The sequence below is a fragment of the Macaca fascicularis genome, chromosome 16 (genome assembly GCF_037993035.2).
Source record: "Macaca fascicularis isolate 582-1 chromosome 16, T2T-MFA8v1.1".
NCBI lineage: Eukaryota > Metazoa > Chordata > Mammalia > Primates > Cercopithecidae > Macaca > Macaca fascicularis.
Window position 1 is genome coordinate 21,684,704 of NC_088390.1, and position 144,179 is coordinate 21,828,882.

Consider the following 144,179-nt stretch of genomic DNA (forward strand, 5'->3'; position numbering starts at 1 on the left):
TATCTTTCTGATTTTGTGTTCTAATTTATTTCATCAATGTTTAATCTTTCACTTTATTGGTTGTTTAATTCTAGGTATTTTATTTTATTTTATTTTAGCCACTGTAAATGGGATTGCTTTCTTGGTTTTGTTTTCAGATTGTTTGCTGTTGGCATAGAAATGTTACTGATTTTTGAATGTTGATTTTGTAACCTACAAATTTACTGATTTATCAGTTCTAATTTTTGTGTGTGGAGTCTTTAGGTTTTTCCCAATAAAAGATTATAGAAAAACAAGAAATGGGGAAAGGATTCCCTATTTAATAAATGGTGCTGGGAAAATTGGCTAGCCATAAGTAGAAAGCTGAAACTGGATCCTTCCTTTCCTTACTCCTTATATGAAAATTAATTAAAGATGGATTAGAGACTTAAATGTTAGACCTAATACCATAAAAACTATAGAAGAAAACCTAGGTGATACCATTCAGGACATAGGCATGGGCAAGGACTTCATGTCTAAAACACCAAAAGCAACGGCAACAAAAGCCAAAATTGACAAATGGGATCTAATTAAACTAAAGAGCTTCTGCGCAGCAATAGAAACTACCATCAGAGTGAACAGGCAACCTACAGAATGGGAGAAAATTTTTGCAATCTACTCATCTGACAAAGGGCTAATATCCAGAACCTACAAAGAACTCAAACAAATTTACAAGAAAAAAACCAAACAACCCCATCAAAAAGTGGGCAAGGGATATAAACAGACATTTCTCAAAAGAAGACATTCATACAGCCAACAGACACATGAAAAAATGCTCATTATCACTGGCCATCAAAGAAATGTAAATCAAAACCACAATGAGATACCATCTCACACCAGTTAGAATGGCAATTATTAAAAAGTCAGGAAACAACAGGTGCTGGAGAGGATGTGGAGAAATAGGAACACTTTTACACTGTTGGTGGGATTGTAAACTAGTTCAACCATTATGGAAAACAGTATGGCGATTCCTCAAGGATCTAGAACTAGAAGTACCATATGACCCAGCCATCCCATTACTGGGGATATACCCAAAGGATTATAAATCATGCTGCTATAAAAACACATGCACACGTATGTTCACTGCAGCACTATTCACAATAGCAAAGACTTGGAATCAACCCAAATGTTCATCAGTGACAGACTGGATTAAGAAAATGTGGCACATATACACCATGGAATACTATGCAGCCATAAAAAAGGATGAGTTTGCGTCCTTTGTAGGGACATGGATGCAGCTGGAAACCATCATTCTCAGCAAACTATTGCAAGAACAGAAAACCAAACACCGCATATTCTCACTCATAGTTGGGAACTGAACAATGAGATCACTTGGACTTGGGAAGGGGAACATCATACACCGGGGCCTATTATGGGGAGGGGGAAGGGGGGAGGGATTGCATTGGGAGTTATACCTGATGTAAAGGACGAGATGATGGGTGCTGATGAGTTGATGGGTGCAGCACACCAACATGGCACAAGTATACATATGTAACAAATCTACACATTATGCACATGTACCCTAGAACTTAAAGTATAATAAAACAAACAAACAAAAAGATTATATAATCTGCAAAAAAAGCTTGACTTCTTCCTTTCCAATTTGGATTTCCTTTCTTTCTGATTGCTCTAGCTAAGAATTTCAGTACTATGTTGAATAACAATGGTGAAAGGGGTGTCCTCATGCTTCAGATCAGAGAGAAAAAGTTTTCAGTTTCTCCACCATTCAGGATGATACTAGCTGTGGATCTGTCATGTATGGCCTTTATCGTGTTGAGATATGTTCCTTCTGTATCCAATTTGTTGTGAGTTTTTATCATGAAGGGATGCTGAATTTTACCCAGTTCAAATAATATTTTTTCAAGCAGAGTCTGTAACTCTATTTTCTATGCACCTACAACTAGTTGTATCTTTCTGGCATTAAATATTTTTTCACTTTAGGATACAGTTAAGTATTTGCTAATCTAATATACTCTTGGATTTTGAATTCTGAAGTACAAGAGTTATATCTTTCTTTTAAACCTTGCTGTTACTGGATTTTCAAATGGTATTTATTCTATTTGCTACAATCTGACAAATTCAAATTTTGAAAATGATTTTTAAAATATAGAAATTGTGAATGCTTTCCACAATGTAAGTGTCCAGAGTTCTTACATTGGTGCTTACAGTGTAAAGTGACATTAGATACTATTTCCTATATATGTACACACAAAAACATACATACATGTATGTTTTATGTGTGTGTGTGTGTGTGTGTATTTTAATTTGGAGAACTTTTAAAGAGCGTCCCAAAATTTTATCTGTAGCAAACCATGAGTTCATACATTTGAGCTTCATTCATTAAATGAGTTGACAAAAAAATATCCCTTCGTAGCCTTGAAATAATTGTCAATTGTTGTCATGAGGTTCAGTTTGCAAAAGTTATTTTGAATATATAGATATCTTCAAAATTTAAGTTGTTGTTTTCTATTAATGAACCTTAATAGGAACCATAAGAGATCACTTTTCATTACCTTGTCTCTAGTTTGACCCAAACCATTTACCTTTTTATGAGTCTGTAGAGAAGAGCCTATCGCCCGAACCATTTCAGTGATTAACAGTGTTCACTACCAAGACAGTTTTATTTGTTTCTAGTCTACGTTACTAAATGTAAGTCTGTTTCCTTTCGTTTTGTCTTCAGAAAATATGGAAAACAGCAGGTCACCATCCTCTGCAGAGAAACCACTCATATATTTGAAGACCATCAACAAGCCATCCTCCTCTAGGCTAAACAATCTCTGTCCCTTTAGCTTCTAAAATTGCCCTTTTAGTCCAACATGTTAATCACCTTTGTAGCTCTTCTCTGAACACTATCCTACTCCTGTAAGTTGTGGACTGCATAATGCTTTTCTAGGTGAAGATTCAGTACATTTTGTGTTGACCGATTACACAAAAGAACATTTTTTCAATAGGCAATTTAGTAGAGTTTTAGAGTCACATATTTTTCAGAACATTTTCTACTGAAAACTCTTCTATGTGCTCCAAATATGGTTAATATAATGAATTAAAAGTGCAAGAGGGAATAGCCTATGACTACTTTTATTACAATTTAAGTATGTCAATTTAGCCACTTAATTGTACATCAGAGTACTTTAAAAGGATCATTATGTCTTAACTCCAGCAACCCAAAATAGAGCCTGGCTCCACTGAGTTTAACTGCTATAATCAACTGGAATTTACAAATGCATAGAAATTTGGTATAATACATATAGTGGAGAAACATTACAAACTGACCCTGAATGGGTCATTATTTTAGAAATGATGTTTCGCTATTGTGGATCTAAACACATCAATCCCATTTTCTTTTTAGTTGCCCCTGGTGACCAGGCATCTCCAGGGCATAGCTATGGCTCCCAGGTAATCTATGGCCAAGAAAAGATAATAACTACACACATGGAAGCTAATAGGGCCTCCATTTAGCACAGGGATTGTAACCATTGGAAATTCTTTAAAGAAATGTAACCGTTTTGGTTTTAACATTTTCCTTTCACACTATTTATCCGTACTAGTAGTAGACTAGAAAACTTCAAATGCAAACAAATGCTGAAAAGAAGTTGAAATAATATTGAAAATTTTAGAAATTCTGGTGATTCCAAGGAGATGCTATTTGGATTTTTTTTCTAGTCCTTCTCTATTCCTGATAGAACATGGGTAGTCTAGGCAGCAGATCCTTCTTTAGTGCTAACAGCATACTCCAAATTATATGGAAAATACAAGGTCTCATCTTTGCACTGCCCACAGTTTTCCCCAAGTACAGTGATATCATGAGTAAAGGCCAAGGATATGTATCTGAGAGTGAAAATTTAGGTTAATAAGGAGATTTGGATTTGTATCTGTTGGATTGTATGTGTTGGTGCGTGTTCTTTGGTCCCTTATTAGGCCATTTTTTTGTACTTATTTTCCCTGTTAGAATTATATTAGCTGGACTGCTACAACAAGCTAAGCCTGGGTATTTGTACTGCTAGGAAGAAAATGCATGCCATCAAATGTTTAATTAGGCCACTGGATGGAAAAGAGGAAAAGAATCACTTTCCAGACCTCTTAGAACTCTTTTGTTGAGGTAAAAAAAGCAGTCAAATAGATATATTGATATACTAATAAAGATACAAATATATTTATCAATCCACCAATCAATCTATTTATCTATCTATTATCTGAGCTATCACAAGGAATTGGTTTACATGATTGTGGGGAAGTAAGTTGAATCCACAGGGCAAGAAGTCAGGAAGTGAAGTTCACAAGCAAGACAGAAACTCTGAAGCTTCTTGATGAAGCTGTTGTCACAGGTAATAAGGAAGGGAAGGTTCCATAAAGGGAAAACAAACTGTGGACCAAAAAAGGTCAGAATATGGCTAATGGCAATGCCTAAGTCTTTTTAAAAGGCTTCCACTGATTAAGTCAGGCTCATGAAGATAGACCCTGTACTTTATGCCAGTTGACTACAATTTTAATTACCTCAGAAAAATACCTTCACAGCCAGCACCTAAGTTAGCATTTGATTGAAAGACTGGAAGAAGATGTACGTAATGCTACAAAATGGCTACTATAGTTCCTTCTGCCCTCATATTTTATGTTGCCAATTTGACACATTACAAAAGTCATCATAGACAGGTCTGAATTTTTTCCCAGATATTTGTCTCAGTGGGCATCTATCAGGGCTTGCTCTGATCATTACAGTTGTGTCTGAATGTTTTTCCCAGATATTTGTCTCAGTGGGCATTTATCAGGGTTTGCTCTGATCATTACAGTTGTGTCTGAATGTTTTTCCCAGATATTTTTCTCAGTGGGCATCTATCAGGGCTTGCTCTGATCATTACAGTTGTGAGAACAGAATTCAGAGGTCTGAATCGTGATCTTTTGCAGGCAAGTTTATGATGGAACTATTATACTTAGAGGCTAAATTAAAAACAAAGCAAAAAACAAGCAAAAAACCTCTCAGAAATTGATGATGGCATAAAATTTGAGAACCGGAAGAAATTGTACACATTACTGTGCTTATTTTCTCACTGTTATAGCGTCACACTGAATGGCCTAATCATATCTCAATAACATGTAAGGACACTACTCCATGATAGTTACTTGTGGAAACCAAGGAAAAGGGAGGCTAAATAACTTCCCCAAGTTACTGTTAATAAGGGAGGTAGGATTCAACATAGACGGCCTAATTTCCAAGGCTGTTTTTTGCTCTACTACATATCCCAGACTAGAATACACATATCACAACTGTTGGTCACATAGTGTCTTTTTTTCTAGTAGTTTCTCATTTAGTATGGAAAAATCATCTCAAATTACTTTTATCATTTGGCAGGTTGGAAAATCCATCATCTAATGGCTTTTTTTCTTTAATTCTATTTCTTCCCTTTTTTAACTCCATTCTTTGTCTCCTAAGAAAAGTACCTAAAATATATTTCTGTGTTTTGACGTGTACCCATTTATTAGTTTCCATTTATTTTCTCTTCCTGTGACTTCAATAGATGACTTTTATCAAAAGGTTGTTCAGATATCCAAGGGTCCCCTTCTTATTTTCACTAGCTTTTTAAACCATAAGCTGAGCAAGATTTCAAGCTTATAATAGCGATTCTTTCTGAATATCTCAGTCTAGAATTTTAGTTTAACATTTGTTTTTCCTAAATCACACACATTTAAAGATCTTTAGATGTGGCATATAGGAAAGACTGATCACAAGTCTAACTTGAATCTGGAAAACTGTTGTTTCCTAGGGCAATATGGAATCACAAACCTGTTATTCCTTATAGTATTTTCTGTAGATAATGATTCTGGTAGGTTGTACTAACTGCAAATGACTTTCATTCCAACAGCAGGTTTGGAATGACTTATTTTCATCCAAAAATAAAACTGTATTTAAAAAATTGAAAGTACTAAACAACAACAAAAAAGAATAATCAAAGAATCTAAAGATCATACACATGCCAAAAGAAAATAACACACTTCTCATGGCTATATTGGGGCATAATTTACATACCATAGGACTCACCTGTTTAAAGTGTACAACTCATTATTTTCTTAGAATATTTAGAGAGTAAATAATAAAACTTTCTTTGGAGAAACAGCTATTCAATCCTTTTCCATTTTTAAATTGTGTGATTTGTCTTTTTGTAATCTAGTTGTAAGCATTCTTTATGTATTCTTGTACAAATCCCTTACCAAATATATGATTATAAATGTCTTCTCCCATTCTATGGGTGGTCTTTTTACTTCTTGATGTTCTTCAAAGCACAGGGGATGTATTTCATATTTTAAAAATCACCAATTTCTTTAAATAGTTGCATGAATCTGAACAATTAATTGGAAGAAGTATTCTGGTTTCACTTCTAGTATCATATCATAAATTAGAGGCAAGTAGATAACATGGTATTTAATGGCTGTACCTTGATCAAGAATCATTGAAATGACTGGCTTAGTATTCTAAAATATTTGGAATGAGTGTTTATATCTGCTTTTATGCATTTTTTTCTTTTCAGTTAATACTCTTGGATAATGTATTTAAGAACGCTTAAAGTAAGTAATTTGAATATTATCTGAGTCCTTAGTTTATAGATGTAATAAGATTCTGCCTACTGAATTTTCTCTTTTTCTAAGGAGATTTGGTTAGCCCATTTTCTAGCAAACTAGGACAAATGTCTGTAATTAGTATTATATTTATAAAAGACTATAGTAGACACAATTTAGCTTTTTGAATTTTGCGTAAATGCTACCTTATTCACTGTGTTGAGTATTTCCCTTACAAATTAATTTTTTATACTAGTGCATTCAAAAACAATGTCTTGAGACATTTCCTACACCTATTGAACTAAAGATGACAAACTGCTATTGAAATAAAATACAAGCATTTTCCAAATGTCAACATTGGTCTACATTTTACATAGGTTTCTAGAAAGAGTCTTATCACAAGCTATCATAAATAAAGGTGGTGCAATCCAGTACACTGTTTTTTCCTGCCCTAGGTGACTTATTCATCTAAAAACACCCATAACTTTAAACCTATATATCACATTAATCATCTTGATATATAATTACTTTTATGATTAGTTTATGATTTTATTTGAGCCCTTTGTGTGAAGATAGTGAAAGCTTTATGTCTTACACTAATCTTATACCATTTTCAACTTTGTAAGAATCCTTTTAACCAGAAAGGCTAAGAAGTTAGTAAACACCATTTATTTGAGAATACAGTTTAAAATAGGTACAAATATTATAGGTTTGCCATTTTTTCCAGGTTATAAAATTATGTATGAGTTTTCATAATGTTAACAGTGGAGGTAACGGAAATAAATATGAATTGGGCAATCTTCACTTGGAGGAAACCAAGGCAACATAAATAGTCTTTAAGTGATTTAGTTATGTAATTTACTAATTGGTCTTTTGAATGACTCTATTCTAGTTCATTTAACTAGGTCGTATCATACATAATCAGTCTTTATAAAAAAGTTATAAATTGTGCTTCTAAAAATACTGCTATATTCTCATCATGATTTGTTATTCTCCTAGCAACAATGTTAAAGTGATTGATGCATTCTAAAGAACTGCAAAACAGAAACAAAGTAAGATAAGAAAATTTGAAAGTGTAAGTTTTTATAAGTTCATAGCAGACATACCACAGATGAAGTTAGGGATGTTAACAAAATTCTTTGTAACCAGCAAGAGTGCTGATGAAATAAATCGGTTGCAGCTTCATATAAAGCTCTTCTCCTTCTCAAGAGAAAGCTGCTTTTTTTTTTACATGAAGCCTCTAATTTAACATAATGTGATTTGAATCCTCATCCATAAAGCATGTTGTGCTTTTCTTTTCATTGTCACAAGTCTGCTGTGAGAGATTGAAATTCTCTCCTTTATTTCAGCTGCAGCTACCAAGACTCTGCCTCCCAGGCCTGTATTCACCAAAACAATAATTCCCTTAGACACTTGCTAAATCAGGGAAACCTCATTTGCACCTAAATACAGTCTATGTACATGAATAATAATTGCTAATCGTTCGGGTGAAATTACGTAAACATACAGAGAAGCTACATACTTGGACATATTAATGGCAGCTTGGCTAAGCGTTTTCAAAAATCATTACATCAGGCTAATTAATCTTTTGAATTTTGCACAAGGAGATCTGTTCACATTAACCAACGCCAAACTTTCCTTCTCCCCATCTCCTGATATTCCACATCTCAAACCAAACTGCCTTGCCCAGCCAATTTCATTGAACATAACCTTAATAGACAACATTTACCTTGTGTCTGACATGCATGAGGCTCTAAACTAAGGGTTTTACATGCAGGAAGAATATTATGTAAAATATTGGAGAATAGTCATGGCACAATCATTTAAAAGAGCCTGAATTTTGTATTTAGATATACCTGAATTCAATTCTTGGCTATGTCTCACGCTAACTCGGACTTAAAGTTTCTGTTTCAGTTTCTGCATCTTGGAAGTAAGGAGAGTAATTATCACTTAGAAATTTTTTAAGAGACTTCTCCCAGGACATGGAGCCAGTCACTTGAGGAATCAGCATAAAAACCCAGGACTCAAATTCATGTTCTTATCAATATGTTTTACTGTCACCGTTACTTTTTTGTACTTCTACTTTTAACAAGGGTGTTGAGACTCTTTAGGATTTTGAAAAACATTGTTCTATTTATGGCTTATCAGAGATAGGAAAAATATGACATTATTTTGTATTTCTGAAGAATTTAAATTCATACTATGCATTTTAAGTTTTGAAAACCATGCTACAGTATTTCCACAGCTCATCCACTCCTGTCTTTCCAATTGCTTTTCTTAACCCAGCTCTGAGAAATAATTTTGCACAGTGTGCAGGGCTGTGCATGGGTACTGTGTGCAGGGTTGTGCATGGGTTCAGTGTGCATGCTTGTGCATGGGTACAGCATGCAGAGTTGTACAGGGGTGGCCGGGCAGGGAGTCATGGCATATGTGTGAGGAAGGAGTCACAGCACTGAATATAGGTAGCGGGTCTGAAGACATAAAGAACTTGATTCTGTTTTCTAACTTCCAATTTTTTCACATTGTTCTGTGACTATGAAAGTGGTGTGTTTCTCAGAATCGATGACTATCACTCATAAACTGACACTTTTGGCTGTAATTGTTTCTTTTAACACTAGTATAGAAAATGGCAAGGAAATATTAAGGGAAGGAGGGAAGGAGAAAAGATATAGAGTGTTTTTGATGTTACTAAAATCTAAGTAATAACCATAAAGGGTTACATAAATGGACATAAATCTACAGGCCTTTAGAATGTTTTATTTTATGAAGAACTTGGGGTGAACCCTTGAGCTCTCGTCATTACGTGTATTTCATCCCAAACTATCCTATGGGCTAGATTAGAGGAAACACAGTAAGATTTATAAAATGTTATTTTAAATCTCCTTATTGGCAGTTGGCGCATACACGCACAAATTTAACTTTACAGCTCCCCTGCACTGTCCATGATAACCTGAAGATGCTGAAACAGAAACTCAGATTCCACTGGATTAACACTTTATTTTTACCCAGTGGAGTGCAGATCGAAGGCACTCTGTAAACTGAGTTTGTAACTCCAGGAAGCAATGTTCTGAACTAGAAAGCAGGAAAGAGTATTAATCAAAAGTGAAACGGTTCTGCTAAAAGCAGAAGAGTCTTGGAAAATGATTTTAAAGATCACCTACTATGCAGACAATTATTTTGTAGTTGCAGTTCCTACCAAAATTTTAAAGAAAATTGACAGGAAATTTCATTATTCATTATTCGAGTATGCACTGTGTATACAATGTAATTCCAGTCACTCACTGGGACAAGGCAAAAGTGACATTAAGACACAAAATTTTAAAAGTCTAATTGTTCCATACTATACAAAGTGAGCTTTCATAGCAAATATTTCTTTTATAAGGTCTACAGAGACATAATATTGTTAAAATGAAAATAGTTTCTGAACCATATAGACTTTTACAGATATTTTAAAACTACGTCTCTAAAGTGTTGAATAACCGGCAATGTTATTCCTTATTTTCATTTTTTAATATATTTTACCAGTTCAGGAGTGATGTAATTCAATAAAAATTCCCACTACAGTCTGCAATTTCCTCTCCGTTTTTGTAGTAACCGGAGATGCTGCTTCAAACATGGTTAAGCCTGTTGAAGAGACAGTTTTTGTCACTTTTAAAAGATATTTCTTAAAGAAGGGATAAGGTTGATAGACTCAAGATAGTAAGAGATTCTGTCTGATTGAAAAATAAAATCAACTCAAAGAGATATTTTTTTTTCCTTCCCTTATGTGCCAAAATAGTGGACTACTTTCTTGTTCCAGGGTTTTCTATATAAGCTCAAGAACATCCATCCCATAGTATCTGTTAAATCAGAGAAATGATTAAACTTTTATTACAAAGATAATAGAATTAAGTGGAAACATTTACTACATTGAATGGATTGAAGTTTGTTGAAATAAGTGGTTAAACTAAAATATTTTGTCCATTGTCTCATTTTTATTCTAATTCCAATCACAGATTTGCTTGTTTATCTGACAAAAGATAGTGCTATTGTGGAGAATTATGAAATAAGTATAAATCTTCATAGTATAGGTAAAATACACTTTCATAAAATGATCCTGTGGATGAAAGAGGCAGTGTCTTTTGAGACTCACCACCAGTTCCAGTCTTTGCACTTTGAACTTCACCTGTTCAACTTTCACGGGACTAACTCTGTATGATTCCAAAGCTCATTCTCTGAGGTAGAAGTTATAATGACAGTTCTGCAAAACTTTTAATTTTTCCTCACCCAGATTACCATTTCTTCTTAGGAGTTTAAGCAAACTATACAGTAAATACAAGATACCATGTAATAAAGTTAGTACATGCCTTCGATGAGTTTCACCTAAGTTGCATCACCTTTTTCGTGGTTACCTTACTGTTCCTCTGAAAAATTATCTTCATTTCTCCAGGTAATATATAGAAAATAACTTTACATTAATGCATACAGCATTAACGTATATTAAAATCTCAATGGAATTAGTGTCATTTTATCCTCTTTTCCTGAGCTATTTAATTGGTTGTCACTTCTGTTTCCTACAATGTATTCTTTGTTTTACTATTCTTTGTTTTTAATTCAGTCACCAAATATTTGTTAACTGCCAGTTATGACTATGGAAATATATTTTGTTCAACAAATGCTTACTGAATGCCTATTGTGTGAAAGGAATTATATTGTGAAATTCGGGTGTAAAAACATATGCTCTTGATGGTCTTATCCTCCAAGTGCTTATAAAGAGCTAATAAGCCAAATGCTATTCAAAATTGAAAGTCATTGTGTAATTCTAAGACCTTCAATACAGTCACTAAGGAAATATTATGAGAAAAACTCCAATAGCTCACTTCATGCACATTACTCATTTTAATAATTAAACTGATAGCACTTAGCATGAATTATGTTATACCTTCCTTTAAGTTGGATAAGTTAAAATATTTTTTTCTAATGCAACTGTACCTGATTTTGTGAAATATTTTAATTCCTAATGGCATTACAGTCATATCTCACTTTATTGTGCTTCAGTTTATTGTACCTTGCAGATTCTCTGTTTTTACAAATTGAAGGTTTGTAGCAATCTTGTATCCAGCGCGTCTGTTGGTGCCATTTTCCAACAGCAGGTGTCCTTTTTTGTCTCTGCATCACATGTGTTAATTGTTGCAATAGGTGAAACATTATTATTATTATATCTGTTCCAGTGATCTGTAATCCATGATCTTTTATGTTACTGTTATAATCGCTTCTGTATGCCACAAACTGCATGCATAGAAGATGATAAACTTAATCAATACATGTTTTGTGTGTTCTGACTGCTCCACCATCTTGCTGTTTTCCTATCTTGCCCCTTCTCCTGGAAGGAGAGGCTCTTTACTTCCTGAAACATGGCAATATTGAAATTGGGCCAATTAATAACACCACAACAACCTCTAAGTCTTCAACTGAGAGAAAGTGTTGCACATCTTTAATTTTAATCAAAAGCTAGAAATTATCAAGCTTAGTGAGGAAGTCACATCGAAAGTTAGGGCAGGCTGAAAGCTGGGATTCTTGTGCCAGTTAGCCAAGTTGTAATGCAAAGGAAAAATTTGTGAAGTGAGTTAAAAATGCTACTCTAGTGAAAACATTAATCAAGAACGCAAAACAGCCTTATTGCTGACATGGAACAAAATTTGAGTAGTCTGGATAGAAGATCAAACCAGCCAAAAAATATCTTAAAGCCAAAGCCTAATCCAGAGCAACAGCCTAACTCTCTTGAATTCTGTGAAGGCTGAGAGACGTGATAAAGCTGCAGATGAAAAGTTTGCAGCTAGCAGAGGTTGGTTCATGAGGTTTAAGAAAAGAAGCCATCTCCATAACATAAAAGGGCAAAGTGAAGCAGCAGCTGCTGATACAGTAGCTACAAGTTATCCAGAAGATCTAGCTAAGATAATTGATGAAGGTGGCTACACTAAAAAACCGATTTTCAATGTAAATGAAACATTATTCTATTAGATGAAGATGCCATCTATGACTCTGATAGTGAGAGACGAGAAGTGAATGCCTGGCTTCAAAGCTTTAAAGGACAGGCTGACTCTTGTTAGGAACAAATGCAGCTGGTGACTTTTAAGTTGAAGCCAGTGGTCATTTACCATTCTGACAATGTTAGGGCTTCTAAGTATTAGGCTAAATCTACTCTGCCCGTGTTCTGTAAATGGAACAACAAAGCCTGAATCACAGCATATTTGTTTACAGCATGGTTTACTGAAATATTTGAAGCCCACTGTTGAGACCTACTACTCAGGAAAAAAAAAGATTTCTTTTAAAATATTACTTTGTCAATATTACATTATCAATATTACTATTGACAATGCATATGATCACCCAAGAAGACTGATGGAGATGTACAAGGTAGTTAATGTTATTTTGATGCCTGCTAAGACAACCTCCATTCTGTAGTCCTCAGGTGAAGGAATTTCACTTTCAAGTCTTATTATTTAAGAAACATATTTTGTTACACTATAGGTGATGGATCTAGGCAAAGTAAATAAAAAACCTTCTCAAAAGGATTCACTCTTCTAGATACCACTAAGAACATTCATGATTCATGAGAAGAGGCCAAAATATCAACACAAATAGGAATTTGGAAGAAGTAGATTCAAAGTCTCCTAGATACATTTGTTGAATTCAAGACATCAGTGGAGAAAGTAACTGCATGTGGTGAAAATAGTGAGACAACTATAATTATAAGTAGAGCCTAAAGAAGCGACTGAATAGCTGCAATCTTATGGTAAAACTTGAATGGATGAGGAGTTGCTTCTTGAGTTGGAGTACACTCAGTGAATATGCTGTGAACATTGTTGGAATAAAGACAAAGGATTTAAAATATTATGCAAACTTAGTTGATACAGCAGTGGCAGTCTGATAGGACTGACTCCACTTTTGAAAAAATAACTCTGTGGGTAAAATGGCATAAACCCGTATTGCAACTTACAGAAAAATATTTCGTGAAAGGAAAAGTCAATTGATACAGCGAACTTCATTGTTGCCTTGTTTTCAGAAATTGCAACACCCAGTTCGACCTTCAGCAACCACCAAATTGATCAGTGGTCATCAACATTGAGACAAGACTCTCCACCAGCAAAAAGATCCCAACTCAATGAAGTCTCAAAAGATTTTAGCTTTTTTTTTTTTTTTTTTTTTTTAGCAATAAAGCATTTTTAAATTAAACTATATACATAGTTGTTTTAGGCAATGTTTTTGCACATTCAGAATACAGTAAAGTGTAATCGTAACTTTTATATACACTGGAGAAACCAAAAAAATTCTGTGACTTACTATATTGCAATATTTGTTTTATTGTGCTGATCTGGAACTAAACATATCTGAGGTATGCTTGTACTGATGATTATTTTAGCACAAGGTATTTTAAAATTCATTAAAGAAATTTTTATTTAAACAGACCTCTAGCAGAAATTTATTGGTGACTAAAGGCTTATTTAGCAAAGAGAAATACTAAATTCTTAAGGTTTTACATGACTTTAAAAATTTCTATATTGAATTACAAATAATATGGAATTATAGGCATTTTTTGTTTTTTAAATCAAAGATTTAAATTTCTCTCAAACACATCTTCAGGGTTGAAGTCTGCTTATCATTAACATTTGATATCAGAAGTACTAATTCTTCGTGGTACCCTTATTTCATCAAAAGCCGATCAACTATATCTGTATGAGTCTCTCAGAGAGCTGCAAAAGTAATTAAAGGTCAAGATGGAGGCTACAGCTACATACAGTATCCGTGTGCCAAATCATGAGAGCTGAGAGTGATGACATGGGTAGTTCTGGGTGAAAAGTTTACTAGTAATAGAATATAATATGTGTTAATTTAAAAACAATTTACTATAATTCAAACTAAAATCATAAAATCATTAGAATAAACCATAGGGATAAATTTTAATGACCTTGGCAACAAAAGTAAAAAAAAAAAAATGGGCCTCACAAATATTAAAAACTTTAGTGCATCAAAGGACATTATCAAGAAATTGAAAGGCTCTCTGGAAGAACTGGATAAGATACTTGCAAAGTATATGTTTAGTGGGGAAACAGGATCCATAATATATAAAGAATTCCTACAACTCAGGAACAAAAAGACAAACAACCTGATTAAAAAGTTGGCAGAGGACTTGAATAGATATTTCTCTAGAAAAGATATACGAATAGCCAACAAGCACATGAAAACATATTTAAAATCATTAATCATAAGATCAAAACCACAATGAGATACCAGTTCAAACCTATTAATATAGTAATAATAATAGTAGGCTGGGTGCAGTGGCTCACACCTGTAATCACAGCACTTTGGGAAGCCAAGGCAGGTGAATCACCTGAGGTCAGGAGTTTGAGAGGAACCTGACCAACATGGTGAAACCTGTCTCTACCGAAAATACAAAAATTAGCTGAGCGTGGTGGTGGGCACCTGTAATCCCATCTACTCATAAGGTGAGGCAAGAGAATTGCTTGAACCTCAGAGGCAGAGGTTGGAGTGAGCCGAAATCACGCCATTATACTCCAGCCTGGGCAACACACGAGACTCCTTCTCAAAAAAACCCAAAATAATAATAATAGTAATTAGAAAAATAACAAATGTTGGTGAGGATGTGGAGAAATTGCTGATAGGAAGGTAAAATGGCACAGCCACTGGGACAAACAGTATGAGTTCTTCAAAAAGCTTGTTACGGACTGGATATGTCCATCCACATCCACTGCCAAATTCACTCATTGTGATGGTATTTGGAGATAGGACCTTTTGGAGGTCTTTAGGCCAGGAGGGTAAAGCCCCCATTAATGGGATTAGTGCCTTATCAAAGAGACCCCGGGGAAGTCCCTTACCACGTGCGGATGCAGTGCAAAGACAGCTACCTACAAATCAGGAAGTGGTGCCTCACTAGGTATTTAATCTACCAGAGCCTTGATCTTGGATTTCACAGACTCTAGAACTTTGAGAAATAAATGTTTGCTTCTTAGGCCATCCAGTTTGTGGTACTTTTGTTACAGCAGTCAGAATTAAGACAAAGCTAAACAGCATTACCATGTGACCCAGCAATTCCACTACTTAGGTATATGCCCACTGTAATTGAAAACAGGAACTCAAACAGATACTTTTATACTAACGTTTATTGCAGAATTATTCACAATAGTCAAAAGGTGAAAATAGCCCAGTGTCTATCAACAGATTAATGCATAAACAAAATGTAGTAATGTATATGCACACAATGAAATATTATTCAACCATAAAAAGGATTGAAGTTCTGACACATGCTACAATATAGATGGATCTTGAAATCATTATGTTAAGTGAAATAAGCCAGGCACAACAGGAAAAATATTGTGTGATCCCTCTTAAATGAAATATCTAGAGTAAGTAGATCTAAAGACAGAAAGTAAGTTAGAGGTTACCAGGGTTAGGGAGGAGGTGGGAAACAAAGAATAACTGCTTAATGGTTACAGAGTTTCTGTTACAAGTGATGAAAACATTTTGGAAACAGGTAGTGGTGGTGGTTGAATAACACTGCAAATGTAATTAATACCAGTAAATTGTAGGCTTAAAAATTTGTAATGCATTTTACATTATATATAGCCACAATAAAACATATTTTTAAAAAAATTATACTTAGTTCACTTTAACTTACTTTGTATGTATTTCTTCATATATCGTACTTTATATCTACTTGAGTAAATATAATTCTACACGAAAATTGTAGAATATATTATTTACATTTTCCAGGAAGTACTAAATATATCAAGAAATTTTAATTAGTGCTACAAGTTTCCAGGCACTGATTTAAGAACTTTACCATTCTTAACTATTTCCTACTCATAAGAACCCTATGAAAGAGGAATTATTATTACTTTAGCCATTTTACAGATAAGGAAACTGAGAGGTAGAGGGTTAAGTAACATGTTCCAGGTGCAGTAAGCAGCAGGTGGTCAAGCTGAGCAGCAATTCCAGTCTGTTTGCAGAGTTTCTGCTCCTAACCACTAAGTTTGGCCATTTTGATATTCTGCATTCAAATTACTTGAAATTTAATGATCACATTGAAGCCAGGGAATGCCGATGCACAAGTAGAAGAATTCTGTCAATTCTTTCAAGAAAAGTTTATTATGCTGTCTACAAGTTCCCCCTGAAACTGATTTAATTGTTCGTACTACTAGTTATTCTAAACTTGACAAGTGGTTACCAGTATTTGCGTTCAAACTATACATGTCATGTCTCGTTTTCAATCTGCCACTTGAAGACTGCTCTTTAGTCAGTTCAGTTCTCAGAGCTGTGATGCCAAAAAGTCTGTTAAAATGTGGAATGTATTAGGGAAAGAGCCTTTTCCCCTCCTTTATGAACCCTCTGTCACAGCAGTCTGTTATCTCTACAGTGACAGGCGAATGGATGAAATTTGTTGGAAATGAGATTCACACTGTATCTCATTCATCTCTGTGTCCCCAGCACAAGACGCAGTACTTAGCATGCAGTAAGGGCTAAGAACACTTTTGTTACATGAGTGAAGGAAGGAATGGCACAAACACAGCTGAGTAATTTTCTAAAGACCTTCTAAGATGTCCAAATTCATGGTGTAACATCACAGGAAGGCAAAGAACTGAGTCATCCTGCTCTTTACATGTGTGCCTGTGTCATGACTGGGTGTGAATTCTACCGCACTTCTGCAGTGTCCATGGCATCGTGATTGTACTCTATGTTGTTTTATCTTTGGAGATTATGCATTTGAATTTGAATGTTTTGATAATCCAAAATACATCATTGGATGTGAAAAGGAATGGGAGAATAAACTCTTTCTGGCCAACATGGAGACAGTGCTCCTTTTTTTGTACTATTTCTTGAATGTGCCTAAGCAGAGCTGGCACTCTGCCTAGGGGTAGGGGAATGAGACACCTAGAGTGCAGGGTTCAGACACTCACTCTGAGGTCTGTGCAAAGACTGAGTTAGCACAGACATGTTCCTGAGTAGAGGCTTCCTAATGTTTGCACCCTAGGCACCTTTTTTCCCTGAGCCTACAATATAAAAGGGCAGCACTGGAGCTAATAATCAATGAGTCTAGAGCACACTGTAAATGGAAGTGAAAAGCTGATGTGGAGACGGAAAGAGAGTATGGCAGTTTTGAAAGGCAGAGGCTTGCAGGTGCGTGTCTGCCTTCCGTGTGTTGCCACAGACCCTACTATGCACTGGTGCAAGCAGGCTTCTCAATAAATTTAACTGGTTGGTTAGCAGCTTGTTTGTCTCTGTGTTTAGGTATTCCACAGTTGTAGCTCAGGAAAGATCTTTGCTACCAAGGAAGAGAAGATGAGGGAGACAATGAAATCTGGAGGGGACAAATTCATATTGTCTTTTAAAGAGGCCTGAAATATGAAGATAGAGATTCCCACGGTGGGTGGTCTAAACTTTCAACTGTGAGTAACTAAGGACTATTTTGCTGTGGGAATTCTAGATTTGTTCTACAGAACGAAGAACTTTCATTATTTTTAAATATTTTTAAATAACTGTAAATAATTGTAAATGATTAGACATCGTTTATAAGTCATTGCAAAATAATTTTAGTTTATTGATAGGTAGAGCTATAATGACTAACATATATTCATACTTGGTGAGTGCCAGTGAAGTAAATAATGTCTATTTCATCCAGACACCTTTAGGTTCCTTTGTATTGTTATGGAGTAACCACCCACTCTCAACCATTCTATCTCCCCAGTTCATTATACTGTCTGTGTGCTTTGGTTTCCAGCAGCTAGTCCCTGCCTCTCTTTGCAGAGGGCTGACCGTGGATGCTACGTTTTGCCATGGCCTCCCATGCAGACAGCTCAGAGGACCTGAGAGTCCCTGCTTCTTCCCATCTCAAAGTCAGATGCCATTTCTTTAACATGCATTATACGGCCGCCATGACCTGCTTCTTGCGTGTCTTGTGAAAAACCCTGCTTCACTCTCCCCAATAACCCTTTCATTCCAGACTGTTCTCTTATAGCCCCTTTGTTTCTTTTGCTAGAAATAATCTTTCTCTTCTTTTAAAGCTCAGTCAACTAACTCTGACTGGTCTTTATGATCTCAGCTGAAAATTAATTTTCTTCTTCATCCCCTAAATTTGGAGTTAAAAGTGCATCTGGTGAAATGCTTTATACTTCCATGACAAACTTACTTAGTTATTAATGTACTATTTGTACATGTTTAATTTATTTTCCTACCAGGTAGCCTGTGAACTTTGGAGACCAGGGATAGAAGTTTTGGCTTCATTGTGGTAACTTGGGGGTATACACAGTGTCTGGCAAACACAATAAATACATAATAAATACACATCAAATATAGGAATAATTCCATGAATTGATTTGATAAATTGGTCAACATACGGTTTATAAATATAAATCACTTCTGGTAACCTGAGAGTATACACAGTGCCTGGCATATACAAAACACATAATAAATGTGTATTGACTAGATGAGTAATTAGATGAATTGATTTGATTAATATATGTCTTATAAATATAAATCATTTGACATTGTGTCTTATTTTCTTGGTTCACACGCATATTTCCCAGATTCTACACAGTAACCTTATAAATGTTATTATGAGGGATATTAATATGTATATGTATGCTGTCTTCTCTAAAAAAGTGCAAAACCACTTTAAGAATCAACACTTAAATACATTTAAAAACTAAATATTTAAAGATCACTTTCTATTGATTTTCCAAGGAGTTAGGTGTCAACACGTAACCAAAAATTCATACTTATTCACAGAGAGTATTTTCTATCTTGGGGCAATCCCTGGCCACAAATGTACAATGTTTTCTTCTGCCCTTTCTCCCAGCTTAAGTGTATTCATTAAAATATTTAAAAATCAGAGTTGGCCTGTAACCCCAGCACTTTGGGAGGCAGAGGCGGGCAGAACACCTGAGGTTGGGAGTTTCAGACTAGCCTGACCAACATGGAGAAACCTCGTCTCTACTGAAAATACAAAAAACTAGCCAGGCATGGGGGCACGTGCCTGTAGTCCCAGTTACTCAGGAGGCTAAGGCAGGAGAATCGCTGGAACCCAGGAGGCAGAGGTTGTGGTGAGCCGTGATGGCGCCACTGCACTCCAGCCTGGGCAGCAAGAGCAAAACTCCATCTACAAAAAAAAAAAAAAAAAAAAATTCTGAGTTGGGTGGGATCTTCTACCATAAATATTCAGTATTACGTGAACATGAAATATCCCTCAGAAAAATTACAGGTCTTTTAATTTTTTTCCTAAAGCAGAATTTGCAGAATGGTAGAACCTTGGGAGGAATCTCTTCTGAAAGCAGAGCCCAAGAAAGGAAGGGTTTTTTTCCATTTCTTTACAGCAGTGGAGAACTCAGGAAAATTAAATTGGAAGGGAGAGAAAGCAAATATAAAGATGTGGTCTCAGCCTTTGTCCACCACTGTGGGAGACTGTACATGATCCATGTATGTGAGCTTTGAGATCATTCCACCAAAGACATAAAAAGGGGAGTGACTATGAACTAGCTTGGGTACCACAATGGTCAATGTGTGCCCCACTTGCATTTCCAACTACCCAGACTCTAAGACTGGGTAGCTGCTTAAGTGTAACATGCTGAGGGGTCAGAAAAGCCCTGGGATGGAAAAGTGATATTTACTCAGTGCTGCTGAACAAAAAAGTACACCAGGTTCCCCTCTGAAGGGCTGATTTCCTCAGCAACTTCCAGAATCACATTAAGTGTAGAAGATGTAAGTTGAAAAGCAAGAGTTATCCAATACACTGAGCCTAGTGGTGGAGGAATGAATACCTCTCACAGATGTGTTTTGTTTGGTTGTTGCAGGATTTTCTTTTTCAGTTAATCCCCACTATTTAAAAATCAGAATTCATATAACCTGAATGTTGTGCTTCACTTCCAAAAATGAGATTAATCTCTCACAGATGTGTTTTCTTTAACCATCATGACATCCAATTGTTTGGCCAATTCATTTTTAATCTCTAAAATTAAGGTGATGTCACATAGCTATCTGGATTATAGATCATTGCAAAACTCAAATTCCTGGGCTCTAGTGATCCTTCCACCTCAGCCTCCCAAGTAGCTGATTTGCCTCACTTCCAAAACTGGATCTTCTAGCCTTGATGGATTCACATTACCTCAAGGCTGAAAGGAGGTTACACATGTGGTGTTCATGCCCTTCTAAATGCGCACATATTCAACAGTCCTCCATTCACTCATGTTGCTCCCTTTTTCTATTTGCATACTTGTCTGTCCCCTGCAGATATTTGCACATGAGACTACAATTCTAAAGACTGGGACTCTTTCCCAAGGTAGACGGTTAATGTGTTTGCCCAACCGGAAACATCCTTCGCCCATCTCTATTCTGCTCTTTGCCCTGAGCAGCTGATGTGCACAGATGGCATCTCTTGGGCTCCCTTTCCACTGTGGCTTCAGGTTGTTCTCACCAATGGAAGCCACTGGCAAGAAATCAAAGGACAGGTGGAAAAACAAGTTGGTGAATATTTTCTCCACTCCCTCCCAGTTTCAGCATCATAGCTATGAAAACGGCTGCATCCCTCTGTAATCACAGCTCCCTTGAGCTATCACTGGTCTCTAACAGCTTAATATTCTCTCCCTTCCCTTTTAGGCTGTTACTGAACTTTGGAAAACCCACATTAATCTTTGGGTTTTCAGAAATTTGCCCTCACTACTGTATGCTGTCGCTTCATTAAAATATCTTCAGCTAATTCACCTGATCGAGATTCTGTTTATTGGCAGGGTCCTGACTAATAATAATAGACCCACCCTTCTCTCAGCAGTCATTTGTCAAACACTCTTTTCACTTTAGGGAAACAAAACATCATTCTATTCTGAGCTGCTTTTACCTTCACTGTTGACCATGATCCAGTTCTGTTCTCCCACTTAGCTGACCATGTGCACTTCTGAGGCCTAATCTGTTGCCTTGCTGTGGTTTACACTGTCTGCTTCACCCTGACAGCAGATTGACTAGTGTGTTGAGACTCCTTCCTGGGCTCTCAGGTTACTCACTGCACTTGTCAAGGCTTGAAGTGATCATAATGAGTTTCCCATGCACCAGTTGTAGCCCAATCTGTCTTGTTTGCAATAAGTAAGGTGAGTCAAGTCTCTTATCTTTCTTCCCTCCTCCAGAGCAGTGTTTGTGACTTTAGACTGTTTGCTTTCTTGATAAAAATCTGTGTAAAAAAAGCCTGTGGAGACCAAGTTTTGATCCTGGTATGGCAAGGCAAAGATTCCTGCAGAAGAGAAGGCACTGGAGGCTTTATCAAAGTTATGACTCTGACCATTGCATAGCTTTACATGACGAGTAAGCTTTGGATCACTCCTTGGTCCGTCTTGCAAGATACCGAAGTGTCTAACTCCCCAGGCATGTGCAGACTGCTAATGATCTTCTCAGCTTCCACTGCAGCTCTAAGCAAGCTCTATTAGCCCAGTTTTGAATTCAATATTTCAACAGCTGTTCAAGCTCCTGTTCTTACCACCACATCAAAACACTACAATAAGACTTGTGTTTGAACACCTATTTTGCCAATATGAACAAGTTACTTAACTTCTCTGAATATATGTTTTAATCTTTAAAACTGGGATAATAATTCCACTCAGGAAGATGGAAATAGATAAATTATGTTAATTGCTATCCGAGTGTCTATTATGTAATAAACATTCAACAAATGTTAGTTTCTCTCGTGAAATGGAATCCAAATTCTTCATCCCTATTATCAAATGCTTGCTAAGCATTAGCCAATTTTGTTAAGTTCTCAACCACAACATAGAATCATGTGGTTAAGAGTATAATCTGTAAAATCAGAAAGATCTGGGCTGAACTCTGGCTATATACCTTTCCAACTGTATGATGCTATAAAAGTCAACTAATCTTTCTGCATCTGAATGTATTAACTCTGGAATCCTATTGCCTGGGTTCAAATTCTAGCTTTATCCCCTTATTACCCAAGCAAACTTAGACGATGTACTTCAGTTCTCTGTGCCTTTGCTTCCTCACCTGAATGTATTTTGACTGGAGATCATCTACCTTGTTGCATCGTTGACATAATTAAACGACTTAATTCTTATCAAGTGCTTAAAACAATGTCTGTTCAACATAAGTTAACAAATACTCATTTCTTTATATGTAAGGCTGGTATGGTATTTACTCATAAAATTATTGTGAATATTAAATGAAATAATAAATTGTGCAGAACCAGATGAAAGTGCCAACATCTGGCCATATGACATTTTCTTAAGTAACACATGAAACTGTTAACATAATGGCTGACACATATTTAGTGCTCAATAAATGTTACCTGTCACCATTTTAATATCATGTTAAGGTAAAAATTCACAACTCACACAGACTTCTCTGTATATCTGTGGCCCAGACTCAGATATTGCTTTTGTAGGTTGAGAATATTGGCTCTATATGGTCTAATCCTCTGTAGACAGAAAAGATATGAGCTTGCTTTCACTCCCAACACATGTCTTGAATCCAACGTCTAACAGTGACCCTTAATAGAGCTTTCCAGGGACCTGGCCAACTTATTGTCTGAAAGATATAGTGGTATTCTCTCCTCCACCCCTCAAGGCTCTCTGAAGTTGTATGTACTGGCAATATGTGTCCAGATATTCCTTCTGGTTTGGGCCACTTCCAGATTGTGGCAAGCTATCATTCCATGAGCAGCTTCAAAGTTGCAGTAGAAACCTCTTCCCTCTGTCCCTAGTCCCTAGTTGGCTCCTGACCAATCACCCCCTTGAAGCGATGGTTATGGAAATAAAAAATTCATGGCTTTTGGTGTAGAGTAAGAGAGCAAGTGGCAAAACTCTACTGTCTCTTTCATTGAGCTCAGCTAACCATGTGCCACTTCCGTCCTATATCAGAGAAATGGGATAGCACACTCCAGAAAACGAGGCAGCCTTTGCCAGCACCAAGGGGAGAAAGGTGGTGGGAGGGCAGAGGGGTGCTTGGGCAACAAGCTCCTCTTGTAATAGTCCATGAGAAAATGACCAAGAAATGTACTGAAGGGCTTCTGCTTAGACATTTTGTTCAAGAGTATTCATATAGATCCACACAAATGGATAAGTTTATAGAACCACTACATTGAAGAAAAGCCCTCTATTCAGGCCTATCTCCCCGATTCTGAACAGGACTGAATGATCATCTCTGCAGAGGGTGTTTTGAAACTCATTTGAACAGAAGTGGCTAGATGAGGTAATGGCGAGTTAGGTAAAAATGTGTTGGGAGAGAACAAGGGAAAATTCTTGCCATAAAAATATTTCTATTAAATAATTGGAAAAATGGAATGAAACACCTGCAGTTTATAAATCAAAGTTACCATGTGGCATAGAATATTTGCTAATAGGTTGCCTGTTCACTCTGATGGTAGTTTCTTTTGCTGTGCAGAAGCTCTTTAGTTTAATTAGATCCCATTTGTCAATTTTGGCTTTTGCTGCCGTTGCTTTTGGTGTTTTAGACATGAAGTCTTTGCCCATGCCTATGTCCTGAATGGTACTACCTAGGTTTTCCTCTAAGGTTTTTATGGTTTTAGGTCTAATATTTAAGTCTCTAATCCATCTTGAATTAATTTTCGTATAAGGAGTAAGGAAAGGACCCAGTTTCAGCTTTCTACTTATGGCTAGCCAATTTTCCCAGCACCATTTATGGGAGAAAATTTTTGCAATCTACTCATCTGACAAAGGGCTAATATCCAGAACCTACAAAGAACTCAAACAAATTTACAAGAAAAAAACAAACAACCCCATCAAAAAGTGGGCAAAGGATATGAACAGACAGTTCTCAAAAGAAGACATTCATACAGCTAACAGACACATGAAAAAATGCTCATCATCACTGGCCATCAGAGAAATGTAAATCAAAACCACAATGAGATACCATCTCACACCAGTTAGAATGGCGATCATTAAAAAGTCAGGAAACAACAGGTGCTGGAGAGGATGTGGAGAAATAGGAACACTTTTACACTGTTGGTGGGATTGTAAACTAGTTCAACCATTATGGAAAACAGTATGGCGATTCCTCAAGGATCTAGAACTAGATGTACCATATGACCCAGCCATCCCATTACTGGGTATAGACCCAAAGGATTATAAATCATGCTGCTATAAAGACACATGCACATGTATGTTTATTGCGGCACTATTCACAATAGCAAAGACTTGGAATCAACCCAAATGTCCGTCAGTGACAGATTGGATTAAGAAAATGTGGCACATATACACCATGGAATACTATGCAGCCATCAAAAAGGATGAGTTTGTGTCCTTTGTAGGGACATGGATGCAGCTGGAAACCATCATTCTTAGCAAACTATCACAAGAACAGAAAACCAAACACCGCATGTTCTCACTCATAGGTGGGAACTGAACAATGAGATCACTTGGACTCGGGAAGGGGAACATCACACACCGGGGCCTATCACGGGGAGGGGGGAGGGGGGAGGGGGGAGGGATTGCATTGAGAGTTATACCTGATGTAAATGACGAGTTGATGGGTGCTGACGAGTTGATGGGTGCGGCACAGCAACATGGCACAAGTATACATATGTAACAAACCTGCACGTTATGCACATGTACCCTAGAACTTAAAGTATAATAATAATTTAAAAAAATAAAAAAATAAAAAAAATTAAAAAAAGAATATTTGCTAATAAATTTTTATAGGCACAGCCCTAACATCAAGCCATTTAAAAGTTTTTGCTATGGTGCAGTATCTTTTATGTTAGTTTATTTCATCCTATGAGTTTTATTTCAAACTTTAAGTTAATAGATTATTAAATCGTACTTTGAAACTCATTTCAAACTCATACCAGTGATAAAAACCCACAGCAGAGCAAATTACTGAAGAATAAACGGCAGCAATGAATTAACAGTTGGGGTGTTAGACTAATCTTCGGATAGCTTTTACTCCATTTTTGTTGATGCTCAGTTTTATGTTGATGCTTTGGGGTGATGAAAGTAATAGTTTGTTAATGGTAAAGTGCTTGTAACAAGCATCTTTTCATTTTCAGATACTATATTGTGTGTACTTTTAATTGTCAAATATGCATTAGCATCAGCATTTTTTTCCAGACCTCCTTTCCTCTTTTGGAAAAGAAACAACAGTAACACAAAAACAGCATAATAATCACTTCCTAATATCCCATTTACTTTTAACATGTAAAAGAACAATTTCATTTTTAAAGACAGATGGTACATCATTTGTTCTATATTATAAAATTCTTCCTGGACACATATTGTCATGGACTCAAGTATCAAATATTCCAGCCCCCATTTGCTTCCCAAGTATTTCATGCTGATTAATTCTTACACCTTAATGTAAATACAGGACATTAAAATGTAGAAATGGGTTCATTAAAAATGTATTATATGTACATACCTGAAATGTATTATATGTACGTAACTGAAAGAGTGTTGCAGAATCAAAACAATACCAGTGTCGAAATTTTCTGAATTGGTATTGAATTGCCTTTAGCGTCTTGGCATATGCTTTTGAATATCCTTAATGATTCTAGCTCTTTGCCCTCTGATGGTAGATTTAATGCTTCCAATTGTCCAAAGAACTATGGGAGCCAAGTTTAGTGCAAAAGGAGCATGAACTGGCTTTAATAGAAATAATGGCACTTATAAAATATTAAGTCCACTCTTTCTTTGTTAGTAAATTCATAGTCATTTACTTTTAAACAACTCAGTGTAGTGCTACTATTTCAAGTTAAAAGAAAACTTTTACAGAGGTATTTGTCAAGTTTGGCATGTAAATGTGACTTGGTGAAAAAGGGTAAATTTAAGATTAGTGGAGTAGATGCTTCTAACATGCTGGATAGCTAGCAGGATTATAATTTTCTGTAAAAATCCTATTCTAGAGCAAATGTTTATAAAAATCCTGAGGAAAAATCAAAATATAATGGGTAAATGGTGATTTACATTGAATCAGAAAGATTATCATTGACATCTCAGCCAAAACTATTTGCTATGTTATAAAATCTCCCTCATTTTAAAAATCATAATTTGATGTCATTTGAAAGAAAGACACATGTCAACCCTGTAGTGAGCTACCAATTTAATGTGTATATATACATATTTGTATATCATATACATTGTATACATTTATATATTACATTAATATTTGTTAATATACATATATTTTCAATAATGTATAAATATTGAATATATTATTGAAAATATATGTATATTAACAAATATTAATGTAATATATTGAATACATTACATTAATGTATTATTGAATACATTATTGAAATTACTGAATAAAAATAATATATTATTTTCAATAATAAATTTCAATGCATAATACACTTAACTATTTTAATTAAAATAAATCAGAATTCTACTTGTACTATTTGCGACAATCTATTATAAAGTATTTTTAAATATTAAAACTGAAGTTCGCAAAAATAGTCTTTGGCCTTTCACGTTCTTATTTTGAATAAAATAACTTTTTAGTCTAAATCAATAGATATTATTGTATATACTTTAAGCAATTTTTCTCATTTTTTATTTCTCTTCTGAATCTTTTGCTATGAAGCAGGTTAAGTAGAAATTCACGAATTACATCATTAGAAAATTTGTTAGGAAGCAGATTAAGTACAAATTCATGAATTATGTAATTAGAAAATGTGTATTTGTTTTACATTAAGACAATAGTAATAAAAAACACTTATTTAATAAACAGATCTTTTTTCATGCAACTTCTCTAAAATTACTATAGCTATTATCTAACCACTTTAAAAATATGCATAAACCCAAAATTAAAAATTAGAGCTCTGAATGGCTATACAATATCATTGAAATTGTATTTGGAGTCTCTGACTCCAATAAAATTGATTTTAGTAGATGTTAGCAGAATGGTACACTAATTTCAGCAGTGGTAGTTGTCACCATACAATTTTCTGTCTCAAGAAATCATGTAAAGACTTGGATAAATTACCTTCAATGTATACCCCAAAATACTCTGATTATCATTCACTCCCCTCCTTGAAAAGGAAAAAAAAGAAAATAAAAGAGAAAACCTCTATAGATTTAAACCTCAGAAAGGGAAACGGCAGAGTGATAAACTGTAATACTTCCTAAATACTGTGGTCTCCCATTTGCTTTCAATATATTTTAATTTCTTTTTAAAAATTGTGATAGAAACATATAAAAGTTTTGATTATATTTCTAAGAAGGAGAAAGGTTTGTATAAATTACAAATGAGCTGAGAAAAGAGAAAGATCAATTTCAAAGCAGCAGATGTGTAAATATTCCTTGCTTAAAACCAAATAAGGAACCACAGTTAATGATCAAAAATTCTTAAACACAAAAGGGTAATGTCAATGCTTTTATCTCCACAGTGAAGATACTGTATGTGTAGAATTAACATGGCAAAACTGAGAAAAAATACTAAGTCAGTTATTAGAGAGACTGCCCGTTGATGAATTTTATAGGAATGGTCCTTAAGGAAAATAAAAGCGAACATGATTCACTTTTATCATGATGAAAGGAGGAGGTTGAGAAATTCTCACCATAGAAAATGACTACAAAGCTGTACAAAACTGTCAAAAACAGTCACTTAAATGTTTGGGAACTATAAAAGAGGTACATAACAAATCAAGGAGTGTTTATTCACAAAAATGACTAAACTTTGAATAGTAACAGTGAGAGCATGTGGCATTTTTATTGACGATGTTCCTATCCACACCTCATCTTTTTTGGCAAAGGGGTTCAACCAGGAAGAGCAGACCTTGCAAATTAGCAGTCTAATTGCTATTGCTAGTGGGGACTCACTTAAAGCACTGTCAGTTAAAGTGATGATCTCAGTGACACATGAACATGCAGGGCCAGCAGTCGTATTAGCCTGAGATTGAAATCCTGTTTGACGCAAACAGCAAGGTGACAGCCAGGGAATTTCCAGGGAGTTCCAGGATGTAAGCTACTATAGTGGGCTTGATAAACTCTCTACATATCCTAGGTTGTCCCAAGCCTCAGCTGACGCACAACAGAGCCTGAAGGAGGGCCAAGCTCCCCAAGCCAGAAAAGCCTAGAACACGAAGCACTGAGTGGAAGTGTTAAAGCTTCACCTTGTCACGCTGGCCACTGGGAGGCAGGGACCAGTTTCAGTGAAGGCACTCAAACCTACCCTCCAAATCCCAGCTTTTGCTTCTAGCAAAAGGTCCAGCTGGCCAGGAATTGCTGGGCCCATCTGCACTGCACTCCTTGGGGAGCCCAAGTAGGAGAAACTCAGACGGAGCCAGCCAAGTGCTGGTTCCCATTCCTGACGCCTCCACACACAGTGCCCTTTTTCTCCCCTCTCCCTGTGGTGCCCACTATTCCCTGTGTGCTAGTCCCAGGTGGTCTCTGCAACACAGAACGTGAGTGTCCAGGCCAGGGAACCACAGTGGGTGTGGGGACCCTGCTGAACTCAAGAGTGCTCAAGCGTACTCGAACAGGAGGAGGAGATCACCCTCTAGATCTTTAAGTCCGGGAAGAACAGAACGATCCCTTCTTTGGAGTCCACCAGAAAGAAGGAGGCCACCAATGTCACTGCCTCCTCAGCCTGCCAACCCCGCTGGCAGTATAGCCCCCAAGAGCACCCCTACCCTGCCCCCTGCTGCCAGCCCTGTAGCCCCTGGATAGCACACTCAACACACCCTACAGCTGCAGGCAATGTAACCCCCAATACCCTCCCCGCCCCCAGGCCCCGAGCCCGCAGGCAGTGTTAGCACCCGATAGTGCCCACAACCTGACCCACCCACGGGTGTTACTGCACTAGACAGCGCCCCAAACCTGCCCTCCCCCACTCCACCATGAGCAGCACAGCTCCTAATAGTGCACCCCCACTCACGGGCAGTGCAGCACCTGATGATGCCCCTGAACCACCCCTCACTGCCAGCACTGTAGCCCCAGATAACTCCACCGAACCCGCCCCCTGCCACGAGCAGTGCACCAGAAGATGGTGCCCTTAACCCATCCACTGCCACCGTCAGTACACGTTAGTGTACACGACCTGCCTCCCATGACCACCCCCACCACCGTAGCCCCCACTCCACCACCAGCAATGTAACCTCAGAGAGTGCCCCCAACCAGACCAATGCCACAGATAGTTAGCCTTGGGCAGTGAGCCCCAATAGGACACCCAACCTTTGCCCAGGAGGACAGTGCAGCCCTGGATAACTCACCTATCCCGCCACATTTCTACCACTCTGGCCGAGTTGCAGTCTCCGATGTCACCACCCACTGCAGCGAGGCGACCCGCGGTGGCACAGGTTCCAGCCTCCAGCATGCAGTGGTGCTGCTTCTCGTCTTCCAGCTAGGCAAGAGAAACTCCCGCTGCTAGCTGCCCTCCTACCACTCTGTCACCACCACCAACAGCAGCGAAGCAGGGCCTCAGGCTCTGGGCTCCCGGCTCTGGGCTCCAGGCTCCCGCGGGCAGCAAGTGACTGCCCCTTCCAGTTCTCCAGTTCTCTAAGCTGGGACGTAACAGCTCAGCACGCTGACAAACAGGAGTCTGAAATGACCTCAGACCACGTCAACATGCTTTATATACTGAGGTCGCGCACATGCGGATGCTGGAATACATGTTCTGATTGGATGAGAGAGAACCTCTACGCTTACTATGATTGGGCTTTATTTTCATGCTGTGATTGGTTGTCTTCAGACTTGTTCTCATCCAATCAGAACACGATGATAAAGTCCAATCCGAGTAAGCCTGGAGGTTTTTTCTCATCCAATCAGAACATGCAGTCAAAGAAGCTCCACCTCCATGATGTCAGTATATAAATGATGCTGAAAGCGCGGGAGGATTTTTTTAGTTTCCGTGTCTTCCTGTGAAGCTGGTCTTAGAAGACGAGGAGAAGGGAGCAGCACGCCGCGTGCTGGAGGCTTGAGTCGCGACCCTACGGGGCTGCTCGCCTCGCTGCGGTTGATGGTGGCGGTGACGGAGAGGCTGGAGCGGTAGGAAGAGGAAAATAGTTTTGGGATACATACATGGAGTGAGGCAAAGAGGGCGGTTAGTGAGAAAGGGAAAAAGGGATGGTGAGGAGGAGAAGACATTGCAAAAAGAGAGTGGGGAAAAAAGTTTTTGGGTAGATGGAAGCGGTAAAACAGGATGGGGAGCGGGAGGGAGGGAAGGTTTTGCAGAAAGACTGGGTAAAAAGTTTATGGGTAGATGGGAGAGGAAAAAGAGATGGTGATGGGTCGAAAACGGGGGCGAGCAGTAGTGAGAGAAGATTCTGAGAAAAGATGGTGGAGAGAAAAGTTTTTGGGTTGATAAAGAAGCAAAAGAAGGTAGCAAATGGGAGAAGGAAAAAGAGGGTAGCCAACTGGAGGAAGAGAAGGTTTAGTGAAGAAACAGTGGCAGAAAAGAAAGATGGTGAAGAAAGAAAAGACAAGACGGTGGGTAAAAAGTGTTCGGGTAGATGGAGGGGGGAAAGAGGGTGACGAGGAGGAGGAGAAAAAAGGGTGGCGAGAAGGAGCGAGAAAGAAGGTTGGGGAAAAGATGGGAAAATTATGGTTGGTAGAGGGCAAAAAGGGTGGCAAGCAGGATAGGGGAGAGAAGAGGACGAGTAAGAAGCGGGGAAGACTTCGTGAAAAGACATTGGGGGAAATTTTGGGGGTAGATGGAGGGGGAAAAGAGGGAGGTGAGAAGGAATGGGAAGAAGACTTTCAGAAAAGATTGGGGAAATGTTTTTGGGTGGTTGGAGAAGTGAAAGAGAATAGCAAGGAGGAACCGAGGGAAGACGATGAGGAAAAGTTTTTGGGTAGATGAAGGAGGAAAAGAGGGTAGTGAGCAGTAGGAGTGGGGAGAAGTTTTTGGGAAAAGACGGGGAAAAAATGTTTGCTTAGATGAAGAAGCAAAAGGGGGTGATGAGAGCGGGAGGGGGAAAAAGAGGGTGGCCAGGGAGAAGGGGAAAATACGGTGGGAAAAAACAGTGGTGAAAGTGTTGGGTAGATGGATGGGGAATTAGCACGGTGAGCAGGAGACTAGAGAAAGCTTTGCGACGGTAGGGAAAAAATGATGGTGAAAAAGTTTGCGGGTGGTTGGGGGAAGAAAAAGGGTGGCGAGAGGGAGGGGGCCAAATGCGGTCGGGAAAAGAAGGTGGGGAAATAATGGTGGGGAACGAAAGTTTTGGGTAGATTTATAAAAATAAGATTATTTGTATTTTTGCTTTTGAGTAGTTTGAGTTATGTGTTTTGTGTATTAACCCCTTGCCTGAGGAATAGTTTGCAAATACTTCCATTCTCTGGTTCCTTCATTCCACTGATTGCTTCCTCTGCTTTGCAGAAACTTTTAATTTAATGTAATTACATTTCTGCTTTTGTTGCTTGTGCTTTTGATGTTTACTTGAAAATTCGTCGTCCTAACCAATTTCATGAAGCATTTATCCTATGTTTTCTTCTTTGGTAGTTTCATAGTTTCGGGTCCTACAATAAATCTTCATTTTGAGTAGATTTCTGTATATGGTAAGATAACAGCCTAGATGTATTTTTGTTAATGTGGGTGTTGGGCTTTCCTAGCACAGTTTATTGAAGCCATTATCCTTCCCCAGTGTGTGTTCTTGGTGCCTTTGTTAAAAGTGAGTTGACCGTAAATGTGTGAGTTGATTTCCTATTTCTCTATTCCGTTTCACTTGTCTGTATCTGTCATTTGTTTGTCTCTTTCTCACCCCAACCCCTTTTATTGATAGTACCATGCTTACTATAGATTTGTAGTATATTTTGAATCAGGTAGTGTGATGCCCTCCAGCTTTTCTTTTTATTTCAGATACTTTTGTCTATCTGAGGCATTTTGAATTTCCATGTGAATTTTAAGATTGTTTTTTCCTATTTCAATGAAGAAAGTGTTTTGTAATTGAACACAGATTGCATTGATTCTGTAGATCACATTGGGTGATACAGATATTTTAACATTATTCCAGTGCATGGACATGGATATCTTTCCATTTACTTGTGTTGTCTGCTTTAATCTCTTTCATCTATGTTTTATAGTTTTCATTTTGGGATTTCTTGCCTTTTTGGGTAACTTTATCCCTAGATATCTTTTTTTCTAATAAAATAGCTTTCTTGATTTTTTTCTTAGACATTTCACTACTGGTGCATGGGAGTGCTACTCATTTTTATATATTGATATTGTATCTTGGAACTTGACTAAATTTCTCATTTCTAGTAGGTTTTTTGTGGAATCTTTAGGGTTCTCTCTATATATGTTCATGTCACCTGGAAACAGACACAATTTGACTCCCCTTTTTTCCAATTTGGATGCCTTTTATTGCATTCTCCTAATTGCTCTAGCTAGGACTTCCAGTACTATGATGAATAAAAGTGGTGTAAAAGTAGCCACGCTTGTTCCAGAGCTTAGAGGAAGAGCTTTTAATTTTTCCCTATTGATTATGTTAGCTGTGGGTTTCTCATATATGGCTTATATTGTGCTGAGATATGTTCCTTCTGTTACTCATGTTGTTTTTATCATGAAGGAATGTTGATTTTTATTTTTTTCAGCATCTACTGAAATGATTATATGGTTTTCGTTCTTGATTTACTGAATGTGATGTCGCACATTTATTTGTGTTTAGTGAATCGTCCTCATATTCCTGGGATGAAACCCACTTGATCATGGCAGGTTATCTGTTTATTGTGTTGTCAAATGCAATTTCCAACTATTTTGTTGAGAATTTCTTGCACCTATGTTTATCAGGGATATTTGCCTGTGGTTTTCTTTTTGTGTTGTGTCCCGGTCTGGTTTTTGTACCAGGGTCACGCTGTCCTCATAGAACAAGTTTCGAAGCCATCCTTCCTCTTTATTTTAGGGGGAATATTTTGAGTCAAATTGGTATTATCTCTTTTTAAAATGTTTGGTAATTTAGCAGAGAAACCATGATTCTAGCGTTTTTCTTTGCCGGGAGGCTTTTTATGACCGCTTTAATTGCATTACTCATTATTGGTCTATTCAGATTTTTTTATTTTTATTTTTTTATCATTCTATCTTGGGAATTCGTTGTGTCTAGAAATTTATTCACTTCTAAATCTCACAGTCCTTCATACTTTTGCGTTATCAATTGCAATGTCTCCTTTTTTATCTACGATTTTGTTCTCTTCTTTATATCTTTAGTCTAGTCAAAGCTTGTCAATTTTGAATTTATTTTTTCTAAAACACTCCAGCTCTTTGTTCCATTGACTTTTTGTATTTTTTGTTTCTATTTTTAAAATTTTTTCTCTAATCTTTATGGTATTTTTTCCACTAATTCTAGCATTTGACTGTTCTTGTTTTTTTCATTACTGGAGGTGTACTGTCAGGATGGCTATTTGTGATCCTTCTATTTTTCTGACGTGGGCATTTATAGCTATGCACTTTTCCTCTTAGAATTGCCTTTGCTGCATCCCACAGGATTTATTGTGTTTCTATTGTTATGTTTCAATAAATACTTAATTTCCTTTTTTTTTATTTATTGGCTCATGAGCATGTATTTCAATTTCCATGTATTTGTACAGTTTTTAAAGTTTCTTCCTGTTACTGATTTCTAACACGATTCCACTCAGGTCAGAAAAGATACCTGATATGAATTCAGTTTTTAAAAATGTGTTGGGACTTGTTTTTTGGCCTGACACATAATCTGTCCTGTGGAATACTCCACGTGCTACTCAGTAGAATGTGCTTTGTGCAGTTGTGGAGTGGAAAACTGTGAAAATGTCTGTTAGGTCCATTCTGTATAGAGTACAGTTTAGCTGATGACGTTTTGTTGTCTGGATGATCTGTCCATTGACGGTAGTGGGGTGCTGATGATAGTGGAGTGTTGAGGTACTCTATTGTATTGCAGTCCATCTGTCCTTTAAGGCCTGTTAATATTTGCATCTGTATTTAGGTGCTTGAGTGTTGGTTGCACATGCACTTATAATTGTTAGGCAGCTGTTTACTTCTTTCTCATTATATAATTTTTATTTTCTATTTTTTGACTTAAAGTTTATTTTATCTAAGTATAGCTACTCCTGCTTTTTTTGTTTCCATTTGTATGGGGTATCTTTTATCATCCCTTCACTTTCAGTCTGTGTATGTCTTTAAAGGTGAACTGAGTTTCTCGTAGGCAGTATAAAACTGGGTCTTTTAATCCATTCAGCCACTGTGTCTTAATTTAATTCATTCATACTCAGGATTATCACAGGTAAAAACAGACTACTGCCATTTTTTACTTGTTTTATGGTGGTTTTGCTACTCTTTTTTCTTTTATTTCTCCCTTCCCCTGTTTCCCTTCTTTCTGATCTCTTTTTCTTCCTTTCTTTTCTTTCCTCCTTGCCTTCCTTCCTGTCTTTATTTGTAGTGAAGTAGTATTTTTCTGGTAGTGTGTGTTTTAATTCCTTACTTTTTATGTTTAGGGTGTTTATTGATTTTTGTTTTCTGGTTACCATGAGGCTAAACAACATAAGTATAACAAGTTACTTTAAACCGAGGAAAACTTAACTTTGGTCTCAGCTACTCAGGAGGCTCAGGTGGGAGGATTGTTTGAGCCTGGGAGGCTGAGGTTGCAGTGAGCTGAGAGCGCAGCTGCACTCTCTATCCTGGCTGACAGAGTAAGACAACGTATCCTTAAATAAAGAGATAAATACATAAATAAAAATACAATAGCTTATAATGAATTCTGATTGTAAATTTTGAGATGATGATATATTAAGGGTGTAAAGAAGAAAGTCAAAGTCATTCATAATCTCATTACCCAAATATTTCTAATGTTTTGGTACATATGCTTCCTAATTCATAACCCCCTCTCTCACACACACAGATGTACACATAAAATCTATACACTTTACACACAGATATAGTTTTATTGTAACATTTTTGGAAACATGGTTTTGTAATTTTTTGTTTAAAAATATTGCAATAACTTGAGATGAATATATAAAATACTAATTTTAAGATTTTGTTTTCTGCCCTTTGGGGTGGCAGGTTCACTTCTTGCTGAATTGAATGGTCTAAGTGTCTTTGATTTTTCTTCTGTCCTCCAAGCTGTTGCTTTTGGAAGGGGCGTCTGGATCTCCCTCCTGTTTACTTGGGGGAAAACACATAGTATTGTGGGGTTATGAAGACATGTTGCCTGCACAAGATAGCAACACTGGCTATAGTTCTGAAAGTAAAGGTAATGTAAGAGTTTTTATCCTGTGATTAATACTAGGATGTAACTGAAGTGGTTTTAGATCATAGTTACAAAAGATTTAGATGTAACTGTGTTTTAGATCATTGTAGCTAATGATTTAGATATAACTCTGGTGTACCTTTCAATTAAGAGCTCAAGATTTCTATGCAGTATGTTGATTGCTTTATCTGTAGATGCATAAAACCTGATACTGGGTAAGGTGAGAAAATAGGTAGGTTTTACTATCACAAAGAAAAGGTATTATCCATACACTCTTGCCAAGGAGGCATGGATTACTTAAATTGGCTTCTGGATATTTGAGTTCGGGTATGATAGCCTTAAGTTGAATTTTTTGGTTACTGTTGATAATATTTATTTTAGTAATTGATTGTGTTTAGTAACTGATTGTGTTACTGAGCTCTACTGTCCTAAAAGCAAAAATGAAGAGGTTCAAGGGAGCACAAATTGCTTAACATCTCCTTTAAAGAAATAGGCTAGTTTAAAATTTTTTTACAGAGCTTTACAGTATTACAAGTGAGTTTTATTACAGTGTTACATGTCAACAAAAATGGTAGAAGCTCTCTTAACTGACTTGCCAGATGGATTAGATCTCTCCATTCACTCAATAAAATGTCCAGGCCAGTGCCATGGCCCACTGAACCCACGGGGCTGGTCGGCTCTGCTTGATACATCTGTGCACTGCTGCTCTCACCAGGGGAGAGCTGCAGGCTCACCAGGAGTCAGCCTTGCTCCCAAACCGGTTTGTTAATTATAACTGGTACTTACCATTGTGATAATACCATTAAATCTTCCATAACTGATGAAATAGGAATTAAAAAAAAAAACAAGAAATAGTGCCATTAAGAAGTTGAATGTTTTAGAAACAGTCAATGAAGTGAGTGTCTAAGAAACTGGTGTTCATCAGTGTGGGATTGAGAGTCTGCTCCTCCCACCCCTTCCTTTCCCAACTTCAATGGGGGAGCCTTCCTGAGCACTGTACTGCCTCCCATGGGTGACCTTGGGGGTTACATTGTTATGTATGTGTCAGTGCATAGAGCAATTCCTGGCATGGAGTAAATGCCATGTGTGTGTGACCTGTTACAGTTTTTGAGAAACAGCACAGCATAGCTTAATGATTAGGAACACGGACTCTGGAACTGCATTGTCTGAACTCAACCCCCAACACTGTTCCTCCATTGGTAACTTGTGTGGCCTTGGACAAGTTAACTTAACATCTCTGTGGTCATCATAAGTGAAGAGGAAAATAGTCTACCTTGCAGGGTTATTGTTTAGATCAAATAAGATAATATTTCTAAAGCACTTAAGGCACTTCCTTTTTTGGAGGGGGGTTTTTATTTTTTAACTTTTGGGTTCAGGGGTACATGTGCAGGTTTGTTAATATAGGTAAACTGCATGTTATGAGGGTTTGGCATACAGACTATTTTGTCACCCAGATAATAAGGATAGTACCCAATTGGTGGTTTTTTAATCCTCTCCTTCCTCCCATCCTCCACCCTCAAGTAGGCCCCAGTGTCTGTTGCTGCCTTCTTTGTGACCATGTGTTCTCAGTGTTTAACTCTCACTAATAAGTGAGAATGTACAGTATTTGATTTTCTGTTCCTATGACTGTTCGCTTAGGATAATGGCCTCCAGATTTATCCATGTTGCTGCAAAGGACAGGATCTTGTTCTTTTTTTATGGCTGCATTGGTGTATGTGTACCACTTTTTGTTTATCCAGTCTACTGTCGATGGGCATTTCGGTTGATTCCATGTCTTTGCCAATGTGAATAGTGCTGTGATTAACACACATATATATGTATCTGAATCATGCATTAATCATGTAGAAAGATTTATTTTCCTTTGGGTATACAGCCAAAAATGGGATTTCTGGGTCAAATGGTACTTCTTTTGTAAGATCTTTGAGAAATTCCTACACTGTTTTCCACACTGACTGAACAAATTCACATCTTTAGCACTGTGTAAGTATTCCATCTTCTCCACGACCTTTCCAGAATCTGTTATTTTTTCGGCTTAATTATAGCCATTCTGATAGGTGTGAGATGGTATCTATTAATAGCTTGTCCATTAATAGCTTTCTGCTCTTTCCCTCTTCATCAGTGGCAGAAGGTGGGAAATTGTGGGCTGAATTACTATTGCTGAAAGTGCTTAACTAGTTTAAGGAGATGTAGTTTAAAAGAATTTGTCAGATAAAGATGACATTAGTTGCTTCTCATGTGGTGGTTGGGCATTGCTTAGGCTGAGTGTTTTTCTTGAACTTTCTGTAGGTTAAAAGGCTTGGAAGAAGTTACTAAGGCTACTATGCTCGGTCACCTTCTTCCAGTTTTGCTGACCTCCGTGACGCATTGAAAGTTGCAGACTCAGATCATGGTCGATACCCTGATGCCTCAGTTAATGCAGCTGGGACTGTATACCAGCCAGGTACAATCCTTGGTGTGCCAAAGTGAACTGCTTTTTTGCCAACCCGCTTCACAGGGCAACTGTTTGCTTTCACTGAAGTAAACTGGATTTGGAGACTAACTGCAGTCGTTTAGCAGGGGTTCATTTTCAATCAGCTGTAAAAATGCTGATACATAATGCTACTAAAAACCTACCATTTTAGTTTGTCTCCTCAATCCTTGCCAGCTAATAGTAACTAATATAAATGGTGTATTCCATTCCAGCATGAAGTAAAATAATGTTGCGTCTTAAGTAGCATAGCATTTTTTAGTGAAGGAGGGCAGACTAGGATTATAAAAAGATGATTTCAGAGAGAATTTTAAGTTTGGCTCTCATACCATTCAGATAATTGACAGTACCATTCAATTATCATACCATTCAGATAATTGAAGGCATGATGATGGTTTCGTGTTTCAGACAGCTTGTGGCTTGAAATCCAGTGTCCATTTTCTGCTGAGGTGGGCTATTCCCCATGTGGTGCACCAGACCGGAAGTGCAGGCTGTTCCCTGATGAGAGGCAATGGATGCTGCTTCCTTTCAGGAACCCTCTTCTTGTTTTCTTCTGGTGAGAGCCTAGTACTCCTTTTTTTTTTTTTTTTTTTTTTTTTTTTTTTTTTTTTTTAATTAAGTTCTAGGGTACGTGTGCACAACATGCAGGTTTGTTACATATGTATACATGAGCCATGTTGGTGTGCTGCACCCATTAACTCATCATTTATGTTGATATATCTCCTAATGCTATCCCTCCTCCTCCCCCATCCCCACAGTAGGACCCGGTGTGTGATGTTCCCCTTCCTGTGTCCAAGTGATCTCATTGTTCAGTTCTCACCTATGAGTGAGACCATGCGGTATTTGGTTTTCTTTCTTGCGACAGTTTGCTGAGAATGATGGTTTCCAGCTGCATCCATGTCCCTACAAAGGACACGAACTCATCCTTTTTTATGGCTGCATAGTATTCCATGGTGTATAGGTGCCACATTTTCTTAATCTAGTCTGTCACTGATGGACGTTCGGGTCGATCCAAGTCTTTGCTGTTGTGAATAGTGCCGCCATAAACATACGTGTGCATGTGTCTTTATAGCAGCATGACTTACAATCCTTTGGGTATATCCCCAGTAATAGGATGGCTGGGTCGAATGGTATTTCTAGTTCTAGATCCTTGAGGAATCGCCACACTGTTTTCCTAGTACTCCTTTTATGACAATGATTTTTGGCGAGAATTATGTAACTGAAAAGAGAAAGACTTGGGAGTCAAAATTTTAGATAGCTGTAGAATTGCTTTGTAGATTTATAGGAACTGGTTAGAGTAAATTTCCCCATGGGTCAAGAGCTCAGTTCAAAATTGGTCTGAAATTCTCATACGCTGATAGTTGGGATGTGAAATACTATGACATTGGCAGACAGTTTGGTTGTTTTTTAAAAAGTTAAACGTAGACCTACTATATGATCCAACTATTTCAGTTTTAGGTATTTGCACAAGAGAAAAGAAAGCATAGCTCTTAGAAAGGCTTTTATATTAATGTTCATAACAGTTTGGGTTAGAAGAGCCCCAAACTGGAAACAAACTAAATCTTCATCAATAAGAGAATGGATAAACAAATTGTGATATAGTCAAAGGAAAGACTCTAATCAGCAATGAAAAGGAATGAACTATTGTTACATAGAGCAGCGTGTATATAATCTCAAAATACTTAATGCTGAGTGAAAGAAGCCGCTTCCCCTTAGGTCACATACTATGTTATTTTGTTTATATAAAACTAATCTCTAGTGGCAGGCAGCAAATAAATGATCACCTGGGGAAGAAACAGAGATTACAAAGAAGAAGAAAAAGGAAACTTAATGAGTGTACACAAATGTCCAAATTTATCAAGTTGTATGCTTTAAATATGTGTAATTTATCATATCAATAATGTTGCACTAAAGCTGTCTTTTTAAAAAGTCGGTCAAAAAGGGAAGATTTCCTGGGTTTCTCTAGAGCAGTGTGCTGTGGAATTGAACTTTTTGCAGTGAGGAGAAAACTGTGCTGCCTAGTGCCAGAGCCACAGGTTGTTTTTGAGCACCTGCCATGTATATAGCTAATGTGATTGAGAAGGCATTTTAAATTTTACTTCGTTTAAATTCAATCTGATTGAAATGGCCACATGTGACTAGTAGCTACTGTATTGGATAGTGGGGCTGTGAAAGCATAAAAGAATTCCACGGCAGCTAAAGTCTTAAAAGAGTTTGTGTTCCACAGTCTCAAGCTCCATGAGAGTTCAATTATAGCAGGTTAGAGAACCTTTAAAGGCACCTTTGTTTAGTAAAAATTACAGGAAAAGTAGATATGTCGAATCCTGGAGTTTTCACGTACCTATCAACAAAAGCAAGTTTTTACAGGATACTTATCCTGTGGGATTTGGGAAGTGGCCAGTCTTAAAGTCCCTTCATGGTATCTTTTTTTTTTTTTTTTTTTTTGAGACAGAGTCTCTCTGTCATGCCCAGGGTGGAGTGCAATGGCATGCTCTCAGCTTGCTGCAACCTCCGCCTCCCGGGTTCAAGTGATTCTCCTGCCGCAGTCTCCGAAGTAGTTGGGGTTACAGGTATGTGCCATCATGCCCAGCTAATTTTTGTGTTCTTAGTAGAGATGGGGTTTCACCATGTTGGCCAGGCTGGTCTCAAACTCCTGACCTTGGGTGATCTGCCTGCCTCGACCTCTCAAAGTGCTGGGATTACAGGCATGAGCCACCGCGCCCAGCCTTTTGCATAACTTTAAATGAGAATTGGTCAGGTCTTTTCCTGAATATCAGTTGGGCTTCTCCCTTGAAAAAATAGGGAAAAATGAAAATATATCTCTGCTTCATGTCCAAGAAAAAGGCGAAAACGAAACAAAAGCAAATATATCTAACAACAAAGAAAAAACCCTTAAATAGAGGAATTTTAAAATGTTTGTGATCACCACTGATATGAAGCATTTAAAAGCCCCAGTAGTGTTACCATACTGCAAGCAAGCTGTAGAAAATTAAAGGGCCGGCGGGGCGCAGTGGCTCAAGCCTGTAATCCCAGCACTTTGGGAGGCCGAGACGGGCGGATCACGAGGTCAGGAGATCGAGACCATCCTGGCTAACACGGTGAAACCCCGTCTCTACTAAAAAATACAAAAAACTAGCCGGGCGCGGTGGCGGGCGCCTGTAGTCCCAGCTACTCGGGAGGCTGAGGCAGGAGAATGGCGTGAACCCAAGAGGCGGAGCTTGCAGTGAGCTGAGATCCGGCCACTGCACTCCAGCCTGGGCGGCAGAGCGAGACTCCGTCTCAAAAAAAAAAAAAAAAAAAAAAAAAGAAAGAAAATTAAAGGGCCTAGAACTAGAAGTACCATATGACCCAGCCATCCCATTACTGGGTATATACCCAAAGGATTATAAATCATGCTGCTATAAAGACACATGCACACGTATGTTTATTGCGGCACTATTTACAATAGCAAAGACTTGGAATCAACCCAAATGTCCATCAGTGACAGACTGGATTAAGAAAATGTGGCACATATACACCATGGAATACTATGCAGCCATCAAAAAGGATGAGTTTGTGTCCTTTGTAGGGACATGGATGCAGCTGGAAACCATTATTCTCAGCAAACTATCGGAAGACCAGAAAACCAAACACCGCATGTTCTCACTCATAGGTGGGAACTGAACAATGAGATCACTTGGACTTGGGAAGGGGAACATCACACACCAGGGCCTATCACGGGGAGGGGGGAGGGGGGAGGGATTGCATTGGGAGTTATACCTGATGTAAATGACGAGTTTGATGGGTGCTGACGAGTTGATGGGTGCAGCACAGCAACATGGCACAAGTATACATATGTAATAAACCTGCACGTTATGCACATGTACCCTAGAACTTAAAGTACAATTAAAAAAAAAGAAAAAAAAATTAAAGGGCAATTTAATGTATACGTTGTTTTTTCTTTCCTTGGCTGCTAGGCTAAATCGCTTTCTCTTTTTCTCTTTAGAATGTTAAAAGAGGCCAGGTGCAGTGGCTCACGCCTATAATGCCAGCACTGTGGGGAGGCCAAGGTGGCAGGGATTACCTGAAGTCAGGAGTTCAAGGCTAGCCTTCCCATCATGGTAAAATCCTGTCTCCACTAAAAATACAAAGATTAACTGAGCGTGGTGGTGGGTTCCTGTAATCCCAGCTACTTGGGAGGCTAAGGCAGGAGAATCGCTTGAGCCTGAGAGGCAGAGGTTGCAGTGAGCCGAGATTGCACCATTGCAGCCAGATTTGGTGACAAAAATGAGACTTAGTCTTAAAAAAAAAAAAAAAAAAAAAGGAATGTTAGAAGAGGAGGGAAGAGCCAGGCTTTCTCATGGGTTTAAAGATTCCTGCCTCATGGACTGCTGGAAAGTCTGGAAACAGTCCAGCTACGCAGAGACAACTGTAAATTTAAAGAAAATGGTTCATATCCCAGGAGCTCACTGCCTGTATATTAGATTTGATAGCAGATGCTCTTCACAAGTTGCTGGGACTACAGGCATATGCCACTATGAGTGGCTAATTTTTTGTATTTTTTATAAAGATGGAGTTTCAATATATTGCCCAGGTTGGTCCTGCATTCCTGGGCTTAAGCATGAGTCATCACATTCGACCTCATTTAATTTTTAATTTTTTAATTTAAATTTTATCAAAGTAGTATATGTACACAACTGTAAGGCAAGAAACTACAGTGGTTCCTACTCTGTCCGTTCTCCCCAGAGGCAGCACCTGCCTTTGCATGTCAGCTTTTTTCCAGCCTATGCCCTGATTCCAGGTAATAGGCACATGCTCTGAGCTTCTTTCCAGCGTGTACCTGATTCTAGGTCATAGGCATCTTCTCTGAGCCAAGGCGGGTATATTACTGGAGGTCAGGAGTCCAAGACCAGCCCAGCCAACATGGTGAAACCACATCTCTACTAAAAATACAAAATTATCTGGGTGTGGTGGTGTGTGCTTTTAATCCCAGCTACTTGGGAGAGGCTGAGGTGGGAGAATCGCTTGAACCTGGGAAGGGGAGATTGTAGTGAGCAGAGATCATGCCATTGACTCCAGCCTGGGCAAAAAGAGTAAAGCTGCATCTCAAAAAAAAATTATTTCTAGGCCTCATTTACTGCCTTACTTTGTACAGTATTTGATATAATAAAATTTTAGTATTACAAAACAATTTGGTTACTTCCTCGGAATTCGTTTTAGTGGTGTGCTTTCTGTGCATAGTCAGATGTGGGTATCTAGCAGTAATGACTTCTTTCATTGTGAAATTAGTGCTTTGTTAAGATTTTAGTTATGTCAAAGCTGCTTGATTATGGCATGCCAATTGTAATTTCCTAGAACTATAATAATCAGGTATTAGCTTCTCTTTTGGTCGTATCTCCTTGATGTGTAAATCAAGGATGAATAAACTTTGAGTCCTGAGTATGCTACCAGTGAGAATAAGCTCTACAATGCTAGTAAGTATGACTGTTAAGCCTAAGGTACAGGAAGAGGAGAGAAAATATGAGAAAGAAGTAAAGTCAGTAATGGTAGTAAGAGAGATGATCACAGTTTGGAGAGAATTGTTTTATGGTGGTTGACTTAAATGTCTGGTTACTCCTTCCTTGATTTTTGATAGCATCTTCCTATAGCTATATCTCATAGTGAAATTATGGTCTGAATATACTTACTTTCTTCTTATTGGTATTTGTTTCCTCAGTTTCTTAGTAGCCACAGAATTGAAAATGGAAAACCTATTTTATTTCGGGGAATGCAGCTTCATCTTCAGGCTTTGTTGTCGCTGTATAGGTTCTTTGCTTCTGCTCTGATTTCTGTATCTTTGCCTGTTAGGAAAAAGGTAAGGGATTAAGGAGAGAGAAATCATATTGAGATTGAAATATGTTATTTTTGTTAAAGTTAACTTATAGATTTCAACTAAAATGCTTACAGCCTACTGTTTTACTATCTAGTATTGTGGTACTGCTTTGGGGAAGTTTTTTTTAGGGATTGGCACTTCGTGTTGGTCCCGTTTGGTGCATTTAATAGATTGCTGATCAGAAAAATAAATGCATTTGTATGTAAAGGAATTCATAATATATATTCAATTAATGAGCAGTTTTAGACTTCACGTCGCTCCAGTTTATAGGTACCTACTCTTTTGTACTTTATATCCAAATTTATAGATCTATTTTAAGAATTCAGAGAATGTATGGAAGATGGCTCTGCTTGCCATGAAGCGAAGAAACCAGGAACCTTCTCCAGAACCTCTGAAGTTGATGTTGGGTCCAGCTAGTGTTCGTCCTCTAAAAGTAGTATCTAAAGCCCAAACAAGTTGCATGGCTTTCTTTTGTTAAATCCAAATAATAACCATTCAGATCTTAGAGGAGATTATAGATATTTAAATACATGTCAGTTACCCAGGATTCTGTGTAAACCATATTCCCATTTAATTGAAACACATTAACAGCTGCTTTTATATTTGTGCTTTGTAGTTTGTTTTGTCCATTTATAGATTGTTTTATCTTTAGAAATTGAATTCTCTCTCAGTTATACCAGTGCTCAATTCCAGTAGTTACACTAAAGAATATGGAAAAAAAGAGGTGAGTCTTTCTGATTGTCTGAATAGAAGTGGATCATTTCCACTAGAACAGCCTCAAAGCTTTCCCCAACTTTTACAGAATATCCATTGCCTAGAGGTGTGTGACTGGACCATGTGCTTCTTTGCATTTTCTGTTTGAACTTGTATGGCCTTTGTTTTTGTTTTTTTGAGACAGGGTCTTACTCTGTCACCCAGGCAGTAACACAGTCATGGTTCACTGCTGCCTTGAACTCCTGGGCTTATGTAATCCTTCCACCTCAGCCTTCCAAGTACCTGGGACTATAGATGTGCATCACCATGCCTGGCTAATTTTTCAAAAAAATTATACCAGGCCAGCCTCGGTGGCTTACGCTGGTAATCCCAACACTTTGGGAAGCCAAGGCGGGCAGATCACTTGAGGTGTCAGGAGTTCAAGACCACGACCACCAGCCTGGCCAACATGGTGAAATCCTATTTCTACCAAAAAATACAGAAATTGAGCATGGTGGTGCACACCTGTACTTCCAGCTACTCAGGAGGCTGAGGCATGAGAATTGCTTGAACCTGGGAGGCAGAAGTTGGAGTGAGCCGAGATCCCACCACTGTTCTCCAGCCTGGTTGACAGAGTGAGACACTGTCTCAAAAAAAAAAAAAACACACACACACACAAAAAAAATTTTTAAAAATATGTTACCCAGGCTGGTCTCAAACTCCTGGGCTCAAGTGATCCTCCTGCTTCAGCCTCCCACAGTGTTGCAATTACAGGCATGAGCCACCATGCTAGCCTATTTTTGTTACATATTTTCTTTATTTTCAGATGTTGATCGGTGGTTCTGTTACTGCAGCTGCCTTCTCAGATAGGCTCAGTGCTAAACAACTCTCTGCTGCTTCAGTATATTGACTGTGTCATAGATGAGTCAGTCTTGCTGAGGTCTTTCTACGGGTTGAGTCAAACATTACAAGAAGGTAAGAATTGAGGGAGGATGGGACAAGATAGTTTACAAATGGATTTCTTTTATAAGGGTGTGCCAAATTCTAGACAAGAGGAGCCTTCGTATGCTGTAATTATGTCTGTGGTAATCATATATTTAGAGCATGAATGTTTCTGTTGTAATTTTAAGGTAGTAAGAAGGGAAAGGGATTATGTTAAGGAAACACTACTGGATAGCCACCAAAACTCACTGGGTGGCTCTACTTTGATGACTATCACAATCCAAGGATTTTTCATCTGTGTATGTCCAGAAACTTGCTGTTAGGCCCCCAGAGTATCCCGTTAATGGTAATGAAACTCAGAGGAGACTAATGTATAAGCCAGAATATCAGTTTATTATAAAATGAATTATTTCTGGTAAGCAAAATGCTCATATCTGCCAACTAGAATATCCCCTCTGTGCTATCTGCATATATGGAACAAGATTTGTCAGTAGAAGGTTTCTTAATTATAGAATTAAAGGAAACGGCAGTGAGAAGTCTTTCATCCAGGCCATAGTAAAGCCTGGGCATTTCATTCCTCCAGTGGTGTGGGGCGGTGGGAAGATAGCATTTCTTTTGACCAAATTGAGTATTTCTTTACTGGATAAGCAACTCCTGATTCTTCTGGTGGTTAAAGTTGCTTTTGGTTGGTTCCAGGCCAATTCTTCTTCTACTCTGAATCTTTTAAATGGAATATGATACAGTTTATTAGATTTCCCCTTACTAAATTTCAATCTTTCTTACGTTATACCCAGCCTACCCTAATTGAAGTCTAGAGTGTTCTAAAACTTTCAATTCAGGTGTTTATACTTGCTTGGATGACTATGTGATACAAAGTTTATCTTATTCATTATATGTGAATTCCCTCCGTTTGTTCTTTCACTATAAGCTTTTCCCTGTATTGTTGTTGAGGGACATCTCACTGTCACCTCCATCTATCTGTTCTCGTCTACATTATGAATTAGGATGTATGAGACTAATGGCTTTTTTACTTTGTCACTTATTTGTAACTTTGGTGATAATTTTGTTTTGTGCACTTTTTTATTGTGGTATAGCTAGATGCTTATATTTAGTGTTCCTGCTCTAGAATGTATTTGGTACAAGGTGAATAATTATGAACATGGAAAAGAGTTTACCAACTTCCTGGATACTTCATGAGGGCAGAGTCCTTCTTACAAGATTTCACTTGCTGCTTCCACACTCCACCACTCTTTACTAAAATTTATTGAGATATCCATTGACAGTCTTTTTCTTGGCCGAGTGTGGTAGCTCACACCTGTAATCTCTGCAGTTTCAGTTTGGAGGCTGAGGCGGGTTGGACAACATGGCAAAACCCCATGTCTACAAAGAATACAAAAATTTGTCAGGCATGGTGGCATACATCTGTTGTCCCAGCTACTCAGGAAGATGAGGTAGGAGGATCACTTGAGCTCAGGAGGTCGAGGGTGCAGTGACCTGTAGTTGTGCCACTGCACTGCAACCTGGGTGACAGAGTGAGATCCTGTCTCAAAAACAACAACAAAAACATTTTTTAAGTACCTGACATCATTTGTAAATAATATTTGTTCAATTTGAAACTCTTTATAAAGAAAGCTGAGTTGGACTTTTATCTTTATACTGTTGGATTTGAAGAAAGAATATGTTATATTGTGCAAATAAAAGGGAAAAACCTGTAGTTTAGGAGGACAAACTGAAGATACAATTAAATGTATTCAGTTAATTGAATTAGTAATGTAAATTTCATAAGGTCACTACTTATATTCTTATAATCAACAAACATTTTTTGAGCATCAAATAAATTCCAGCCAATGGACTCTTTGGGTAACCCTCAGTTGTATTTTAAGCTGCAGCTTAGGTATCAGCGCCGTCAAGGAGCCTTCAGTTATTGCCCAGTATGGGTTAGCTCCTTGTTCTATGTGCTTCCATGGCTGCCTGTGCTTACGTCTATCGTGACACTTTTAGCATCCTTTTTTCCACTCGTTATGAGCTCCCAGCAGGCAGAAACCATGTCTAACTCTTCTTCATGTATAAATGTTCAGCTTAATTGATAAATGTTTGTGGAGTAATTCTTTGACTTTTTTTTTTAATGAGACAAGGTCTCACTTTGTTACCCAGGCTAGAGTTCACTGGCACAATCAGGGCTTAACTGCAGCCTTGATGTCATGGCCTCAATTGATCCTCCCCGCTCAGTCTAGTAGCTAGGACTACAGATGTGCACCACCATTCCTGGCTAGTCTTTTCTGTTGTTGTTTTGTGGGGGTTTTTTTTTTTTGTATTTTTTTTTGTAAAAACGGGGTTTTGCCGTATTGCCCGGTCTGGTCTCCAACTCCTGAGCTTAAGCATTCCTTCTGCCTTGGTCTCCCAAAGTGCCGAGATTACAGGCATGAGCCGCCACACCCAGCCCAAGTTTTAGGGATGTGTTGTGAAACCATTTAATTGGAAGCTGGGTTCAGACGATGGTAGTGAGGATATCGATTTAGGCTGACGTTTACGTTTCCTACTTGGGAAGATGGATGGCTTTCACTGAGGAAAGGAATATAAGAGGAGCAGGCTGGGAAGGAAAGATGTTTCACTTAAGAGATGCCAGTGGGACATCAAAGCAGTCATACCCAGTACCCAGTAAAATAATGAGTCTAAAGCTCAGGAATGAGATTTGGGCTGGAGATACAGGTTTAGGACCCCTCATGTTAAAAGTGGTAGTTTTAGCTATGATGTGGATGAGACTGTCCAGATAATTCATGTCATGAAAGGAAGGTCTTAGAGTCCTGGTGCATGTCGCTATGTAAGGCTTAGGTGACAAAAGGAAAATGAGAAGTCCCAGATTCTCACTCTGGTGGAAATACAAGCAACCTAGACATTTGAGCCTCTAAAGAAGGATCTGCTCAGAATTGGGATTTGGTCTGTGGCCTCCAATGGCATTCTAGCCCTATAACATAACATTGTATACATTTTACTGACCGTTCAAATTACTGCATGTACTGTACCCAAGGTAATAAATTTTTTAAAATGGATAACTTTTAGCCTTCTTTCCAATTGATGAAGCTTTATGGTATTTGAGAGCTATATTAATAAAAATAGTATTGCAAGTAAATACTAATCATTTTACCTTTTTCTGAGGAAGTCTGGCATCTAACCTAAGGCTTTCATTATATTGATGCCAAAAAATTAGTCTAAGAGTGAAGCAACTATAGCCCAAAATAAACTTGTTATATAGAGCATAATTTTGTGACTGAAGCTTTCTACATAAGGATTTACTGTTCATTTGTGTTACAGGAGGGGTTTTATTGCTGTGAAGCATTCCTATATAAGAGCCTTTCTCTCTGGGATGACCTCTGTTGTCAGTCACAGTTCCTTCCGCTTGTGAGCTGGATTATTTGCTGTAGCTTCTCTGGTATGTATCATGAACATTTGGAGTCATTTAATTCAGTGTGCTATAATTGAATGGATTTTGATAAATCTTTTTTTTTTTAATTCCTGGAGGTGAAACCGCTTCTTTTTGACCATCTAGCACAGCTCTTTACATCAACCATTTATTCAAGGGTAACAAAAACTTGCCTTGCTTAGATTTAACAGGATGTATTATTCTATTGCTAGTGGTACACAATTCCAAACTGACATTACGGCAATGGTTTTATAACAGGATTTTCTTGCACCTGGGCTTTGAGGTGCTGCATCACTCAACTCAAAGTTAATGCATAGAATGTTCCTTTTTTATGGCTGTGTTGCATAGTTTTCCTGACCTGTTTCTGCTTGTAGCAAATGACATAGTGAATGAACAAGTGGCAAATGCATATTAATAAAAACAAATTGAGAAATAGTTTGATTGTTGTGGTTTATATTTTTGTAGATACATTTATTCATTTCAGAAATATTTTTTGAGCACCTACTATATACGCTTTTTGACACTGGGAATACAGTAGTAACCAAAGCAAACAAAACTCCCCATGGCATTCATGTTCTATATTTATTATAATGGTGGTTTTCTGCTAATAAAATTGTTCCAACCTTATTTATAATATGTTAGTATTTGGGGGTGGTCACCAAGAAGATCAGTATGGCTTCCAGAAGTTCTACCTGAATGAGTTTGAGAACCACTTTCTTACAGAGTGGTTACTCCTATTCTAAAAGAGGTGCAATTAAGTAATTTTTTGTAACTTTCTTTTTAACATTTCAGAGACTTCAGTTTGAATTTTTTTTGCAGTTCTCTCTCAGTCTTCTAATTGGGTTATTCTTTGTTGTTGTTGTTGTTGTTTCTTATTCTTCCATGCTAAAGAGTTGTTTAAACATTAGGCTGGACCATAGAAAATTACCATTTTTTGGTAGGTCAAAGATGGTTAATGATTGGCAATTTGAGGTTCAACCTAATATACATATACACTTTCATACACGTGTATATTTGAGAGTGAAAGGGGTGGGGAGAGGAAGGAAGGAAGGAAAGGAGCAGACAGTAGGCTAAGTGTAGAACTCGGGAATACACAGTATTTAATTCTCAGGCCAAGGAGGAGGACAGTCGGAAGAAACCTTAAAAAGAAATTGGTGTATAAAAAGAACCAGAATGATAGTTCCAAGACAATAAATAGACTATAGGATGTCAAAATGAATGAAGGAATAATGTTGCCAAGTATCCTAGGAAAGTCCAGAAAGATAAGGACAAAAATTTTCTTTAAGTATTGGCAGTATAAAGGTTTTGGCTTCCTTTTTGAGTAGTTCCAGTGGAGTGTGGAGGTAGAAGTCAGATTGTGTGGGTGGGGGAGTGAGTGAAAAGTCAAGTGAAGACAGTATGTATAGAATATGTTTCAAAATGTTTGACCAAAAAAAAGTGTAGAGAAAGAACTATAGGGGGACTGTGAACCAGGGGAAGTTGGTTTTTTTTTTTTTTTTTGCCTCTAAAATGAGAGAAATGTGATTGTGTTTATACATAGAGTCACAGGAGCCAGTGGAGAAGAGGGAGAAGTTGAAATTGGAGAAAAGATTGGGGATAAGTGAAGGTACAGGGCTCCAGAAGAAATATGAAGGTATTGGGTTAAAAGTAGGTCGCGAGATTTACTTGAATGGGTGGTTAGGAATTCGGAGGCACCATTTATCATCTATGACTGGGGAGAGGCTGCATGGATGGGTGGATATATATTTGTAAAGTTAGAAGAAAGGGTAAGACATTGAAGTACTTTGTGCCTAAGAATGTTAAATTACTCAAAATGAGAAGCATGTTTTACAGAATATCTAAGTAGGACACTCCAGGAGGGCATTAACTGCTTAGGACAGCCAGCAAGAACAAGCTGGTTAAAGACAAGTAAAAGGATTATTGAGTGTCATTAAGGGCCCAGCAAAAGTTGGCGATCATCAATTTGGAATGGCGCGAATCTTTGCAGTTGTGTGTTTTTCTTCCACTTACGTATTGGAGAAGAGAAAGCAATTTATTAGACTGAATCAGTTTGGGTTTTGCTGGTTGAATGGAGTACAAGAGAGTTGTGATCGGCTGTGTGGTCTAGTCCAGATAGGAAAATAAGGCCAGGAGAAGGCTGATAAACCTGAAAAAGGACATTAAAAATTAAGGTATTGACTGGGTGTGGTGGCTCATGCCTGTAATCTCAGCACTTTGGAAGGCCAAGATGGGCAGATCACTTGAGGTCAGGAGTTTGAGACCAGCCTGGCCAACATAGTGAAACCTCATCTCTACTAAAAATACAAAAATTAGCTGGGTGTGGTGATGTGTGCCTGTAATTCCAGCTTCTTGGGAGGCTGAGGGAGGAGAATCGCTTGAACCTGGGAGGTGGAGGTTGCAGTGACCCAACATCACATCACTGCAAAAAAGGAATTAAGGGATTGAGTATCTTTGACGTTGAGAAACGAGTAACTATAGTTGGAGTTGAGTCTGCGATAAAGCTGGAATAGAAAGTTACAACAACAAAATAATATATTTTGGTGTGGTTCAGTTCAGGTTATGACAGAATCTAGTGTGTATCTGTGGGACTGGGTAACTAAGGTGGAGTGAAGGTTATTTGATTCAAAGTCAAGAAACTGAAACTGAAATGTTGGGATCATTTGCATGGACACTGGTGTAACTGAGATGTTGATGGCAGGACATGATGCAGAGTTCTAAGCTCCTCAATGAATCTGGATGAGCTTCCAAGTGATAGACAGCAGAGATATGAGAAGATTAAAAAAAAATACAGGGTAGGGTAGCTGGATAGTATGTTCCTATGCTGTATTTTGGTTATATGCATTAAATTATCTTAACTTTGGAGTTTAAAATAAGAATCTTAAATTTTTGTTAAATGTGTGCTTTACCTTCAAAGTAAAAGTCTAAATTTCAAGGAACTGCATAGTCAGATTGTTTTGACTCTTTCTACTTAGTTTTTTGCCTTCTCTTACACTTTTTTTTTGTATTAAGACTGAGTCTCGCTGTGTTGCCCAGGCTGAAGTGCAGTGGTGCAATGTTGGCTCACCGCAGCCTCCACCTCCCAGCTTCAGATGATTCTCCTGCCTCAGCTTCCCAAGTAGCTGGGATTACAGGCATGTGCCACCACACCCAGCTACATTTTTGTTTTGTTTTGTTTTGTTTTGTTTTTTGTATTTTTAGTAGAGATGGGGATTTGCCATTTTTGCCAGGCTGGTCTCAAGCTCCTGACCTCAGGTGATCTGCTCGCCTTGGCCTCCCAAAGTGCTGGAATTACCAGTGTGAGCCACTGTGCCTGGCTGCTTCTCGTAAATTCTATTATCAGTCACATAATTTTTTGGCGTTTGAAAAACTATTATAGAAAATTACAAATACAATCAAAAGTAGAGAAAATACTGCAGTGTTCCCCGTCTGTGCCCATTACCCATCTTCAACAGTTAGCAACTCTTGGTTAACCTTTTTTCATCTATAGTACCTTTCACCTTTCCTTTCCATTATTTTAAAGCAAAACTCAGGTCCCGTTTCAACTGTAAAATATGGTACTATTATGACACCTAAAAAATTGGTAGTTTTTTATTTTTTTTAAAGACAGTCTGACCCTTGCCCAGGCTGGAGTGCAGTGGGTTGATGAAAGTTCACTGCAACTTCCATCTCCTGGGTTCACATAATTCTCGTATTTCAGCCTTCGAGTAGCTGGGACTACAGGCATGTGCCACCACACCCAGCTAATTTTTGTGTTTTTAGTAGAGAGAGGGTTTCACAGTGTTGGCCGGGGCTGGTCTTGAACTTGTGACTTCAAATTATGCACCCGCCTTGGCCTCCCAAAGTGCTGGGATTACAGGCATGAGCCACCGTGCCCAGCCAATAGTTCTTAGTATCTTTAAATATCTAACCAATGTTCAAATTCCCCTTAGCTTCAGTTGTAAATAGCTGGTGGTTAGCTTGGTTAACAGATGAGCCCAGACTCATTTTTCTGTATGTTCTTATCCCTATAGTGGTTTCCTACTTTGGTAGAATAGAGAATAGAAGCTACTTAGGCCTGGAAAATTGTTTATAATTCTTCATATTCATTATTAAATTGTTTCCAGATACACCTGATCACTTTTAGAAGGAAATGGAGCGTTAGTGGGTAGTAAACATCTTGTAAAGCTATGCTTCTCAAAATATGGTCCTTGGATCATCAGCATAACCTGGAAACTTGTTAGAGATGCGAATCTTAGGTCTTGGCCTAGACCTACTGAATTAAACTCTAGAGTTGGGGCTCTGTAATTAAACACTACCATAATTCTGGTGCATGCTGAAGTTTGAGAACCACTATTTGAAAGAAACTCCACTTAAATGTTTAACCTCTTCTACCTAAATTACATCCAGAACTGTACCTTTGAAATTACCTCTCTCCGCTTTTGTGTGAGACAGGGTCTTTCTCTGTCTCCCAGGAGTGCAGTGACGCAGTCTCAGCTCACTGCAGCCTCGACCACCCAGGCTCAAGCGATCCACCTCAGCCCCCGAGTAGCTGTGACCAAGAGCATGCACCAGTGTAACATGCCAGGCTAATTTTTGTTGTAGAGACAAGGTCTCACTGTGTTGTCTGGGTTGGTCTTGAACTCCTAGGCTCAAACTATCCTCTTGCGTTGGCCTCCCAAAGTATTGGGATCACAGGCATAAGCCACCACATCCAGCCTGAAATTCTTCTCTTTTACTTGTGGTTCTCCCTAACCTGCATTCCTCTCTTTGAGCTGCTGTGCCTGGACCCATGTATATTCATTCTCTATTCCCCAGATGAGCAAAAGATTGAGCAAAACAGTATGTTTGCATCTACAATATTTGGCCAACTTGCAGTGTAAGTCTCCAGTACCCTTGAAATAGCTGCCTTACAGTTTCTGTATTATCTTTCCTTTTATTAGTATCATAAGGGAGACAATTTGAAAAGGAATTCTGCTTTCTAAAATTTAATGGACATACATGTGGATAACTTTGCTTGTCATAACAATATTTGGCATTATATAGTATAGCTCAAGTTTTCAATAATTGAGTAAATATAGGTGTAATGCCATATTTCTGTCATGTGACCATATGCCATATCACTGTCAAAAAGGGAGTAAATTGTAGTTATATATCATAAGAAGAGAAGGGTAGAAAACTTCTCAGCAGTGGTTCTTGAAGGGAGGGGGCATTTCTGGTGTCATGGTGACCGGGAAGAGGTTGCGACTGTAATTTAGTATGTGGGAGGTGGGGATGCTCAGTGTGCTTCAGGGGCTGCGTGGGTAGTAAGAGCCAGTCCTGAACAGTGAATTATTTGATCCAAAATGCCAATAGTGTCATGTGGAAAAACACTTCAAAAGAGGCTGTTTGAAGCAATGGTCATTGTTTCAAATTGTTTGACACAGTTGCCAAGTGCTACCAAAAATCATAGTTAAGATACGGTTACGCCTGTAATTCCAGCACATTGGGAGACTGAGACCAGCAGATCACTTGAGGTCTGGAGTTTCATATGAGCCTGGCCAACATGGTGAAACCTTGTCTCTAATAAAAATAGAACAATTAGTTGGATGTGGTGGCACACGCCTGTAATCCCAGCTACTCAGGAGCCTGAGGCATGAAAACTGGTTGACCCCAGAGAAGGAGGTTGCAGTGATTTGAGATCGCACCTGTGTACTCCAGCCTGGGCGACAGAGCAAGACTCCATCTCGGGGGAAAAAAAAAAAAAAAAAAAAAAAAAAAAACCACTTAGTTTTGCAAGTAGCCAACTGGCTATGTGTATGTAGATGCTTGCATATTTGAATGGTCTCCTGATCATCATTGATTGTCCTGACACTGAACTATCATGGTGGTGGGCAGTAGTAGAGTCGTCACCATCTCTGAAATTCTAAGATTATACATGTTCTTTTCCTTGTGCATAACCATTGTTGACTGCCTAGATAGGAGAGTAAAGCTGTGAATTCACATTTGTAAGTCTTTTCCTAATCCATTTAACAGTGGCATGATCTTGGCTAACTGCCAGCCCCACCTCCTGGGTTCAAGGGATTCTTCTGCCTCAGCCTCCCCAGTAGCTGGGATTACAGGCTTGCACCACCATACCAGGCTAATTTTTGTATTTTTAATAGAGTTGGGGTTTCACCATGTTGACCAGGCTGGTCTTCAACTCCCAACCTGAAGTGATCCACCTGCTTTAGCATCCCAAAGTGCTGGGATTACAGGCATGAGTCACTGTGCCATACCAAATTCAAGTGAAAATATGTTTAACAGCATTTTATAAAGCTAGGGAATTCAGGCAAAACAGAGTTTTGATTTGTGTAGCGTAGGTTTCCATGCATTTGTGTTACAATGTTACTGACAGTATAGGAAACGATTCCTAAAGTCATTTTAATGTTTATTCCTTTAAACCACATTTGATTTGGTTGGAATAAATTAGTTGTCATTGTTTCCTAGTTTACTGTATCATTTTGTCCATTTTCACATTTCATTCTGATTTTTTTTTTTGAAATAGAGTCTTGCTATATTGCCCAGGCTGGAGTGCAGTGTCATGATCTTGGCTCACTGCAAACTCCACCTCCTGGGTTCAAGGTATTCTCCTGCCTCAACCTCCCAAGTAGCTGGGATTACAGGGACCCACCATCACACCTGGCTAATTTTTTTATTTTTAGTAGAGACGGGGTTTCACCATGTTGGCTACGCTGGTCTCAAACTCGACCTCAAGTGATCTGCCCTCCTCAGCCTCCCAGAGTGCTGGGATTACAGGCGTGAGCCACTGCACATGGCCTGAATTTTTTTTTTTTAAACAGTCTTGCTCTGTCACTCAGGCTAGAGTGTGGTGGTGGAATCTCGCTCACTGCAACCTTTGCCTCTGGGCCTCAAGCAATCCTCCCACCTCAGCCTCTTGAGTAGCTGGAACTAGAAGTGTGTGCCGCCACCTCAGCTAATTTTTGTATTTTTTGTGAAGAACTTTTGCCATGTTGCCCAGGCTGGTCTCAAATTCCTGGATTCAAGAACTCTGCCTGCCTTGGCCTCCCTAAGTGCTGGAATTACAGGTGTGAGCCACTGTGCTTGGCCATGAATTTTTCATGTCACTTTTATGGGAACCTTTTTCTCCCCTTAACTGTTAATGAAATACCTATATTTCTAGTGGTTTTTATATCTCCCACTTGAGAATTTTCATAACTGCTTGGAGCTTAATACTTTATTTATCTGTTATTTACTAGTAGATTCTGGTTGTTTAGAATGTTCTATGAATTCATCTTAATGATTCCCTGGAAGGCTAAGTGTAGTTTTATGATTAATCACTGATTTTTTTAAAAGTAAATTATACATTGGAGCACTGATAGTTTTAAAATCTTCACCAACTTTTTCCTTTATATTATTCACCTTTAGCTTGGAAATTGTGAACACTTTTGCTACTCTGTATCTGAATGTTATGGTTTCTTATTGCAGAGAGAGAACTGGGCGGATCCATGAGCTCTGTGTCTAAACTGCTCCACTATGTAGGGTGGCTGTCCACTACTGCAGTGCACGTGGAGAGCAACAGAACTTTCTTACTGCACTTTATTTTGGATTTCTGTGAGAAGGTAATACACGTTACGTTTTCCCCATTGGGATTTTTGTGAAAGCTATTCACTTTATTGGCATATTATTTAAATTTTATGCACAAATATTAAGGTAGGCCATGATCTCATTAACATCATTAAAATAATCTTACATTTTGAAGTTCATGATTATTTTCTCGCCAGAACAATTGACTTTCATAAACCACGTGGAAAAACAAATGCTTTTTTTTTTTTAAGGTCCAGGCACCACAACATTACCCTGTGTTAACACTGGTCCTAGACAGAAGTCTGTTGTTAGCATTATTTTTTGTTCTTTTCATTCCTAACTCCTGGTGGAAACCAAAAATTTCTTGTTGTTTCTTCAGATCTCCATGTCTACCTTTCAACTGCCTTACGTCTCTTGGTACCTAGTACCCTTTTATTGTGTTATAGTATATAACCTGGCAGAACTATAGGCTGATGCAAAAGTAATTGTGGTTTTTGTTATTGTTTTCAATGGCAAAAACTGCAATTACTTTTGCAGCAACTTAATAGCCATGAAGTATCCATGATAGTCTCACTTTTCCCAGCTTCCTCTACTAATACCTAGTTGTCTTGTGTTACGCATTTGCTTAGAAACATGCTCGTTTGTTTTCTAGGTTGAGGGCTAACTCATGTGATAAATAAGTATTATGGGACTTAAGGGGAAAGAAATCCTTCCTTCCTTTACCCTGTCCCCCTAACTGTAAGACCTTTCCCTAGAAGAAATGAAAGATTTAAGTAATGGTCTTTTAGAAATTACCCTCTGTAGTGTGACTGATATTTGGCGAAGTCTGTGTTAAGCAAGCTTACAGTTATCTGTTTGTTTAGGAGTCAGGCATGGCCAAAGCTAACGTTACATTATTATCTTATACTGATGATTCTTCAGGTGAACTTGGTTGAGAAGTTCTGGGGAATAGTCTATATACTGATGTTATCTTTCCTTCTCAAAGGTGTGTGACATATATATAAATTATAACCTTCCATTAGTGGTGGTGTCTCTTCCTGGGATCTTATATTCTGCACTCTTCAGCCTGGATGCCAACATCCTGAACCAGAGGTGTTTCATTATATGCAGGTACAAAGCCTTTTTACCATTTTATGATATGGTATATTATAATTTTCTCTTCGTCTTTCAGCTGTAATACAAAAAATATTCCTACTTGTCTTTGGCCAAAGCCTCTGGAAATCGGGCTTGCTATCGGACATGCGATTCCAATATGGGGCCATGACAGCTGTGTTGTATTTAAATTCTCCACTGGTGTGGCTACGGAATAAAAAAAAATCATAGTTAAGGACCTGTTGTGCAGTGGTACTATTGCACTCAGCATTGTTCATTCTAATTGCCGTGTCTTCAGGAAAAATTAGTCATTTGCTGACAACTGCTTTAAGTATTTGTAGCTTCTCTGATAAAAATATTTTCTGGGAGATAAGGGGAGCTGTTGCCAATTATGTGGAACTGTAAGTATTATTTCTGGTCTCCTCTAATTCTGTAACTTGTGGACTGAAATTACTTTTCTCAGTCCATAAATGTAAACTTTTTTTTTTTTTTTGGAGACAGAGTTTTGCTCTTGTCAACCTGGAGTGCAACAGCACCTTCTCGGCTCACTGCACCTTTTGCCTCCCGGGTTAAAGCGATTCTCCTGCTTCAGTCTCCGGAGTAGCTGGGATTAAAGGTGCCTGCCACCACGCCAGGCTAATTTTTTGTGTTTTTTCATAGAGACGGGGTTTCACCATTTTGGCCAGGCCGGTGTCGTACTCCTGACCTCAGGTGATCCGCCCACCTCGGCCTCCCAAATTGCTGGGATTACAGGCATGAGTCACCATGCCTGGCTAAGTGCAGACCTTGTTGGTGTAACTTGTAGGACTATGTCAAGTTTAAAATGTTTAAAAACTAATTAGTTAATAGTTCTCAGACAAGAGAACTATTTGTAGGTTTCCCTTTTGTGCTTTCTGCTGCATCATTTTCTTTCCATTAAGAAAGTACGTTTTACATCAGTGACCATTTTTGAGCCTCTATTAATTTTTTTTCATTTTACTTTTAAGTTTTGGGATAAATATGCAGAAGGTGCACGTTTGTTACATGGTTATGCATGTGGCATGGGGTGGTTTGCTGTACCTATCAACCTGTCATCTAGGTTTTAAGCCCCATATGCATTAGGTATTTGTCCTAATGCCCTCCCTCCCCTTTCCCCTCACCCCCGACAGGCCCCAGTGTATGATGTTCTCCTCTCTGTGTCCATGTGTTCTCATCATTCAACCCCTACTTATGAATGAGAACTCTATTAATTTTTATTTTTTTGAGATGCAATCTAGGTCTTGTTGCCCAGGCTAGAGTGCAGTGTTGCGATCTTGGCTCACTGCAACCTCTGCCTCCCAGGTTCAAGCGATTTTCCTTCCTCAGCCTCTCGAGTATCTGGGATTACAGGCACCCACGCCACCACGTCCAGCTAATTTTTGTATTTTTAGTAGAGACGGGATTTCACCATGTTTCTCAGGCTGGTCTCAAACTCCTGACCTGGTGATTTACCCAGCTTGGCCTCCCAAAGTGCTGCAATTACAAGCGTGAGCCACCGCACCCAGCCAGAACTTTATTAATTTTTTAATAGTGAAACATTGAAAGCATTTTTTATTGTTTATTTTTTATTTAGTGAAGTAAGCATCTTAAGTGTACAACTTATTGAGCCTCTATTTATTTTCACTTGAGAATGTACCACAAAAGGATAAAATCCTTAACTAGACAACTGGATATTTGTGTATGTACGTATTTGCATATATTTACATTTATAGTGTATTTTTGTATTTTACTATGTCAAAGGCATTGTATTCAAAGGTATGTTAAATGTTTCATTCTGTTTGTTTTTTTCTGTTAGGTATCGTAAAAATCTGACTGCCGCAAAGAAAAATGTTTGGTACAAAAGGTATGAATGAGAAAGCTCTGTGTCAAATCACTGTTACTCAAAAATTAAGTCTAGATTTACGTGACCTGATGGGAAGGAGGAGGAAAGGGAAAATAGGTGATAGTGACAATTTTTTTATTTCTTTCCCATTAGACAAAATCAGGTTTTGATTTCAGCAGCAAGACTTATCAAGAATTTAATCACTATTTAATATCCATGGTTGGTTGCCTGTGGACATCCAAACCCTTTAGGAAAGGAATATGTATTGACCCTAAAATCCTAGAAAAAAACTGGAGTGGCTGAATATAAAAAGTTTAAATGTAGTCATTCATCCTTCCTTCTTGAGTTATGCTGTTTCCGTTTTGCTACAGGTAAGGGTATTTAAAGAATGTTTAGATTTTGTGTAATAATACTGTGATGGCAGAAATAGGAACTGCTGTACATTTAATGTGTCTGAACTGTAAGACGTGTTTAGTAGTTTTTTTTTTAAGTAACAACTAAATTTTGGGCATTTTGCTAGGGTCTGGGATTCCAGTTAATTTAAGTTTCTGTCCTCTGAGAGAGCTTGGGCTTGTAGCAGAGACAGACTTGTAAACAAATCACTGTAATACAATGTGGCAAAATGTGAAAAGCTTCAGTTGTGAGAAAGATGGGGGAGTGATCAGTTCAGTGCTGCCTGGGTAGAGGTGGTGCCGTGTAAGGAAAAGCTTCATAGACGTGGAAGCTCTCAGAAAATCCTTCTAGAAAAGATAGAAAATTTAGGCTAGATAATATTACAATTAGAGTTACAACCTTAGTCAAAGACTGCTGATTTAATGGAATGATACCAATATGCAGGCAGGGGGAGGAGGGTGTATGTTTGTGTGTATCCTTTCAGTACTTCACTCTCAGCCCTGTCTCTTTCTTTTCTTTTCTTTTCTTTTTTTCTTTTTTCTTTTTTTAATTTTTTTTGTATTTATTTATTTTGAGAGGGAGTCTCGCTCTGTCGCCCGCGCTGGAGTGCAGTGGTGCAATCTCAGCTCATTGCAACCTCCGCCTCCTGGGTTCAAGCGATTCTCTTGCCTCGGCCTCCTGAGTAGCTGGGATTACAGGCACCTGCCACTACACCCAGCTAATTTTTGTATTTTTAGTAGAGATGAGGCTTAACCATGTTGGCCAGGCTGGTCTCAAACACCTGACATTAAGTGATCCACCTGCCTCGGCCTCCCATACTGCTGGGATTACAGGCATGAGCCACAGTGCCCAGCCTGGCTTCTTTCACTTAGCATAATGTTTTCAGTGTTCAGCTGTCTTATAGCATGTATCAGTACTTTTACTTGTAAATACTATTCCTTTGTATAGATATGACATTTTATTCATTTATCAGTTGATAGAAATTTTGGTTATTTTCACTTTTTGGTGATTATGAGTAAGTATTTTTGTAAAAGGTTTTGTGTGGACATACGTTTTCATTTCTCTTGGGTGTATGTACTTAAGAGTGGGAATGCTAGATCATATGATAACTCTGTTTAACCACTGGAAGAACTTCCATACTTTTCCAAAGTAACAGCACCATTTCACATTCCCATCAGCAGTATGTGATGGTTCCATTCTCTCCACCTCTTTCCTAACACTTGCTATCTGATCTGTTTTGTTTTGTTTTGGTTTGGTTTGGTTCTGGCCATCCCGGAGATGTGAAGTGGTATTTCATTGTGGTATTGATTTGCATTTCCATGGTAGCTGTTGATTTTTAGCATCTTTTCTTGTACTTACTGATCATTTATGTATTTTCTTTGGAGAAATGCCTATTCAGATTCTTTGCTCATTCTTAAGATTTTATAAATTTCTTTAGTGTGTATCTAAATACACTATGTATGTATGTCGATATATATATGTCTATATATATATATATATATATATGTCTATATATATATATATATATATATATATATATATATATATATATTGAGATGGTCGTTCTGTAGCTCAGGCTGGAGGGCAGTAGCACAATCACAGCTTACTGCAGCCACGAACTCCAGAACTCAATTGATTCTCCCACCTAAGCCTCCTGAATAGCTGGGACTAAAAGCACACGCCACCATTCCTGGCTCATTTTTTTGTAGAAAGGGTTTCACCATGTTGCCCAGGCTGGTCTGGAAATCCTGGGCTCAAACAGTCTTATCTGGGTTGGCCTGCCACAGTGCTGGGATTACAGGTGTAAGCCACCACGCCTGGCCCTTTGCATATTTTTAAATGAGTTTGTGATTTTATTATTCAGTTGTAATAGTTTTTATATTCTAGATACAAATCCTTTATCAAATAAGTAATTTGCAATTTTTGTTTCCAATTTTATGGATTGTCAATTTTTTGTTAGTGTCTTTTGATTTACAAAAGGTTTTAATTTTGATGAAATGAAACTTCACCCCTTTTTTTTTCCTACTGCTTATGCTTTGGTAGAGCTTAAGAAATCACTGCCTAAATCAAGGTTACAAAGATTTATTCCTCTGAGAATTTTACAGTTTTAAATTCTTACATTTGGGTTTTTAAAATCAATTTTATCTCTTGTATATGTTGTGGTTTAAGTATACAACTTCATTTGTGTGTGTGTGAGGACACAAATGCACCCACACCATTTGTTGAAAAGGCTACTCCTTCCCATTAAAATGTTTTGACCCTTGTCTTAGCATCAATGGGCCATAAATGTATGGACTCTGAGTTCTATTTTATGGATCTATATGTCTATCATCTTGCCAGTAAATGCTGTCTTGATTAGTATAGCTTTGTATTGTAGCGAGCTTTGAAATCAGAAAATGTAAGTTCTCAAACTTGTTCTTCTTCAAGATTGTTTTGTCTATTGTTGGTTCTTTGAATTCCGTATGAATTTTAGAAACAGCTTATCAATTTCCATAAAGAATCCAGGCTGGGCGCAGTGGCTCATGCCTGTAATCCTATTACTTTGGGAGGCCGAGGCGGGTGAATCAACTGAGGTCACGTGTTCGGGACCAGCCTGGCAAACATGGTGAAACTCCGTCTCTACTAAAAATAAAAAAATTAGCCCGGTGTGGTGGCACATGCCTGTAATCCCAGATTCTCAAGAGGCTGAAGAAGGAGAATCGCTTGAACCCAGGAGGTGGAGGTTGCAGTGAGTCAAGATCGCACCGCTGCACTCCAGCCTGGGCGACAGAGCGAGACTCCATGCACGGCTAATTTTTGTATTTTTAGTAGAGACGGGGTCTTGCCATGTTGCCCAGGCTGGTCTCGAACTCCTGACTTCGAGATCCACCTGCCTTGGCCTCCCAGAGGGCTGGGATTATAGGTGTGAGCCACTGCGCCCCACCCATATCTTCAGTATGGGAAAATCTTTCTTTTATGGTGTCTGTTTCTGGTGACATGCTTAGGAAATATTTTTCATCCTGAGACTGTGTAACTCTTCTTCTGTTGTCTTCTGGTCCTCTATGATTTAGGTTTGTGAACACACAGGGTAAAGGGCCCCACTTACAAGCTGTGGACTCCTGTCCCAGGTGGGCAAACAGACTGTCTGCACACACAGGCAGCAATTTACCAGGAGGCTTCTTGGGTGGGGCAAAGTGGAGCTGCCAAAAATTCCTTCTGCCCCATGAGAGTTCACTTGATTAGTGGGTGTTGTGCCTCTCAAAATTAGAAGAAACCCACAGAAGTTTCCTTTGAGCAGAACATAAATCTGTCCCACAAATAGCTGGGAGGTATCATCTTGTCCCCCTGAGGTCAGGAGGGTGAGTCTGTGACCCAGGGAGGAAAGCAGCTCCCCTTCTTTAGGACACCACAGGAGGACGGAGGAGTTGGCTGTCCTGGGAATTCATGCCTTCATTCAGCAAAGGGAAAGCAGTTAGACCAGGGAAGGGGCCTGGCAGTGTGGCGGGGGTACAGTGGTGAAGAGGGTGGGGCCGGGGAGAGGCCTCATTGAGAGGAGAGAGGGTCCTCAATGGGAACCAGGGTGTTTGTGGAAGGAAGAGTCAGGGCATGGAGCAGGAGTGGGAGCGGGGAGGCCAGCTCAGGCCTCCTCCACGTTTGTGTGAACGTCCTTCCTGCGGGCTGTAGAGCTGGCCTCCGTACACTGCAGGGGACTCAGAGCTCCAGTGGAAGGGTGGCTCTGCCTCAGGAAGCTGCTGGTGCTCACCACTCCATCATCTGCTGTGGAGGGGGTGACAGTAACCTCAATGCGTGGCAGAGGTGTTTTGGGATGCTGTCCTACTGCACAGTTCAGCAGGCTGTTACCTGACTTATTTCTTTAATGCATCCCTCGCACTTCCTGTGTGTCCAGTGCCTTATAATATTAAGTGATAATTAACCTCAGAGCCCTGCGTGAGGTCAGCACTGTCCCCACCCTGTGTGCAAAGGGAGGACGGGGAGGCACTGCCAGTTGGGTGAGGGCAAACGGGGCAGCTTGCCTTGGGCCTCGCTGACCTTAGCAGGCTTTGCATTTGATGCCCTGTGTTCCTTCCCTAGGGTACTCAGTTTGCCAGGTTTTTGGTTTATCCTAGTCTCATTCAGATTGTAAAGACTGAGAGTGGACTTCTGTTGATAGAGTTTCCCAATTTGGGTACAGGAAGGAGGTGAGGAACCACAAGCCCCTGCTGGACAGTAGCCCTGTAGACCCAGCCAACGCTGGCTCTGTCCTCACTGCCTGGTCCTCTCTGTGAACCTTCATCCTGGCCACAGCCCCTCAGAGTCCTCCTTTATGAAGGGGCCATGCTTTGGGGGAGGGAGTGCCTCTCCCAGGACCCAGAGTTGGTGAGTGGCCACTTTGGAATTTAAGCCCAGGCCCTTCTTCCCTTCTCTGCTTCCTGCCAGGCCCAGCTGCCTGCCCCAGCACACACCTTCCCTGGGCACCCTGGTCTTCACTGCCAGGAGATGCCTGTTTTAGGCCTGGTTTGCTCCTATGGCTGCCATGCTGATTTTTCATTCTGCACATCATGTCTCATCAAAATGCATGGCGGTTCCACTCCTTGTGCTAAAGAGAGCCAGTAGTTTTGTCTGGCAGTGATGCCTGTCTGCTGCCCACAAAGGTGAACAGCCATTGTCTCTACTCACAGGGTGTTCAGAGTATAGTGGGACTGGTACACAAGAACCAGTGATCTCTCCAGGAGGTGCCACAGACATGGGTGAGGTGGCTACAGGGTTTCTATGCAGTCCTGATGGGATGGTCAGGCAGTGTGCGAGGCAGCAGGTCACCATCCCCAGGGTCCTGGGGGCAGTGTGCAGGCAGGCATAGGAGCAGCCTTGGTGGGGTCCAGGACAGGCTGCCTGCCCTCCTGGTGAGAGGTGAGGATCAAGGACCTCGAGGCAGGCAGGGATATGGCCCAGTTTGCTTCCCACGCTCACTGGCAGTCCTGTGACTTGGGGTGCTGGGAAGGGTGTGGGGGTAGGAAGGGGAACTGGAGACAGGCCCAGGGGGAGGAATTGCCACAGATTCAGTGGGAGTTGTGGCAGAGATGTGAACTTGGGGAATTGGAGGTGGCAGTTAGAAAGTAAAGGGGGTTCGCAGATTTCTGGCATAGGCACTTGGTGCTGGGCGATGAAAATACCAACAGCTTTTCTTAGTGTGTCCCTGCAGGCTGCTCAGAAAGGGTCAGGCAATGCCTTTGAGACATACCATGTTCTGGGGACAGTTCTGGACAGTAAGGTCCCTGGAGAGGCTTCGCTTTAAACCAGATACGAGTTGAACCCTGATTGGGTGCACAGACATGCCCATGGCAGCCAGCTAGAGCATGGCCCTAGGCAGAGCACTGGAGCCCAGGTCACGGCAAGTGGTTGTGTGCTCTGAGCAGGTGACAGTCCTTGTGTCCAGAGGTCTGGTTGGTTGCAAGCAGGGAGTGACCCCCCAGCCCCCTTCCTCAGCTAGTGTGAGCACTATCCAGGCATCCTGGGGTTCCTTGGTGGCTGCCTTATAGGCTCCTACTGTTTGCGAGCCTGTTGCTTATGTTGGACGGGACTATGGCAGGACAGCCATTGAGCTTGACACCAGTCTGCTCGCTGCCCGCCCCTGGCTGGGCAGACCTTCGTTTTCCAAGCTTGCTTGGGTGGAGGCAAAGCTCACCATGACAGGTTGGTTCTCTGTTCTTTGTCTGAAGCTATACTCCTTGCTCCGTGTTTGGAGCTGTCTCCTCGTACAATCGTTTTCCTTCATTTCATGACAGTGAATCGAAGGGAATTTGTCTTCACAAAACCGAGGCTGAGGAGTGGCCAGTCGGGTCTGACTGTTCAGGAAGGCATTCTGGGGTTGGCAGCAGAGCCCAGCTCATTGAGATCAGAAGGGGGCTTTGGGAGCAGTTGGTGCTGTTCTGAAAGTGGGCCCCTGCAGCAGGCATGTTAGGTCTGAGGAAGGAAGGAGGTGGGGGAGTGGATCTCAGCAGGAATGTGAAATGAGTGCCCTGGTGGAGTCAGTGTCCAGGCAAGGGATGCCTCTGGAAAGCGCTGGGCTAGCTGAAGAGGAGAGGGCAGCATCCACGGGGAAGTGTGGGGGTTTCACTGCAGGGTATCTGGGTGCTTTTTTTTCACTGTGTCTGTTTTGTGGCACACGATCTTCAAAGTAGAAACAAGAGCAAAGACATTTTCAAAAATATTATTCACAGAATTGAAAATGGTGCAGGGTGTCTGTTTACCAGCCACCAAACCTGCAGGGCCTCCTTGGGTGAATGCTGCATAGAGGACATGCGAGTGACATGGCACGGTGCTGCTGTTTAGAGCCGCAGCCTTGCAGGACGATCACCTATTGCTTCTCAGCCCCACTCCAACCCGCTGAAGCTCAGCCAGGACTGGACGTTGACATAAGCTGGGTTTTCCTGGTGTTGGCCTGTCAAGACATGCCTGTTTCCGGCCTCCAGTTTGTTCCATGCTCCTCAGGCTTTCACTTGCTGACAGTAAGTGCCCAGTGTCCACGTCATCTATGACGTTACCCAGGACCGGACAGGGCTCATCCACCAGCACATCCCCTGGTGTCTGATGCCAGCTTGTCTTCAGCTCACCAAACATGTTTCTTCAACCTGGTCATTCCACCACCCCAAAGCTATTGCACTAAGCCGTGTTTCTGGATCTTGTCTCTGTGACTGTGCCAGGCGTCTCTGCTGCACCAAGACTGGGGACTGCTAGTGTGCGGACACACTCAAAAATAGCCAGTAGCAGCTTGAAAAGACTGCTTTTGTATCAGGCCTGGCTTTGCCTTCCGTGATTGTTGCTGTAGGTCATAGAGCCAATCTGTGTAACTGGATGTCACCCTCAGACTCCTGTGCACCCCTCTCCCTCTCTGACTCCTGGCCACATGTGCCCCACGGCCTCCCCACTCCTCACACAGCCAACCTTTATATTGTCCCGCTTTGCTGCTGTTTCTGCTGCTCTCTCCTGAGTCTTGCTATTGGTCCCAGTGGTTTGGGAGGCCAAGTTGGGAGGATCACTGAAGGCCAGGAGTTCAAGACCAGGCTGGAAAATAAAACAAGACCCTGTCTTTACCAAAATAATAATAATAAATAATAAAAAGTATAAACCAAAAAACTTAGCCAGGCGTGGTAGTGCATGCCTGTAGTCCCAACTATTTGGGAGGCTGAGGTGGAAGGATACTTGAGCCCAGGAGTTCACAACTGCAGTGAGCTGTTTGTGCCATTGTGCTGTACCTGTGACAGAGTGAGACCTTGTCTCAAAAAACAAAAGAGAAAAGGAAGGTGGGAAGAAAGACAGGTATGCTCTTGAGGTGGGAGGGGCACAGGTGAGGCATCCTTCAGAAAAGAGGCCTGTGCAGCCACTTCTATCAGAAATGCTCAGTGACTCCTGGGGCCTAGCAGCTCCCTTCTCAGCCTCTGGGTTTGGAGAGCCTGCCCCTTGCCAGCCCCAGACCATGTGCACAGGGTCCTCCCTGCCTACCCTGCCTGGCTTCACCAGGACTCTGACCCTGCACTGTGTGTGAGCTGGTTCTCATCCTCCTGAACTAATAACTCTCATCTCTTGTGGCCCTAGTGACCTTTCCCCTTATTTTTCTGTTTCACCCATGGATGCCTGGTGAGCAGGAACCTCTTGCTGCCTCGTCGCCTCAGTTGAGGCTTCAGAAAGCACCCAGGGAGGTGGGAGCTGCAAGCATGCTTTTTAAATTGAGCAGGGGTAGGACAGTGTCGCTTTGTTTTTCTTTTCACATGAAGACAGATGTGTGCGCGTCTCAGCATTGAGTCTCCTTTCTGTGATGTCTTGAGGAATCACAGTTGTGTTGCTGCAGCCCCGTGTGCACAGTCCTTCTGTTTCCTGGGGTTGGTTGATTACTGTTTGGAGTGATCAGAATTATTTCTAGCACCAGCTGGACTGGGCCTATTCAGTTCACTCCGAGACAAGGCCCCCGAGCCCTGGCACACTCGCTTGTTTCTTTATCAGTAAGCCCAGTGTTGCTGACAGTTGGTGCCCACAGTGTGCATGTCATCTGTGATGTTACCCAGGAGAGGACAGCGCTTGTCCACCAGCAAATCCACTGGTGTCTGGTGCCGCCTTGCCTTCAGCTCACCAAGTACATTTCTTCAACCTGGTCATCCCACCACCTCAAAGCTGTTGCACGGAGACCAGGCAGGGAAGAGACCTCTCCTCCTGGGAAGAAGGCAGGCCATGAGCAGACCAGGGCAGCCAGTCCCTGGGAGCCACAGGCCAGGCCTTCCTAACAGATGCACTCCTGTTCCCGTCTTGCCCTGTGAATGTCAGGGGCAATGTGGGCTGCATTCAAGCTGGCTCCAGCTTAACTGACGCACGTGGCTCTTTGTCTCTGCGGAGCAGAAGTGTGATGAAAAACCTTTCATAGGATTCTATCTCTCAGTACAGAATTGTTGGTAAATGTTATTAAAGATAACGTTTCATGTTTCTGTCTTCTTTCTCCTCTTGTTCCCAGCTAGAAGGTGTTGAAGTTGGGGCTTCTCTCTGATCCAACATATAGAACCTGCGTTGTCCCACACAGGGTCAAACCCTTGCTTTGGGAGGGACTGAATGATGACTTCTCGTGGCCCCTTTATTTTACAGAGGAGAAATCTGGGTCCTACCATGCTGGCAGAGTTGGTGGGGATCCAGGCCACTCAAGAGAACAGGAACTAGAGACCAGCTGCCGCCGTAGTCTAATGCATACCTCCTTCATCATGTAGGGACTAGTCCCCCACCCCTTCGTGCCATGGTTCCCTCTTTGCTCCATGGTGACCACTTTTCCAGTCCCTTCTGTTTCGTCATCCTGGTCACTCTCCCTGGCTCAGCGGCCTGTCATTGCTCTTTGTTGAGTGCCCCTTTCTTCATGCCTCTTTTGGACCTCAGCCAGACTGGTGTGCTGAGGACAGCACCTTGTTACCAGGAGCAGCTGCTCTGCAGGACCTGTTGGCCAGGGCCCCGCAGCATTGGACTCGCTGGTGTAACCACACCTCTCTTCTCTGTTTGTGTTTCAGCGAGAATGCCATGAGGAAAGCTAGCGTGGAGCACAGTAAATCCAGCAACGATATGGAGAGCCATGTTCCTGAAGGCCAAGCCCCAAGTAAGACCTTAGCGGGTGGAGCCCCTCTGCCAGAGAGGCTTGGAAAGGAGAGTGTCACAGACTCTGGAATCTTTCTCTGGGGGGTCCTAGGGAGTGTGGGTGGGGTGGTTGCTCATTGATTGATCACAGGAAGTCGGGGTGGGGGCGTTGCACATTGGTTGATCACCAGGAGTCGGAGTGGGGTGGTTGCTCATTGATCACAGGCACAGCTGGCTTTGCCTGCAGCACTCTGGGTGCTCCTGTGTGTCCATGGTACAGGGAGGACACTTGGGATGCAGGCCCAGCCTCTGGCCCCAGACCTCACAGCCAGCACCTTCCATCTGTGGTGAGCCCCTGTGAATCCTACAGAGAGCTCACTTAGACCCCCAGTTGCTCCTGTGGAAGGGATCAGTGTCGTGAGCAAGAATCTCGTTTGTTCTCAGCCCCTCCGAGGGGTCCTTACCGAAGCCCCACAGTGCCCTGAGGCATGAGCCAGAAGCATCCTTGTCCCTTTTTGCTAAGTTATCTAGAAGAATTCATCCCGGGTGGAGTAGAGGATAAGGGTTTCTACCACATAGGCTCTCTCCCTGGGCCAGCACCACACTGAGGGCCTGATGTGACCACTTCCCTTCATCTGTGTGTGCTCCCTGGAACAGAACCGTTTTACCAGAAATGAATGAAACATACAAGCAGTTGTGTGCCCGTGTGTGTGCAAGATAGAGCTGCAAGAGCACAGGGGCTGAGGTGGGTGGAGTGGGCTCTGTCTATGCATGCATGTGATAAGCTTTTTCTTTAAGAGCATTATGTAATTCACACTTCAAGGTTTACGTGTCTGTGGTCTTTAGGATATTCACAGAGTTCTGCATCTGTCATCAAAATCTAATTTTGGAATATTCATTAATAAATAAATAAATAGAAGTGCAGCTTCACTGTGTTGCCCAGGCTGTTCTCAAACTGCTGGCCTCATGGCAGACCTTTTGCCTAGGCATCCCAAAGTGCTGGGGTCACAGGTGTGAGCCACACAGCCTAAGTTTACAACTTTTTTTTTTTTTTTTTTTTTTTTTTGGTGACAGTGTCCCTGTAACCCAGGCTGGAGTGCAGTGGCATGATCCCAGGCCTGGGTCTACCAACATGTACCCCCACACCGGGCTAATTTTTTTTTTTTTTTTGTAGATACAGAGTCCCACTATGTTGCCAGGTTTTATCTATCCTCCTGCCTCCCAAAGTACTGAGATTACAAGTGTGAGCCACCATGACCAGTCAGCATTTTTTTTTTTTTTTTTTTGAGACTAAGTTTTGCTCTATCACCCAGGCTGGAGTGCAGTGGCGCCATCTTGGCTCATTGCAGCCTCTGCCTCCAAAGTTCAAGCATTTCTTCTGCCTCAGCCTCCTGGTTAGCTGAGATTACAGGCACATGCCACCATGCCCGGCTAATTTTTGTATTTTTAGTAGAGATGGGGTTTCACCATGTTGGGCAGACTGGTTTCAAACTCCTGACCTCAGGTGATCTGACTGCCTCGGCCTCCCAAAGTGCTGGGATTACAGATGAGAACCACTGCGTCTGGCCCAGTCTGCATTTTTTAAAGGAACTTTGTAACTGTTAGCAGTCACACACTCCCCTTTCCTTCAACTCTCAGCCACCACTTACACTTTTCACTGGCATGGATTTTCCTATTCTGAATTTTCCATGTAAATACAATTGTACAGTCCATGTTTTTATTTTACAGCTGGCTTATTTCACTTAACATAATATTTTCAAGGTTCAAGGTCCATGAAGCATGTTTGGTATGTACTTTATTCCTTTTTATTGTCAAAGATTCCATGTATGAATGTGTATATCACATTTATTATAGCCATTCATTAGTTGGTGGATATATGGATTGTCTCTACTTTTTGCTTATTATGAATAAGCAGAATAACAGTTGATGTGTAAGTGTTTGTGGGGGCTGTTTTCTCACTTCTCTCGGGTATATACCTGGGGTAGTGTTGCCGGGTCATACGGTACCTCTGTGTTTAACCTTTTGAGGAATTGCTATGTGTTTCCCAAAGCAACTGCACTATTCTAAATTCTCACCAGCAGCTTAAATGAGGTTCCAGTTTCCCCTCATCCTCTCCAGTATTTGTTACCGTTTATCTGTAGCCATTGAATCGGTGTCTCATTGCTTTGATTTGTATTTGACTAGCGACTAATGATGTTGAGCATCTTTTCATGTGCTTTTTGGCCATTTGTATATTTTCTTGAAAGTATGTCTGTTCAGATCCTTTGTCCATTTTTAAATTGGGTTGTTACTCTTTTCATTGTTGGGTTGTTAATAGTTCTTTATGCATTTGGATGTAAGTCTCTTATTAGATATGTAATTTGAAATTATCTGGGGGAATTTTTCTTTAAATTGAGACAGAGTTGCTCTGTTTTTCAGGCTGGAGTTCAGTGGTGTGATCTCAGTTTACTATAACCTCTGTCTCCCAGGTTGAAGCGATTATCCTGCCTCAGCCTCCCGAATGGGTGGGATTACAGGCCTGTAGCACCACACCTGGCTAATTTTTGTATTTTTAGTAAAGGTGGGGTTTTTCCATGTTGGCCAGGCTGGTTTTGACCTGGCCTCAAAGAACCCACCCTCTTCAACCTCCCCAAGTGCTGGGATTACAGGTGTGAGCCACTGTACCTGGCCTATTTTGGGGGATTTTTTAATTTAAAAATTTAACAATTTTTGGCCAGGCGCAGTGGTTGACTCCTGTAATCCCGGAACTTTAGGAGACCAAGACTGGTGGATTGCTTGAGCCTATGAGTTCAAGACCAACCTGGGCAACACGGTGAGACCTTCACTCTTGACCTTTTTTTTTTTTTTTTTGAGATGGAGTCTCGATCTGTTGCCCAGGCTGGAGGGCAGTGGTCAGACCTCAGCTCACTGCACCCTCCGCCTCCTGGGTTCAAGTGATTGTCCTGCCTCAGCCTCCCAAGTATCTGAGATTACAGGTGCCCGCCACCATGCCAGTCTAATTTTTGTATTTTTAGTAGAGAACTCGATCTCAATTGATCCACCTGCCTTGATCTCCCAAAGTGCTGGGATTACAGGCTTGAACCACTGTGCCTGGCCAACACTGACTCTGGTTTTTTTGTCTCTATTTTTAAAAAAAATAACATTTTAAATTGTTTTTGTTAGTTGGTATTTTCTTACAATTCAATGAAGTTTTGTAAGGACTTATTAAACTATCTCAGATTTTTGAAAGGCAGACTGACTTATCCAGCATTGTTAATTACTTCATAACAAACTACCTCACAACTTAGGGGCTTAAAGCAGTGAGTTACTATTTTTCCTGCATCTGTGGGTCAGAAGTTGGGGCAGCTGGGATTACATGGCAGGGCCGTTCTCCCGGTCTCACTTGTGACTTCCCATGTGGCTGTTTTCCCTTCCAGCCAGGCGGGAGGGCCATAATAGCCTTCACTCAGGTGGCTGCACGTCAACTTTCCTGACACAGCCTCCACGTGGTATCTTTAGCAGCGTAGCTGGACTTCCCTACAACATGGCAGCTGGCTTCCAAGAGGAGGAAGAAGTGGCAGCTGCCAGTCCTCACAGCTCCTAGAACAACACTTGAAAACAGTAAGTTCGAAGGCCAGTGCAGATTCAGGGGAGGGTAACTCACCTCCACCTTTTGATAAGAGCAGCAGCCTATAGGTACAGGCAGACCGTTGATCAGTTTGGGAACATCATGGAGACTAGCTACCACAGAGACCTTCCCACCACCTGAGGATTAAGCTTTCTCTCCCAAAGGAGGCATCAAGCAGAACTCCTACCCCTCCCCATGACAGCTTGCTCTGCCTTGGCCCCCAAATTACTGCAGCCCACACACTGTGCCTTAATGATTTTAGTCCATTTTCTTTTATCAAGCTGGTTCTAAATTCCTAACTCCAGGAAGAAGCTCTGTCTAATTGGAAGACAAGTATTTATAAGAGCTGTGTTGGAAATGTTCTACATCACTTTTACAGAGACAGACATCTTACTGGGATATTGTTGTCTGGTGGCCATCTTTATACTTACTGCTCAAGCTCCACATGGAGGGAATGCCAGCTAGTGCTGTGAGGGTCAGCTCAGCAGGTGGACTGTGGTAGGACACGCTCTGGGTCAGATGCAGCTGGGGCACACTTGTTACGTGCCCCTGCTGTCTGAGACCCTGTTGTAACAACTGTGAATGAATGTAAAACGTGAAACCCATGAGCAGGGAAGAGGATAGGAAGAAGTAATTTCTCTGTGTTTCCAGATCCCAAGAAACTCTGGGAGGTTGTGGATCATGGAGGAGGAGGATGACCTTCCATTGCAATCCTGGCAGGCTTCGGAGTCCAGCGGTGCCCATCGCAAAAGAAACCAGGCTGCTAATGGGCACCCCAGGCTGTCTAGTGTATACCCCAAAGCAAAGAAAGCCTTGTGTGTACTTGTCTAAAGGAATTAACGAAATTGTCTGGAGTGAGCTCATGCCTTCAGCGTGGGTGTTAGCACCCCAAGTTAAAGCCGTCCTTATTCTCTCATTGCCTGGCTCCAGTTCTCACAGCCGGACCCCATTTGTGCACTGTACAGTGATGTCTGCCTGCAAGGCCCTGTTCTGCATGCCTCATGCGTGTGAACTCATTTGATCTCTACTCAGTTGCAATACCATTCGTTCCAGTTTACAGGCAAGGAAACTCAGGCATGAAGATACTGTTTTGCTCAGGATGTCACTTTGCTGATGACAGAGCCCACGCTCTTAGTCACATCTCTTACTGACTCCCGAACCTTTGAAAGCAAAAGATACCCAACACTCACTTTAATTCCTTAACACCTTAATTTCTATGGGTGGGACTACTCTCTGTCTAAGGGAGACTCAGGGATACAAAAATAGCTATGCCTGGGGGTGATAGGCGATAGTGATAATGGCATCTCCAAACGTTCCAGCCAACTTCCTGAAGGGAAGGTTCAAGAAGATTTGGCACCCATTGAATGAGAAGACAGGGGTCCTGGCACCTCTGTGTCAGCACCTAGAGGGGCAGTGTGGAGATATATTTACGGGAACTGGATGTATTTCTGGACATTTGCTTACTTGGGCCATTTAAAATTAAATACCTGTTTTGCACTTAACATAGTATTATGGAAAAGTAGTATGTGTTTCTGGTTTGCAGTTTGGAAACTATTTGTACAGAATTGAACCCTAATTAGAGAACAAAGGTGAAACTCAGGGACTAGGGAGGCTGAAACGGCATCAGAACACGGCAGCCACTTTGGGATTTATCAGAGAGGAAGGCCTGGGCTGAGCCACCAACCAGCTAGAATCAAGGGACAAAAAGATAGGCCCAACTGTTCCCCAGGAGAGCAAGAGAGGACAAAGATGCTCACATGCCTCTGATGAATGGAGATATTTTCCTACCTTCAGCTATTTATTTATTTATTTATTTATTTTGTCAGGGTGTTGCTCTGTTGCCCAGGCTGGAGTACAGTGGTGTGATCATAGCTCACTGCACCCTCAAATTACTGGATTCAAGTGATCTTTCCACCCCAGCCTCCTCAGTAGCTGGGACTATAGGTGTGTACCACAATGCCTGGCTAATTATTTTCAACTTTTTTTTCATAAAATTAACTCAAAATGGGTGAAAAATGTAAATTTACAAGCTAAAACTATATGTTAGAGGACAGCAAAGGCATACATCTTCATGACCTTGGATTAGGCAACAGCAGTTTCTTAGATGTGATGCCAAAAAAGCACATGCAACAAAAAATGTAGATAAATTTGACTTCATCAAAGTTAAAAATTTGCACATCGGCTGGGCGCGGTGGCTCAAACCTGTAATCCCAGCACTTTGGGAGGCTGAGGCAGGCGGATCATGAGGTCAGAAGATCGAGACCATCCTGGCTAACACGGTGAAACCCTGTCTCTACTAAAAAATACCAAAAACTAGCCAGGCGAGGTGGCAGGTGCCTGTAGTCCCAGCTACTCGGGAGGCTGAGGCAGGAGAATGGCGTAAACCCGGGAGACAGAGCTTGCAGTGAGCTGAGATCCGGCCACTGTTCTCCAGCCTGGGTGACAGAGGAAGACTCCCGTCTCAAAAAAAAAAAAAAAAAATTTGTACATCATAAGACATTGCCAAAATAAGGAAAACAAGAATATATTGGCAACTCACATATCAGGTAAGGGTTTAATATCCAGAATACGTAAAGAACTTCTCCAACTCAACACCAAAAAAAAAAAAATGCAACTGAAAAATGGGCAACATATTTGAATAAGTATCTCCAAAAAAGAGGAGATAAAAATGGCCAAGAAGTACATGAAAAGATGCTCAGCATCATTAGGGGATTGCAAATAACCACAATGAGATGCCACTTCGTACCTATTGTAATGGCTGTGATTTAAAAAAAGGTAGACAATAATAAGTATTGACAAAGATGTAGAGAAATTGGAATTCTCTTTGTCCTTGTGATGGAGCCTCTCTCTGTCACCCAGGCTGGAGTGCAGTGGCATAATGTTGGCTTACTGCAGCCTCCACCTCCCAGCTTCAAGTGATTCTCCTGCCTCAGCCTCCCGAGTAGCTAGGACTACAGGCACACACCACCTAGCTAATTTCGTATTTTTCCTAGAGACCGGGATGGGGGCTCATCGTGTTTGCGAGGGTGGTCTTGAACTCTTGACCTCAGGTGATCCACCCATCTCAGCCTCACCAAAGTGTTGGGAGTACATGTGTGAACCACCACACTTAGCAGAGAAACTGGAATTCTCATACATTGCTGGAGAGAATGTGAAATGGTACAGCTGCTGTGGAAGACAGTATGACAATTCTTCAAGAAATTAAATGTAGAGTTACTGTATGACCCAGACGTTTTCTACTCTTAGGTATATACTCAAGAGGAAAGGAACCATGTCCACACAAAAACATACACAGACTGTTGTACATTATAACATCATTCGTAATAGCACAAAGTGGAAACAATCCAAATGTCTGTTAGCTGTTGAATGGATGAACAGTGTGTCGAATTTCCACATAATGGAATATCATATGGCCACACAAAGGAATGTATGACTGACACATGCTACAACATGGATGAAGCTTTAAAGCATTACATAAATGAAGCAGTCACAAAAGACCATGTTGCGTTTTTATAAAATTTCCAAAGAGGCCAGGCACAGTGGCTCACACCTGTAATCCCAGCACTTTGGGAGGCCAAGGCAGGCAGATGATGAGGTCAGGAGTTTGAGACCAGACTGGCCGATATGGTGAAACCCCATCTCTACTAAAAATACAAAAATCAGCCGGGCATAGTGGTGCACAGCAGTCGTCCCATCTACTCAGGAGGTTGAGGCAAAAGAACCACTGGAACTCAGAAGGCGAAGGTTGCAGTGAGCCGAGATTGCACCACTGTACTCCAGCCTGGGCAATAGAGCAAGACTCCATCAAAAAAAAAAAAAAAAAAAAGCCAAAGGTGGATACTCTCTATAATACTGTTTCAGTTTCCCATGGCTGCCATAACAAGATACCATAAAGTTGGAGACTCCTATCTCTGGGTCCATGGCTTTGGCCTCTGAGCCCCATGACTCTGCTCTCATGGTCATCTTTCCTTAAAGAGTAGCACGTGTTTGAGGCTGAGTAGTTTTATCAGCCTATTTTCTGCCTCTAAATTTTGGGAGTTCTTTGGTTTTGTCTAGTCTCTAAACTTTCTATGATTTTGTCTAGTCTGTAAACTTTCTAGTCCAAGATGGCACTGTTTCTTCTCATAGAACATTCTAAAATCCTTGTAGAATTTCTGCGTATATGATGGAATTCATGGCGTTAGATGAGGTTTCTCCACCGATCTTTCCTAGATAATTTAGTCTCTTTGCTTCACTTCTGTGAGGTGATTGAGGGGATTCATGAGTCCCATGTTTAATATCTTTGGCACTAGGAAAATTTGCAAGGCATGTCACACCATTGGCATTCTCTACAGAACACACTTTCCTAACTGGATCTCCTAGTTTTAGCATTTTGGTTTTTTCCAATGTGAATAGCCTGAGAATTTCCCAAATTATCAAGTCTAGGTTCTTTTTGGCATAAGAGTTCTTCCCTCAGTTTATCTATTTCGTTGTACTTTTAAATTCTTTACATTACCTCAATTTATCTCTTGCCTCTTGCACTTCCTATAAGTGGGAAAAAGAAACAAAGCTGAGTCTTGAGTGCTTTGATTGCAAGTCTGCTCAGCTAAATATGCAAGCTCATTGCTTATGATTCTGCCTTCCACACAGCTGTAGGACACAATCCAACTAAATTTTTGCTATTCTATAGCAAAGAACATCTTTGCTCTAGTTTCCTGTAACATGTTCCTTGTTTCCTCTGTGCCCTTAGAATCATCACCTTTAATGTTCATGTGTTTACCAACATTCTGTTTATGACAGTATGTATTCTTGAAAATAACACACAGGCTTTCTATTAAGTTCCTCAATTCCTTTAGGGCAGAGTATGGGTGACAGAGTCTTTAACATCCACATGTCTACCAACAGCCTCTTCAAGGCAACCTAGGCCTTTTCTATCATGATTTCTCACAATTCTACCATCGCTGCTTTATTATCCAATTTTAAAGCCACTGCCACATTTTTAGGCACCCCACTCCTGGTAGGAAAAAAATGCATATGTTTCCTGTGAGTGCTCTAACAAGTTCCTACAAACTTGATGACTTAAAAGAACAGAAATTTAATCTCTCACAATTCTGAAGACCAGAAGTTCTCAAAGTCAGTACCATGGGCAAAAATCACAGTGGCAGCAGGGAGGCTATAGTAGAGGAATCTGTTTCTCACATCTTTCAGCTTCTGGTCACTGCTGGTACTCCTTGCCTTGTGGCTGTATCACTCCAGTCTTTCAAGGCCAGCATCACAGAGTAGATTCTTTCTATATTCCATCTTCACATCGCCTTCTCCTGTGTGTGCGCGAATTTCTGCCTCCCTCTTATGTGGCAATTGCACTTAGGGTCCACCTGTATAACACTCTGTCTCAAGATCTTTAACTTCACCACACTTGCAAAGACCCTTTTCCCAAATGAGGTAACATTTACAGGTTTCAAGGAATAGGACCTGATCTTTCTAAGTACTGTTATTTAGCCTACTTCAGGTAGAAAGTTGATGAGTGATTGTCAAGGGCCAAAGATGCTGTGGGGAAAATGGAGTTTTCATTTGGCGTGATGAAAATGTTGTAAAATGGGACTGTACATAGTGGCTCACGTCTGTCATCCCGGCACTTTGGGAGGCCTGGGCAGGTGGATCCCTTGAGGTCAGGAGTTTGAGACCAGCCTGGCCAACGTAGTGAAACCCTGCCTCCACTAAAAATTCAAAAATTAGGAGCCGTGGTGCACATCTGTAGTCCCAGCTACTCGGGAGGCTGAGGCGGGAGAATCGCTTGAACCTGGGAGGTGAAAGTTGCAGTGAGCTGAGATCATGCCACTGCATTCCAACCTGGGCTACAGAGCGAGATGAGACTCCATCTCAAAAAAAAAGAAAAAAAAAAAAAAAGAGAAAATGTTCTAAGATTGATTTTGATAGTGCTGCACAATTCTGAATGTAGTACCAAAAACCAACGAATGTCATGCTTTAAGTTGGTGAACTGTGTATCAGCCAACTTATTAATATGTATTTTAATGGAACCAGTAAAGGTGATGGATGACAGGTCTGTCTGCTTGATGGCCAGGTCAGGACAGCGTGATTTCCTTGGGTAGAGGGCACTACTGGGGCTGCCTAGTTCCTGCTTAATGAAATCCCACGCTTGGATGGAACTGGAACAGAGGCAGTGGAGCAGGCTGTCTGGGAGGCATTGGCCAGGTTCTTAGAGAAGGCTGTCCATGTAACTTCCTCCAGGGAGCCAGATCCTTGGGCCACTCAGCCTGTCCACGGTCCAGGTTCATCTCAACTGTGTGAGGGTGCACTCGGTGGTGTTAGAGCATCTTGTGTGTGGTCAACACACTCCTACTCATTTTTGTAGGACAACACAGGGCATAGGAAACCCTTGAAACATGCATGTGATTTTCTCGTCACAGTTCTGAGTCCAGGCAGAGCTGCTTTAGGCAAGTGGGGCACTTCCCTGGGGAAGCCCAAGTCCATAACACAAAGGCTGCCCCTCAGAGGAAGGGCTGGCTTGTGGGCACTGCTGGCTTCCCACCACCAGCTGGGCCTCAGCCCTCGTGGCATTCCTGTTGAGCACTGCAGGGCACCCGGGGGTCAGTGGCATCAGGGATCCTGCTGCAGGCACACCTGTGCTGCTCACATGGGGACCATGTCCCCGCTGTAAAGGGATGAAGAGCAAGGTCTTCAGGACCCGTGTCCTCAAAACACCTTGCACTGCACCACCCATCAAGAGTTGGCCTGGTGGCTGGCAGGGCCAGGCAGTGAGTGCCTCCCTGTGCTGCCCGACACTCTGGGCACCGGAGGTACTTGAGGTACTGCAGCCCTCTGCTGATGAGAGGTCCCCCCTTTCTGCGCACTATCCCATCTGTGATTGTTACAATTGTTTCTGTGTTCATCAGTAGCTGTCACTGTGTACACTTCTCCATGAACCTGGGCCTGCTGTTGTCTGAATGCTGTCAGCCTTGGAGCTGGCACTGTCCAGTCTGGCTCTGGTCAGCCCAGACCTCAGTTATCCTTGTCTCATATACTGTCCTGGTTCATTCTCCAGCTTCCTGGCAAAGTTCCTGCTCCCTGAAGCAGGAAGAGGCTGAGATTAATGCCAAGAAAGTGGGACTGTGGGCCTGGGAGGACTGTGCTGCCGGGTGAGGATGGTACTGAGCTGGCTACTCTGAGACCATGAACACAGCTGTGTTGTGGTGGGAGGGTTGGTGTGGCTGTAGCCACAGCACTCTAAAGATTGCCCTCTGAGGAGAAAGGTGAGCCTGGCCGGACCCCCTGTCACGGCTGCTATGTCAGGGCAAGAGGACAGTGTCTTGCCCCCAGGAGCGCACATTCTGGGCAGGAGACCCAGAGTGATCTTGTGTTTGGAAGGCAACTCCAGCCCAGCCTAGGGGACCAGGAGGCTCTCCCGCCTCCAGGGAGGTGTGTGCGGCTCTGCCAATGCCTCTCTTCCAGGGCAGTTGCCAGGTCCCAGGATGAGCAAGAGTCCTTGGCTGCCCAGGAAGGTCCCTGAAGCAGCAGGGGCTGGGCTAGGGGCCAGGGACTGGGAAGAAATGCCTGATAGCCGGTGAGGAACAAGGCACACACGTGACTTGGAAAGAAACAAGCTTTATTTTCAGTTTTCAACAGGTAGAGTGATACTTAACTTCATCATATTCTTTTGTGTGAATAGCAAATAGCAAAATATTAGAACGTAAACAGTTTTGTCAGTTTGGAGATGAAGTACTTTTCTCATCTTGAGTGTCATCTGTCTTGGAATTTAGCTGGGTTTAAAAGTAGTGGAATTATCAGGAAATTCTATAGAGAGCCAGTCTCCAGCTGCAGGTAGGTGTGCCTGGCACTGACCAGCTGCGGGCACAGATGCAGGCATCTCAAAGCACCAAGCAGTACAGGTGCCAGTTCTGCAGAGCCTGCAGCCTCTTCTGCCACTTGGCAAAGTTGTTCTTCAGGGTCTGCTTCAGCGCGGGCAGAATGGCACGTGCTGCCACAGGCATGGGGCTCAGAAGCAGGCTGGGGGTGGGTAGACAGACTGTCACCTTGAGTGTCCCCAGGAGTGGAGCGTGCTGGGAGTAGGGCCTGCATGACTCTCACTGGGACCCAGTGAGGCCATGGCCGCCTCTGCTGCTGTGCTGCTACCCCTCCACCACTCCCTTCCTGGGGCCCAGGTGGCAGGGTTGCCCTGCTGTTCCCACACCCATGGGACTTACCGTTTCTTGGAAAGGCTCTTGGTGGAGACCTTGGGGAACTGAATGGCTTTTTGGTCCCTGGGTGAAGGAAGAGTCAGCAACGGGCCTCAAACAGGCCCCAGGGATGGGGAAGGGGTGACTGGGCATTCACCTAGAAGAGCTAGATCCAGTCTCCTTTGGGGGCCACCCGGGGCCTCTGGCACTTTTCCCTTGGGCTGCAGCTTTGGGTCCCCCGGTACTAATATTACTCAGACTTGAGGTACTGCAGCTGAAAGATGGGGACATCAGCATGGTGGGGCCAGCAGCAGCGCCAGGCGGCACAGCCACCCCCACCACCCAGGGCCTCACCTCTTGGGCCTGCTGGATGTTGACATTCCACAGCTGGCAGGTGAGAACTTCACACTGCTGAAGTGTGGTGGGCTTTCATAGATGCGGCTGCAGCGTCACTGGAGGGTGTGCTCCCATCACCTCCCAAGCCCAAGGGCTTGGCTGTGTTTCAAGTACCCCCTGCCTGCTCTGAACACAGTGGCCAATACCATCAGGGCTGCTGCAGCTTCCCCACTCAGCAGCCTCATGTCTGAGGCATAGAGAACATAGCCCAGGGCAAGGAGCAGTGCCAGGGAGGGCCCAATTCAAAACAGGCCTCAAAGAAGGCCAGCAGCAGCCAGAGCATCATCCAGTAGCTACCCAGGAGGTGCAGGCTGAACCTGGGGTCATGGGAGTGGCTGGCGGCCAATCTCTACCCATGGGGCTTACCAGGTGCCTGCTGGCCAGCACAGGCTGGTGAGATGGTAGAAACTTGCTGAGGAAGTCATCCCAGGAATGCAGAGTCCCCCAACATCTGGCCTGCAAACTGATGCGCCTCAGGACAACAGCACCCCACCCCCACAGGCCACCCTGGGACTGCACCCTGGGCAGGAGCATCCAGAATCCTCTGAAGAAGCCAGGCTCGTTCTGCCCAGTCATTGCAGTTGACGGCAGATAACCACCAGAAGAGCATACAGACGAAGCTGGCAATCTCGTAGCCTAAGATGGACTGCAGCTCTGGGTTCCCCTGGTACTAAAATTTCAAACCTTGACAGCACATTGATGATTTCGAAACCCAGGCTACAGGGACAGGTCAGAGAAAACAGCTCGCACACAACTGAGAGGAGCGGAGCTGTCTCTGCTACGGGGGAGGAGGGAGCTGGGGACAGGTCAGGGCCCAGCCCATACACCTCTGGGACAGGAACCTCTCAGCTGGTACTGACCCAGGTCTGGGAGAATGAGTCCATCCTCACTTGTGATGCAGTCGAGGAGCTACTGCTTTTCATTCTCATCCTGGGTGGTGCCCGAGGCGAGTGTGAAGTGTGTGGGCTGCACTTCACTGAGTTGCCAGGGAGAAGCGCCTCTGCCTTGAGCATCAAGGTGAAGGGAGGGGAGCGATCTTCACCCCACAGGCCTGTAACAGTGCCAACAAGGCGATGGGGTGTGGCTCTGCCTCCCACAACACTGGCTCCCTCTGAGTGGGGCCTGGGACTGGCACTTGGCTGACAACAGGCTGAGGGGGAGCGAATCCTTTGAGGAAGGGGACCCTGATGGCTGTGGGTGGGGCAGTCCCCATAGTTCATACCAGAAATAGCTGTTGCATGTACTCCAGGGCTGCCTCCAGGTACTCTTCTGTCTGCTGGACACCATCCTGGCCTATCTTGTCTAGGTCGTTGGCTGGATAAGAGCCTTCGGGGTTCATGGGGCCAAAGCCCAGTCACGACAGGAAGGAGCAGCTGTAGGGCGCTCTCCACACTGGTCCAAGATGGGGTTGTCCATGTGCTTGGCCTGCATGATACGCTGAGCAAGGTGCAGGGCCTGTGAGGGAGGTGCAGGCAGGTCACTGACAGATTGGCCTGTGCTACCACCCAGGCAGGCCGGCTGGGGGCCCCAAGACCAATGCACAGCCAAACTGCTGAGTGCCAGGAGGAGCAGCTTCTGCCAGGGGACTTTTAAAGACTAAAGGATGATCTTCTGAATGTTAAATTTTCCAAACAACACTGCCTTTGTTAGGAAAAATCAGACTTTACTGAAAGGGGGTAAGGAGACATAGCCTGAACTCTAAGCCCAGCCTTGACCTTTCCCACCAGAACACAGCACTCCCCGGGGTCTGTTCAGCCCCATGGCTCCAGGGTTCCTGAGGATGGTCACTGGTGACCACTCAACAGGATGTGGGCCTCTGGCACAAACATCAGAGTGTACTGACAGTCCTGGCCCTCCAGGCTGTAGACGTGGCTCTTCACCTTGAAGGACGCATCAGTGATTTCTGGCAGCCACAGTGACAGGAAACTGCTGGTGAACATGGGGGCCGTGAAGAGTCAGTGCTGGTGGTGGAGAGGTGACAAGCTCCAGGAACAGCTAGTCACCTGGAAGGCAGGAGACGAACCTGGTGCCCACTTCCAGGGGCACAGAGTACCCGGCTGCTGCTTGCAAAATTCTGGGTTTCCCCCGAGGCGTCTGGGGAGCCATGACTCGGGTGTTCTCCTGAGGCCCTGGCTCATAGCGTTTCCCATGCAGTAGGTGGCTGACATTGGGAGGGTGGGTGGGGTAGTTGGTGGCTCACAGAGCTTCCAGCAGTGTTTGCAGGTGGCAAATACCAGGAGGAGTGACAGAAGCCAGTGTCCAATCCAGTCAGGATGAACACACAGCAGTGACTTGGCTCACCATGACCTGAGGCAGCTGCCATGAGTCATCAGGGAGAAAGTGGGGCTGCAGCTTGGACTGTGCAGCTGCCCTCTATGGGCACACCTGCAGTCCCTCGCTCAGTGCCTGGTAGCTGCAGGGCAGGCAGGGATCCAGCCAGTCTCACACTTCACTTTGCAGATGTTTCCCAGGAGTCTCCACAACACCCTTTGCTGGGGCCCACTTTGAGTACTTGGTTCCCTTCTGCAGACCTGCCACCCACCAGCTAAGGTCCTGGCCTGGTCTGGCTGGGTCAGGGTCTGCCAGACTGGCCCAGGCTGAGGACTTACCTGGATTATCTCAGCCAAGTTGGGCTGGGCAAAGACTTTGACTACTCACAACATCATGAGTGCATGTATGGGGCTGACCAAATCTCTGCACAGCTCGCATTCAGGAAGACCAGGAACGGCTTTGTGTACATCAGCAGATTCTCCTGGACAAAGGGTGCCCTGGGGACTGAAGTGGCAATTTGGGATCAGCCCTCTCGCTGGAGGCAGGGGTTGCACCACTCCATGCCCCTAAGACCATTGCTCATCCCTGTGCTTCCAGACTTTCTGGCCAAGGTGATAAGATGTCATAGATGATAGCTCAGAGGGCTGTGGGTGGGCATGGAGGGCAGGCCAGAGGCAGGTGACACCCAGGCCCTCTGAGGACACTGCATTGTTAGCAAGGTTGAGGCCCTTTTCCAAGAGGACTGAGACTGCCATGGCAGAGGCTGGCTCAGAGCATGTGGGGGCCAAGGGACGATCCCCGGAAGGATCCAAAGGGGAAGGGCTTGGGCAAGAAGGGAAGAGGTCAGTGGGCACGCCAGGTGCCACGTTAGCCTGGAGGTCTGCCATGAGGATCAACCAGGGGATGAGGGGAAGACAGCCATTGCTCTGCGCTCTGTGCCGGTGAGGGTCAAGGGATAGTTTGGGTGTTGCTGAACGTTTATCTGGACCAGAAGGGGGAAGGGACAGGGTAGGATGGGTCACCGGTGCACTGCTTCCCTGAGAAAGCAGTTTTAGGGCCTGATAAGGTTGAGTCTAGGAAGGGCTGGTCTGTGCTCCACTAGGGAAGGCCTGGGAGAAGACCACAGGAGGCCACTGGGGCCAGGACCAGGCTGACCCCAGGATAGGCTGCTGGCTTCGTTTCCTGACCCACAGGAGCAACATCCATCCCTAGGAGCCAGTGGCATGACTGTGAGGAGCGGGGCTGAGGCTTATTTTTCCAACACACACTGGGAGTCAGTGGGACTGTCACTGCCCAGAACCTGCTTGTCAGGGAGCATGCTGCCATGGCTGCAGGTAGGTCGGCCACATCTCCAGGACCTGTGGGAGCGGGTGTGAGCTGAGGGTCCGGTGGCTGGGGGCCAAATCCTCTAGTGGTTTGGAGTTGGTGTCCCAGCTAGCAGCTGGGTGGGGCTGGCTCTTCCTACATCCCCCAGAGGGTGCAGGAGAGATGTGCACAGCCCTGTGAGGTTTGGCTCTGTTGCTGGCCGTTTAGAAGCCAGGGCCATGGATGGGCTTTTCCCAGCCCAAAAGGCTCAGTGCTCCCCGGACAGGTAAGGGTAGGAACCTGCCTGGCACCAGAAAGCTGGGACAGGGCAGGGCTTTCCTGTACCTGAGGGTTTGCTTTGGAAATTAAAACGGAACCATGTGGCCTTCCAACAGCCCCCTCTTCTCCACCCTCTTCACCTCCTCCTCCTCCACCTTCTCTATACTTGTTCTCATTTGCCACAGGGGATCGCTTCTCATTGGGGTACACAGAGAACACAGATGTGTAACGGGGCAACACTCACAGTTCTGAACAATGTGTCCAGGGGCCAGTGGCCAAAGCAATGCTGCACAAAAAGGTCAAGTTTCTGCTGGACAAACCTTGGGACGGGGCCTTGCAGGAAATAGGGTCACCTGCTGCTTGCCCGGTAAGGCGGCCTTGCTCACAGATGGGCCCAGAGCTCCCATCAACGAGGGTCAGCTCTGACAGGAGAGAGCACTGGGGATCTCCAGGAGATCAGAGTTGGCTTCAGCCCCTGTTTCTCAGAGGAAGAAACCAAGATTCAGAGAGGCCAGTGAACATCCCAAGGAGACACAGCACACAGGCAGCTGAGCCAGTGCAGCTCCCGCGTGCTCCTCATCTCAGTCCTACACAAACAGCCCACTTTGGTGGGCCTGGAGTCAGCCACACCAGCTCTTCTGATAGGGGTAGGGAGGAGCTAGAGATGGCAGCATGATGAGGCCTCTGGCCAGTCCGGGGAGAGAGGCTCTGGGAGCCCGCTGGTCAGGGTGATAAGGCACCTGCCTAGCTCTCCAGAGGCCTCAAGTGCTCTGTGCACAGGAAGGGACTTACCCTGTTCCCTATGCCCTGGGGTGAGATCCTTGTGGGCAATAGCTGAGGAGGGGAAGGCAGGGGAGATGGCAGTGGTGGGAAACCACAGGGGCCACCCACCATTTGAACTCCTCCAGGGACCTGTTGGCATGGGAGTGGGTGAGGTGTGCTCTGGCTTCAGGCTGTTTCCGAAAGCACGCAGGTGCTTCAGCAGCAGGCACACCAGCAGTGCTCCTCAGTGGGCCTGAACCACTGCTAGGTGGAGGAGGAAGGGTCAGGGTTGGGAAGGGCTGCTGACCCACAGCATTCAGCCTCCAGGTCTGACCACATCCCGCCCCAGGCTGGTGGCTTTGCTTCTCCACGGAGGGCATGAGCCGGGCCAAGAGTGGGACCACCCTCTGGGGTACCACTGTGCCTGGCACGCAGTGGACGTGCCTTGTACTGCTTGGTCTGAACTACAACCAGCTTGTGATAGGGAAGTACTTGGCCCAACACCCACACAGCCCACCCTGCAGAGGGCTCACTAAGACACACATCTGCAGGGGATCTCCTAGCCCTGCTTCTACACCGCTGTGCACCCGCAGTGGGTGATACAGGCCACAGGTTTCCAGGCTGTGCCCTTGTGCACTGCTTGATCCTCAGGGTAGGAGAAGGCCAGCATTATCCCCAATCTCTGGATCCAGGGTCTCCCACCGGCCTCCCAAATGTGTACAGAAAGCACAAGGAACCCAGGCACGGTGCCTCAGAGGTTTAATTCCAGCACTTTGGGAGGCCAAGGCAGGAAGATCACCAAGGCCTGCAGTTTGAAATTAGCCTGGATAATACAGGGATACCTTGTCTCTGCAACAAATTGTTAAAAGTGAGCTGGGTGTGGTGGTGCACACCTGTAGTCATAGTGACTCAGGAGGCTAGGGTGAGAGGATCACTTGAACTGAGGAGTTCACGACTGCAGTGAGCCAGGATCGTGCCACTGCACTCCAGCCGGGGCGGCATAGTAAGACCCTATTTAAAAATAACACCGTGGCTTCGCTTATCTCCCCAATTCTTTCCACCTCCTACTCTTCCTGGACACAGCCAGGCAAAGGCTCAGTCCAGTAGAAGCCCTGGGCATCACTCTGTTGCTGATGAATTTGTGGTCAGGAAAACCCTCAGAGAAGCACAGTCAAGCATGTAGGCCAAACTTTTGATTTGCAACCTACAAGTAGGGTCCTGGAGACCTAGCCTGAGAGGAAAGCCTTTTTGCTGGCCATGGACTTGTGGTTGCTCAGTATTGTAAAGGGCAGGTGGGAGCATCCAGTGGATGAGAGCAGGGGAATGGGGGCACTGAGGGCAGGGCACTGAGGGCAGGACACTGAGTCTCAGTGGACGTGTTCACCTCTCCACATTTGTCCCCCAACTCTTTGGGCCTCAACACATCTGTGCTGCTGAGGCTGGTGCAGGGCACGGCCTCTGGGTGTATCCTGGAATGATGCAGACCCCACAGGGGACACTGCCCACATCACCATCCACTCAAGTCTCCCTGTCAGGAAAATGTCCCCACAGGTCCAGGTGGCACCCCACGCATCAGTGGCTGAGTCAGGATGGAGCTATGGGGTGGGAGGCATTTTCCTTTTTGAGACAAGGTCTGTCACCCAGGCTGGAGTGTGGTGGTGTGATCTTGGCTCATCATAGCCTCTGCCTCCTGGTCTCAAGGGATCCTTGCACTTCAGCCTCTGGAGTATCTGGGAACAGAGGCACACACCACCACACCCGGATAATTTTTGTTTTTTTGTTTTTTTTTTTTTTTTTTTTTTTTTGTAGACACAGGTCTTGCCGTTGTTGGCCCAGACTGGCTTCAAACTCCTGAGCTCAAGCAATCTGCCTGCTTCAGCCTCCCAAAGCACTGGAATTACAGGCATGAGCCACCGTGCCAGACTGTTACTTCTAGTTATCTGTATCTTCAAGTCTTTGGGCAATAAATTTACATTGTTTTGGAAGGAAGAGGTGGGCACGGTGGTTCATGCCGGTAATCCCAGCACTTTGGGAGGCTGAGGCAGGCAGAATACTTGAGGTCAGGAGTTTGAGAGCAGCCTGGCCAAAAAAGGTTGAAATCCTGTGTCTACAAAAATAAAAATTAGCCTGGTGTGGTGGCATGCACATGTACTCTCAGATACTCAGAGGCTGAAGCGGGAGAACTGCTTGAACCCAGGAGGTGGAGGTTGCCATAAGCCAAGATGTGTCACTGCACTCCAGCCTAGGCGACAGAGGGAGACCTCCTCTCAAAAAAGGAAAAAGAATAATAAAAAAGGAGAAAAACATGAAATATAATAGCTGTACCTATACCGCCCGACTACAAGGGCACCAGCTGGGTAGGAAGTTAGACCGGGGTCCTTTGCCAGTTTCAGCCCTGGCCTTCCCTCTGATCCTGGACTGGGATCCTGAATCTCGACCTTCTCCCTGCAGCTCAGGGGAGGGGACAGCCTCCACATGGGAACTAGAAACTTGCCTTGCCTTGCTGGTGCACTTGCTTTACCTCACCTAGTCCTTCCAAAGGGTCTGGAGGGCTCATTGTCTGCCCCTGAGCCTGCCTCTCCCCCTGGCAGTCACGTGGAACTCTCTCAGGCTATTTTCTTACAGGTTTGCAGAGCTAAACTTCTCCCTCAGCTCGGCATCCCTCCTGGGCCATGTTTCCCATGGCGTCCCTGGCCACAGTCACACCTGCTTGGTTCTTAAGGATGTGTCCCCAAAGCCCCACCATTTCCCACTGGGCTGAGCCTCACAGAACCTCAGCAAACCCGCCTGGGCGTTGCTGGTCACCCTTCCCGCCATGGGGTTTGCCACAAGCTTCCTAGACACTTCTCTCTCCCTGGCCCAAATCCTCAGGTCCTTGCCTTTGCAGTGGCTCCTGCATAATGGTGTCCCCATGTGCTGTGGCCACCATCCCAGGCCACTGGCACTTGGGGGCCAACACGTTTTCTCATCTTGTGCTCAAATTCCTGTTCACTGGTGTGCTCCTTCGCAGGTGAATGGGACAAACGCGGGGCTGCAAGCACAGCTCATCTCCAGCTCTCACAGACTGGTTAATTCTGCCATCCGTGAAGTCCCCTACAGGTCTGAACTCCGCTTCACTGATCTCAGATCCATTAATGCACTTGTCATTCTGCCTATGCAGTCCCAATCTCTATGAGGTCACCACGTACTCTCATTTGCCCCTGGAGGTGTATATGAATGACCAAGGCTCCCCAGGTGAAGGCTGGCATGCCCCAGCTGGGCTGTCAAATACTGACATCCTCTGTGGGCTATAGGGTCAAGCCCCAGGTTCTTCCCACCCCACTGCCTCACACACAGGCTGTGGGTCACAGCACCTCCAGGCTGGGTGACATACTTCTGAAAAAAGCACAAACTACACCACCCAGAAGTCCCAGGTCTGTGTATCTTCCGAAGTGCCAAACCCTGCAGAGCGGGGGTGAACGTGACCACTGCAGAGGTCTGATGACTCCAGCCCTTCAAACCAAGGCCAAGCACAGGGCCTCCAACGCCAGAGAGCTTGTGACACCTGCAGTGGCCAGCCAGGGCGCCATGCTTCCTGCCTCACAGCCAGACTCCCACTCAAGTCAGGCTAGTCTGCAAAGCCAGGGACCAGGCTCAGCTGGAGGTTGCCTCCTCACAACACAGGGGCTTCATTCTTTCCGGAACTAGCCTCTGAGTCACCTGCAGCCTGCCTCTTGCTTTGCGAGGTATAGACATGCATTCTGGGCAGGAGGAAAGGAAGGAAAGAGCGCAGCTAATACTTCGTAGGTGTGGAGAGCCTGGAGGCTGGGTTGGGTAGGGCTGTGCAGGGATTTGGAGACAGTAGTGCAGAATCTCCAGCTAAGACAATGAACAGAAGCTGGAAGATACAGAAAAGCAGAGGACAAGAGGATGGAGTAGGGAAGGGGAGAGATGGGACCATGCATGGGAAGGGGAAACTGAGAGAGAAAGCAATGAGAACAAGCCCATAAGTGAGAAGGAAAAACAAAAGCGTATTCACAATCCAAATAATCGCAGTCCCAGCAGCCACGGGTCAGGGCAGCACCCACACCCCCCCTTCACAGGCAGGCCAAGGCTGTGGCTGCACTCTACTTGGACTTGGAGACGTGGGTGAATAGACCTAGGTCACCTGGGTGGCCACTGTCACTGGGGCCCAAATGCGTCTCTATCTCATTGGAAGGGCCCGACTTACTACCCTTCCAGATGGGACCCACTCTCCCCAGCGACTCTGAGGCCACACTGTGGCACGTGCACACCACAGTGGTCCAAGAGCCCAGGGCTCACGCTGGGACATGCTGCCAGCCATGAAGACCTCAGATCCTGAGGCTCAGAAAAGAAACCAGTGGAGTGTGTTCCAGGAGGAAGACTGCCCAGAAGAGACACGTGGGTCAATTGACTGAACTTCCCTGGGTTGTCTTGAGAAATTTACCAAATTGGTATGACATGATGAATCGCTGTGTGTGTAAAACCCAATCAATATTCCCACCATGAGTGGTTCTTTAAAAACTAAGGAGGAGGACAGGTCCCCAAGGATAGCACAGAGATGAGCACAGGCCCAGGCCACCAGCTCTTGCCCTCCACCCCCCCAGTCTGGAGGTCAGCTGAGGAGGTGTGCAGATCAGCTCTGACTCCTGGAGCAGCCTCTCCTACTGCACTAGGAACTCCCACCCTCCAGATACGATGGGCTTCCAAAAGCAGGAGCCCGCAAGGATATGGCCACAGTCATACACACCGAGAGGCAGCAGGAACCTGAGGCTGAGCTGGACCCCAGCCAGGATCCTCCAACCTCCACACCCCACAGAACCATGGTCTGCCAAATCATGACTTCAGCACAGCCAGAGCTAGCCTGGCACACATCCTGCTCAGAGAGCACCATGCCTCCTGCCCTAGCAGCATGCCTACTGTGCTCCACGTCAGGAGAAATAGAATACACCTGCTAGACACCAAGATGGCAGAGAGAAGAAGCGGGGCAGGGAGGTGCTGTTCTCCATAACCTTCCTGTGTCAGACCTGGGGCTCAAGGAAGAGTCAGACACAGTTACCCAGTGTGGTCTCTGCCCTCGCCTGCGGGACACAGTGGCCTGCAGCACCATGGCCATCCTTACTGCCTACAGGACCGTTGGGCAGCAAGCACACATTCTGGACTCAACCTGCGTGAGGAAGGTACCCCCGGAGCCTCACTTCTTGCATCTGAAAATAAGTACTAGGACGGACAGGCAGGAATTTCTACATGGCAAGTACAGCACAGGCCCAGACAAGTGGCAAGGGGCCTTGGAGGACACGGACCTCCACAGCTGCCTTTTTCTGGCTTTGACCCACCCAGTTTTCTCACGTTTTGTGTTTTACCTCAACTGGAAGAGGCAAAGAGTGGAGCATCTCTGCGTACTTGGTCCTGCCACTGCAAGTCATTCTGAGCAGGACTCACCCACCTCAAGGTCTGGCCAAGAGTAAGTGAATGTAGAGAATGGAAAGGCGTCTCCTGCTCTCTACAGGGACAGCCACCTGCTCTTCCCCCTGACCCGCAAGGACACGGAATCTTCACAGGTGACAGCCCAGAAGAGCCTTTCTGGCTGGCCCTTGATTGTAGGTGCATTTTCACTCACTCAGAAGGCAGAAGGAGCAACAGGAACACAATGCAGTGCAGCGGCTCCTGCCCCTGCCGAGCCATGAGCACATGCTGGAGCACTGAGAGCATCCCAGAGCCCACAGGAGGACACCCTGGGAATAAACTGGCCCTCAAGTGCAGGCCAGGCACACGAAGCAAGTCTGTGCTGGAAGCAGGAAGGGTGCTTTGCGACTCAGGAGGCCCAAGATGGGATCCTCAGCCTTTCCCCCTTTTCCTCTCATGTGATGCTGAGGGTGAAGATTTGGGGGACCCTGTACTCTGAGACAGCCTCCACACAGCAAAGCCTGAGGCCAGGGAACAGGCTGCAGAGACTGTGGCAGGAGACCCACAGCTCTTCCCCAGAACCATAGGAAGAGTGTTAGCATGCTCCTCTGAAATTTAACTCTTCATCAGCAGAGCCTTCATCCTGGAGGAAGCTCTCAAGAATGTTGTCAGTGACAAAGCCAAAGTTTCCCAAGCACAGTGATGCAGACACCATGGGCACCAGACTACCTGGCTGATGCCGCCTCAGGCAGGGTCCCAGATGTGCGTGAGTCAAGCCACTCCATGGTAGGTGATAGACTGGAGATCTACAGTCCACAGCTGCATCTGCACTGATTAGTCCAGGGGGTTGCTAGCTCTGGGGACTGCAACAGCAGGAGCGACCCAGGGCCTCCACCACCTCCATGCATCTGCCAGGAGTGTGCAGCCCAGAGAGGGAGCAGGGAGAGGCGAGGCGGAGGGAGAGGAGGCAGGCCAGGCCTCATGCAAGAGGGCACCAGCCCCCACCCACCATGAGAAGGGCTGTTGCTCATGCTCTGGGGGAGGTGGGGGGAGTGGGGTGGACAGGCAAGGGATGCTCAAGGTCACCATAGTGAGCAGGGGTCTGCCCCAAGGCAACCATGGGAGAACACAAAGGAACTGTTGGTCAGGAGACAGAAGAGAACATGGCTCCCAGAGACATCCCAGCTCCCTGACCCCAAGAGCAAGAGCACCACAACCTCATCTGTTTGCCGGCCAGGGAGGGATTTCCGGAGAGGCCAGACCTCCAGGCTTCAAGTATCCACACATCACAGTGCAACACTCGGCCCCCCTCCCGCCTCAACCAGGAACTAGAGAACTTTGGCCACCTGTTGTTTGACTTCTGAGTGAGGGGTGGGTGGTGTGTTTCTATTCTCGCCACCGGCCTGTGCAAACTTCACTCAGAGGCAGGATAAGAAGCAGTAGGGTGAGCAGAGTCAGAAGCAGGAGATGGGAAGAAAAATTGTGGAAACATACCTTGGCAGGAGGGGACTGCATTTTTTGGCATATCTCCAAGGAATACTGGTGAAGCCACATTTCAACAAAACCGCAAAAAGCATTAGCTAGTCAAATTATTCTCAACAATTGTGCCAAGGCCGTTCAGTGGAGAACGGACAATACTGCCAACAAGAGAGTTGGGAACACAGAATAGCCACATGCAGAACAATGAAGCTGGGTCCTTCCTTCACACATTCACCAAAAACTAAGTGACTCAAGGATAAGAACTAAAACCATAAACTCTCAGAAGAAAACATGGGAGAAAGCTTCATAACACTGGATTATGCAATGATTAATTATAGATATGCCCAAAGCACAGGCAATGAAGGGAACAAATAGACTAGACTTCATCAAAATCAACACTCTTGAGCATCAAAAGATACTACTGATGAAGTAAGGCAGCCAGCAGGTGTGGTGGCCATGCCTGTCATCCAGCACTTTGAGAGACGGAGGCAAGTGGGTCACTGGAGGCCAGGAGTTCAAGACAGGTCTGACCAACATAATGAAAACCTGTCTCTACAAAATACAAAAATTAGCTGGGTGTGGTGGGACACACCTATAGTCCCAGCTACTTCGGGGTCTGATGTGGGAAGATCGCTTATTCCCAGGAGTTTGAGGCTACAATGAGCTGAGATTGCACCACTGCACTCCAGCCTGGGCAACAGAATGAGACCCTATCTCGAAGAAAAAATAACTGAAGTGTCCACTGAGAGATGAGTGGATAAACACAATGTGTTACATCCACATAATGAAACACTACTCCGCCGTAAAAAGGAAGGACATTCTCATACATGCTGTAACATGGATTAAACTTGAGTCCATCATGCTAAGTGAAACATGCTAGTCACACACAAATAAGTACTGTGTGCTGTAGATAAATATTCTAAATAAAGGAGTCCAATACATAGCAGAATACTGGTTGCCAGGGGCTGGGTGGGAAATTGTTTAATGGTTTGGTTTCTTTTTTTTCACTACAGAGATAGGGATCCATGTTGGCCAGACTGGTCTCAAATTCCTGGCCTTGAGCAATCCTTCCCTTCTTGGCCTCCCAAAGTGCTAGGATTACAGATGTGAGGCCCCCATGGCCTGGCCGATTCAGTTTCAGTTTTCAAGGTGAAAAGCATTCTGGAGATGGGATGCACAACAACATGAATGTACTTTACTGACTGTACACTTGGAAATGGTTAAGACAGTACATTTTATGTATATTTTAGAATTAATTTTTTTCTTGATTTAAAAAAACAAAAAGGACAAGGTGTGGTGGCTCACACCTGTAATCTCAGCACTTTGGGAGTCTGAGGCAGGTGGATTGCCTGAGGTCAGGAGTTTGAGATCAGCCTGGACCAACATGGTGAAACCATATCTACTAAAAATGCAAAAATTAGCCAGGCATGGTGGCAGGCACCTGTAATCCCAGCTACTCGGGTGGCTGAGGCAGGAGAATCACTTGAACCTGGTAGGTGGAGGTTGCAGTGAGCTGAGATCTCACCATTGCATTCCAGCCTGGGTGACAGAAATTCCATCTCAAAAAAAATTTGAAAAAAAAAGGCATTAATACTTTGGTACAGAAAACAGCAGAACCTTCCAGTTCTGCTCTGTAAGCCTGTGTCGTGGTCTCCTGCCCACTTCATGGCCAGCACAGCCCACAGTCCACACACCCGAGAGCCATTTGGGCACCATGGTCCCCTCTGAACAGGGGTCATGGTTCTTACCATTCCACTCCTCGAGGAAGCTGTGAAATGGCATGGAGGCTTCAAAAAGTGCAGCACCCCACATACTAAGAGTTATGTACAAGGTGGGAGAAAGAATCCTATCTTATCTACATGCCAGGCTGTCAACAGTGAGGCTGTGGCTACCAGGTCAGCCCTAGGATCCAGTGTCAGAAGCAGCACCTGCTGAATCTCTCTGAGGTGTGCCTCAAAGACATAGCCAGGACATGGGAGATGGCCAGCACTCAGGAAGTGAGCCAGCCCATACCATCCTGAGAGGCTGGAGTCCCTCTGGGCAGACAAAGGACTCTGTCACCTACTACTTGGATGCCTTGAATTGATGGAAGGCCTGTGGATGCTGCACAGATCCCTAACCATTCAATGTCATAAAAATGTTACTGGGGCAGGGCTTAATATCCACATGATTGTAATCACAGGAAACATCTCCAACAACAAGGGAGATGGAAACAAAAAGACTAACAATTACATCACCACGGGCAAGAAGAAACTACTCTCATGGACAGGGGATTCTGGGATGAAAAAGATCATCAATGACCTGTAAGTTAGAAGGGTGGGCAGATTTATTTTCATGTTTTCTGAATGTCATAGGAAAATACCAACAATTTAGAATCAGCCCCTGGCTGAGGGGCGATCTCTGGGATTCTGCCCCACATAGTGGAAGGTGGCTGAACAGCTTTTTTTTTCTTTTTTCTTTTTTTCTTTCCTTTTTCTTTTTTTCTTTTTTTACTTCTTTTCTTTTTCTTTTTCTTTTCTTCTTTTTTTTTTTTTTTTTTTTTTTTTTTTGAGATGGAATCTTGCTCTGTCACCCAGGCTGGAGTGCAGGGGCACAATCTCAGCTCACTGCAGCCTCTGACTCCTGGGTTCAAGCAATTCTCCTGCCTCAGCCTCCCAAGCAGATGGGACTACAGGCACCTACCACCATGCCCAGCTAATTTTTGTATTTTTAGTAGAGACGGGGTTTTACCATGTTGACCAGTCTGGTCTCGAACTCCTGACCTGGTGATCTGCCCACCTCAGCCTCCTAAAGTGCTGGGATTACAGGCATAAGCCATTGCGCCCGGCTGGCTGAACAGATTCTTTTGAAACAGACCAGCTCAGCTCTCACCTGGAGCAGAATTTCTGACCTCCAGATCTCATGGGAGGTGGGGTCTGCATTCACAGACATCTGGTGACAGATGTGTCACTTAAGGAGGCTAGTGTGCTGGAGCCTGTAGGAAGCAAAGGGAATGACTGGTGTCCTGAGGGAGACAGAACAGGCCAAAGTTACAGGCTCCCACTGGCCTAGCCAGATTGGGGCAATCTGGACATCAAAACCAATGACAGTAGGGACAGATTACAACTTGTTGAATAGCACAATGCCCCTCCCCACTAGCCCCCGATCCACACTGATATACCTGAATAAATAAATAGCAAAGAGAGAAGTCTTCCTTACCACAGAGTGGCCACTGACCCAGTAATTAATGAAGGAGGGATGAAGTTAGAGAACCAGCATTTGGCAGCTGCCCTATTAATAGCTGATTTGGTCAAGAATCAACAGTGAGGCTGGGCATGGGGGCTCACACCTATAATCCCAGCATTTTGGGAGACCGAGGCAGGATTTCTTGAGATCAGGCATTTGAGATGAGCCTGGACAACAAAGTTCAGTGAGACCCTGTCTCAACAAAAACATTAAAACATAAAATTGCTGGGCATCATGGCATCTGCCTGTAGTCCTAGCTACCTAGAAGGCTGAGCAGGGAGAATGGCCTGGTCCCAGGAGTTGAGGCCACAGTGACGTAGGATCCTGCCAACTGCACTAAGTCTGGGGTGACAGATCGAGACCTTGTTTCTGAAAAAAAAAAAAAAAAAAAAAAGGAATTTCCAACCTGGGCAACATGGCAAAACCCTGTCTCCACAAAAAATACAAAAATTAGCCAGGTGTGGTGATGCCTGCCTGTAGTCTCAGATACTTGGGGGGCTGAGGCGGGAGGATCACTTGAGACCAGGAGGTTGAGGGTGGTGTGAGTCGAGATCGCACCTCCTCACTCCATCCTGGGGTGAGAGAACAAAACCCTGTCTCAAAATTAATTTGAAAAAATGAGACAATCAACAGTGGATATTAATGCTAGTGATAATTACAAATCTGCCATACATATTCCCAGTAAACCCTTATTATCATTTTGTTGTTGTTGTTGTTGTTGTTGTTTGAGACAGAGTCTCATTCTGTTGCACAGGCTGGAGTGCAATGATGCAATCACAGCTCACTGCAACCTCAGCCTCCTAGACTTAGGCCTCCCAAGTAGCTGGGACCACAGGTGCACACCACCATGCCTGGTTAATGTGTTTTTTATGCCTTGGTCTCCCAAAGTGCCGGGAGAGGTCTTGGTTTTATACAGAACCTTTAACTGCAACCAACTTGAAAGTAGCCATGCTAGGGGAATCACCCTGAGCCCAGGGAAATCCATCCCATTAAAGCAAAGCGCTGGCCCAAGTGTGGTTGCAGATCATTCTTTTCACAAAAAAGAATAAAATAAACAAATTACAAATCAAGGAAACTCCAAACAAGTGGCCTTCATCCAAATGAGACTCTTGTGGTCATAAGGAAAGTCTCAAGCACTCAGACTATGGCAGGAACCCAGTCATGGAATTGGCAGTTAAACCCAAGAGCAAGAGACTTGACCACTATTGGCATAACACCCAGGTAGGTAGGAAACAATGTAAAAGCTTCCAAAATCAAAATCAGAATCCCAATTCCAGGACTTGGTGACTGCAATACTTCCTGTCACCATCTGGGGCAGCTCAGATGTATGGTCCAGCATGAACACACCTGGAGGATGAGTCGGCAAGCCCCTGCTACTGCTGGCACCGTCAGGGCAGACCAGGTTTGCTGTCCATGCGAGGTATGGACCAGCCATGCCTATCTTTCCCTAAATAGACCCATGGCATGTGTCCTTTCAAACCATTCCATTGGCAGTGTGCTCCTTGCATGCCATCATTCCTGGGACGCATCCTAAAGGATCCCCTGCACACTGCCAGGGGCTTCTGGAGCATGACCTGTCTTTAGTGGTTCTGAGCCTCAGGACTCGGGTCTGATGCAGGGCCTCTAAATGAAGCAGCCTTGATGGAAATGTGTAGACACAACTGTTACTCAAGGAACACGAGTACAGCAGGTGCTGCAGTTATGGGGCTCGCCCATTCCTAATCATTGTGCTTTGTGTCTCCTCAGAGAGAGAAAAAGACAGCACTGCTCTCAGGGGAGGGCTGGCCCTGGCAGAATGCAGCAGCCATAAAGGATCCAGCCAGAGGATGCCGTATCAGCCCAGTGCTCCCAGGCTGCCCAAGTGGGGGCAGGTGTGGGAAGAACCCTACATGGGGCAGCTCCTAGGATGGGGCAGAGCCTTGTCACATCACTTACCCCAGCAAAGGCTATGTGTTATTTCCTTTGGTTGATAATAAATCTTTCTGAGATGCAGAGGGTCCAGGTCAGACGTTCTCTACTGTTTTTTGATAATATTAAGGCACAGATTTAGAATGAGGTTTTTGTGCCATTCCTGGTTTTGCCACAGCCGAACTAACCAGGTCCCTTCACCATGGGTCAACTTCCTGGACCTAATATGGGTTCTGAGAAAAGGCATCTGGATTGCCAGGTCTTTTATAAAGACATCAGCAAGCTTCACTTGAAGTGAACGTGGGAGGTTTCCTACCAATACCGTTGATTTGACAGTGCTGAGGGGCAGAGTGCCCGTGTGTGTGCACAGAGGGCAAATGTTGTCTTCCAGCTTACCGTGGAAGGATGGGTGTGTTATGACCTTTCGTGGGTCACAAATGCTGTGCAGAACACAGTAACATTTTTCCTCCTTCTAAAATGTTCTGACCTTTCACATTTGACCCACAGCTTTAGGGATTTCATGGACAAGCCCCATCTACAGACCTCAGATTTAAACACTCCACTTCTAGGCTCCTCTTTTTAGCCAGCATTGCCCATCAATAGAGAAGGCCCCAAAATTGCAATTTCAGTTGAAACCCTGACTCTGCTTTCCTAGAATTTAGGAAATCTATACACTGAACACTTGGCTTTGAAGAAACAGTTTTCTCCATATCAAGTTACTTCCATGGCAGCTCCTTAATTATGTACCGTCCTGCTGCACCCCACCACACACCAGCATGGCAGGCCGGCACCCCACCACTGTCCATGCAGGGTCTGGGATCCCACTTGCTCCTGCAGGTAGGGCGAAGCAGCACCGCACAGAGGTCTTGGTTTTATACAGAACCTTTAATTGCAAACATCCTGAATGCAGCCATCCTGGGGATGGCAGGCGAGGGCCCATCACACCCTCCTCTCAGTATTCTTCACGTTCTTCAGCCTCAGCTTCCACGGAATCCATGCCCACCTCTTAATAATCCTTCTCCAGAGCTTCCAGGTCCTCACGGGCCTCAGAGAAGTCCCCTTCTCCCATACCTTCTCACACATACCGGTGCACAAAGGCCTGCTTGGCATACATGAGATCAAACTTATGGTCCAGGCATCCCAGGCCTCTGTGATGGCCGTAGTGTTGTTCAGCATGCACACAGCCCACTGTACCTCGGCCAAGTCTCCCCCAGGGACCCCCGTGGGGAGCTGGTAGTTAATGCCCACCTGCCAGAGAAGGGGAAGAAGGCAGTCCATGAAGCCTATATCAAACCTGGGAATGGTGGCTACTTTTCCTCAAACGGAAGACACCCTGTAAGTAAACAGGAGAATTCTCAGTTCATGCCACAAATGTCACTAGGCCCTTCTCTGTGCCAGGCAGGGTGACAGTTCCAGACAACCCATGTTGCCCAGGCTGGCCTCAAACTCCTGGGCTTCATCGATCCACCCGCGCCAGCCTCCCCAAGTGCTAGGATTACAGGAATGAGACAGCATGCCCAACATTTGTTTGTTTGTTTAAGGTATTTTCTAAAGGATTTTTGTGCCCCTTTCTTGGGTGGTAGAATTCATGTGGAAAAGGTAGGTTGAATGTAGTAGGAATTTTATGGACATTCTGAGGAATCCTGTAGGTGGTGTATATATTTTATTTTAACTTGGGCATTACTATAAACTGCTTCACTACGTTCTCCACTCCACTGTCTCATGGAGTGTTTGATTTAAAGAATGAATTTTTGTGATCAAAACAGCAACAGATGTGGTGGCCGTTATCCCAGTTCTTTGGGATAACACCCGTTATCCCAGTTCTTTGGGAGCTCAAGGCAGATTTCTTGAACTCAGGAGTTTGAGACCAGCCTGGGCAATGTGGCAAGACCCTGTCTATACCAGAAATACAAAAAAATTAGCTGGACATGGTGGCGTGCACCTGTGGTCCCAACTACTCAGGAGGCTGAGGTGGGAGGATTGCTTGAGCTTGGAGAGCAGAGGTTACAATGAGCCAAGATCCCACCACTGCCTGGGTGACAGAGTGAGACCCTGTCCAAAAACAAACAAACAAATAAACAAAAACCAGTAACATCTTTATTTCTCTCCTGGAAAGCCGAGTAACGTTGGCCTGGGTTTGCCTCAGACACAAAATCTCTCCCCACTTTCCACTGACACAAAAGAAACTTTGCTGTCCCTTTTCAGCTTTATCAACAGCTGGTTACTAAATCTTGTGGCATCTCTCTGTTGGACCTGTGCATCCTTGTGCTGTTCCCTGCTAGCTCTGGCTCCCTGCTGCCTCTGGCTCAGACCCCCACCGCCTCTTGGGGGAGACCACTGCAGTCGGCTCTGACTGGGATTTCCTATCCTGGGTGTCTCTTCCTCACCCTCAGGGGTTAGCACAACTGCCGAACTAGCCACCTAATTTTGTAAGGTTTTGTCTGAACACAGTCACCACACCCCTTCATTTGCAGATTGATTTTGCTATCCAACAGCAGAGTGTGGTAGGTGTGACAGAGGTCATGTGACCTGTAAGGCCTAGAATTTGTATGATCTTGTCATTTATTTATTTATTTATTGAGACAGAGTCTTGTGCTGTCACCCAGGCTGGAGTGCAGTGGCATGATATCAGGTCACTGCAACCTCCACCTCCTGGTTTCCAGTGATTCTCCTGCCTCAGCCCCCTGAGTAGCTAGGATTACAGGTGCCTGCCACCATACTCAGCTACTTTTTGTATCTGTAGTAGAAACGGGCTTTTGCCATGTTTGCCAGGCTGGTGTCAAACTCCTGACCTCAGCTGATCCGCATGCCTTGGCCTCCCAAAGTGCTGGATTACAGGCATGGGTCACCATGCCCTGCCAATTTTTGTACTTTTAGTGAACAGCTGTGATCACCACACTGCACTCCAGCCTGGGTGACAGGTAAGATTCTGTCTCAAAACAGTAAATAGGGCTGAGTGCAGTGGATCAAGCCTGTAATCCTAGCATTTTGGGAGGCTAAGACAAGCAGATAACTTAAGGCCAGGAATTTGAGAGCAGCCTGGCCAATGGTGAAATCCCATCTCTACTAAATACACAGAAGTTAGCCAGGTGTGGTGGTGCATGTCTGTGGTCCCAGCTACTCTGTCTCCTGTTGCAGTAAGCCGAGATCACACCACTGCACTCCAGCCTTCTCAAAAAATAAATACTAAATAAAACTAAAAAATAAGTAAATAAAGCTCACCACAAATATATAGTGTAATGACTCAGAAAAAGAGTTCAAAAGACATCACTGGGCCAGGCACAGTGACTCACGCCTCTAATCCCAGCACTTTGGGTGGCCGAGGTGAGCGGATCACCAGAGTTCAGGAGTTTAAGACCAGCGTGGCCAACCTGGTGAAACCCTGTTTCTACTAAAAGCACAAAAATTAGCCAGGCATGGTGGTGGGTGCCTGTAATCCCAGCTACTTGGGAGGATGATGGAGACTGCAGTGAGCTGAGATTACACCACTGTACTCCAGCCACAAGCTATCCACTCACCTCAGCCTCCCAAAGTGCTGGGATTTTACAAACATAAGCCCAGCATAAAATATTAATTTTGAGAGGATATCTTACTTCCTAATTTGTGCCCTCTTGGAGTGTTAAATGACATTTTCAATATCTAAAATATGTAAATACATTTTTCACCTCAGGTGGTCCCTGGTACTTCCCTCTCCTCCTAAGATGCATAGATATACGGAAACCCATGTCAAAAGATACAGTTACAATAAATTGACTTATAGATGTCATGAACTTTTATTTGGGATTCACAAACAAAGCAGCCTCCATTGCATAAAACAGAATGAGAGCCCTTCTGCAATGCAGTGGGTTTTGTGTAAGGTAGGAACAAATAACAGAACTAGAGAAAAATGAACTGAGGCCTGGTGGTGCATGTCTGTAGTCCCAGCTATGTGGGAGGCTGAGGCAAGAGGAACACTTAAAAATTTTTTTTAAATAAAAATAAAAATAAGAAAGGATTGGTGAACATCAAGTTATTTAGACTGGAATCTCCTATTTTCAGGAAAAATAGACTCACTTTGAGATTTATCTGCCCCCTTAAAGTTTCAGTGTGATAATGTGGCATTTAGCATGAGTGACTTCATTTTGGTTTGGTCTGGTGTGTTGAAGCCTAGTGCAGAAGCTCAGTCCAAAGCAATACCATACCATAATTTTGGTTTAACAGAAACAATTAAGGTAGATTCCATTTTCAAACTAACAGTTGGAGTCTTTGTGTCTCTATTAATTCTCTTCTGCAGTGACAAAACTACACACAAATGCTCATACATGAAAATTAGAAACAGATACACAAAAATTTTTTAAGTGATTTTCTATGGGCGGGGGGATTTGGAGTTGATCTTTCTTCTTCATAACTTCCTTAGGTAATGACATTTTTGCAATGAGTCTGCCTTAATTCCATCATTACAAATAGAATATCAATACATTTTGAAGTATTAAACATTTAAAACTATCATTATGGGACGAGGGTACATTTTTGTCACTAAAAGAAACCTAAATACTAGGCCTAGAATTAAAAAATATCAATGTGATGGAAACATGTAACATTGTGTTTTCTTGAATAGCCTTTAGCTGTGCCACTTCTACATAATTAGAAACATTTCACTATAAAGATACTTCCCTTAATTAACAGGGAAATGGCCTTTGCACATTTAATGAGAAAAGATACAGAAAACAGACCACATGATTTTGTGTATACATTAGATGTTCAATAAATGTGGCCTCTCCCCTTCTATTCTTTTCTGAAAAACCAATAAAATGGTCATATTACATACAATCCTTGCAAAAGGTTTTCTAAACTTCCATTTTTTAAAAATGGGCTGAATACATTTTGAGAACTGCCACGTACAACTATGAAGATCATAGGCATTTTTCCATTAATGACAAATTCTTATTATGTTTTGTTTTCCTGATACCTGGTATGCAGCTATTCACAAATATTTTATAAATGTAAATTTTATTATCAATATAATGTCCAATCCCATGGATGTTGTATGATTTTCTTAACCATTCTCATAATCTTGATCATTAGTTTTCTGCAAAACCATTCAAAGGTATAACACTCTAATTCCAGATCTAAAGCTCAAGTCTAAATAATTTGGGCAATGGAACCCTGGAAAAATGGAAATTAACAAACATGTATATATAGAGTTTCAGGGGGATTGTTGTGCCCTGTATGCCCATAAAAACAGACAATGGACCCGTTGACTAAGAACTCCTATTTTAGAACACTTAAATTCTGGCTCACTTCCTTCGTTTGCAAGGACACATCACAAAGAGTTCATATTCCTGTTGCTTTTGATCTAAAGAAGTCCAAAACGGAATGATCAAAAACGCCTTAAAATAGTGTTTCTGTTTCCCCCTCCAAGACTACAGGTGCATAATTTCATACACATAACCAGAAGTAAGTATGGTGGGTGGAATCTCCAATCCTCTGTCACTGCAGGTTCCTGGGGTCAGAATTCAAGAAGGCCGGTTTCTTAAACACGGAAATGAAACTCCAAGAACCGGGAGATGGCGGCAGACTGTACAACCCTTCCAGGAAGGAATCCTACACAAACTCTGCTTGACCAAACTTTACTCAGGCTCTTACACCTTCTCCTGGGCCAATCTGTACACTTCATTGTAAAATCCAACAATAGCAAAGACCCCTTCTAAGCCAGTTTAGCAGGCACCCTCTGCCCCCATATCTTCATCCCCCACCATCCCCCAGGTGATGATGTCTTATCACCCAGGTCTCTCTCTCCAGAAAGAATCCCAACAGGTGCGTTTATCCAGAATCCTACTTATCCCAGACATTTCCTCTCAGTATTTCGTCCTTCAGTGATCCCTAACCTGCTCCTTGACTATAAATTCCCACTGGTTCATGCTCAATTTGGAGTTGAACCCAATCTCTTGTACCCATTGCAAAATCTCACTGCTGTGCTTTCAATACCTATCATGATGATCCTGAATCAAGTCTTCCTTTGCATGCTTTAACAAGTGTGACTGAACATTTTTTTCTTTAACAGAGTCTATCACATCGTTTTTAGGGCAATTCCTGCTCTAAGCTTCCCATCCTATCTGTTTCTCCTCCCTGGGAACCTTCATCTAAGGCTCAATATCTCATTTCCCGCTTCCATCATTTCTCTGTGGCAGTCATATTAGGCTCAGAGGAGACAGGGAAACTGAGACTCTGGACCCACGGGTCAGTGACACCACAGAGCTACAGCAAAGCAGGCTTTGCAAAGGACACTCACTCTATGTCCCGGTCACACAAGATACTCACGCACCCTTCTCAGTCCCCACGTCACAAAGGAGACATTCCCCGCCTGTCTCCCTAGAGATGAGCACCCTCCTCCGCAGCTCCAACACCCCTGGACCTGAGGAGGCGGGAGAAAACCTCGGCCTGCGCCCGAGGCCTCCACTCTCTGAGCGTCTCCTGCAGCTCCACTCTCACCGCCAAGCAGGGTCCCAGGCGGGCTGCTGGCTGGGGCTGCAGAAGCTCCCTGGGCTACTCGCACCGCCTTCTTCCTCAGGTGGGACCAGGTCACCAGAGGTCCTGGAGAGGGAGCCAGAGGTCCAAGATTTCTCCGTCGCCGGTGGAATATGCAGTCCAAGACGGAACAGTCAGGACCGCAGATACATGTGAGAAGTGAAGTTCAGAGTCCTAAAAACCTACAAGAAATAACCCGGTGACCCTGAGGACCACGCGCCCCGCCCACTGCCCGAGCCCCTGAGACTTCAGGGAGTGGCCGCCGGGACCTAGGAGTAGGCATGCGCAGGTCAGCTACCGGCTTGGGCCTGTGACCTGAGGCCAAGGTTGGAGTCAGTGCATTCTCAGAGCCAGTAGGAGGTGAATCTGGGTGGAACCTGACCCGGATAAAAGAAGCATCTGAAGAAATAAATATTTTCATTATTTTTCTTTTGGAATAGGCTTTTTTGTTGTTTTGTTTTGTTTTGAGAAGGCGTCACACTCTGTTCCCCAGGCTGGAGTGTAATGGCGCGATCTCGGCTCACTGCAACCCCCGCCTCCCGAGTTCAAGTGTTCTCCTGCTTCAGCCTTCTGAGTAGCTGGGATTACAGGCGCCCGCCACCACACCTGGCCAGTTTTTGTATTTTTAGTAGACAGGGGGTTTAACCATGTTGGCCAGGCTGCTCTCCAACTGTTGACCTCAGGTGATCCGCCCACCTTGGCCTCCCAAAATGCTGAGATTAGAGGCGTGAGCCAGCGTGCCCGGCCTGAAATAGGCTTCTTAAAGGTAACAAAGGGAAGAAAGATTTTTTTAAAATGTAGAACCTTGATATGGTAATTATTTGTTTATCTTGGTAGTTATCTATAAGCCTCCTATATATGTAAATGGTTAAAAAAAATAGTTAAAAAAAGAAAAGAAAAAAACTTTTTTTCTCCCCAGTCTGGAGTGCAGCGGCAGGATCTTAGCTCACTGCAACCCCCGCCTCCTGGGCTCAAGCGATTCTCCTGCCTCAGCCTCCCGAGTAGTAGCTGGGACTACAGGCATGCGCCACCAGGTCTGGCTAATTTTGTTTTGTTGTTGTTGTTGCTGTTGTTGTTGTAGATGTTGATTTTTGAGACGAAGTTCCGCTGTTGTTGCCCAGGTTGGAGTGCAGTGACAAAATCTCAGCTAACCGCAATCTCCACCTCCTTGGTTGAGGCGATTCTCCTGCCTCAGGCTCCCAAGTAGCTGGGATTCCTGGCATGTGCCACCCGACGTCTGGCTAATTTTGTGTTTTTAGTAGAGGCGGGGCTTCTCCATGTTGGTCAGGCTGGTCTCAAACTCCCGACCTGAGGTGATCCGCCCACCTCGGCCTCCCAAAGTGCTAGGATTACAGGAGTGAGCCACTGCGCCCGGCCACCTGACTAATTTTTGTATGTTTAGTAAGTACGGGGTTTTGCCATGTTGGCCAGGCTGGTCTCGAACACCTGACCTCAGGTGACGCCCCACCTCAGCCTCCCAAAGTGTTGCGATTGCGGGTGTGAGCCACTGTGCCTGACTAAATGAACCAAAAACTTTAGATAAATGAATTTGGAGGAAATATTTATAACAGATAAAATGGACAAACAGGTAATTCTAATTTACTGTCTCTCTGCCTTAATTAAATATTTAGTCAATACCCTAAGAAGAAAGGAACAAAATCCCAAAATTCGCCATGCACAAATACAAAAAGTCCACAAACAAAGTCAAAACCTAAGAACTTGTTGACCACTTATTTCTCCTCTGAAATCGTCTCTTGAATGTGTTGAACGTGGATTGACTTGGGATTAGGAAATTTTAAAAATATTTTTAAAAGTTTAACATTTTGGAATTTAAAATTAATCCAAATGATGTAATATACAATATTTGGAATTTACCAATCATTACTGTCTATCATTTTATTTTTTACTCTTCAAATAATTTCTTGTTCAAGAGTTTAAAATGCTTTTAAAATTAATAGATTCTGCAGGCTGGGCAACATAGGGAGACTGTCTCTGCAAAACATTTTTAACAATTTTTTTAAAAATATATAAAATATATGTAAATATATATATATTAAGTACAGAAAAAATATTTTTAAAATTTTATTTTTTTGCCAAATCGTATGGTAAGTGTATGTTTAGTCTGGCAGGAACTTGCAAAACTGCCTTCCACGGTGGCTGTACCATTTTGCATGCCCAACAGCAATAGATGAGAGTTCGTGTCACTCCATATCTTCACCAGCATTTGGTGGTGGTGTAACAGGACTAACCGCAGACAAAACTCCTCAGACACCGAATTAAAGAAGGAAGAGGTTTTTTATTCGGCCGGGAGCGTCGGCAGACTCGCGTCTTAAGAACCGAGCTCCTTGAAGAAGAAATACGTTGCCTTTTTAAAGGCTTACAACTTTAAGAGATCCATGTAAAAGGGTCATGATAAATCAAGCATGCGTGGAAAACGTGACGAGGGGCTACATGCATCAGCTAACAGAACAAAAAGTTTTACAGTGCTTTCTCATACAATGTCTGGAATTTACAGATAACACTAGTAGTTTTGGTCAGGGGTTAATATTATCATTATTATTTTAACCACCAGGGCCAGGTTGTGGTGCCAAGGTCGTCTAGCTATTTACCTTACTTCTGTTTCTTTCCAACTTTTTGCTTTCTCCCCCTTCTCCGGTCTTATAAACTAGGGAAAAGGGGAGAGAGAAAAGCTGGGAAAGACAGCAGGAGAAGTGGTAGTCTCATTCTATAGTGTCAGTATTTGCATTCAAGCCAGTCTAATAGATGTGTAATGGTATCTCATCATTGTTTTAATTTGAATTCCCTAGTGACATATAGTGTTGAGCATCTTTTCAGATGTCTAAGAAATGTACCAGGCATGGTGGCACATGCCTGTGGTCCTAGCTACTCAGGAGGCTGAGGCAGGAGGATTACTTGAGCCCTGAGGGTTGGGGCTGCAGTGAGCTATGATTGCACCACTGCACTCCAGCCTGAGTGACAGAGCTAAACCCTGTCTCAAAAAGATAAATAAGGCTGGGCGCCATGGCTCACGCCTGTAATCTGAGCACTTTGGGAGGCTAAGGCGGGTGGATCATGAGGTTAGCAGATTAAGACCATCCTGGCTAACATGGTAAAACCCCGTCTCTACTAAAAAATACAAAAAACTAGCTGGCTGAGGTGGCGGGCACCTGTAGTCCCAGCTACTCGGGAGGCTGAGGCAGGAGAATGGCATAAACCCGGGAGGCAGAGCTTGCAGTGAGCTGAGATCCGGCCACTGCACTCCAGCCTGGGCGACAGAGTGAGACTCCGTCTCAAAAAAATAAAAAATTAAAAAAAAAATACCTACTTAATATCAACTAGCTTTAAATTCAGAAGTAGCAACTCCATAGAAATTCAACTTATTTCTACTTTATTAATGATAGTGGTCGCCTTGAAGAAGCTTCATTGCTATCATTTACTTTAGACTGGGATGTCACAAATCTCTAGACTGAGTAGTATAATATTCACTGTTCAAATAAAATCAAATTATTGTAATGTTTTGACACCTCCAAATACAAAAAGCAAGCCCATGGATGTTAGGTTAAGGTATAGAGACAAGTATTCCTACTTACTCTCTTTTAGGGCAGACATATCCCAGCCAAGATGATAGAAAAATGAAATGGAAACCATATGGTAGAAGGGGACTTGGGACTCATAAAGCCTGGATTTTCATTCCAAGTCTTACACACACAAGCTGCATGATTCTGGGTAGACTGTATATTCTCTTAGAGTTTCAGTTTCCTCATTTGTACAATGGAGGTTAACGCCTACATGTTATGGCTGATGTGGGGACAAAAGAGAACCAACATGGATGAATGGGCAGGGCCTGATTCATAGAGAAGCTGGCATCAACAAATGTAAGCCCCGTTCCCATCTTGTCTTTGCTTGCACTACAAAATTGGGAATATGTGGGTATAAAAAGTACTGTTTTTCTGTTTGTTTGTTTGTTTGAGATGGAGTCTCGCTCTGTTGCCCAGGCTGGAGTGCAGTGACGCGATCTTGGCTCACTGCAAACTCCTCCTCCCAGGTTCATGCCATTCTTCTGCCTCAGGCTCCATTTTTTATTAGAGACAGGGTTTCACTGTGTTAGCCAGGATGGTCTTGATCTTCTGACCTCATGATCTGCCTGCCTTGGCCTCCCAAAGTGCTGGGATTACAGGCATGAGCCACCGTGCCTGGCCTAAAAAGTACTCTTACAAGAGACAGAATTGGAAACTTTTTCCAAAAGAGGTTGGAAAAGTGTCACATCTTGTGGCATGAGTTGTGGGCATATACTTGAGCTCTGTGCTGTGAGATATCCATAGACCTTCAATAGCTTTAAGAGAACAGTTTAGATGCCATCTTACTCATCTACCGTAAAACTTCCTCTTCTTTTCTGAGATTTCAGAATTGTACCTTTTATGGCTCTAATAATGCAGTTCTATCCCTGTTGTTTGGACTATTCTAATAGATGCAAAGCAGTATTTCACCAGCAGATGCTACTGCAGTTTACATGATTTCAAACTGAGAATCTCTTTAAGGTTATGCAATAGGTTTTTATGGAAATAGGATGGAAAGTACTTTAAGTTTAAAATCCTATAAAATTTTAAATATATAAAATATATAAATATAAAAGGTTTTTGGTAAATAATTACTTGTTGCAATGTCTGTCCTACTAGCTTATATTCACATACGTATTGGTTTCCTAATACATGAGAGTGAAAGTTACTTGAGGGGAGAGACTGTGCCATATGTTCCCTGCATTGCTGGTGCCTATCTCAGCACCTGATATACAGTAGATGATCAATAAATACTTTAACTTAAAAACACTAAGAATAAATCTTAGTAGACATCAAAATATATATGAGTACAATCTACAGACATGGTCAGGAGCTCAAAATTCAGTTTTCAATGTTTATTTTATTTAGAGACAAAGTCTTGCTCTGTCACGCAGGCTGAAGTGCAGTGGCACGATCTCGGCTCACTGCAACCTCCCTCTCCCAGGTTCAAGCAATTCTCCTGCCTCAGCCTCTAGAGTAGCTGGGACTACAGGTGCATGCCACTATGCCCGGTTAATCTTTTGTATTTTTAGTAGAGACAGGGTTTCACCATGTTGGCCAGGCTGGTCTCAAATGCCTGAGCTCAGGTGATCTGCCCACCCTCGCCTCCCAAAATGCTGAGATTACAGGCGTCAGCCACCATGCCTGGCCACAAAACATTTTGAAGTAGCTTCAAAGCCCATTTGCAAATAGGTGTATTTATAACAAGATGAAAAACAAGAAAACATTGCGCTTCATATAATAGAAGGGATCTGCCTGCATTTGCATGTGGCCCCCTCATTTGTTTGCTGTTGGGCCACGGTCAGGTTACTCAGCTGCTCTCTGCCTCCACATAGGCTTTATGCCTGTGCATCCCTCATCTACAAAAAGGAAATAATAAGAATATCTGACAATTAGAAGTGGAGAAAATGTGTAAAGACCTTTGAAATAAGCTTGTCAAAGCTCAGTAATTGTCCTCAATAATTGCTCAATAATTGTCAGCTATCATTCAATAATAATCATAATCATAAAAATGTATGACTCAAAGAAAGATTCCTACCTCATATTCAGCTTCCCAAAAGAATATCAGACATTGGACCTGTGAAAGGAATGACACTGAGATGTATTTTCACATTGCTAAGTTGATTTTTTCTCTGGACTGACTCTCTCCGTGTGAAGAGATCACCAAACAGGCTTTGTGTGAGCAATAAAGCTTTTTAATCACCTGGGTCCTGCACCTGGGTCCGTCTTCACACGGACGCGTATGACATTTTGGTGCCGTGACTCGGATCAGGGGACCTCCCTTGGGAGATCAGTCCCCTGTCCTCCTGCTCTTTGCTCCCTGAGAAAGATCCACCTATGACCTCTAGTCCTCAGACCAACCAGCCCAAGGAACATCTCACCAATTTTAAATCGGGTAAGCGGCCTCTTTTTGCTCTCTTCTGCAACCTCTCTCACTATCCCTCAACCTCTTTCTCCTTTCAATCTTGGCACCACCCTTCAATCTCTCCCTTCTCTTAATTTCAATTCCTTTCATTTTCTGGTAGAGACAAAGGAGACACGTTTTATCCGTGGAACCCAAAAAGCCCGCGCTGGTCACGGACTGGGGAAGGCAGCCTTCCCTTGGTGTTTAATCATTGCAAGGACGCCTCTCTGATTACTCACCCACGTTTCAGGTGTGTCTGACCACGCTTCGGGGACACCTGCCTTGGTCCTTCACTCTAAGCGGCAAGTCCCGCTTTTCTGGGGGAGGGGCAAGAACCCAGACCTCTTATTTTTGTGCCCCCTCTTATTTTTGCGCTCCGATCTCTTATTTTTGCACCTAATACTTTATTTCTGCTCCCCGAACCCTTTCCCGCTTTTCTGGAGGACAAGAACCCCCAAACTCCTTCTCTCCATATATCTACTCTCTCTTTTCTCTGGGCTTGCCTCCTTCACTATGGGCAATCTTCCACCCTCCTCCATTCCTCCTTCTTCTCCCTTAGCCGGTGTTCTCAAGAACTTAAAACCTCTTCAACTCACACCTGACCTAAAACCGAAACACCTTATCTTCTTCTGCAACACTGCTTGGCCCCAATACAAACTTGACAATGGCTCCAAATAGCCAGAAAATGGCACTTTAGATTTTTCCATCCTACAAGATCTAAATAATTCGTGTCATAAAATGGGCAAATAGTCTGAGGTGCCTGACGTCCAGGCATTCTTTTACACATCCAGTCCCTCCCTAGTCTCTGTTCCCAATGCAACTCCTCCCAAATCTTCCTTCTTTCCCTCCCACCTGTCCCCTCAGTCCCAACCCCAAGCGTTGCTGAGTCTTTCTAATCTTCCTTTTCTACAGACCCATCTGACCTCTTTCCTCCTCGCCAGGCCAAGCTAGGTCCCAATTTTTCCTTAGCCTTCGCTCCACTACCCTGTAATCCTTTTATCACCTCCCCTCCTCACACCCGGTCTGGCTTACAGTTTCCTTCCAAGACTAGCCCTCTCCCACCTGCCCAGAAATTTTCTCTTAAAAAAGTGGCTAGAGCTAAAGGCATAGTCAAGGTTAATGTTCCTTTTTCTTTATCCGACCTCTTCCAAATCAGTTAGCATTTAGGCTCTTTTTCATCAAATATGAAAAACCCAGCCCAATTCATGGCCCGTTTAGCAGCAACCCTGAGACACTTTTCAGCCCTAGACCCTGAAAGGTCAGAAGGCCGTCTTATTCTCAATATGCACTTCGTTTTATTACCCAGTCTGCTCCTGATGTTAAATAAAACCCCAAAAATTAAATTCCGGCCATCAAACCCCACAACACGACTTAATGAACCTCACCTTCAAAGTGTACAATAATAGAGTAGAGGCAGCCAAGTAGCAACTTATTTCTGAGTTACAATTCCTTGCCTCCACTGTGAGACAAATCCCAGCCACATCTCCAGCACACAAGTCCAAATGCCTGAACCACAGCTGCCAGGGGTTCCTCCAGAACCTCCTCCCCAAGGAGCTTGCTACAAGTGCCAGAAATCTGGCCACTGGGCCAAGGAATGCCCATAGCCTGGGATTCCTCCTAAGCCGTGTGCCATCTGTGTGGGACCCCACTGGAAATCGGACTGTCCAACTCAGCAGCCACTCCCAGAACCCCTGGAGCTCTGGCCCAGGGCTCTCTGACTCCTTCCCAGATATTCTCGGCTTAGTGGCTGAAGATCGACGCTGCTCCATCGCCTCAGAAGCCTCCTGGACCATCACAGACAGTTTGGGTAACTCTTACAGTGGAGGGTAAGTCCGTCCCCTTCTTAATCAATACGGAGGCTACGCACTCCACATTACCTTCTTTCCAAGGGCCTGTTTCCCTTGCCTCCATAAATGTTGTGGGTATTGACGGCCAGGCTTCTAAACCTCTTAAAACTCCCCAACTCTAGTGCCAACTTGGACAACATTCTTTTGTGCACTCCTTTTTAGTTATCCCCACCTGCCCTGTTCCCTATTAGGCCGAGACATTTTAACTAAATTATCTGCTTCCCTGACTATTCCTAGGCTACAGCCACACCTCATTGCTGCCTTTTCCCCCTGTTCAAAGCCTCCTTCACATCCTCCCCTCGTATCCCCCCACCTTAACCCACAAGTATGGGACACCTCTACTCCCTCCTTGGTGACTGATCATACACCCCTTACCATCTCATTAAAACCTAATCACCCTTACCCCACTCAACGCCAATATCCCATACCACGGCACACTTTAAAAGGATTAAAGCCTGTTATCACTCGCCTGCTATAGCATGGGCTTTTAAAACGTATAAACTCTCCTTAGAGTTTCCCCATTTTACCTGTCCAAAAACTGGAGAAGTCTTACAGATTAGTTCAAGATCTGCGCCTTATCAACCAAATTGTCTTGCTTATCCACCCTGTGGTGCCAAACCCATATACTCTCCTATCCTCAATACCTCCCTCCACAACCCATTATTCTGTTCTGGATCTCAAACATACTTTCTTTACTATTCCTTTACACCCTTCATCCCAGCCTCTCTTCGCTTTCACTTGGACTGACCCTGACACCGATCAGGCTCAGCAAATTACCTAGTCTGTACTGCTGCAAGGCCTCACGGACAGCCCCCATTACTTCAGTCAAGCCCAAATTTCTTCCTCATCTGTTATCTATCTCGACATAATTATCATAAATACACACTTACTCTGCCTGCTGATTGTGTCCAGCTAATCTCCCAAAAAGCCCCTTCTACAAAACAACTCCTTTCCTTCCTAGGCATGGTTAGTGCAGACAGAATTCTTACCCAAGAGCCGGGACCGCATCCTGTAGCCTTTCTGTCCAAACGACCTTACTGTTTTAGCCTAGCCTTCATGTCTGCACGCAGAGGCTGCCACCGCTTTAATATTGTTAGAGGCCCTAAAAATCACAAACCATGCTCAACTCTCTACAGTTCTCATAACTTCCAAAATCTATTTTCTTCCCCCAACCTTTGCTCAAGACAATGCTTATGCTGATAAGGTAGCTAAAAAAGCAGCCATCAAAAGGCATCAGATCCCATCGCTCAGGACAATGCTTATGCTGATAAGTTAGATTAAAAAGCAGCTAGCTTCCAACTTCTATCCCTCAGGGCAGTTTTCCTCCTTCACATCGGCCACTCCCACCTACTCCCCCTCTGAAACTTCCACCTATCAATCTCTTCACACACAAGGCAAATGGTTCTTAGACCAAGGAAAATTATCTCCTTCCAGCCTCACAGGCCCATTCTATTCTGTCGTCATTTCGTAACCTCTTCCATGTAGGTTACAACCCGCTAGCCTGTCTCTTAGAACCTTTCATTTCCTTTCCATCATGGAAATCTATCCTCAAGGAGATCACGTCTCAGTGTTCCATCTGCTATTCTACTACCCCTCAGGGATTGTTCAGGCCCCCTCCCTTTCCTACACATGAAGCTCGGGGATTTGCCCCTGGCCAGGACTGGCAAATTAACTTTACTCACATACCCTGAGTCAGAAAACTAAAATATCTCTTAGTCTGGGTAGACACTTTCACTGGATGGGTAGAGGCCTTTCCCACAGGGTCTGAGAAGGTCACCACGGTCATTTCCTCCTTTCTGTCAGACATAATTCCTCCGTTTGGCCTTCCTGTATCTCTACAGTCTGATAACGGACCAGCTTTTAATAGTCAAATCACCCAAGTAGTTTCTTAGGCTCTTAGTATTCAGTGAAACCTTTTTATCCTTTACCGTCCTCAATCTTCAGGAAAGGTAGAACAGATTAATAGTCTTTTAAAAACACACCTCACCAAGCTCAGTCACCAACTTAAAAAAGACTAGACAATACTTTTACTGCTTTCCTTTCTCAGAATTCAGGCCTGTCCTCGGAATGCTACAGGTTACAGCCCATTTGAGCTCCAGTGTGGACACTCCTTTTTATTAGGTCCCAGTCTCATTCCAGAAACAAGACCAACTTGGACTGCACCCCAAAAAACTTTCATCCCTTCTGTCTTCTGTCTAGCCATACTCCTATTCACCATTCTCAACTAGTCATAAATGCCCTGCTTCTGTTTACACTGCCAGTTTACACCTTTTCTCCAAGCCATCACAGCTGATATCTCCTAGTGCTGTCCCAAACCGCCACTCTAAATTCCCTCTTAAAGTAAATAAATAGTCTTTGCTGGCAAGGCTATGCTGAGCCTCCTTAAGCACTCTCTAATTAGATGTTCTAGGTCCTCCCAATTCTTAGTCCTTCAGCACCTGTTTTTTCTCCTTCTCTTACCTTGTGTCCTCCGTTTAGTTTTTTAATTCATGCAAAACCGCATCCAGGCCATCACCAATCATTGAATACGACAAATGTTTCTTCTAATGACCCCACAATATCACCCCTTACCACAAAATCTTCCTTCAGCTTAATCTCTCCCACTCTAGGTTCCCACGCCACCCCTAATTCCGCTTGAAGCAGCCCTGAGGAACATAGCCCATTCTCTCTCCATGCCACCGCCCAAAAATTTTTGCAGCCCCAACACTTCACACTATTTTATTTTATTTTTCTTATTAATATAAGAAGGCAGGAATGTCAGGCCTCTGAGCCCAAGCCAAGCCATCGCATCCACTGTGACTTGCACGTATATGCCCAGATGGCTTGAAGTAACTGAAGAATCACAAAAGAAGTGCAAATGCCCTGCCTCGCCTTAACCGATGACATTCCACCACAAAAGAAGTGAAAATGGCCGGTCGTTGCCTTAAGCGATGATATTATCTTGTGAAATTCCTTTTCCTGGCTCATCCTGGCTCAAAAAGCTCCCCCACTGAGCACCTTGTAACCCCCACTCCTGCCCGCCAGAGAACAACCCCCCTTTGACTGTAATTTTCCTTTACCTACCCAAATCCTATAAAACAGCCCCACTCTTATCTCCCTTCACTGACTCTCTTTTTGGACTCAGCCTGCCTGCACCCAGGTGAAATAAACAGCCATGTTGCTCACACAAAGCCTGTTTGGTGGTCTCTTCACACGGATGCGCATGACAGCCACCTTCATCAATGATCTTAGCCAGATTTTCTGGATAGCTTACTACAGCTTCTACATCAGAACTTGCAGCTTCATCTTGCACTATTATATCATAGAGATGGCTTCCTTCCTTAAACCTCATGAACCAACTTATGCTGACTTCAGACTTTTCTTCTGCAGCTTCCTCATCTCTCTCGGCCTTCATAAAATTGAAGAGAATTAGGGCCTTGCTAAGGGTTAGGCTTTGGCTTAAGGGAAAGTTATGGTTGGCTTGATCTTCTATCCAGGCCACTTCAACTTTCTCCATACGAAGCAATAAGGCTTTGTTTTCCTTATTTAAATATTATAGAATTGGTTTGTTATAAAGGCGATTCAAGAATATCCAGTTAAAACCTTATCCCAATGCTATCCAATACAACCAAGAAGCAGTTAAGCACTTTTACATTGGGAACAAGTACGTAAACAAGAGACTACATCAAGCCTATGATTCAAACCTAAAAAGAGAAAGGACTCTTAGGTCTCCTACAGGTCAATACAGAGGTTATCTCAAGATCAAAGCACTGTGCCAGGTGTCACAGTACTGTTACAACACTGAGGTATAACTGGGCAAATTACAGTTGAAGGGAAATGAAGATCTCCCTGTTCTTGTTTTGTGGGTGTACTTAAGTGTTTGAAATTTCAGGAACAGCTGCCTTTAATGACAGCAAGATGTAAGACAAGTGTTTATTAAAGAGAAAGAAGCTTATAAAATTCTCTATCAAGATCCCCGCAAATCTTCACAGCCCCTCAACCTTCCCACCCTCCCCCTGGAAGCTAGAGCTACTCTGCCGGTATATAAGATGCCATCTTAATTTGTGGCTTACTGGAAAATTATAGGCACTCCTTCCAAGCAGCTTTGATCTTCTGCACATCAAAAAAAAAAATCCCAGCTGTGGGAGATGGCTTATACCTCCCAGCACCTTGTGAGGCTGAAGCAGGAAGGTCACCTGAGGTCAGGAGTTCGAGACCAGCCTGGCCAACATGGAAAACCCTGTCTCTACTAAAAATAGAAAAATTAGCTAGGTGTAGTGGCTCAGTCCTGTAAACCCAGCTACTTGAGGATTCTCCTGAGGCAGGAGAATCACTTGAACCCAGAAGGTGGAGGTTGCAGTGAGATGAGATCATGCCACTGCACTCCAGCCTGGGTGACAGCATGAGACTGTGTCACAAAATGAAAAAATCCCAACAACAAGCTATATAATTCATTTATGCAATTTTGCATTCTAGGTAGAATTTCATTATTACTCTAAAACTCCATCTGTACAGTAGCCATTTCCCCAACAAGACTTAATTCGAGATGTAATCTTTCTGCTGTTTTCTGAATAAAAGCCTTAGAGTCAACTATTATGAGTGATCAACCTATGAACTATTTTATATAACATAGTGACTGCATTTTTTTTTAGCACTGAAAGTACTTAAAATAAAACTTCTTACTTCCAACTTTTGCACTTCTCCAAAATGAAAGGCCAAAATATGTAGATTTTGTAATTCAGGGAAAAATTTTAACTTCCCAAGTTGAGGCTTGTCAGAGCAGCTTTTGCCAGGAAAAGAGATTTTATGTCTATAAAAAACCGTTGAAAACAAGGGCTTCTTCTGGAAACATTGGAAGACCCTTAAAACATAAAGGTGCTAGATGGTGCCATTTAGACTCACAACCAAATGTTACTTTAGAGTTTATATTGAAGAGTTAATGCATGCTCACTTTTTTTCCTTTAAAAAATACTCTTTGGAAACCATTATTCCTCCTGTAGACACATACTCTAGTTACTCATCTCTTCTTGTAAAAATAAAGGTATAATCATGATTATCTCTATTTCATTGTGAAATTCAACTACCAGTATATATTTATTAATGTGATCACTTTTCCACTATCTCGTGATCTTATAGTATTCTCTCCAGAGTCAATTTTCTTTCCCTCTTTATTTATTTTTTCTTTTTTGAGATGGAGTCTCCCTCCCTCACCCGGGCTGGAGCACAGTGGCATGATCTTGGCTCACTGCAAACTCCGCCCTCCAGTTCATGCAATTCTCTGCCCCAGGCCATGGAGTACCTTGGACTACAGGCAGCCGCCAACACACCGGGCTAATTTTTGCATTTGTAGTAGAGATGGGGTTTCACCATCTTGGCCAGGCTGGTCTTGAACTCCTGACCTCGTGATCCAGCCGCCTTGGCATCCTAAAGTACTGGGATTACAGGTGTGAGCCATCATGCCTGGCCTCCAGGGTCAATTTTCAGCATATAGAAGTAGGAGTAAGTCTTATAGGTAAGAACAATCTTGAAGGCAATTTTTAAATCTAGTCTTTAATGTATTCAACACAAATGAGAACTTGAGAACTACAAACTAAGATTTACTTCCAAAACTAAGGCAAAGGTAAACTTCCAGAGCTAAATGAAGATAAACCACTATAAGGCTGATTTCTGTCATGCACATTATGAATGTACTCAGTGATTTCCAACCAAGACTTAAAAATTAGTCCAAAGGAGTCCAAGGGGGAGAATAAAGCCACTTCTGGTTTGCTCTTCTCCAATTCATTAGATAATATCTATTGTATGCCCAGAGGGCGTGGACTACTCCTCTAGGCACTAGCCATAGTGATTAGCGATTTGTTTTCTTATCATGTATGTTTTCACTGGAGTAACACTTCTAATTTCCTTCGAGAACTTTTTCTTTGCATTTACAACTTGGCTCACTTTGGCACAAGAAATATAGCTTTCGGCCTGTCTCAGATTTCAACATGGCCTTCCTTATTAAGCCTAATCATTTCTTGGTTTGGACTGAAAGTGAAAGACATGTATCTTCCTTTTATTTGAACCCTAAGAGGCCATTGGAGGATTATTCATTGGCATAATTTTAATATTGTTGAGTCTCAAGGAATAGGGAGGGCCAAGGAGAGAGACAGATGGAGAAACGGCTGGTCAGGGGAGCAGTCAGAACACACACAACGTTTATCAATTAATTTTGCCATCATATAGGGGCCTGGCCTTGTTCAACATTCTTACAACAGTTACATCAAAGATCACCTATCACAGATCACTGTAACAGAGATAATAGTAACGGAAAAGTGTAATGTATTGTAAGAATTACCAAAATGTGACAGAGTCACAAAGTGAGCACATGATGATAGAAACGTGGCACAGATAGACGCTCCACGCATGGTTGCCAAACCTTCAATTTGTGAAAAACACAATATCAGCAGGTGTAATAACATGAGTTATGCCTGCACTCAAAAGAATAAAGGGACAAATCTGGGAAATGCAAGGGCCAGTCCATTCCCAGTACAGCAACATCATCAGCACAATCCCGCTGGAGTCCTTCATCAACAAAGGCAAAAAGTATCCTCCACACATTTATATTATAACCTAAACTCCTGTTAAAGAGTTTTGGGAGATTTTTAAGGGGCTGGTCCCTTTGTTCTTTCCTCTATTTTAATTTTTAAATTCCCTCTTTTTTTTTTTTTTTTTTTTGAGATGGAGTTTTGCTCTTGTTGCCCAGTCATGATCTTGGCTCACTGTAACCTCCACCTCCCAGGTTCAAGTGATACTGCTGCCTCAGCCTCCTGAGTAGCTGGGACTACAGGTGCCTCCTTCCATGCCCGGGTAGTTTTGTATTTTTAGTAGAGACAGGGTTTCACCATGTTTCTCAGGCTGGTGTTTAACTCCTGATTTCAGATGATCTGCCCGCCTCGGCCTCCTGAAGCGCTGGGAATACAGACGTGAGCCACCGTGTCTGGCCTCTAAATTCGTGTTATGGAGACTCGTCTTCATGGTTAAAATATCCTGAATTGACTGTGGCCTGTTGGGAGGCAGGAGGGAGGAAGCTACTTGTGGAAAATGAAGAAAGGGAACCACACCAGAAGCAAGAAAGTGTCATCAATTTTTACATCAAAGACTCCATGAAAAAGGACAGTACAAATAGCCTGTTTTTGTAGCTGACCATTGGACTGTGGACGGCACCTGCACCTACCAAGTTCTTCTGGATAGTCCCAATTTTAAATTTTTGACCTGATCTTCATGAACACAGTGCTACCGGTTAGATCTTTGTCCAGGTGTTTTGTATTTTTTTGTTTGTTTGTTTGTTTTGAGATGGATTCTCAGTCTGCCACCCAGGCTGGTGTGCAATAACACAATCTCAGCTCACTGCAAGCTCTGCCTCCTGGGTTCACACCATTCTGCTGACTCAGCCTCCTGAAATGCTGGGACTACAGGTGCCCGCCACCATGCCCGGATAATTTTTTGTATTTTTAGTAGAGACGGGATTTCACAAAGTTAGCCAGGATGGTTTCAATCTCCTGACTTCATGATCCACCTGCCTTGGTCTCCCAAAGTGGTGGGATTACAGGCATGAGCCACCATGCCTGGCCACCTTTGTCCAGGTTTAAGCTTTAGAAAATAAGGTCTTCATGCAGTGGGAGGCCTGATTAGGGTTATGATTCTGCCCTGGGGCATCTGCCACTTCTGACCTAGATGAAAACTTGGCATTTGCTATTTACCTCCACACTTCAACAGCTAAGGATGGGCTGAGCACAGAGGCTCACATCTGTAACTCCAGCACTTTGGGAGGCCAAGGCACGAGGATCGCTTGAGGCCAGGATTTTAAGACCTGCCTGGTCAACATAGTGAGACGTTGTCTCTGTAAAAGCATACAAACAAACAAAACCGAGGATGGGTGTGTGGTAGGTAGCAGATCACCCTGGAAAACCATTAATCTGAGAGCTGAAAGGACTCTTAGACCGGCCCCCAATTATCAGATGAGACTCTGCCTTGGGATTATAGCCTAAGATAATGCATGGAGCTTTTCTAGAGATTTGAAAATAATCAATCCTAAAACTCCCAAGCATACTGCTACTGTTTGCTACTTCATAATGTTTTCTAGTCTGGGTGTGGTGGCTCATGCCTGTAATCCCAGCGCTTTGGGAGGTTGAGGCGACTAGATCACATGAGGTCAGGAGTTCAAGACCAGCCTGGCCAACATGGTGAAACCCAGTCTTTACTGAAAATACACACAATTAGCCAGCCACTGTGGTATGTGCCGGTAATCCCAGCTTCTTGGGAGGCTGAGGCAGGAGAACCATTCGAACCCATGAGGCAGAGGTTGCAGTGAGCTGACATTGTGCCATTGCACTCCAGCTTGGGCCAGAAGAGTCAAATTCTGTCTCAAAAATAAAAATGATAATAATAATGTTTTCTACAAGCAAGGAGTTACTTTGTACTGCAAACTAGTGTGAAGGAATCCACTATGTATCAACTTTTGGAATGATGACACTTATTTCTAGATCTTGGAGGTCGGAATGCTTGTTGATCATCTTCTTTGTTCTTTGTTATATTGATTGATTTTTTTAAAACTAGCATTTTTATAACAATAAAGTCATAAAAATAAGTAACTAAATAAAGTAAAATCATCTAAAAAGGCCAGGCACTGTAGCTCATGCCTGTAATCCCAGCACTTTGGGATTACAGGCGTGAGTGGATTACCTGAGGTGGGTGGATTACCTGAGGTCAGGAGTTCGAGACCAGCCTGGCAAACATGGCAAAACCCCATCTCTACTAAAAATACAAAAATCAGCCTGGCATGGTGGCAGTCTCCTGTAATCCCAGCTACATGGGAGGTTGAGGCAGGAGAATCGCTTGATCCCAGGACAAGGTGCTTGCAGTGAGCTGAAATCATGCCATTGTACTCCAGCCTGACAGCTAAACTCAGTCTCAGAAAAAAACAAAACAAAATTTTATATAATTGAGTTGAATATTTAAACTTTTTACTGACATTTCAAATTAGATTGTAATTCAATTGAAAAGAGAATCTCATAGAAGCAGATGTACTCAATTATGTTACCTCTATGGTTTCATTTAAGCAATTTGTTTTGTGAAGGGACACAAATCCAAACAGATTTTAACAGTGTATAAATATGTATTTATTAATTTAATTACAATGACAATACTCTCAACTCCCCATTTGAATAAAGGAGAACATCTGATCTCTGTTCTGGGGCACTGTGCACTATAGGTGTGTGGAAATACCGATGCCCTCAGCTGTGTGGCAGGCTCAGTGGGACCTGGAGTGCTGGAGACCCTGGGCCATTCACCTCTAGCCACAAAAGTCTTTGTCCATTTACCCCCACTGCTATAGAAATATTATATTCAGTGGTTGTTATGATGCAAAAGAAAAGAAGAAGGGAAATTTATTAAACCTTTACATATAAGTTATGTTAGTAAATAAAGTCAACTTTCTTCTGGCTTAACTAAAAAACTATACTATACATGTTTATGCCTTCTGGAAATTTTAAATATTTTGAAGCAAAGCAACTCATTATTGGTAAGACAACCAATTAAAACTGCAGAATTGTAGAGGTTATGGGTTACATGTATAAGAAAATTTCATAGCAATAATCTTTTAAGACTATGTGAAGAGACTCCACAGTGAAGCAGAAATCAGAAGAGGCTCCTAGACAGAAGAGACTTGCCTTGTCTCAGATGAGACTTTGGACAGCAGACATTTGGGTTAATGCCGAAATGAGTTAAGACTTTGGGGGGAATGTTGGGAAGGCATGATAGGTTTTGAAATGTGAAGACATGAGATTTGGAGGGGCTAGGAGCAGAATAATATGGTTTGGCTGTGTCCCTACCCCCATCTCAACTTGAATTGTATAGCTCAGAATTCCCACGTGTTAGGGGAGGGACGCACGGGGAGGTAGTTGAATCCCTAGGGTCTCTGAAATTAGAACAGAATTAAGAATACTGTGTATGCTCTCAGTTCACCAATTTATCAAAAGTAACTTTATGATTCAGGAGGGTGTCTGTTCTTTTGCAATTAGAAGAAAAGAAAGAATATTTTATATTTCAACTCTTTGGATTTTCTTCACTAACAGTATTTCCAAGGCTAAGTAAGGGAGTTGCAAGTAGCACCAAGAGAAAAAAGCAGGCTTGAGCAGCTTTTTAAAAATGGTCTTAAAATATGCAAAATGGAGCCAGGTGTGTTGGTTCACTCTTGTGATTCCAGCACTTTAGGAGCCTGAGGTGGGAGGATTGTTTGAGGTCAAAAGTTTTGAGACCAGCCTGGGCAGCATAGCAAGATCCCCATCGTTACAAAAAACTAATAATTTTTTAAAAAATTAGCTGGATGTAGTGATGCATGCCTTAGAGTCCTAGTTTCTTGGGAGACTGTAGTCCCAGCTACTCAGGAGGCTGAGGCAGGAGAATGGCGTGAACCCGGGAGGCGGAGACTGCAGTGAGCTGAGATTGCACCACTGCGCTCCATCCTGGGTGACGGAGTGAGACTCTGTCTCAGAAAAATAAAAATAAAAATAAAAAACAATAAAAACTCAATGAGCAGTTGGGAAAGTTCAGGTGGAACAGGCAGTGAATAGCAAACACGGTGGGGGTGCTCACTGTCATGAGCGGCCATGTCGGCCATAGTCAGCAGACCTGTCTTCTGCTTGACAGCAGGCAGGTTGACAAGCATTTTCTTGGAGAGTTTCTTGATTCTTCCCAGTTGTGGCAGGATGGACTGACTTAGAAGAGCTCAGGAAGGTTGTTAAAGAACACAGAAAAACAAGATGAATTGTACTCCTCAGCAGGCCTAGGTTAGAGCAGCATGTCCTTGAAGCCTCAGCCTCTCCTGGGACACAGCATAATGCCCCTAATGATTTGAAATTTGGTGGAGAGTGGGTTGCTAATCCCTGTGTCCAGGGGGAAAAAGGGACATCAATAGCAAAAGGTTATAAAATAAGTGGGCCTAACATCAGCTTATTGCGGGAGGTAGGGATTTAAGACGTAAGAATTTACCTGCATGTTGAAGCTCACACCTGTAATCTCAGCACTTGGGGAGGCCAACGGGAGAGGACGGCTTGAGCCCAGGAGTTTGACATGAGCCAGGCAACATAGTAAGTCCCCATTCGCACAAAAATGTTTTTGAGGAAAAGTAGTTGAGAGTGGGGACACATGCCTGTAATTCCAGGTACCTGGGAGGCTGAGGCAAGAAAATCGCTTAAGCCTGGGAGATTGAGGCTGTAGTGAGCTATGATCACAATGCACACCAGCCTGTGAGTCAGGAGACCCCAGCTGGTGCCCCGAAACTCCCCCTCCACTGGTAGGTGTGGGCTCAAGTAGGTCCTGAGGACAAGAGTCCCAGGGATCCGGTCCTGGAGGCCCCGAAGCCCCCACTCGCAAAACAACCTCTACTATATCCGCGCTCCAGCTACCAACACGACTGCCACAGAAGCCCTTGCCCAGGCGTCAATGAACCTGTTTAAAGGGGCCGCAGCCAGAACTGGAACAGCAAAGGAGTCGGCCTGGGCAATGCGCATGCGCGTGGCGCTAGCCCATTCTCTTGTCACAGTGACTCCAACGGTTGGCTGAGGACAACTCCCTGAGCCTTAACAAAGCAGGACCCCTCTGTGGCAGTGCCTCAGTGTCGAGGCACCAGCCTGACCAATCCAGGGGGTCGAAAAAACAGTTTCAGGACACCACGCTACACCGAGGGCTGACCAGGATGCCGAAACAGCAGACAGAGTACAAGGAAAGCAGAGCAGAATCCCAGCCTCAGGCCTCCGGGACGGTGTTCAGGTGAGCCCCCGAAAAGCCGTGCCCCCGTGATCTCGACACACGTCTGCCTGTGTGCCCGTGGGCTGCTCTCTCACCTGAGGGTCGTGCTCCCGAAGAGCAGAACCCCTCAGCCTCAGGGATTGTCTTGGGGTGTGTGTTTCTCTGCCACTGCTGTATGTCTGTGTGCGTGCGTCTCCTCTCTTCTCTCTCTGCCTCTCACTGTCCGTCTGTTTCTCTCGCTTTCTTTGTCTCTGTGTGTGTGTGCCTGTGTGCGTGCGTGTTGAGATGAATGTGTCCAGGGCGCTACAAAGCAACTTCTTGCAGGAAGGCCGGTCTTTGGTGAGCCTCTTTCTGCTTCCCGGGCTGGGTCATGTGCCGGTTGTCAATCATTTCCGTGGCAGTTCCACTCTGGCTTTGTGAAGGCCTCGATAATGTGAGCAGATGCGTCCGTCTCAGGGAAATTGAAATTTCATTCCGATCCTGAGCAGCCTCTTTTCCACGATCAAGATGACCGCACTCCAGCCAAAAAAAAGAAAAGCCTCAAAGAGCACATTGTCCTGCAGGAGGGGAGCAGACCTGTTGGAACCGAACTGTCGATTACCTCCTGGACAGGGGTCGTCGCGAAGGATCACCGACACGAGATTCACAGCAGAGAGTTATTTATTACTAGCGCGCTAGGGTCCCAAGCTTTAAGTTGGCCCTGGGACCCCGACTGCTTGTTACAGGCTGTTTATATAGGCAAATACAAGTTCAAACACAGCTTAGGGCGCGAAATTCAAACAAAGCTTTAGGCGCGTGGTAATTGGGTCTGTCTATGGCCTGAGCAAGGTGTCTTATGCTAATTGGTTAGAGCAGGACCTTATGAGGTTTTTTTTCCTGGAGTTGTTGATTCCGGGAACTTCGAGGCAGGGTGGGACCCCCGGAATTGGCAGGGTGGGACCCCATGAGGTTGCTTCCTGGAATCGGCAGGGTGGGACCCTATCAGAGTGGGACCCTATCGAGGCAGGGTGGAACCCTATCCAGAGCCACCTGGTGTTAATTTTTTCTATATGAGGCCTAGTTTCAGACCGAGGTGAAAGGAGATGGTTCTATCCCCTTGCGTCTCTTCTCAGAGGAATGAAAAAACACCACGAAACAACTCTTAAAGAAAAAGCTGAGAACGGGAAGCGAAACGGTGCCTGTCAAAGGCATGCTAGCCTCTCAGGACAAGTCACCTGATTTGCATTCCTCCCCTTATGCCTGAGGCAATGGTTTCCAGGAGTTCTTCAATGGTTTCCTTCTGCTCTAGGGGAAGCCAGTGCCATATGTGGTCATATTGGTGCCACTTCGGAATCGCATCTGGACCTCTTTACACGTGTGTGGAAATCTGGAACAGCTTGTAGGAGCCCCAGGGCCTTTATAATCACAGCAGCCCACTGCTCTTTCAAAGGAGGGAGGCAGAGGGCTCACCGGTCAGAGAACTTTCAGCTCACACTACGCCTTGGGGCCCATGTGATCATTCTGGGCTGAAAAGAGGCCATGCCTGCCTCAGTAGATGTGCTCAGCAAATCCATTCTCCCCCGGAGGGATCCAGAATCTGATCTGGTGGGGGTTAATGAGATGAGCCCAGCAGGCGCCCTGAAGCTGCCGCTCCCGCGGTGAAAATCGGCTCAAGGAAGTCCTGAAGATTGGACCCCTGGGTGTTTGAACTTGGGAGGCCGACCGCAGCCGCCTATTCCACGCGGTCCCATACTGAATCCCGGGTGCGGCCGCTGGCAAGGCTGCAGCAGGAGAGCCCCTGGCGCCCAGTGGCCACCTTCGTTTAAAGGGGACGCAGCCTGACTGCAGGCAGCAGAGCTCGTGACCGCCAGCCAATGCGCATGTGCCAGTAACAAGCCGGGACCTGCATCTTAGTGATTCCCACGGTTGTCAGGGAAACCACGCCCTGACGCCTGGCAAACAGTGGCAGTGCTAGGCTGGCGGGGCTCCGAGGCTCCAGCCTGACCTCTCCACGGGGTAGACAGGACTGTCTCCGGATGCCAGGTGTCGAGGCAAAGGGTTGAGCTGGATGTTGAAACGCAGGCGGAGTCCAGGGGAAGAAGCGCCGCATTCCAGCTTCAGACCCGACCGGACGCTGTTCCGGTGACTCTCCCCAGAAGTCGTGCCCCCCGTGATCTAGAGCATCGAGGACGGGTCGGCCTGCAGGCCCGTGGACTGCTCTCTCAACCGAGGGTCGTTCTACTCTACAGTCGAACCCCGTAGCCTCAGGGCCTGCCTGGGGGTGTTTGTTTCTGCGACACTGTTGTATGACTGTCTGTGTGTGTATGTGTTTGCGTGTCTCCTATTTTGGCTTCTCTCTCTGTCTCTCACTCCCTGTGAGTTCCTTGCACTCTCTCTGTCGGTTATTGTGTGTGTGTGTGTGTGTGTGTGTGTGTGTGTGTGTGTGTGGAGGAAAGTGCCCTCTGCGCCAAAAAGCGATTTCTTGCCTGTCTGCCTGTCTTTGCTGAGCCTCCGTCCCCGTCTATGCCTGGGTCATGAGTCGCTTGTCAACCGTTTTCGCGGCGATTCGATCTTCGGTTTGTGAAGGCCTCGACCAGGTGAGGAGATGTGTGGTTCCCGGAGCAGTTGAAATCCCATCCCCATCCCGTGCGGCCTCTCTTCTGATACCAAGATGAACACAGTCCAGCCACGGACAAAAGCCGCACGGGAGCTCATTGTCCGGCAGGAGAGGAGGAGGCCCACATCACAGAAGAGGCTTGGATCTTTTCAGGGCTCTTCTCTGAGAAAAGAAGCCACACCACGACACAGGCTGAAAGAGGAAGCCGGGAATGGGAGATGGCCACAATCCCAGTCACTGGAACGCTGGCCTCACTTGACAAGCCACCCGTTTGGCACCCCTCTGATGAAGCCCGTGGCAGTGGCATGGTGCTCTACCCCGCCTGGGCTCTGGCCTCTCCTCCGTCCTCCCTCTGGCTGTGTATCCCCTGTTTCTCCGGGGCTTAGATGCTTCCTGGGCTGGCTGGATGTCTTCCAGAAGGATCACTTCCCAGTCCATCAGGGAGACACTTCCTGGAGACCCCTGTCATGATTGTTTCTCTCTGCAAACCTGCTTGGGTTTCAGCCGATTTCCACCAGGGGAGGGGGAGCTTCAGGGCGCCTGCTGGGGTCTCAGGACTCCGCTTCAGATCCGATTCTGGAGCCTCCGGGTGAGAAAGCATGGGCTGAGCACATGTAGTGAGGCAGGCAGGGTCTGGCTGCAGCCCACCATCATCCCACAGGCCACAAGGCTGCGCTGTCAACTGAAAGGTCACTGACGCATCTGAGCCCTCTGCCCCCCTCCCCCTTTGAAAGACAAGTCCTTGTCTTCTGGGACAGGTGCTGGTCGCATTTCCTCTGCACATCCAGTCTCATTCCTGAGAATGAGACTCCCCTCTGCTCCTGGCTGGACTGACCCCCTGAAACTTTTGGCCCGCGGCTAGGTCCCAGGCCCTTCAGTATCCCGGCAGGGCACTGCTGTTTCAAAGGAGGGAGGCAGAGGGCTCACGGGTCAGTGAACTTTCAGCTGACTCCACGCCTTGAGGCCCATGGGATCATTCTGGGCTGCAGCCAGGCCCTGCCTGCCTCAGTCCATGTGCTCAGACCATCCATTCTTACCCGGAGGGGTCCAGAATCGGATCTGATGGGAGGTCGTGACCTGACCCCAGCAGGCGCCCTGAAGCTCCCCCTCCCCCGATGGAAATCGGCTCACGGAGGTCCTGAAGACGGGACTCCTGGGGTTTGATCCTGGGACGCCGCCCGCGGCCGCCTCTCCCACGCGGCCCCCTACTGGACCCCGGGTGCAGCCGCTGCCCAGGCTGCAGCAGGAGAGCCCCTGGCGCCCAGCGGCCACCGTCGTTTAAAGGGGACGCAGCCTGACTGCCGGCAGCGGAGCGCGGGGCGGCCCAGCCAATGCGCATGCGCGAGTGGCGAGCGGGTGCTCTTGCGTCACAGTGGTTCCCACGGTTGTCAGAGCAACCACGCCCTGAGGCCTGGCAAACAGGAGCCCTCCGTGGCAGTGCTTGGGTGGCGGGGCTCCGAGACTCCAGCCTGACCTCTCCACGGGGTCGACAGGACCGTCTCCGGATGCCAGGAGTCGTGGCATAGGGCTGCCCAGGATGTTGAAAGCACAGGCGGAGTCCGGGGGAAGCAGCGCCGCATCCCAGCCTGAGACCCGCCCGGACGCTGTTCGGGTGAGTCTCCCCGAAAGTCGTGCCCCCGGGATCTCGAAGACGGGTCGGCCTGCGGGCCGGTGGGCTGCTCTCTCAACCGAGGGTCGTTCTGCTCGAGAGCCGAACCCCGTAGCCTCAGCGCCTGCCTGGGGGTGTTTGTTTCTGTGCCACTGCTGTAGGACTGCCGGTGTGTGTATGTGTTTGTGTGTCTCCCATTTTCGCTTCTCTGTCTGTCTCTCACACTCTGTGAGTTTCTTGCCCTCTCTCTGTCGGTTGGGGGGTGTGTGTGTGTGTGTGTGTGTGTGTGTGTGTGTGTGTGTGTGTTTGTGTGTTTGGAGAAACGTGCCCGATGCGCCAGAAAACGGTGTCTTGCATGTCGGCCTATCTTTGGTGAGCCTCCCTCTGCGTCTGTGCCTGGGTCATGTGTCCGCTTGTCAACCGTTTTCCCGGCGGTTCCACTTTGGGATTGCCAAGGCTTCGACCACGTGAGGAGATGCGTTGCTCCCGGAGCCGTTGAAATCTCATGGCCATCCCGTGCGGCCTCTTTTCTGAGATCAAGACGAACACAGTCCAGCCACGGACAAAAGCCGCACGGGAGCTCATTGTCCGGCAGGAGAGGAGGAGGCCCACAACACAGAAGAGGCTTGGATCTTTTCAGGGCTCTTCTCTGAGAAAAGAAGCCACACCACGACACAGGCTGAAAGAGGAAGCCGGGAATGGGAGATGGCCACAATCCCAGTCACTGGAACGCTGGCCTCACTTGACAAGCCACCCGTTTGGCACCCCTCTGATGAAGCCCGTGGCAGTGGCACGGTGCTCTACCCCGCCTGGGCTCTGGCCTCTCCTCCGTCCTCCCTCTGGCTGTGTATCCCCTGTTTCTCCGGGGCTTAGATGCTTCCTGGGCTGGCTGGATGTCTTCCAGAAGGATCACTTCCCAGTCCATCAGGGAGACACTTCCTGGAGACCCCTGTCATGATTGTTTCTCTCTGCAAACCTGCTTGGGTTTCAGCCGATTTCCACCAGGGGAGGGGGAGCTTCAGGGCGCCTGCTGGGGTCTCAGGACTCCGCTTCAGATCCGATTCTGGAGCCTCCGGGTGAGAAAGCATGGGCTGAGCACATGTAGTGAGGCAGGCAGGGTCTGGCTGCAGCCCACCATCATCCCACAGGCCACAAGGCTGCGCTGTCAACTGAAAGGTCACTGACGCATCTGAGCCCTCTGCCCCCCTCCCCCTTTGAAAGACAAGTCCTTGTCTTCTGGGACAGGTGCTGGTCGCATTTCCTCTGCACATCCAGTCTCATTCCTGAGAATGAGACTCCCCTCTGCTCCTGGCTGGACTGACCCCCTGAAACTTTTGGCCCGCGGCTAGGTCCCAGGCCCTTCAGTATCCCGGCAGGGCACTGCTGTTTCAAAGGAGGGAGGCAGAGGGCTCACGGGTCAGTGAACTTTCAGCTGACTCCACGCCTTGAGGCCCATGGGATCATTCTGGGCTGCAGCCAGGCCCTGCCTGCCTCAGTCCATGTGCTCAGACCATCCATTCTTACCCGGAGGGGTCCAGAATCGGATCTGATGGGAGGTCGTGACCTGACCCCAGCAGGCGCCCTGAAGCTCCCCCTCCCCCGATGGAAATCGGCTCACGGAGGTCCTGAAGACGGGACTCCTGGGGTTTGATCCTGGGACGCCGCCCGCGGCCGCCTCTCCCACGCGGCCCCCTACTGGACCCCGGGTGCAGCCGCTGCCCAGGCTGCAGCAGGAGAGCCCCTGGCGCCCAGCGGCCACCGTCGTTTAAAGGGGACGCAGCCTGACTGCCGGCAGCGGAGCGCGGGGCGGCCCAGCCAATGCGCATGCGCGAGTGGCGAGCGGGTGCTCTTGCGTCACAGTGGTTCCCACGGTTGTCAGGGCAACCACGCCCTGAGGCCTGGCAAACAGGAGCCCTCCGTGGCAGTGCTTGGGTGGCGGGGCTCCGAGACTCCAGCCTGACCTCTCCACGGGGTCGACAGGACCGTCTCCGGATGCCAGGAGTCGTGGCATAGGGCTGCCCAGGATGTTGAAAGCACAGGCGGAGTCCGGGGGAAGCAGCGCCGCATCCCAGCCTGAGACCCGCCCGGACGCTGTTCGGGTGAGTCTCCCCGAAAGTCGTGCCCCCGGGATCTCGAAGACGGGTCGGCCTGCGGGCCGGTGGGCTGCTCTCTCAACCGAGGGTCGTTCTGCTCGAGAGCCGAACCCCGTAGCCTCAGCGCCTGCCTGGGGGTGTTTGTTTCTGTGCCACTGCTGTAGGACTGCCGGTGTGTGTATGTGTTTGTGTGTCTCCCATTTTCGCTTCTCTGTCTGTCTCTCACACTCTGTGAGTTTCTTGCCCTCTCTCTGTCGGTTGGGGTGTGTGTGTGTGTGTGTGTGTGTGTGTGTGTGTGTGTGTGTTTGTGTGTTTGGAGAAACGTGCCCGATGCGCCAGAAAACGGTGTCTTGCATGTCGGCCTATCTTTGGTGAGCCTCCCTCTGCGTCTGTGCCTGGGTCATGTGTCCGCTTGTCAACCGTTTTCCCGGCGGTTCCACTTTGGGATTGCCAAGGCTTCGACCACGTGAGGAGATGCGTTGCTCCCGGAGCCGTTGAAATCTCATGGCCATCCCGTGCGGCCTCTTTTCTGAGATCAAGACGAACACAGTCCAGCCACGGACAAAAGCCGCACGGGAGCTCATTGTCCGGCAGGAGAGGAGGAGGCCCACATCACAGAAGAGGCTTGGATCTTTTCAGGGCTCTTCTCTGAGAAAAGAAGCCACACCACGACACAGGCTGAAAGAGGAAGCCGGGAATGGGAGATGGCCACAATCCCAGTCACTGGAACGCTGGCCTCACTTGACAAGCCACCCGTTTGGCACCCCTCTGATGAAGCCCGTGGCAGTGGCACGGTGCTCTACCCCGCCTGGGCTCTGGCCTCTCCTCCGTCCTCCCTCTGGCTGTGTATCCCCTGTTTCTCCGGGGCTTAGATGCTTCCTGGGCTGGCTGGATGTCTTCCAGAAGGATCACTTCCCAGTCCATCAGGGAGACACTTCCTGGAGACCCCTGTCATGATTGTTTCTCTCTGCAAACCTGCTTGGGTTTCAGCCGATTTCCACCAGGGGAGGGGGAGCTTCAGGGCGCCTGCTGGGGTCTCAGGACTCCGCTTCAGATCCGATTCTGGAGCCTCCGGGTGAGAAAGCATGGGCTGAGCACATGTAGTGAGGCAGGCAGGGTCTGGCTGCAGCCCACCATCATCCCACAGGCCACAAGGCTGCGCTGTCAACTGAAAGGTCACTGACGCATCTGAGCCCTCTGCCCCCCTCCCCCTTTGAAAGACAAGTCCTTGTCTTCTGGGACAGGTGCTGGTCGCATTTCCTCTGCACATCCAGTCTCATTCCTGAGAATGAGACTCCCCTCTGCTCCTGGCTGGACTGACCCCCTGAAACTTTTGGCCCGCGGCTAGGTCCCAGGCCCTTCAGTATCCCGGCAGGGCACTGCTGTTTCAAAGGAGGGAGGCAGAGGGCTCACGGGTCAGTGAACTTTCAGCTGACTCCACGCCTTGAGGCCCATGGGATCATTCTGGGCTGCAGCCAGGCCCTGCCTGCCTCAGTCCATGTGCTCAGACCATCCATTCTTACCCGGAGGGGTCCAGAATCGGATCTGATGGGAGGTCGTGACCTGACCCCAGCAGGCGCCCTGAAGCTCCCCCTCCCCCGATGGAAATCGGCTCACGGAGGTCCTGAAGACGGGACTCCTGGGGTTTGATCCTGGGACGCCGCCCGCGGCCGCCTCTCCCACGCGGCCCCCTACTGGACCCCGGGTGCAGCCGCTGCCCAGGCTGCAGCAGGAGAGCCCCTGGCGCCCAGCGGCCACCGTCGTTTAAAGGGGACGCAGCCTGACTGCCGGCAGCGGAGCGCGGGGCGGCCCAGCCAATGCGCATGCGCGAGTGGCGAGCGGGTGCTCTTGCGTCACAGTGGTTCCCACGGTTGTCAGAGCAACCACGCCCTGAGGCCTGGCAAACAGGAGCCCTCCGTGGCAGTGCTTGGGTGGCGGGGCTCCGAGACTCCAGCCTGACCTCTCCACGGGGTCGACAGGACCGTCTCCGGATGCCAGGAGTCGTGGCATAGGGCTGCCCAGGATGTTGAAAGCACAGGCGGAGTCCGGGGGAAGCAGCGCCGCATCCCAGCCTGAGACCCGCCCGGACGCTGTTCGGGTGAGTCTCCCCGAAAGTCGTGCCCCCGGGATCTCGAAGACGGGTCGGCCTGCGGGCCGGTGGGCTGCTCTCTCAACCGAGGGTCGTTCTGCTCGAGAGCCGAACCCCGTAGCCTCAGCGCCTGCCTGGGGGTGTTTGTTTCTGTGCCACTGCTGTAGGACTGCCGGTGTGTGTATGTGTTTGTGTGTCTCCCATTTTCGCTTCTCTGTCTGTCTCTCACACTCTGTGAGTTTCTTGCCCTCTCTCTGTCGGTTGGGGTGTGTGTGTGTGTGTGTGTGTGTGTGTGTGTGTGTGTGTGTGTTTGTGTGTTTGGAGAAACGTGCCCGATGCGCCAGAAAACGGTGTCTTGCATGTCGGCCTATCTTTGGTGAGCCTCCCTCTGCGTCTGTGCCTGGGTCATGTGTCCGCTTGTCAACCGTTTTCCCGGCGGTTCCACTTTGGGATTGCCAAGGCTTCGACCACGTGAGGAGATGCGTTGCTCCCGGAGCCGTTGAAATCTCATGGCCATCCCGTGCGGCCTCTTTTCTGAGATCAAGACGAACACAGTCCAGCCACGGACAAAAGCCGCACGGGAGCTCATTGTCCGGCAGGAGAGGAGGAGGCCCACATCACAGAAGAGGCTTGGATCTTTTCAGGGCTCTTCTCTGAGAAAAGAAGCCACACCACGACACAGGCTGAAAGAGGAAGCCGGGAATGGGAGATGGCCACAATCCCAGTCACTGGAACGCTGGCCTCACTTGACAAGCCACCCGTTTGGCACCCCTCTGATGAAGCCCGTGGCAGTGGCATGGTGCTCTACCCCGCCTGGGCTCTGGCCTCTCCTCCGTCCTCCCTCTGGCTGTGTATCCCCTGTTTCTCCGGGGCTTAGATGCTTCCTGGGCTGGCTGGATGTCTTCCAGAAGGATCACTTCCCAGTCCATCAGGGAGACACTTCCTGGAGACCCCTGTCATGATTGTTTCTCTCTGCAAACCTGCTTGGGTTTCAGCCGATTTCCACCAGGGGAGGGGGAGCTTCAGGGCGCCTGCTGGGGTCTCAGGACTCCGCTTCAGATCCGATTCTGGAGCCTCCGGGTGAGAAAGCATGGGCTGAGCACATGTAGTGAGGCAGGCAGGGTCTGGCTGCAGCCCACCATCATCCCACAGGCCACAAGGCTGCGCTGTCAACTGAAAGGTCACTGACGCATCTGAGCCCTCTGCCCCCCTCCCCCTTTGAAAGACAAGTCCTTGTCTTCTGGGACAGGTGCTGGTCGCATTTCCTCTGCACATCCAGTCTCATTCCTGAGAATGAGACTCCCCTCTGCTCCTGGCTGGACTGACCCCCTGAAACTTTTGGCCCGCGGCTAGGTCCCAGGCCCTTCAGTATCCCGGCAGGGCACTGCTGTTTCAAAGGAGGGAGGCAGAGGGCTCACGGGTCAGTGAACTTTCAGCTGACTCCACGCCTTGAGGCCCATGGGATCATTCTGGGCTGCAGCCAGGCCCTGCCTGCCTCAGTCCATGTGCTCAGACCATCCATTCTTACCCGGAGGGGTCCAGAATCGGATCTGATGGGAGGTCGTGACCTGACCCCAGCAGGCGCCCTGAAGCTCCCCCTCCCCCGATGGAAATCGGCTCACGGAGGTCCTGAAGACGGGACTCCTGGGGTTTGATCCTGGGACGCCGCCCGCGGCCGCCTCTCCCACGCGGCCCCCTACTGGACCCCGGGTGCAGCCGCTGCCCAGGCTGCAGCAGGAGAGCCCCTGGCGCCCAGCGGCCACCGTCGTTTAAAGGGGACGCAGCCTGACTGCCGGCAGCGGAGCGCGGGGCGGCCCAGCCAATGCGCATGCGCGAGTGGCGAGCGGGTGCTCTTGCGTCACAGTGGTTCCCACGGTTGTCAGAGCAACCACGCCCTGAGGCCTGGCAAACAGGAGCCCTCCGTGGCAGTGCTTGGGTGGCGGGGCTCCGAGACTCCAGCCTGACCTCTCCACGGGGTCGACAGGACCGTCTCCGGATGCCAGGAGTCGTGGCATAGGGCTGCCCAGGATGTTGAAAGCACAGGCGGAGTCCGGGGGAAGCAGCGCCGCATCCCAGCCTGAGACACGCCCGGACGCTGTTCGGGTGAGTCTCCCCGAAAGTCGTGCCCCCGGGATCTCGAAGACGGGTCGGCCTGCGGGCCGGTGGGCTGCTCTCTCAACCGAGGGTCGTTCTGCTCGAGAGCCGAACCCCGTAGCCTCAGCGCCTGCCTGGGGGTGTTTGTTTCTGTGCCACTGCTGTAGGACTGCCGGTGTGTGTATGTGTTTGTGTGTCTCCCATTTTCGCTTCTCTGTCTGTCTCTCACACTCTGTGAGTTTCTTGCCCTCTCTCTGTCGGTTGGGGGGTGTGTGTGTGTGTGTGTGTGTGTGTGTGTGTGTGTTTGTGTGTTTGGAGAAACGTGCCCGATGCGCCAGAAAACGGTGTCTTGCATGTCGGCCTATCTTTGGTGAGCCTCCCTCTGCGTCTGTGCCTGGGTCATGTGTCCGCTTGTCAACCGTTTTCCCGGCGGTTCCACTTTGGGATTGCCAAGGCTTCGACCACGTGAGGAGATGCGTTGCTCCCGGAGCCGTTGAAATCTCATGGCCATCCCGTGCGGCCTCTTTTCTGAGATCAAGACGAACACAGTCCAGCCACGGACAAAAGCCGCACGGGAGCTCATTGTCCGGCAGGAGAGGAGGAGGCCCACATCACAGAAGATGCTTGGATCTTTTCAGGGCTCTTCTCTGAGAAAAGAAGCCACACCACGACACAGGCTGAAAGAGGAAGCCGGGAATGGGAGATGGCCACAATCCCAGTCACTGGAACGCTGGCCTCACTTGACAAGCCACCCGTTTGGCACCCCTCTGATGAAGCCCGTGGCAGTGGCGCGGTGCTCTACCCCGCCTGGGCTCTGGCCTCTCCTCCGTCCTCCCTCTGGCTGTGTATCCCCTGTTTCTCCGGGGCTTAGATGCTTCCTGGGCTGGCTGGATGTCTTCCAGAAGGATCACTTCCCAGTCCATCAGGGAGACACTTCCTGGAGACCCCTGTCATGATTGTTTCTCTCTGCAAACCTGCTTGGGTTTCAGCCGATTTCCACCAGGGGAGGGGGAGCTTCAGGGCGCCTGCTGGGGTCTCAGGACTCCGCTTCAGATCCGATTCTGGAGCCTCCGGGTGAGAAAGCATGGGCTGAGCACATGTAGTGAGGCAGGCAGGGTCTGGCTGCAGCCCACCATCATCCCACAGGCCACAAGGCTGCGCTGTCAACTGAAAGGTCACTGACGCATCTGAGCCCTCTGCCCCCCTCCCCCTTTGAAAGACAAGTCCTTGTCTTCTGGGACAGGTGCTGGTCGCATTTCCTGTGCACATCCAGTCTCATTCCTGAGAATGAGACTCCCCTCTGCTCCTGGCTGGACTGACCCCCTGAAACTTTTGGCCCGCGGCTAGGTCCCAGGCCCTTCAGTATCCCGGCAGGGCACTGCTGTTTCAAAGGAGGGAGGCAGAGGGCTCACGGGTCAGTGAACTTTCAGCTGACTCCACGCCTTGAGGCCCATGGGATCATTCTGGGCTGCAGCCAGGCCCTGCCTGCCTCAGTCCATGTGCTCAGACCATCCATTCTTACCCGGAGGGGTCCAGAATCGGATCTGATGGGAGGTCGTGACCTGACCCCAGCAGGCGCCCTGAAGCTCCCCCTCCCCCGATGGAAATCGGCTCACGGAGGTCCTGAAGACGGGACTCCTGGGGTTTGATCCTGGGACGCCGCCCGCGGCCGCCTCTCCCACGCGGCCCCCTACTGGACCCCGGGTGCAGCCGCTGCCCAGGCTGCAGCAGGAGAGCCCCTGGCGCTCAGCGGCCTCCGTCGTTTAAAGGGGACGCAGCCTGACTGCCGGCAGCGGAGCGCGGGGCGGCCCAGCCAATGCGCATGCGCGAGTGGCGAGCGGGTGCTCTTGCGTCACAGTGGTTCCCACGGTTGTCAGGGCAACCACGCCCTGAGGCCTGGCAAACAGGAGCCCTCCGTGGCAGTGCTTGGGTGGCGGGGCTCCGAGACTCCAGCCTGACCTCTCCACGGGGTCGACAGGACCGTCTCCGGATGCCAGGAGTCGTGGCATAGGGCTGCCCAGGATGTTGAAAGCACAGGCGGAGTCCGGGGGAAGCAGCGCCGCATCCCAGCCTGAGACCCGCCCGGACGCTGTTCGGGTGAGTCTCCCCGAAAGTCGTGCCCCCGGGATCTCGAAGACGGGTCGGCCTGCGGGCCGGTGGGCTGCTCTCTCAACCGAGGGTCGTTCTGCTCGAGAGCCGAACCCCGTAGCCTCAGCGCCTGCCTGGGGGTGTTTGTTTCTGTGCCACTGCTGTAGGACTGCCGGTGTGTGTATGTGTTTGTGTGTCTCCCATTTTCGCTTCTCTGTCTGTCTCTCACACTCTGTGAGTTTCTTGCCCTCTCTCTGTCGGTTGGGGTGTGTGTGTGTGTGTGTGTGTGTGTGTGTGTGTGTGTGTGTGTGTGTTTGTGTGTTTGGAGAAACGTGCCCGATGCGCCAGAAAACGGTGTCTTGCATGTCGGCCTATCTTTGGTGAGCCTCCCTCTGCGTCTGTGCCTGGGTCATGTGTCCGCTTGTCAACCGTTTTCCCGGCGGTTCCACTTTGGGATTGCCAAGGCTTCGACCACGTGAGGAGATGCGTTGCTCCCGGAGCCGTTGAAATCTCATGGCCATCCCGTGCGGCCTCTTTTCTGAGATCAAGACGAACACAGTCCAGCCACGGACAAAAGCCGCACGGGAGCTCATTGTCCGGCAGGAGAGGAGGAGGCCCACATCACAGAAGAGGCTTGGATCTTTTCAGGGCTCTTCTCTGAGAAAAGAAGCCACACCACGACACAGGCTGAAAGAGGAAGCCGGGAATGGGAGATGGCCACAATCCCAGTCACTGGAACGCTGGCCTCACTTGACAAGCCACCCGTTTGGCACCCCTCTGATGAAGCCCGTGGCAGTGGCACGGTGCTCTACCCCGCCTGGGCTCTGGCCTCTCCTCCGTCCTCCCTCTGGCTGTGTATCCCCTGTTTCTCCGGGGCTTAGATGCTTCCTGGGCTGGCTGGATGTCTTCCAGAAGGATCACTTCCCAGTCCATCAGGGAGACACTTCCTGGAGACCCCTGTCATGATTGTTTCTCTCTGCAAACCTGCTTGGGTTTCAGCCGATTTCCACCAGGGGAGGGGGAGCTTCAGGGCGCCTGCTGGGGTCTCAGGACTCCGCTTCAGATCCGATTCTGGAGCCTCCGGGTGAGAAAGCATGGGCTGAGCACATGTAGTGAGGCAGGCAGGGTCTGGCTGCAGCCCACCATCATCCCACAGGCCACAAGGCTGCGCTGTCAACTGAAAGGTCACTGACGCATCTGAGCCCTCTGCCCCCCTCCCCCTTTGAAAGACAAGTCCTTGTCTTCTGGGACAGGTGCTGGTCGCATTTCCTCTGCACATCCAGTCTCATTCCTGAGAATGAGACTCCCCTCTGCTCCTGGCTGGACTGACCCCCTGAAACTTTTGGCCCGCGGCTAGGTCCCAGGCCCTTCAGTATCCCGGCAGGGCACTGCTGTTTCAAAGGAGGGAGGCAGAGGGCTCACGGGTCAGTGAACTTTCAGCTGACTCCACGCCTTGAGGCCCATGGGATCATTCTGGGCTGCAGCCAGGCCCTGCCTGCCTCAGTCCATGTGCTCAGACCATCCATTCTTACCCGGAGGGGTCCAGAATCGGATCTGATGGGAGGTCGTGACCTGACCCCAGCAGGCGCCCTGAAGCTCCCCCTCCCCCGATGGAAATCGGCTCACGGAGGTCCTGAAGACGGGACTCCTGGGGTTTGATCCTGGGACGCCGCCCGCGGCCGCCTCTCCCACGCGGCCCCCTACTGGACCCCGGGTGCAGCCGCTGCCCAGGCTGCAGCAGGAGAGCCCCTGGCGCCCAGCGGCCACCGTCGTTTAAAGGGGACGCAGCCTGACTGCCGGCAGCGGAGCGCGGGGCGGCCCAGCCAATGCGCATGCGCGAGTGGCGAGCGGGTGCTCTTGCGTCACAGTGGTTCCCACGGTTGTCAGAGCAACCACGCCCTGAGGCCTGGCAAACAGGAGCCCTCCGTGGCAGTGCTTGGGTGGCGGGGCTCCGAGACTCCAGCCTGACCTCTCCACGGGGTCGACAGGACCGTCTCCGGATGCCAGGAGTCGTGGCATAGGGCTGCCCAGGATGTTGAAAGCACAGGCGGAGTCCGGGGGAAGCAGCGCCGCATCCCAGCCTGAGACCCGCCCGGACGCTGTTCGGGTGAGTCTCCCCGAAAGTCGTGCCCCCGGGATCTCGAAGACGGGTCGGCCTGCGGGCCGGTGGGCTGCTCTCTCAACCGAGGGTCGTTCTGCTCGAGAGCCGAACCCCGTAGCCTCAGCGCCTGCCTGGGGGTGTTTGTTTCTGTGCCACTGCTGTAGGACTGCCGGTGTGTGTATGTGTTTGTGTGTCTCCCATTTTCGCTTCTCTGTCTGTCTCTCACACTCTGTGAGTTTCTTGCCCTCTCTCTGTCGGTTGGGGTGTGTGTGTGTGTGTGTGTGTGTGTGTGTGTGTGTGTGTGTGTTTGTGTGTTTGGAGAAACGTGCCCGATGCGCCAGAAAACGGTGTCTTGCATGTCGGCCTATCTTTGGTGAGCCTCCCTCTGCGTCTGTGCCTGGGTCATGTGTCCGCTTGTCAACCGTTTTCCCGGCGGTTCCACTTTGGGATTGCCAAGGCTTCGACCACGTGAGGAGATGCGTTGCTCCCGGAGCCGTTGAAATCTCATGGCCATCCCGTGCGGCCTCTTTTCTGAGATCAAGACGAACACAGTCCAGCCACGGACAAAAGCCGCACGGGAGCTCATTGTCCGGCAGGAGAGGAGGAGGCCCACATCACAGAAGAGGCTTGGATCTTTTCAGGGCTCTTCTCTGAGAAAAGAAGCCACACCACGACACAGGCTGAAAGAGGAAGCCGGGAATGGGAGATGGCCACAATCCCAGTCACTGGAACGCTGGCCTCACTTGACAAGCCACCCGTTTGGCACCCCTCTGATGAAGCCCGTGGCAGTGGCACGGTGCTCTACCCCGCCTGGGCTCTGGCCTCTCCTCCGTCCTCCCTCTGGCTGTGTATCCCCTGTTTCTCCGGGGCTTAGATGCTTCCTGGGCTGGCTGGATGTCTTCCAGAAGGATCACTTCCCAGTCCATCAGGGAGACACTTCCTGGAGACCCCTGTCATGATTGTTTCTCTCTGCAAACCTGCTTGGGTTTCAGCCGATTTCCACCAGGGGAGGGGGAGCTTCAGGGCGCCTGCTGGGGTCTCAGGACTCCGCTTCAGATCCGATTCTGGAGCCTCCGGGTGAGAAAGCATGGGCTGAGCACATGTAGTGAGGCAGGCAGGGTCTGGCTGCAGCCCACCATCATCCCACAGGCCACAAGGCTGCGCTGTCAACTGAAAGGTCACTGACGCATCTGAGCCCTCTGCCCCCCTCCCCCTTTGAAAGACAAGTCCTTGTCTTCTGGGACAGGTGCTGGTCGCATTTCCTCTGCACATCCAGTCTCATTCCTGAGAATGAGACTCCCCTCTGCTCCTGGCTGGACTGACCCCCTGAAACTTTTGGCCCGCGGCTAGGTCCCAGGCCCTTCAGTATCCCGGCAGGGCACTGCTGTTTCAAAGGAGGGAGGCAGAGGGCTCACGGGTCAGTGAACTTTCAGCTGACTCCACGCCTTGAGGCCCATGGGATCATTCTGGGCTGCAGCCAGGCCCTGCCTGCCTCAGTCCATGTGCTCAGACCATCCATTCTTACCCGGAGGGGTCCAGAATCGGATCTGATGGGAGGTCGTGACCTGACCCCAGCAGGCGCCCTGAAGCTCCCCCTCCCCCGATGGAAATCGGCTCACGGAGGTCCTGAAGACGGGACTCCTGGGGTTTGATCCTGGGACGCCGCCCGCGGCCGCCTCTCCCACGCGGCCCCCTACTGGACCCCGGGTGCAGCCGCTGCCCAGGCTGCAGCAGGAGAGCCCCTGGCGCCCAGCGGCCACCGTCGTTTAAAGGGGACGCAGCCTGACTGCCGGCAGCGGAGCGCGGGGCGGCCCAGCCAATGCGCATGCGCGAGTGGCGAGCGGGTGCTCTTGCGTCACAGTGGTTCCCACGGTTGTCAGGGCAACCACGCCCTGAGGCCTGGCAAACAGGAGCCCTCCGTGGCAGTGCTTGGGTGGCGGGGCTCCGAGACTCCAGCCTGACCTCTCCACGGGGTCGACAGGACCGTCTCCGGATGCCAGGAGTCGTGGCATAGGGCTGCCCAGGATGTTGAAAGCACAGGCGGAGTCCGGGGGAAGCAGCGCCGCATCCCAGTCTCAGACCCGCCCGGACGCTGTTCGGGTGAGTCTCCCCGAAAGTCGTGCCCCTGGGATCTCGAAGACGGGTCGGCCTGCGGGCCGGTGGGCTGCTCTCTCAACCGAGGGTCGTTCTGCTCGAGAGCCGAACCCCGTAGCCTCAGCGCCTGCCTGGGGGTGTTTGTTTCTGTGCCACTGCTGTAGGACTGCCGGTGTGTGTATGTGTTTGTGTGTCTCCCATTTTCGCTTCTCTGTCTGTCTCTCACACTCTGTGAGTTTCTTGCCCTCTCTCTGTCGGTTGGGGTGTGTGTGTGTGTGTGTGTGTGTGTGTGTGTGTGTGTGTTTGTGTGTTTGGAGAAACGTGCCCGATGCGCCAGAAAACGGTGTCTTGCATGTCGGCCTATCTTTGGTGAGCCTCCCTCTGCGTCTGTGCCTGGGTCATGTGTCCGCTTGTCAACCGTTTTCCCGGCGGTTCCACTTTGGGATTGCCAAGGCTTCGACCACGTGAGGAGATGCGTTGCTCCCGGAGCCGTTGAAATCTCATGGCCATCCCGTGCGGCCTCTTTTCTGAGATCAAGACGAACACAGTCCAGCCACGGACAAAAGCCGCACGGGAGCTCATTGTCCGGCAGGAGAGGAGGAGGCCCATATCACAGAAGAGGCTTGGATCTTTTCAGGGCTCTTCTCTGAGAAAAGAAGCCACACCACGACACAGGCTGAAAGAGGAAGCCGGGAATGGGAGATGGCCACAATCCCAGTCACTGGAACGCTGGCCTCAGTTGACAAGCCACCCGTTTGGCACCCCTCTGATGAAGCCCGTGGCAGTGGCACGGTGCTCTACCCCGCCTGGGCTCTGGCCTCTCCTCCGTCCTCCCTCTGGCTGTGTATCCCCTGTTTCTCCGGGGCTTAGATGCTTCCTGGGCTGGCTGGATGTCTTCCAGAAGGATCACTTCCCAGTCCATCAGGGAGACACTTCCTGGAGACCCCTGTCATGATTGTTTCTCTCTGCAAACCTGCTTGGGTTTCAGCCGATTTCCACCAGGGGAGGGGGAGCTTCAGGGCGCCTGCTGGGGTCTCAGGACTCCGCTTCAGATCCGATTCTGGAGCCTCCGGGTGAGAAAGCATGGGCTGAGCACATGTAGTGAGGCAGGCAGGGTCTGGCTGCAGCCCACCATCATCCCACAGGCCACAAGGCTGCGCTGTCAACTGAAAGGTCACTGACGCATCTGAGCCCTCTGCCCCCCTCCCCCTTTGAAAGACAAGTCCTTGTCTTCTGGGACAGGTGCTGGTCGCATTTCCTCTGCACATCCAGTCTCATTCCTGAGAATGAGACTCCCCTCTGCTCCTGGCTGGACTGACCCCCTGAAACTTTTGGCCCGCGGCTAGGTCCCAGGCCCTTCAGTATCCCGGCAGGGCACTGCTGTTTCAAAGGAGGGAGGCAGAGGGCTCACGGGTCAGTGAACTTTCAGCTGACTCCACGCCTTGAGGCCCATGGGATCATTCTGGGCTGCAGCCAGGCCCTGCCTGCCTCAGTCCATGTGCTCAGACCATCCATTTTTACCCGGAGGGGTCCAGAATCGGATCTGATGGGAGGTCGTGACCTGACCCCAGCAGGCGCCCTGAAGCTCCCCCTCCCCCGATGGAAATCGGCTCACGGAGGTCCTGAAGACGGGACTCCTGGGGTTTGATCCTGGGACGCCGCCCGCGGCCGCCTCTCCCACGCGGCCCCCTACTGGACCCCGGGTGCAGCCGCTGCCCAGGCTGCAGCAGGAGAGCCCCTGGCGCCCAGCGGCCACCGTCGTTTAAAGGGGACGCAGCCTGACTGCCGGCAGCGGAGCGCGGGGCGGCCCAGCCAATGCGCATGCGCGAGTGGCGAGCGGGTGCTCTTGCGTCACAGTGGTTCCCACGGTTGTCAGAGCAACCACGCCCTGAGGCCTGGCAAACAGGAGCCCTCCGTGGCAGTGCTTGGGTGGCGGGGCTCCGAGACTCCAGCCTGACCTCTCCACGGGGTCGACAGGACCGTCTCCGGATGCCAGGAGTCGTGGCATAGGGCTGCCCAGGATGTTGAAAGCACAGGCGGAGTCCGGGGGAAGCAGCGCCGCATCCCAGCCTGAGACCCGCCCGGACGCTGTTCGGGTGAGTCTCCCCGAAAGTCGTGCCCCCGGGATCTCGAAGACGGGTCGGCCTGCGGGCCGGTGGGCTGCTCTCTCAACCGAGGGTCGTTCTGCTCGAGAGCCGAACCCCGTAGCCTCAGCGCCTGCCTGGGGGTGTTTGTTTCTGTGCCACTGCTGTAGGACTGCCGGTGTGTGTATGTGTTTGTGTGTCTCCCATTTTCGCTTCTCTGTCTGTCTCTCACACTCTGTGAGTTTCTTGCCCTCTCTCTGTCGGTTGGGGTGTGTGTGTGTGTGTGTGTGTGTGTGTGTGTGTGTGTGTGTTTGTGTGTTTGGAGAAACGTGCCCGATGCGCCAGAAAACGGTGTCTTGCATGTCGGCCTATCTTTGGTGAGCCTCCCTCTGCGTCTGTGCCTGGGTCATGTGTCCGCTTGTCAACCGTTTTCCCGGCGGTTCCACTTTGGGATTGCCAAGGCTTCGACCACGTGAGGAGATGCGTTGCTCCCGGAGCCGTTGAAATCTCATGGCCATCCCGTGCGGCCTCTTTTCTGAGATCAAGACGAACACAGTCCAGCCACGGACAAAAGCCGCACGGGAGCTCATTGTCCGGCAGGAGAGGAGGAGGCCCACATCACAGAAGAGGCTTGGATCTTTTCAGGGCTCTTCTCTGAGAAAAGAAGCCACACCACGACACAGGCTGAAAGAGGAAGCCGGGAATGGGAGATGGCCACAATCCCAGTCACTGGAACGCTGGCCTCAGTTGACAAGCCACCCGTTTGGCACCCCTCTGATGAAGCCCGTGGCAGTGGCACGGTGCTCTACCCCGCCTGGGCTCTGGCCTCTCCTCCGTCCTCCCTCTGGCTGTGTATCCCCTGTTTCTCCGGGGCTTAGATGCTTCCTGGGCTGGCTGGATGTCTTCCAGAAGGATCACTTCCCAGTCCATCAGGGAGACACTTCCTGGAGACCCCTGTCATGATTGTTTCTCTCTGCAAACCTGCTTGGGTTTCAGCCGATTTCCACCAGGGGAGGGGGAGCTTCAGGGCGCCTGCTGGGGTCTCAGGACTCTGCTTCAGATCCGATTCTGGAGCCTCCGGGTGAGAAAGCATGGGCTGAGCACATGTAGTGAGGCAGGCAGGGTCTGGCTGCAGCCCACCATCATCCCACAGGCCACAAGGCTGCGCTGTCAACTGAAAGGTCACTGACGCATCTGAGCCCTCTGCCCCCCTCCCCCTTTGAAAGACAAGTCCTTGTCTTCTGGGACAGGTGCTGGTCGCATTTCCTCTGCACATCCAGTCTCATTCCTGAGAATGAGACTCCCCTCTGCTCCTGGCTGGACTGACCCCCTGAAACTTTTGGCCCGCGGCTAGGTCCCAGGCCCTTCAGTATCCCGGCAGGGCACTGCTG

The 144,179-nt window shown here is 45.5% G+C and overlaps 2 long non-coding RNA genes and 2 pseudogenes across 2 annotated transcripts; 3 read left to right on the forward strand and 1 right to left on the reverse strand.

Moving 5' to 3' along the window:
- Positions 1-38,011: 38,011 nt before the first annotated feature.
- On the forward strand, positions 38,012-44,773 carry LOC135967861 (uncharacterized). The gene is made up of 4 exons (XR_010582178.2): positions 38,012-38,165; positions 38,601-38,748; positions 42,178-42,292; positions 44,696-44,773. It is a non-coding gene; the product is annotated as an uncharacterized lncRNA (long non-coding RNA).
- A 789-nt stretch (positions 44,774-45,562) lies between these two features.
- On the forward strand, positions 45,563-69,539 carry LOC102138269 (centromere protein I-like; annotated as a pseudogene).
- A 1,216-nt stretch (positions 69,540-70,755) lies between these two features.
- LOC123569529 (uncharacterized) lies at positions 70,756-74,160 on the forward strand. The gene is made up of 3 exons (XR_010582179.1): positions 70,756-70,833; positions 72,464-72,647; positions 73,306-74,160. It is a non-coding gene; the product is annotated as an uncharacterized lncRNA (long non-coding RNA).
- Positions 74,161-83,008: 8,848 nt separating this feature from the next.
- On the reverse strand, positions 83,009-112,991 carry LOC123569530 (sphingomyelin phosphodiesterase 4-like; annotated as a pseudogene).
- Between the last annotated feature and the right edge of the window lie 31,188 nt (positions 112,992-144,179).